The 121,896-nt window shown below is 38.0% G+C and overlaps 4 protein-coding genes across 7 annotated transcripts; all 4 read left to right on the top strand.

The window, feature by feature from the left end:
- The first annotated feature begins 573 nt into the window (after positions 1–573).
- Positions 574–32,967, top strand: kifap3b (kinesin-associated protein 3b). Of its 4 annotated transcripts, none has more exons than XM_034310920.2 (20): positions 574–717; positions 1,646–1,777; positions 3,926–4,077; positions 5,153–5,211; positions 5,303–5,444; positions 6,658–6,757; positions 7,638–7,762; positions 10,567–10,665; positions 10,749–10,927; positions 12,245–12,407; positions 15,850–15,950; positions 17,035–17,143; positions 17,970–18,082; positions 18,792–18,957; positions 19,091–19,216; positions 20,995–21,093; positions 21,723–21,808; positions 23,646–23,805; positions 24,232–24,298; positions 30,820–32,967. In XM_034310920.2, the coding sequence occupies exons 1-20, from the start codon at positions 686–688 to the stop codon at positions 30,884–30,886; spliced, it is 2,277 nt and encodes a 758-aa protein (XP_034166811.2). In that variant the 5' UTR covers positions 574–685; the 3' UTR covers positions 30,887–32,967. The 4 variants fall into 4 exon arrangements, with proteins under 4 accessions (XP_034166811.2, XP_034166810.2, XP_053095914.1 ...); XM_034310919.2 differs by having other exon boundaries at positions 5,150–5,211; XM_053239939.1 differs by lacking the exons at positions 23,646–23,805; positions 24,232–24,298; positions 30,820–32,967 and adding an exon at positions 23,138–23,351 and having other exon boundaries at positions 5,150–5,211.
- A 2,457-nt stretch (positions 32,968–35,424) lies between these two features.
- On the top strand, positions 35,425–36,484 carry lypc (ly6 domain containing, pigment cell; the record flags this gene model as incomplete). Its single annotated transcript, XM_034310561.2, has 2 exons — positions 35,425–35,593; positions 35,950–36,484. Coding segments are annotated over 2 exons (390 nt in total), but the record flags the coding sequence as incomplete, so codon positions are not given.
- A 1,485-nt stretch (positions 36,485–37,969) lies between these two features.
- msh5 (mutS homolog 5) lies at positions 37,970–59,966 on the top strand. The gene is made up of 25 exons (XM_026934940.3): positions 37,970–38,096; positions 38,789–38,907; positions 39,327–39,450; positions 42,556–42,636; positions 42,708–42,761; positions 43,929–44,050; positions 44,489–44,598; positions 45,813–45,848; positions 45,948–46,030; positions 47,352–47,397; positions 47,558–47,696; positions 49,278–49,340; positions 49,431–49,559; positions 49,665–49,737; positions 50,393–50,502; positions 50,599–50,679; positions 50,812–50,899; positions 52,583–52,769; positions 53,329–53,455; positions 55,822–55,971; positions 56,053–56,127; positions 56,213–56,359; positions 56,858–56,995; positions 57,214–57,287; positions 59,046–59,966. The coding sequence occupies exons 2-25, from the start codon at positions 38,812–38,814 to the stop codon at positions 59,155–59,157; spliced, it is 2,445 nt and encodes an 814-aa protein (XP_026790741.3). The 5' UTR covers positions 37,970–38,096; positions 38,789–38,811; the 3' UTR covers positions 59,158–59,966.
- A 1,087-nt stretch (positions 59,967–61,053) lies between these two features.
- On the top strand, positions 61,054–66,005 carry LOC113539179 (green-sensitive opsin-3). Its single transcript, XM_026934767.3, has 5 exons — positions 61,054–62,464; positions 62,557–62,725; positions 63,986–64,151; positions 64,370–64,609; positions 65,660–66,005. The coding sequence occupies exons 1-5, from the start codon at positions 62,095–62,097 to the stop codon at positions 65,771–65,773; spliced, it is 1,059 nt and encodes a 352-aa protein (XP_026790568.1). The 5' UTR covers positions 61,054–62,094; the 3' UTR covers positions 65,774–66,005.
- Positions 66,006–121,896: the final 55,891 nt, after the last annotated feature.

The following is a 121,896-nucleotide window of genomic DNA, read 5'->3' as shown; positions in this document are numbered from 1 at the left end:
CCATACAAATTATAACATGTTACGACAATGCATTAATATAAACATGATGAAACACTGAGAGTGCTTGTTTATTATTATTATTATCATTATTAATATTATTATTATTATTATTATTATTATTATTATTATTAAAGTTTAATATTGAAGTTAACCATGACAAACATGACATCAGGTACTTTTTAATGTAAATCTCAACATTGATTTTAAGTTTAAGTTGATTTAATACTGATTTAAAGTCATAACACATAATTCTATTTTTTTTTAAAAAAAGGATAACAGATAATATATAACACAGAATATCAAATTTACAACAAAAGGGGGAAAAAATAGCGATGACTGCAATAGTACCCCACACTGTTTATGCTAGTCGTTGAGTTTTCCTTCCCTCCAGCCCTACAGGTGGCGCTGTGACTCTCATCTCGCAGTGCAGCGCCGACTTTTACACCCGCAGAGAGAAACTCCGCCGGTTGAGGCCGGATCTCAAAACCAGTCTTTTCTCCCTAGATAGTGCACTTTACTGCGTATAAAACAGTGGCGCCGTGAACCCTACGGAGTGCACTAATACATACACTACTGATGTGTTTGGAACTCGGACCGGTGCATCAATAATCTGACATCGGCTACAGCTCAATCCTGTTACATGTTAACTAATATTATAAAAAACAGGTAATAAACAAGGAGTAAAATGCAGTCGGATGACGCGCAGTATCTCAAACGGTAATTTTATATTTTATTAATCTCAATAAAACAGAAATTGATGCAGAAAATAGCAGAGGAGAGCTGTTTAAATGCAGTTAGGGTGTGTTTCAGCTCCATCGCACCTATAAATACATTTACATCTTTATATATATATATATATATATATATATATATATATATATATATATATATATATACACACACACACACACACACACAGCTTTTATATCTACAGTATTCTGCTCACTTTCACCCTGTTATTTTATATATTGCTGTAATGTGAATTAAATTTATTATACAAATTATTATTTCTACACACACACACACACACACATATATATATATATAATTTGTATATTTTTTCATGTATTTTATTTTAAATGTAGTACTTTTAATGTATTTGTTTTTAACCCTTTCATGCATAAATTATTTCCAAGCATATCCTGATCTTTAGGTTTTTATTATTATTATAATATGTCATAAGAATTTTGTATTTTTTAAAATATCAAAAAAAGTATTTGGATTGTCTTTGTGCCAAAAAAAAAGATTGTAAAAAAAGGTTAAACTATTATGCTTGAAATATTAATAAAATATAATAATAATAATAATAATAATAAAAATAATAATTTGGGTTGTTGACCAAAATGTATCGTTCGCATGATGCAGCTGATTCTGCAGTAAATAAAAAAGAGAAAAGAAATTTTAAAAAAGAGATAAGACATTCATTTTCATTGGATTTTGAAACAAAATTCTTTTCTCAACTTAATTTGGGATTTTGTGTAGGAAGTTTGCAAAGATGCACCAGAGATATGCTGAAAAAGACAACTAGTCAAGAGAGCAATAAAAACAGCCTTATACTGACTATCAGTAAACGTGGACATTGTGCATGTAAGATATTAATTAATTAAGTTCTTATTGATTGATTGATTGATTTTTTTTTTTTTAGGAAAGTGAAGCCGGGGAATATCGATGTTCACCCCACAGAGAAGGCTCTGGTGGTGCACTACGAGGTGGAGGCCTGCGTCCTGGGAGAAAACGGAGACTCCGTACACGAGGAGCGTAAAGAGTGTCAGAAGATGTAGGTGTTTCAGTTTCACTTCTTCAGGCGTCTTCGGGTTAAACGTTAAACATCAGTAATACATCACACTGAACCTCGACTCATACGTTACTCAGTACAGGTTACGTATCATGATGTTGCGATTTTCTGACCAAGTGGCTGTTTGGATGCTCCACAACACTAAATGTAACTATAAATGGATAAAAAAAACATGATGAGTCAGTCTTTAATTATAAAAAAAAAAAAAAAAAGCAATGGCTGTCAAGTCGCTGTGGTGTAAGAGGAATTAAACACATCAGGACATGTTGTTATGGGAAAATAATCCACTTCAGGATGGTAACAGTGACTCGGCTTCATCACATCTTCCTGTCGTTGATTAGTTTCCCATAACAGCACACCACTGACCTGCAGAACTGCAAGAAGCCCAGCAGTAAAGGTGTTAAAGGTATTAAAGTCTGGAGAACCTGTGATTTTTTTTTAACCTGAAAACTTCAAAACTTGATTTTTTTTTATTCTATCTGAATTTGCTCCTCAGAATTTTATACTTTTTTAACCTGGATTTTTGGCAAAGATTTTTTTTACTGAAATTTATTTACTACCTTAATGTTTGTCCAAAAATTTTAGGCTTTCAGCTTTTTTTTTTAACCTGAATTTTTTTTTTAACCTGATTTTCTTAAATTTGGAATTTTGAACCCAGAATTTTATACTTTCTGTTTTTTATTTAACATGCATTTATTTACGACTTGAATTTTTTGACCCATCACTTTATCCTTTCTGTTAAAAAGTAAGACGTGTCAATCCATAATAAATAAATAAATAATTGTTATGGCTGTCAAATTGCTGTGGTATAAGAGGAATAAAACATTTCATGATGTGCTGTTATGGGAAAATAATCAACTTCAGGGTGGTAACAGTAACTCCGCTTCATCACACCATGCTGACGTTGATTAGTTTCCTATAATAGCACATCACACCGCAGAGTGTTTTCTTCTTTGCACAGTTTATCATTAAAGTTATCGTTAAGGTTCAGTGAAAAAACGTGATTCAGTTAGATGAAGACATGTTTGTTGTGTGACGTTTGCTTTCTCTTGGAAGCTCAGAGCCACCAGTTTAACACCATGTGTTAAAAACACGGACAGAAAAGACGACACAGAGAAAAAAAACAGCCGCAGCGCAAAATATTCGAGTCAAATCACCTTTCTTTCTCAGTGCATATTTAGAATTTTATGAACCTGTTCCTGCACAGGTGATGAGTTGAGACGATGCTGTTTACGCAACACTAAACTGATAGCTCTAATCTTAAGCCTTAGCTACATTAGCCTTCAGTCTCGGCAGAGCTGGGGTCCAGGAGACATTCATTTTTAACCTGAGATTTTTTACTACTTTAATTTTTGACCCTTGAATTCTTTGCTTTCTGAATTTTTAACTTGAATTTTTGGTGCTCATTTTTATTTACTTGAATTTTTTTTTTACTATCTGAATTTTTGTCTCCTAATTTTATTCTTTTATACTAATTTTTTAAAGCTATATTTGTAACTCTGAATTGTATGCTATTTTTTGCCACTTGAACTATTAAAATGGAATCTTAAGCTTTCTGATTTTTAAAAAATCACAATAATAATAATAATAATAGTAAAAAAATCTGAATTCTTTACTACTTGAGCCTGATTTTTCTGAATTTTGTGCAATTTTTTTGCCACTTGAACTTTTAACCTTGAATCTTTTACTATCTGAATTTTTAACCCAGAATTTTATACTTTCTGAATATTTTTAAACCAGATTTTTTTTTCTACGCAAATTTTTGAACCAGAATTTTAAGCTTTCTGAGATTTTAACTTGAATTTTATACAGAGATATAAGAAAATAAATTTTTTTACTACCTGGACTTTTCACCTTTTTATTTTTAAATTTCTGATTAAAAAAAAATCTTAAATCTTAGAATTTTTTAAGAAATGAATTTGTGACCCTAAAGATTATGAATTCTTAACCTGAATTATTTACTCTTTGAATTTTCAAGCTAAATGTTATGCGTCTTAATTTTTTTAATCTGATATTTTTCCTTTTTGAATTTGTAATCTAAGTTTTAAATCTGAGATTTAGATATATTACATTTGTATTCCCAAAATTTTGTACCTAAATGTTTCTTTGTGTTCTCTTGTGTGTTCTCAGCATACGACTGAAGAGTCTCAACGCCAGCACAGACGTCTCCTCTCTCGCCAGGAAGGTGGTGGACGAGTGCAAACTCATCCATCCATCCAAAGTGGCCGAGGTGGAACATCTGCTCTTCTACCTGCAGAACCGCAAGAAGCCCAGCAGTAAAGGTGTTCAGCGGAAATGCGAAGAACCCGCAACTCACAGCACACTGTAGTGTTTAATATTGTTCGCTTTTATCATCATTATCATCAAAGTCAGGTTTATCAGGCTGCGTGCTAGAGACACTTCACTTTGATAAATAAGGACGATTCCACGTACACGGTGTTTATTGTGTTTGAGCAGAACCCTGGTGTGTTCTCCGCCTCGGTGCGGTTCTTTAGTCAGGTGAGAACGTAGCGATCACACTCGGGGCTGAGCGAGTATCGAGCCGCTCCAAGTGAGAAAAAGCCTCGACTCTGAGTTGTGAATTGTACATGCCACGTGATTTAGTTGCAGCTTTTTCTTTTGCACACATGAGATGCTAAACTGAGCCGAGCTGAATTTTTTTTACTTTTTAAAATTTTCACCCAGAATTTTATTTAATGATTTATTGTCTTTTTTTTAAACCTGAATTTGGTACAATAATTTATATTAACCTGAATTTTTTTCTATCAGAAATTTTGACACAGAATTTCATACTTTCTTAACCTGAATTTTTGATGTTGACTTTTTTAAGCTGAAATATTTACGATGAATTTTTTTTTCAACTTTTTTTTTTTTTACTATTATTTTTAATCTAGAATTTCATGTGTATATTTCATTTTTGAACCTGTTTTTTTACTTTCTGAATTTTTTTTAACCTGAATTTTTTGACAGTGAATTTTTGACTCGGAATTTTTTACTTTCTTAATTTTCCACCCTGAATTTGTGACCCTGAATTTTACTGTTTTTTTACCATCTGAATATTTGTTCTTGAATTTGAATGAATTCAAGAAAAAAACATAATTGCTTTCTGTATCATTTTGTTTGGTCTGTGGCAATAATACTAATTAAACATGAGAAATGTGAGGGTTTAAAAAATACGTTACGTAATTGTTCCTGTGTTTATTTATTTTTTTAAATGTTTATTCATGAAGAGCTGAACCTATAGAGCAGTTAGAAATACATTCACAGGGGCATTTTGGTATCATTTTTTTGTAACGTTTCATTTTTCTTTTAAGGATTTTTGTTCATTTTTTTTGTTTCACTGTCTTTGGGAAGCAGAGAAAGAGGAGAAGAAGTTGGTGAAACCCCGAGAGCTCACGCCGTTTGAGGGGATGGAGGTACGGAATGGAAACACAGTCAGATATTTTCATTCAATTTTTTTCTCCTCCATTTTTTTTCCATAATCGTAATGATCATGTTGCGTTCCAGCTCGACGAGGAGGCCAACATCAATAAGATAGAGAATTACGTCGAGCTGCTATATGAGGGAATCCCGGAGAAGATCAGAGGCTCCACCCTCATCCTCCACCTCGCCCGAAATCCCGATAACCTGGAGGAGCTGCTGCAGAACGGTACCGCGCCCTGACTCCATGGGGTTCTGATTTATTTTAGTGTAAATGTTTAAAAATAAATCACATTAAATTGATAAAATACTCAAACCTCTGGAATTAACACCAGAGGCTTTTTTCCATTCTGCTCTCATTTCTTTAACCTAAATGTTATGCTTCATCATTTTTTAGCCTGAACTTTTTTACTACTTGAATTTTTTAATCTGAATTTTCCAACGTAGAATTTTAAACTTCAACATTATACTTCTTTCAACATGAATTTAAACTTCTGACTGAGATTTACCAAATACTTTCATTACTTGAATTTTGACCCTGAATTTTATGCTGAATTTTTTTTCAACCTGAAACTTTGTTGATCCAGAAGTTTATGATGCTTTTCACCTGAATTTTTTTATTACTTGAATTTTTTACACTGATATTTTAACTTGAATTTGGTTTCCCACCTTATGCTTTCTGATTTTTTTTACTATCTGAATTTTTGACCCTGAATTTTAATGCGTTCTGATTTTTTTAAAATAAATTGTTTACTACTTGAATTTTTTTTAATTTTCCTGACTGTATGAGGCTGAATTATATACTTCAGCCTTATACTTTTCTCAACCTGAATATCTTACCTATCTGAAGTGTTCACTTATTTTATGTTTTCTAATTTACTACCTAAATTTTATGCTTTCTGGTTGGTTTCTGATGCTATCTGAACTTCCCCTGAATGTTTTCTGAATTTTTAACCTCAATATTTGACCCTGATTTTGATGCTTTTTTACTTTAATTTTTTTTTACTACCTTAATTTTTTTTACCTTGAATTTTCTGAATTGTTACTACCTGAATATTTGACCCTTTAGTTTATGAGTTCTGATTTTTTTTTTAAACCTGAAAATTTAACCCAAAAGTTATGCATCTTCATTTCTTTTTTTTACTTTTAAATCTGAATTTTTTAATAATTAAATTTTTAAAATGTGACTTTTTAACTACCTATTTTTGTATTTAAATGTTATACTTTCTTTACCCTTCAAGCTTAATTTTTGTAATCTTCTTCAGACAGGTACATTCTGCTTATTCTGAATATTTAAATATTTCCATTTACTGTAGAAAAATGCAAAAAACGTAACAGTTACATCGCCGGTAAGATGCTGCAGTGTATTATTAATGTGTTTCTTTCTTTCCTGTATGTGTTATTTATCTGGTGTGTGTGTGTGTGTGTGTGTGTGTGTTTAGAAGTCGTGCTCGGTGCTCTAGCGAGAGTGTTAAGAGAGGATTGGAAGCAGAGCATGGAGTTGGCCACCACCATCATTTACATCTTCTTCTGTTTCTCCAGGTACCTGAGATTTATTTCATGTTTATGTGAACTGATTTAGATCTTCTACATGTTTACATTAGTGTCTGAAAATAGCAAAAAATGTGCTACCAAAAAAAAAAAAAAAAAAATTTAGGGAGCTAAAAATTTGGATAACTGCTGAAAATAGGGCAAGAGAATTTCAGACTAAAATGATTTTATACTACTCATTTTTTAGTATCTGAATTTTTTAACCTCACATTTCTACTATTTTTACTACTTTGTAACTACTTTGAATTTTCTAATACCATAATTTTTTTAACTTGATTCCCCCTGAGTTTTATATTTTCTGGTAATTTTTTAACAAAACCTTAATTCTGGTGACCCTATGTTTTATTGAAGTAAATTCTGTACACTTAAACACTTACATTTTTTACTCTAAATTTGTTTCTGTCTGATTTTTTAAAATTTTAATCTGAATCCTTCTGAATCCATCCTTTTTCCCTTGAAGTTTATGATTTCAGATTTTCTTTATCCTGCATATTTTACTATCTAACCTTTTATCTTAAATGTTATGCTTCCTTGTTTTTAACCTGAAATTATTTCTACTTGAATTTTTAAAATCTAAAATGTAACTTTGTAACTCTTTGTAACAGATTTTTGGCTAGCTGAGTTTTTATACAAAAAATGTACACACAAATGTTATACTTTCTGATTTTTTTAAACATAACCTAACTTTACCCTAAATTTCAAAGAGGTAAATTCTGTGTATTTAATAATGCATGAGATTTACAGTAAAAAAAATTCAATAACCTCAAATTACACACTTTACACATATAGATGGATAACCTTCTACAGATCTATCTATTTATTTTTTCAAGCTCAAATGACCTTTAACGGCTGTTTTGTGTTTCTCCTCCAGCTTCTCCCAGTTCCACGGTTTGATCACGCACTATAAGATCGGCGCTTTATGCATGACCATCGTCGAGCACGAGCTGAAGAGATACGACCTGTGGCAGGAGGAGCTGGAGAAGAAGAGCAAAGCCTATATCCTTACTGATGCGTCGAGTGAAGGGGGTGTGGCCTCCTACGCCTTAAAACTAACACATTTAAAAATTTCAGTTCAATTCAGCATCACACTTTATCGTATCATATCATATTGAAACAGCTCTAACCGATGTTGTGTTGAAATCTAAGTCGGCAAAGTCCAAAAGTTACATCAGTATTTATTTAGGAAAAGTTAGACACGTGTAATAGTTGATTTTCTAGCCTGAAAAATATCAGGAATAAAAATATGTGGACTGAAGACAGAGATAGCATTTTTTTTTTCTTTGTGATGTAACGTAAAAGCAAGAGATTATTTAAAAATTAACTGACTGAAAAGATGGCGAGCATTAAAATAAACCTAATAGGAGTCTAGTATATTGCTGAAATATTGCTCCATGAATAGTCCTAGTCATAAATTGAAATTTTTTTTTAACAATTATGTAATTTAACAAAATGGTTTCCACATTCCACTCATTATTCAAAAGTCAAAAGTCAAAGTCAGCTTTATTGTCAATTCTGCCACATGTTCAGCACATACAGAGAATTGAAATTATGTTACTCTCAGACCCTAGGTGCATACAGATAACACACACACAAAAAAAAGGATGTAAAAATACAAATGGAAATGCAAATGGATACATATAAATAGAGTATAAATGTAGATCTACAAGGCACAACAGATAGAGTGCAGACAGTGCAAATGTAAAGTGAGTAGTGCAAAGAGCTTATCAGACTGTTAAAGTGACAAAGTTAAAGTGACAAAGTAAACTGTCAGAAAAGGGTAATTTACAGTCCAATGCTGTATGAGGTAGAACATAGACTAATGCTGCACAGGTGACTGGTGCAGGTCCTGGGGAATGGGGGGGTGGGGGTGGGTTGGTGGTGTCAGAGGGTTGAGCTTCCTGACAGCCTGGTGGATGAAGCTGTCCTTCAGTCTACTGGTCCTGGCCTGAAGACTCCGCAGTCTTCTCCCTGATGGCAGCAGACTGAAGAAGCTGTGTGTCGGGTGGGTGGGATCACCCGCAATGCAAAGGGCTTTTCGGGTGAGACGGGTGCTGTAGATGTCTTGGAGGGAGGGGAGAGAGACACCAACAATCTTCTCAGCTGCTCTCACTATGCGTTGGAGGGTCTTTCAGCAGGATGCGTTGCAGGCGCCATACCACACAGTGATGCAGCTCGTCAGAATGCTCTCGATGGTGCCTCTGTAGAAGGTGCACATGATGGGGGCCGGGGCTCTGGCTCGCTTCAGTTTGCACAGGAAGTAGAGACGCTGCTGTGATTTCTTGACCAGTGATGCAGTGTTGTCAGTCCAGGAGAGGTTTTCTGTGACGTGCACACCCAGGAACTTAGTGCTGCTCACTCTTTCCACAGTCACACCATTGATAGTCAGAGGAGCATGCTGACTGTGCGCTCTCCTGAAGTCGACAACAATCTCCTTTGTCTTCTCCACATTCAGAGAGAGATTGTTGTCTTTACACCACCTGGCCAGGCGGCTCACCTCGCTCCTGTAGTCTGTCTCATCTTTGTTGCTAATGAGACCCACCACAGTCGTGTCGTCTTAATGAAGAGATTGGACTTAATGAAGAGATTGGACTTAATGAAGAGATTGGAGCTGTGTGATGGTGTGCAGTCATGGGTCAGCAGAGTGAAGAGAAGGGGGCTCAGCACACATCCTTGAGGGGCCCCTGTGTTCAATGTGATGGTGCTGGATGTGTTGCCGCCGACCCGTACTGCTTGAGGTCTCCCAGTCAGGAAGTCCAACAGCCAGTTGCACAGCGAGGTGTTGAGTCCCAGCTGGACCAATTTGTGAATGAGCTGTTGAGGGATGATAGTGTTGAATGCTGAACTGAAATCTATGAACAGCATTCTAATGTATGAGTCTTTTTTGTCCAGATGTGTGAGGGCTGAATGGAGAGCAGTGGCGATGGCGTCATCGGTTGAGCGGTTGGACCAATATGCAAACTGAAAGGGGTCAAGGGAGGGGGGGGGAAAGACTTGATGTGGTGCATGACTAGTCGTTCAAAGCACTTCATTAGGATAGGAGTAAGTGCAACCGAACGGTAGTCGTTGAAGCAGGACGGTGACGACTTCTTTGGGACTGGAATGATGGTGGTGGCTTTGAAGCATGTGGGAACAACAGCCTGACTAAGTGAGATGTTAAATATGTCTGTGAAGACATCAGTGAGTTCTACTGCACAGTCTCTCAGTACACGGAGGGGACAGTGTCATCACCTGATCGCCAGGAGGAGGTGGAGTCTTTTGTGCAGTGGTGCTGTTTTGTGCCTCAAAGTGAGCAAAGAAGGCGTTCAGCTCATTCAGCAGGGAGATGGTTCTGTCACAGGTCTGCGGCGGGGGCTTGTAGTGCGTAATGGTCTGTATCCCTCGCCACAGGCTTCGAGTGTCTCTGCTGTCGCTAAAACAATGAACTATCCTCCTGGAGTACTGTCTCTTAGCCTCTCTGATGCCTTATTCAGCAGCTTATTAAAATAGCACTTTATCCAGCACACTATACCATGCACTGACTGTGAATTATTCACACAAATTAATGAAGCCACCAGATACCAAATGGAAATCATGAAATCATAATATATACGTAGGATATAAACGATTTTATCACACTTTTAATTTGAGGTTTTGTGCTCTCCAATTAATAAAATAATGCCAATGATTTTGTTAGTTCGATGTGCTGTCCTGGAGATAAAATGTGCCCACAGTTTGAAGGATAAGCTGACCGATCACTCATCTGCTATGCTTACATCTCACTTGTTATTCATTTTATCTCTTTATCCTTGACATCCTTGAACGTGAAGAAGATGCTGATAACCAGAACCTGAAGAAAGAACATGAAAAGGCTTATAAAAAATACCAGAGTCTTCTGGTGAAGCAGGAGCAGCTGCTGAGAGGTAACGCTCAGCCGTTTCTCTTTTCTGTAGAATTACAGAGTGAAGTGATATGAAGTATTATAACCACCATCCTGTTGTTCCAGTGGCTCTGTATCTGCTCTTGAACCTGGCTGAGGACACACGCACAGAGCTGAAGATGAGGAACAAGAACATCGTGCAGCTGCTGGTTAAGACTCTGGATCGGGATAACGAGGAGCTCCTGGTGCTCGTCGTCTCCTTCCTCAAGAAGCTCAGCATCTTCCTGGAGAACAAGAACGACATGGTGAGCTGGGTTTGTTCTCAGAATGCAAGAGTTGGTGAACTCCCAGGGTTTCGTGGTGGGTTTGCAGGGGTTTCGTGAGACTCTGATGGAACTGTCAATGAGACATTAAATTACATTTTAACAGTATATATTTTTACAAGTTAAGAATGAAATTAATTAAAATCATTCATATTGTAGTATTTTATTATAACCTCATAAGTAAAAAGCGATAGAAGTTGATTGAATTGAGATAATAGTTCTTAGCATGTGAGAGTTAAACGTAATTGATGGTGTTATATATCTAATTCATTCTTCGTGGCTAAAAGCGTCTTCATCTTTAGAACGCCTTAAAATCACTTTAAAAGGACAGACAGACTGTCAGTAAAAGAAAATCACAAGCAACAAAATCTCCAAATATTCTGTATAAGTCCAGAGAGGAACATTTAATATTTGGATTTAGGTGCAGGAAGAGAGACAAGGTCAAACCCTTTCCCAAGTGTGTGAAGTGTTTGAAGCTTTCTAATTTCTGAAGCAAAACATAAAAACCTGGCCATAAAACCAAACAAGGTGAGGTTGCGTAGATTAAAAAAAGAAACAAAAGCTGTAATTGAGTAACACAAACTTTTTCAACAAGCAAAAGATTCACTTAATGTTAACCTGCTTAACATCTCCAGGGTACTAGAGGCAAATAGTTCAGGCTGAAGGGGTTCAGCTGACAAAAAGGGACCCCGTGTCCTAATATGCTGCAAAGCACTTTACATAATCACCATGATGGAATCGGAGCTTTTGATGTAGCATTAATCACCGATATTAAATTTTATCACTGCAGTTCTCTTATTGCTACTTAATTTCTTTTGTTCTTCTGCTTATTTCCAGAAAAAAATTAGAACTTGACTTCAAATTATTATCAAATTAGAGAACAAAACTATCATGTCTGCTTGTTAAGTCACAGCTCGGTTCATGATAGTGATATAAATATGGTTGAAGTACAGAAATTCACAGAACACAAAGAGTTATCCACTTACTGGATATTGCTATCTTTTCGGTTAAGACAACTGGCTAACAATACAAATTCTATAATGAGGACAAAATTCAGTAACTTTCCCATTAAATTAGAGAACAATTAAATGCCTCGCCTGTTCAAGAAAGCTCAGGAACATCTGATTATATTTATATTTTTATCTCCTGACTCAGTAATCATGTTTTTATTTATTACTGAATACAGTATGTACAGTCTCTACCAGTTTTCTCTGAGAGAAGGGATGAATATTTAGCAGCACTGCTTTACTCGTGAGTTTATTTCATAATTTGCAGTGTGGGTGATTCTCCTGTGCTCAGGCGGAGATGGACACCATCGAGAAGCTCGCCCGCTTGGTGCCCTGCGATCACGACGATCTGCTGAACGTCACACTGCGCCTCCTGCTCAACCTCTCCTTCGACACGGGACTACGAAACAAGATGGTGCAGGTCGGCCTCCTGCCCAAACTCACCGCCATGCTGAGTACGTGCTCGAGAGATAAGAGTTAAAGCTGATTTTTAGTTCTGCATTAAAACATTTAAAACACCAAACATTTGCGCTGCTCAGCTGACATATCCGTCCCCGTGTTTTGAATTATACATTTACATTCCAAACCGCTTCTCATAAATCAGAGACTGTGAAATGCAAATTACACGGATTACAACATTACTGGAAATTGTAGCTATAGAACCTGCAGGCTAAGAACAAATTCATAGTTGTCATGGTAATGCTTTTATATGTGTATATATATATATACACTCAACTGCATATATATATATATATATATATATATATATATATATATATATATATATATATACACACATATATATATATATATATATATATATATATATATATACATATATATATATATATATATATATATATATATATATATATATATATGTGTGTGTATATATATATATATATATATATATATATGCAGTTGAGGTCAAAAGTTTACATCCCCCTTTCAGAATCTGCAAAATGTTTATTATTTTACCAAAATAAGAGGGATCATACAAAATGCATGTTATTGTTTATTTAGTGCTGACCTGAATAAGATATTTCACTTAAAAGATGTTTACATATAGTCCACAAGAGAAAATAATAGTTGAATTTATAAAAATGACCCCGTTCAAAAGTTTACATCCCCTTGATTCTTAATACTGTGTTGTTACCTGAATGATCCACAGCTGTGTTTTTTTTGTTTACTGATAGTTGTTCAAGAGTCCCTTGTTTGTCCTGAACAGTTAAACTGCCTGCTGTTCTTCAGAAAAATCCTTCAGCTCCCACAAATTCTTTGGTTTTCCAGCATTTTTTGTGTATTTGAACCCTTTCCAACAATGACTGTATGATTTTGAGATCCATCTTTTCACACTGAGGACAACTGAGGGACTCATATGCAACTATTACAGAAGGTTCAAACACACACTGATGCTCCAGAAGGAAAAAACGTGCATTAAAAGTCAGGGGGTGAAAAGTTTTGAACAGAATGGAGATATCTAAATATCGTATTTTTTCATTTAGTACTGCCCTTCAGAGGCTACAGAAGATAGTTACATGTTTCCCAGAAGACTATCACATAAAAATAAGTTAAAAATAAAATAAGTTAAATTTACCCTGATCTTCAAATTCAAAATATATATATATATATATGTGTGTGTGTGTGTGAGAAAGTTTGGCTGAAATCCCACTCGTGTTGACCAACGACAGCTACGAGAATGTTTATTTAGCATGCACTTAGCCAGCAGGCTAGCTATGAGGGATGGTAGGAGGAGGTGTTTCTAATTTGCATATTCATGCATATTCATAGATCCTGGTCTTATTAATTAGAGATTTTCCATTAGTTTTTTTTTTAGTTCTTTTCTGGGCATGAAAACAACAAAAAAAATCAGTGCAAAGGTTGTTTGCAGTTCAGGGGTACTTTCACAAACTGATTATTGCTAAAGCCAAACAACATAAAAAATGGAACAATTGTTTTTTTCACTCCAGATTTAGCCAGATGAGTGCAGCCCTTTGTGAAAGTCTTACATAAGAACATTGCCATGGGAGTTTTTTCCCCTTGGCTTGCTCATTTATGGAATCTAAATTTGCTAGAATTAAATAAATGATATGATACAACAGGGTTCAACTGAACAAAAATTGTATAACTACATAAACAAAATAGACAAAAGCCAACCAGCTTCCCGTATCAGGCAATGAGACTGAAAATTCTACATCTGGATTTCTGTAAAGCTTCTTTGTAATGATGTCTGTTGGTAAAAGTACTTTACAAATAAAAAAGCCCTTGTTACTTGGGTTTACACGTTACTGGGTTTGCTTTGAGTGGCCACGTTTTAAACAAAGGTTTTTTAGTCCAATTATATAAAATCCAACTTCTAATTTTCTCCATGTGATTACTTGCCAAACATACAAGTTTTTTTATTGATTTTTTTAGCATTTGGTGAGTTTAAGAGGCTCCCCAGCAGACCTCGTAAACTAACAGCCTCCTCTCTATCGCTCTCTCTCTTTTTTCCTCTCTCTCTCTCTCTCCCTCTCTCTCTCTCTCTCTCTCTCTGTGAGAGGTGAGGCATTAATGTGGGTCAGAATGTCACAGGCCGCTAATGAGAAGCACATGTCCTCTGATTATTACTCACACTAAAATTCAAGCTCTTGTTTCCTCAATTTTAAAGAATGCATTCCACCTCTCACCTCTCTCTCTCTCTCTCTCTCTCTCTCTCTCTCTCTCTCTCTCTCTCCCCCCCCCTTTCTGTCTTTTTCTTCTCCTCTTGCCTTTCCTTCTCACACTTTAGGCCATTTTTTTTTCAGAGGTCTCCAGTGGTACCATCTGGTCCTAATGGCCGATGTGTTAATGTCTTAAGGGGTGGTGTGTGTGTGTGTGTGCGTGTGTGTGTGCGTGTGTGTGTGTGTGTGTGTGTGTGGGGCTCAGCTCAGCTAATCAAGGCTTATGTAACAGATCCGTGCGTGTGTTTCATGTCTCCAGGGTTCTGTCACACTCTGAAAAGAAGAATGTTATTAATGAGACTGTTTATTTGACTTGTTTTGTTATAAGTGTGCGTGTGTGTGCATGCGTGTGTGTGTGTGTTTTCTGACCGGGGGTTGGAATTACACCAGCCAGAGCAAAAATAATACTCGAATAACAAACTCCTCTAGCAGTGCTATATACTGAAGTGAAAGAAGTGTGACTTGTGTAACTGTCAGTCCCGGCGAAGGAGGCGTGGCCTCTGTACCTGTCAGTCCCAGTGAAGGAGGCGTGGCCTCTGTACCTGTCAGTCTTAGTGAAGGAGGCGTGGCCTCTGTACCTGTCAGTCCCAGTGAAGGAGGTGTTGCCTCTGTACCTGTCAGTCCCAGTGAAGGAGGTGTTGCCTCTGTACCTGTCAGTCCCAGTGAAGGAGGCATGGCCTTTACCTGTCAGTCCCAGTGAAGGAGGCGTGGCCTTTGTACCTGTCAGTCCCAGTAAAGGAGGCGTGGCCTCTGTACCTGTCAGTCTTAGTGAAGGAGGCGTGGCCTTTGTACCCTTCAGTCCCAGTGAAGGAGGTGTGACTTCTGCGTGTCAGTCCCAGTGAAGGAGGCATGGCCTCTGTGTGTGTCAGTCTTAGTGAAGGAGGTGTGGCCTCTGTACCTGTCAGTCTTAGTGAAGGAGGCGTGGCCTCTGTACCTGTCAGTCTTAGTGAAGGAGGCGTGGCCTTTGTACCCTTCAGTCCCAGTGAAGGAGGTGTGACCTCTGCGTGTCAGTCCCAGTGAAGGAGGCATGGCCTCTGTGTGTGTCAGTCTTGCATAGTTTATGAAGTCCTAAGGGACGCATGACTGATAATATCTGCACTGTGCCATATCAGAAGCCAATAACTGCGTAAAATCTTTTGCCTATAATATGCTATACAACTTAAATGAAGTTTTTTTTGTCCTTTTTGTGCTGCAGGCAGTGAGACTCATAAGCAGATAGTGATGTGTATCCTATACCACATCAGCATGGACGACCGCTCCAAATCCATGTTCGCCTACACTGACTGCATCCCTCAGGTGAGAGATGAAAAACACACAAACACCAAATTTCTTGAGGACTGGGACACGATTTTTCTTTCTGTGTTAAATCAAGAAAAAAAATTGTGAAATATTAATACATAATATTGATAAGATGGGCAAATTTTATTGTGCTTCCTGCTGTAACACTCTCTCATCCTATAGAGGGCATAGTGCGCATGTGACCACATATAGAGGGTCACTAATGAGAGCCAGGACTGCTGCTTCGCTAAAACGGCTTCTGCCTAAGTGTTGTCGTCTTTAAACCCTCTCGTCTTGTCTAATTGGGTGTAAATTCCTACCAGATGCTTGTAAAAGTAAAAGCATGGGGAAATTGTTCTGCCTAATCACTCAGCCTGCGGTGCGAAGTGACGTCACGACCTCTCTGAGACCTCCAGGGTGGTTAATAAAGCAGGATCGGCGTGACGGGGGGCATTCAGGGCCATTCAGGGCCAGGCAGAACGAAGAAATAAGGAGTTCTGCCCCAGTCTTTTGTGTGCTTTTTACTTTACTCCTATTAAAAATGTTTAAAACTGTTCTTGAAATGTAAGCCTTTATGTTCTCTCAATACTATAAGATTAACATGTGGATGTTCTTCTTCTCTTTGCTTAGCAAATTCAAAATAAGGTGACGCATACCAAATTGTACAATATTACTAATCGTAATGATTCCAAACATATTAATTCAGCTCTTTGACCACGTGATGATGATTACGCCTCTTTGTAATGGAAAGCACAGAATATACTGAGACTGAAAACTTGAAATAAAGGTGTCAGACGATGTGTGTGTGTGTGTGTGTGTGTGTGTGTGTGAGAGAGAGAGAGAGAGAGAGAGAGAGAGAGAGAGGAAATGCCTAGAGGGGTTTTAAATGATGAGGACGAGGGATGAAGGACGGGGGGACGTGGGTCTCTGCTCACTCAGGTGCCAGCGAGTCTGGACTGTGTGATTTAGAGCTGTGAGCAGTCATGTGATACACACGTGTGGGTACATGACGACCGATTATTTACAGCATTGCTGACCTTATAATACCTTCAGCTTCATTTTTTGTCTCTCTCTGTGTGTGTGTGTGTGTGTGTGTGTGTAGCTGATGAAGATGCTGTTTGAAAACAGAGAGGAGAGAATCGACTCGGAGCTCATCTCCTTCTGCATCAACCTGGCAGCTAACAAGAAAAACGCTCAGATCATCTGTGAAGGTACACACAGGCGTGTGAAATATATTACACCATAACTGTGTAATCCTGTAGTCCACAGGTTACAGCGGAGCTTCCATATTTGAAAAAAGGCTAAACTTTTCATTAAACACTGACTGACATGAAGCTATCGACCAACCAGGTTGCAAGCTGTGGGTCAAGCGAGAAAAACAAAAATGGAGGATAAAGTGGTAGTCAAAAAATGAGTCATTACTGAGTGAACATGAGGAGATTTATGACGAAACTGCTGTATTTTTCGGACATTCACCAGTACATGATGTGACAAAAAGGCCATGCCTCCTTCACTAAGATTAACAAACACAAAGGCCACACCTCCTTCACTAAGATTAACAAGCACACAGGCCACGCCTATTTTACTAAGATTAACAAGCACACAGGCCACACATCCTTCACTAAGATTAACAATCACACACATGTGATACCTCCTTTATTAAGATTAACAGACACACTGGCCATGTCGCCTTTTTAAAATTAACAAGCACACAGGCCACACCGCCTTCATTGAAAATAAAAGACACAGAGCACACCTCCTTCATTAAAATTAACAGACACACAGGCCACACCTCCTTTATTAAGATTGCCAGACACATAGGACACACCTCCTTTATTAAAATTAACAGACACACACACAGGCCACACCTCCTTTATTAAGCTTAACAGACACACACACAGGCCACTCCTCCTCGTCTTCCTCCCTCCCTTGTCAGACAGATTGACTTCAGCCAGGTGTTTGTATACAGAATAGGATTGTGGTTCGAAAATGTATTTATTGACATCACATGAAACTTATTTTTGAACATATTTTTAGGAAACAGTCTGAAGATGCTGATGAAGAGAGCGCTGAAGTTTAAAGACCCACTGCTTATGAAGATGATCAGGAACATCTCACAACATGATGGCCCGCTCAAACAGCTTTTCCTGGTGAGTCGTTTCTCGTTAAGTCCACTCGCTTGCTCCTGTAGTGTGCACTACTTAGCAAAACACACATCATGTGTTTATTTTATACATCCAATATCAGTATCTGTGATAGAAACGTTATTGCTAAAGATTATTCATTAGAAAACCTGAACTGGATACAGATTTCTTATTAAATGCTACAAAGAGGAATTTTCCATAATGCAGCGTTGTTTCACATTTTGTTAACATCTACGCTTTAAAGGAGGCGTGGCCTGTATGCCTTTTTGTTCCACTGAAGGGGTGTGGCCTCTGTACCTGTGATGTTCCATTAATGGAGGCGTTGCCTCTATACCTTTTTGTTTCATTGAAGGGGTGTGGCCTCTGTACCTGTGATGTTCCTTTAAAGGAGGTGTGGCTTCTATGCCTCTTTGTTCCATTGAAGGAGGTGTGGCACCTCTACCTGGCAGTCATAATAAAAAATATGCATGGCCTCAGTGCTTGTCACAATGAAAGAGGTGTGGCCTCTGTCCCTGTCAATCCCATTGAAGGAGGTGTGGCCTCTGTGCCTCTAAACTCAGCAGGAGGTGTGTCCTCTGCACTTGTCAGTTTTCTTGAAGTGGGCGTGGCTTCCCACTCAGGGTGAACCCTTTTTTTCTCCCATCGTTGAACGATCTTTTAAACAATATTTATAAAACAGAGTGGTTGTGAGTTTGCGTTCATCTCCTTGCTGCAGGATTACGTGGGTGATTTGGCGGCTCAGATCAGTCCTGAAGAAGACGAGGAGTTTGTGATCGAGTGTTTGGGCACGTTGGCGAACCTCACCATCCCTGACCTGGACTGGGAGCTGTTGCTCCGCGAATACAACCTCGTCCCCTACCTCAAAGAGCGCCTCAAACCTGGTAACCCTGAGCGCTTGTCCCTGTGTGTGTGTGCGTGTGTGTTAGCTCTTGTATGAGTGTTATGGGCATTTCTGGGCAGTCCATTGGTCCACCCAAGTCCCCAGGCCTGACCTTTGTCCTCTGTGTGTTTTAGGCTCAGCAGAGGACGACCTGATCCTGGAGGTGGTTATACTGATTGGCACTGTGTCCATGGACGACTCCTGTGCTGCCATGTTGGCCAAATCTGGCATCATTCCTGCTCTTATAGAGCTTCTTAATGGTAGGAAACACATCTGTCCAGCTTATATGTGTCAGGTTCCATCTTTTATTGTCTCATAGTATGCTTATTTACTGTAAACAAACACCACATTTGAGTAACTTAGGCTAGCGATAGGCACAGTTATACAGTTAAACTGAATTGCATCACTAAACTCTTTCCTTTAATTTCCTTTGTTAAAACTATATTTAATTAAAGGAAAAAATAAATAAAAGTCACTCACAATGTTTGAGTCTCATTAAAGAAGGCGTGGCTTCCCACTTCATAAAGCTAATCGTTTATTATTATTATATTGAGACAGCTCTTGTATTGTGCTGAATCAGTATTGTCATCTTTTATTCACAACCCTAATCGTGTATTATTGAGACAGATTTTAACATATTGTGTTGCACTGAATAAATATTGTAATGAATCATGTTAAATTGAATTAGTATTGTATCGAAACTTGTTGCAGTCCAACAGTATTGTAATGTATTGTAACAAATTATGCGAAAAATGCCATCATAGCAAGTGAAAATATCTTGAATATAGTCAAATTGTTCTAGCATTACTATAATAAGTTTACAGTAAACCAGATATAAGATTATTAAAGACATATATTCTGCTAATTTCAAGCTCAAAATAGTCTTGTTCTGTTGGCAGATAATTCTGCTAATTTTAAGCATTTATTTTTAGAAAGAAGCAAGATTATCTGCCAATAGAATAAGAAAATTTACAGCTTGAAATTAGTAAAAAGGTCTAGAAATAGGTTTAGTATTCTTATATTTTGTTTACTGTAATCTAATTATAAGAAATACTAGATATATTTGACTATAATCAAGATATTTCCACTTGCTAAGATGGATTTTTTGGAGTGCAGTCACTATTTTAAGGAATTGTGTTGTATTGAATCAGTATTACAACGAATCATTGGATTGAATCAGTTTTGTAAATCTTTCTGTAATGACTTAGCCGTCTAATGAGTCATATTACAGTGAATCAGCAATGTAACCAGTCAGATTTTATTGAATCATTATTGGATTGAAATATCTTGTATTAAATCAGTACTTTAGCAAATCATATTGAATCAACATTGTAATGAATCATGTTGGATTGAGTCAGCATTGTAATGAATCATGTTGGATTGAGTCAGCATTGTAAAGGATCGTGTTGGATTGAATCATGCATATGTAGGATTATAGCATATACATATCAGATGATTCAGACATTCAGAAGAGCTCGAATGTTCTGGGGGAAAAAAAGCATAAAATCACACTGTATCCAGCTGCTGCTCGCAATAACTGAGAACTGATTAAACCTGGCTTCCTCGTGATGCTTTATCAGTGGGAGGTCATGCTGAAATATGGCCATGTGTCTTAGTGTGGCGTTTAATGTCTCGAGGATTAGGCTGCTCAGGATCAAAATGAAAATGTGGTGCTTTTAATAATCAGAGGACGGAGAGGAAAGATCTGCACTGTTTCAGAGGAGACAGTGGTCTCGTCTCTAAATCAAGGCTTCTCACGAGAGCCCTACTGCACGAGGGCGTCTTTTTTCATAACGTCAGCTTACATGAACCCACATCTGTGTAACAGCGCAGCCGTGATTTCTCTCTGTATATGTGTGTGTACTGTGTGTGTGTGTGAGACGCTGGTGTTGGTAACAAGTGAGGGAAGCTCATAGCTAACTGCTGCATACTGACATCAAGCTATTTTTATAATGTTGAATGATAAGATACTGTGTTTATTATACATAATGTTCTTATTCACTATATATGTGTGTGTGTGTGTGTTTTCTCTTTACAGCCCAACAGGAAGATGACGAGTTTGTGTGTCAGATTGTCTATGTTTTCTATCAGATGGTTTTCCACCAGGCCACCAGAGATGTCATTATTAAAGACACCCGTATCCTTTTTTTTTTCTGAACCTTATACACACATATATGTACTATCTACATAAAAAATAACACCCAGTGATGCGTCCTGATGATATTAGAAAATCGGGTGATCGTTCATTTTCTCGTGTACTTGTGCGATATGGAGGTGCGATTTCAGCCACAAGCGGCATTTGAAGTGAGATTTTCTCAGCTGTATGAAAATTAAGTATGACAGAGTGAAGTGACAAATCCCAGGGATCATCTCGAATGAGTCTTCAGACCACAAAATGGCCACAATATTCCTGAGGATGGTATTCATTTTGTTTTTTTCTGAGACATTCAAATATTATTTCAATTGTATTCATGCTGAGTGATTTCCTGAGATGATCGCTTGTGTGATATTCACAACTATAAAGAAGATACATTTTTTATTTCTGATATATTGTCTGCTATATATTGGTATTCACATAAACGTTAGCCTTTGTCATTACCTCTTCTATATCCAGCGTCCATATTGGCCAGTTGCCTTACAACAATATTCACTAGTAGTAATTTAGTTCAGGATTGTGATTAACGTGTGCGTTTAGTGCAGATTTTAGATTAGATTTAAACCTCGCCTCTTTTTATCATGCTCTGGTTCCTGAACACGTCCTCGCAGAGGCTCCAGCGTACCTCATCGACCTCATGCACGACAAAAACGCAGAGATCAGGAAAGTGTGTGACAACACACTGGACATCATCGCAGTACGTACACGCCACATGCTGACACGTCACTACACGCCATCGCTCTGATCTCCATCCTGCAGACGAGTGTGTGTGTGTGTGTGTGTGTGTGTTTGTGTTTTTAATGCTCTAGGTATTAAACAATATTACAAAGTTCACAGGTAAACTATTTATTTATAAAAATTGAAATATTGACCCACAGAATCAAAAACAATTAGGACTTTTTTAAAAAAAAAAAAGAAGATGCCTTTTATTCAGCTGGAATTTGAAGCAAGTTTTCTGAGCCTTAAGAAACTTTCCAAAGAAAAGTGAAATGTAAAAAATACAAATTGGAAAAAGGAGAGTGTTTTTTTTTAATGAAGGATGATTTGCAGAAAAAGAAAAACAAACAAACAAACCCCAAAATGGTGTAGGTTTTTTTTTCTTTAAATTCAGCTTGATCTGAAAAAAAAAAAAAATTCTAAGTAAATAAAAAATAAATAAAAGGGAGGGTGTTTTTAAAATTACAATACAATTACAATAAAGTTATTTATGCATTTACAATAAATAAATTGTTAAACTTACATCAAGTAAGCAAATAAATAAATAAAGGTGCAGTAAATGATCAGGGTGAGCAGGGTGTGTTTGAGAGCCGCACTCGTTGAAGGAAGTGTTCTGTTGACGTTATTAAGTCACTCGTTAAGTTCCTCTGCCACATGAAAGGGATTGTGGGGGTCTGGTGTGTGTTCAGGGTGTGTGTCTCTGTGTGTGTGTGTGTGTGTGTGTGTGTGTGTGCAGAAACAGTTGCGCTGCATGTTGAATTAGATGATCAGTAAGATCAGGCATGAGATGTTCACTTTGTCAGGATACTCGCTATCCGTCTGTCTGTCTGTCCATCTATTCATTTATCTATCTGGCCTTTTATTAATCTGTCTGTCCATCTCTCCTTCTATTCACCCGTGTGTGTGTGTGTGTGTGTGTGTGTACAGGAGTATGATGAACAGTGGGGTTGTGTTTAATGTGTGTGTGTGTATAGGAGTATGATGAACAGTGGGGTTGTGTGTGTGTGTGTGTGTGTGTGTGTGTGTGTGTACAGGAGTATGATGAACAGTGGGGTTGTGTTTAATGTGTGTGTGTGTGTGTGTGTGTGTATAGGAGTATGATGAACAGTGGTGTGGTGTTTAATGTGTGTGTGTGTGTATAGGAGTATGATGAACAGTGGGGTTGTGTTTAATGTGTGTGTGTGTGTGTGTACAGGAGTATGATGAACAGTGGGGTTGTGTTTAATGTGTGTGTGTGTGTGTGTGTGTACAGGAGTATGATGAACAGTGGGGTTGTGTTTAATGTGTGTGTGTGTGTGTGTGTGTATAGGAGTATGATGAACAGTGGTGTTGTGTTTAATGTGTGTGTGTGTGTGTGTGTGTGTGTGTATAGGAGTATGATGAACAGTGGGGTTGTGTTTAATGTGTGTGTGTGTGTGTGTGTGTGTACAGGAGTATGATGAACAGTGGTGTGGTGTTTAATGTGTGTGTGTGTGTGTGTGTGTGTGTATAGGAGTATGATGAACAGTGGGGTTGTGTTTAATGTGTGTGTGTGTGTGTGTGTAGGAGTATGATGAACAGTGGGGTTGTGTTTAATGTGTGTGTGTGTGTGTGTGTACAGGAGTATGATGAACAGTGGGGTTGTGTTTAATGTGTGTGTGTGTGTGTGTGTGTGTGTGTGTGTGTGTGTACAGGAGTATGATGAACAGTGGGGTTGTGTTTAATGTGTGTGTGTGTGTGTGTGTGTGTGTGTGTGTATAGGAGTATGATGAACAGTGGTGTTGTGTTTAATGTGTGTGTGTGTGTGTGTGTGTGTGTGTGTGTGTGTGTGTGTATAGGAGTATGATGAACAGTGGTGTTGTAAGATCCAGTGTGAGAAGTTCCGCTGGTTTAACTCTCAGTGGTTGGAGATGGTGGAGAGCCGGGAGACGGAGACGGAGCCGTTCCTCTACGGAGACACAGAGACACTGGAACCACCGGACCTGTTCTACAGCACGGGTCAGAGCACACACACACACACACACACACACACACACACACACACACACACGTACGCCAAAACATTCGTTGAGCTTAAAGCACAAAATTCAAAACAACTTTATTATTGAACTTTATAATTTTCCCAGAATAATATGTTGAATAACATATTATTATCCAGATCCAGACTGAATAATCAATAATTAATAGTTGTGTGTGTTTTAGTATATTTTTTATTTTTACTAATATATTTGTACTCATGGAACACGTGTAGTGGTGTGTGTTGGTTAGATTGTGTGGTGTATGTGGTGTGTGTATTTTTGTGAAGATTCAGATTCAGAGAGGAAACGTCTCCGCTGGGTTTCTGTCCCTTATGTTTGTTTGTTCTCTGTGTGTGGTGTGTGTGTGTGTGTGTGTGTGTGTGTGTGTGTGTGTGTGTGGTCACAGATGGGATGCCTCCTGATGCAGGTCTGAGTCCGGACCCGTACGCTCAGTATGGAGACTTCGGCGCATGGTGAGTTAGACAGTTTTTTCATCATCCATCCAACTGACGTGCGATAGAGAAACAATAAGACGTCTCCAGGATCTCAACGTGACACACACGTAGCATTTATAATGTGATTTTGTCAGTTTTTATAAGAGAACAAGCTGTAAGTGTAACACTAGTTCAGTTTCGAGAGCGTCTAAAGTCCTTCATGCTCCTGTCACTTTCAGCTTTTCTGTTTGGTAGGAAAATAAACACGGTTAAAATCCCACCCGAGCTAAAAGCATCAGCCGCATTCCTCCTCACTCACACACATAAAATAACACGTCACCCCCTCCATCCACATCCATCTCTGTCTCCATCACTCCTCCTCAAACTTACACAGAGCCGAGCTGAGAAAACAAACCCACAGCTCTCGCTCTGATAACACACTCGCAGCTCTCGCTCTGATAACACACACTCGCAGCTCTCGCTCTGATAACACACTCGCAGCTCTCACTCTGATTAAACACACTCTCAGCTCTCGCTCTGATTAAACACACTCGCAGCTCTCGCTCTGATAACACACTCGCAGCTTTTGTTCTGATAACACACACTCTCAGCTCTCGCTCTGATAACACACTTGCAGCTCTCGCTCTGATAACACAGTCGCAGCTCTCACTCTGATTAAACACACTTGTAGCTTTTGCTCTGATAACACACACTCTCAGCTCTCGCTTTGATAACACACACTCGCAGCTCTCGCTCTGATAACACACACTCAGCTCTTGATCTGATTACACACACTCGCAGCTCTCTCTCTGATAACACACACTTGCAGCTCTCGCTCTGATAACACACACTCGCAGCTTTCGCTCTGATAACACACACTCGCAGCTTTCGCTCTGATAACACACACTCTCAGCTTTTGCTCTGATAACACACACTCGCAGTTCTCGCCCTGGTAACACACACTCGCAGCTCTCGCTCTGATAATACACACTCGCAGTTCTCGCTCTGATAACACACACTCGCAGTTTTCGCTCTGATAACACACTCGCAGCTCTCGCTCTGATAACACACTCGCAGCTCTCGCTCTGATAACACACACTCGCAGTTTTCGCTCTGATAACACACTCTCAGCTTTCGCTCTGATAACACACACTCGCAGCTCTCTCTCTGATAACACACACTCGCAGCTCTCGCTCTGATAACACACACTTGCAGTTTTCGCTCTGATAACACACACTCGCAGCTCTCGCTCTGATAACACACACTCGCAGCTCTCGCTCTAATTAAACACACTCGCAGCTCTCGCTCTGATAACACACACTCGCAGCTCTCACTCTGATAACACACACTCGCAGCTCTCGCTCTGATAACACACACTCATAGCTCTCACTCTGATAACACACACTCGCAGCTCTCGCTCTGATTAAACACATTCTCAGCTCTCGCTCTGATAACACACACTCTCAGCTCTCGCTCTGATAACACACACTCATAGCTCTCACTCTGATAACACACACTCGCAGTTTTCGCTCTGATAACACACTCTCAGCTCTCGCTCTGATAACACACTCGCAGCTCTCACTCTGATAACACACTCGCAGCTCTCGCTCTGATTAAACACATTCTCAGCTCTCGCTCTGATAACACACACTCTCAGCTCTCGCTCTGATAACACACACTCATAGCTCTCACTCTGATAACACACACTCGCAGTTTTCGCTCTGATAACACACTCTCAGCTCTCGCTCTGATAACACACACTCATAGCTCTCGCTCTGATAACACACACTCGACAGCTCTCTCTCTGATTAAACACATTCTCAGCTCTCGCTCTGATAACACACACTCTCAGCTCTCGCTCTGATAACACACACTCTCAGCTCTCGCTCTGATAACACACACTCATAGCTCTCACTCTGATAACACACACTCGCAGTTTTCGCTCTGATAACACACTCTCAGCTCTCGCTCTGATAACACACTCGCAGCTCTCGCTCTGATAACACACACTCGACAGCTCTCTCTCTGATAACACACACTTGCAGCTCTCGCTCTGATAACACACACTCGCAGCTCTCACTCTGAAAACACACACTCGCAGCTCTCGCTCTGATAACACACACTCGCAGCTTTCGCTCTGATAATACACACTCGCAGCTCTCACTCTGATAACACACACTCTCAGCTTTCGCTCTGATAACACACACTCTCAGCTTTCGCTCTGATAACACACACTCTCAGCTTTCGCTCTGATAACACACACTCTCAGCTTTCGCTCTGATAACACACACTCGCAGCTCTCGCACAGATAAAATGCACTCGCTCTGATAACACACACCTTGTAGAGGAGAATTCTGAGGATGTTTGTGGAAAAATAACACAAGCTCATCATAAAATAACACAAATTAGCAATTATTTTTAGCCACTTTTTCACATTGCACGAGTTGTTTGGAGTCGTAGATGGCGGCTTGATCAGGCTGCAAATGAATCGATCATTTAACTGAACAGATTCAAATGAATCAAGTCACTGAAAAGACTCCACAAGTTGCATTTATATTAGCTAATCCATTTTAACCACAGAACGACTTCTGACAAACACAAATCCACCACAAATGTTTTACTTTATTTGACATTTAATGTTAGTGTTAGAGAGCCACTTAGAGAGAGAGAGAGAGAGTGAGAGTGAGAGAGGGAGATATTGAGAGAGAGAGAGAGTGAGAGACAGGGAGAGACTTAGAGAGACACTGAGTCGTGTTTCCTGTGCAGCTTCACTCTTCAGAACAGTGAGAACAGAGCTGAGTTTAAAGTTTATTTATTTATTTTTTATAGGCTGCCACTCTGACTTCCTGTGACACACACATACACACACACACACTCTCTCTCTCTCTGTTTTTATCGGCCTGTTTTCTCACAGGCAGCCTGGTGATAGTCTGGATTTTAATTGGCTGGAAAAGTGCTGCGCACATAAGTGTGTGTGGAAATCTCAAAAATCACCCGAGCACGCAGAACACGGAGCCTTAATAAATAATTAGATCCTTAAAGAAATAACAAGTTTAATACATTTTGTGTATTTTTATCAAGTGTTTGTTGTTTCTCGGCAGAAATCTGCAGAACACGTGGCATTTCTGCAGCGCTACAGCTCTGTCGTTTGGCTCAGTTTAGCAGCTCACATCTCCAAAAAATGCTGCAACCCAAAACACACGGCACGTTCGATTCACTTCCTGCAGTGAGTCGATTCAGAGTCGAATCATTTTCTCGTTAGAGTTCGACTGGAAGCACATCGAGAGCACTGTACTCAGATGCTCGCAGACCCGTCATTTTGGGGTTTTTTGTGTACTTTTGATTGTCAGGATAAACACTTTATTTAGGAATTCAATCTTAAAAAAAATTCTAGCGAAATATTCTGAACCCTTACACTGCTCTTCACGTCATCATTGTTGAAAATCTGATGTATAGCAGTTACAGTAACGAGCGTAATATTTTTATATGGGTTTTTAATGGCTGTTGTATCGTGAATGCATCACACTGAATCATGTGCATCGTGTAATCTGACCACAGAGACTTTCCAAACTTTAACAGCGTGATGATTTCAAGCTGAAGTCGGGAAGTCGTAAACCCGTGTATTTGTACGACTCGTGTTTCATTTTCCCGAGCTACAAGTGCACACGTGTTTATAACCCTGGAACAGCGTTCATTCCAGACTGCCATTGTTTCCATGCTTCAGACTTCTTTAACCTTCGTAACACGTTCTTGTGTTTAACAATATTTCATCAGGTACTGAAAGGATGTTATGGTATACACTGTATACGGTGTGATTCTAAGAAGTTTATTTGATCTTAAGATTTTTTTGTTCTGTTTCTTTGAAAGTGTAAAATGTTACCGATTTGTTTTCTCCATTTCCATGTCAAATGATGTATTTCAGTACATTGCACTCATATATATATGGTACTGAAATACATCATTTGACATGGAAATGGAGAAAACATTGTGGTTTATTTTTACATGTAATACAGTTTGTTAGCAAACCTACATATCGTACATGGTAGAAATGCCAAGTATTGTGATGTATTTTTGTAATATCTCCCACTCCTCAATGACTAACAGTCCACCTGAAATCTGTTCCTGATCACTGAGGTTCTGAAAAGTATGAATCTCTCTTTCACAGAGAGAGAGAGAGGGAGAGAGAGAGAGAGAGTGCATGGGAGAGAGAGGAAATCCACCTCCTATGTGTGCACATGACCGTGTGTTCTTTCTCGTCCCAAATCACTTCCAGTAATCAGTTACAGAAACTCACCTTTGGTGAATTTGGGACGACCTTCAGTGAGTTTCTGTAACTGATTACTGGAAGTGATTTGGGACGAGAAAGAGCCCTTGGTCATGTGCACACGTATGAGCAAAGCAAACAGCTCATATTTTAAATCCAGAGTGTGTGTATAAGTGTGTAAATGTCCCTGAGCTTTACCACGTGCCAACAGCTCTGTGTGGATTCCGAGAGCAGGGGCATCGTCTAACCCCAGTACACATAAACAGCAAATATTTTCACTTAAAATACATATTGATTTAGTTTTTCTGAGCAACAAACAACCTGCTGATTAAATCCATGTTAGGCCTGGTTTATACATGACGCGTGACTTTGCGTGTGCGTGCAGAAGCAGCGGCAACACGAGCGGCATTGTTCACACGCTCGCCCGCATTCTTCGCGTACATCTGAGGGATTAAAAGCCCGCTTTCACTGGATGGCACGTCTGAGGCGAAACACCCCTGTCGGTTTTGGGCACGGTGACGTTAAACACACTGACGAGCTCTGTCTGTCTCTCTTTAAAACTTTCCACAGTCGTTGTGATTGTTGTCATGGGCTGCATCTCAGTTTGAAAAACATTCAAAAGTATTTACTAATTTAGAGAATCCAGGAGACTGGCACGCAAAATACAGCTTTCGGTAGGTTTGAAGGTGACATAAGCTGTTTTTTAAAAATTAAAAATAGGAAAAGTGGTGCTTAATTACAGTCTAGAATTATAGATGAGTAAATATGCAATTTGAGACACAATGTTAGTTTGTTTAGTCAGATGTCACATGTTGCTTTACTCCCCTGGCTATTTGCGTTGGTATTACAGCAGGTAGCGTTAATTTCTAAGGATATTCACAAAATTATTTAAAAACGTTGATGATAAAGTTGCTGTGTTCAACTTACCTCGGTATTAGAAAGTTAGAACTCGGAGTTACATCATTTTGACTGCCGTATGTTCGAGCTACAAAGTGGGAAAACACCATGGACGCCTCCATGTTTGTCTCTTGTTGATGTATACTGATGAGTGAGCTGTATAGTCAGTTTAATAAGTGAATGTCTTTATGCTGTAAAGCTAAAAAAAAAAAAAAGTGGTGCTGTGTTTACTTTGTATGATGCTGTGAGTGGCCATGTTGATTTGATGCCACTTGCTGAAGTTGGGGTTGAGGAGAGCATCCTCAAGTTCCTGAGTAGGAATTCCGAGTTGATGGAGTGTTTTCTTTGGTTTTTCCTACTCGAATGTTACAGTTACAGTCTTCAGCTGAATGCAGCAGCTGTCCAGAGTTTCCGAGTAGGAATTCCAGGTCAAGGTGGCATAATCTTTTAAGTTTTCTTTTCCTACGTGGAGGTCAGAAATTACGAGTTACGAGTCAGATTCAGTACACACAGTGCTGTAACCTGTCTCTGATAAATTCCAGACCTTTGGTAATTAGTACAGTACAATACTCTTGTGTCCATAAAATTAAATGAGCACCAGGTGTACTTTCAGTGCTATATGTTTTTTTGTCACTTGTGTACATGGCTTGTATCTCATTACTGATAATATGTTTATTGGAATTATTCCAGTTGTGTGATACAAATTACTGTAACGATTTACATCTAGGGGTCTAACATAGGAATCCTGGCTTCAAGAAAAACTCTTTACACATTGATCTATTTGACATTTACATTTACAAACCACTTTGGCTTAGGACAGTAAGGTATTTTTTTAAGGCAACACCCCTGTCTGAGAGTAGCTGTGACTTATCGCCTGAATTAGGAACCATAAAAAACACCCTCAGTGTTCCTCTATACAGAGAAGTAGTTCCGTTAAAGCTGTTAAAGTGATAATGTGACTACAGATGATGCACATGTCATGCAATTTCTCTGTTACATTAAAATGACTCCAGATGTACTCCAGAAATGCTGACCAGGCCGCTTGAGGTGAGCGTGTGATGATTTAGTGGTGTAGCTGACGTGATGTAAAACTGGTGGCTGTGAAAGTTTTGTGAGCGACACTTCAGGCACATGCTGCTCTTAGAGCTCTGACATTACATTATTTTTACATCAAGACTGAAAACCTTCTATCTCATAAGGACAGCATTGCACTTTTATTACAATGAATTTTTATCATTTTTAAAAAAATTATTATTATTAAATCTCTCTTTTTTTTTTTTAGCCTGTTCTGGCACACTGATAAAAATCCAGCTAATAGAAGTAAAAGGTCGCCATCTAGTGACTGTATGCATGTATGCCTCATCCCGCCTCTTACCTGTGGTAATCTCTCTCTCCACAGCAACGGCTCAAACGGCCGCCCTGCCACTGCGTACGGGTTTCGCCCAGACGAGCCGTTCTACCACTGAGTCTCCAGCTAGAGGAAAACAATCATCGCTCATACCCGCAGTCCATTTCCACACCACACTGAGTCCAGAATAAGACGCCCAGCTTATGAAAAAGCCCAGATTGCTCCGTTTTCAGAGATCTGGAGATAAACATAAAGCTCCTCTGAAAGGAGATTTAAAATATACACATTAAGAGGAGTCCAGATTAAAATAAACAGATTAAAAGGAGTTCAGAGTAAAACATCCAGATTAAGAGGAGTTCAGATTAAACCTTACAGAGAAGAGAAGTAAAAATTAGTCCCGATTAAGGTATTTAAAATATGAAAATCCAAATTAAAAAAAAAAACAAAAACTCCAATTTAGGATATACAGATTATGAAAAAACAAGATTAAGACCTTGAATATAAAACATCCAAATTATGAGATACCCAGAATAGGACGAGTCGAGATTATTCATCCATTTCCATTTTCCTCCTGCTTTTCCTGGTAAGTATCACAGTGAGCCTAGACTAAGATATCCATATTAAGAGAGGTCCAGATTTAGACATCCAGGATTATAATATCTACAGGGGTCCAGATGAAAATATTCAGATTAACAGGAGTCCAGATTATGATGGAGTGACTTCCAGGTCAAGAGAACTCCAAATTGGAAGTCCAGATAAAAAAGCTACCAAATTAAAAAGATCCAAATCAAGAGAAATATAAATGAATACATCCAGATTAGAATGAGGTCCAGATCAAAACAGCTGGGATTAAGAAAAAATTGGCTAAATAGATAAAAGTTCTCTTTATTTTCTAGAAGTTTCTTCCTCTGGAGCCGAGGTGTCGTTGAGCATCACTAATCTGTGATCACGCTACGATCGTACGTACAGGGTCGAGCGTTACACTGCCCTTTGAATTTTGCTCACGTTAACCTCGTTGATAATTTTTCAGTTTAATGTTAGATTATTTATATTATTTATATTTTTTGAAAGTCACTTTAAATGATTATTATATTAGTTTGAACTGACTGCACTTTAATTTTTATAACACTAACCCCACTTTAACGCTTTATTCAGTACATGAATATGCTAATATACACTTTTTTCGCCAGTATATTTAAGGAATCGCATTACGTCCATCTTGCCAAAATCCTTCCGACTAAAGATCAAACATATTAAACATTAATACTCTCAAAGCTACTAAAGAGTTAGTCATGAAATAAAACACACACACCCTGACTTTACCTATACACTCATCCTTGGGTGATCAGTGATGGCACAAAAATGTTTGCTACAAACTCGTTTTTAATTCCTTAAGGTAAAAGCTTTTACCTAACACTAGCTAGCTAGATAATTATCTTATCTAACGTAAATGTTACCTCACTGATGTTACATTGCTAGCCGTAAATTAGAAAAATAGAAAAACAACAATAAATTTTAATGCTAAACTTTACATGGAGTCAAAGAAATGAAACTCAAGGCTAGTGCTGATGCCATGTGATAGAGTTTGTCATTTGGATGATCAAATTCTCGGCAAAATCAGGATGTGATAAAATACTGAATTTGAAAAGTCTTAACCGTATATTCACTCTTACTCCAATATGTTTACTGTCCTGACGTTCATGTATGAGCAGATATTCCATTATTAGCCTGATGTATTAGCCTAGCATGTATAGAATGAGTATACTGAAGTTTGAACTTTCAGTATTTCAGATTTAGAGTGACTGATGACCTGAGCCATAGGAGTATACGATCTTTTTTGTAGCAGCAACGCAGACATTATGTTGACCTTCCACTCTTTGTACTGATAACTTCACAATATTTTTATGCAGTTTCTGTTGCATTCTGTTTGGAGAGTTATCGCTTTGAATGTAGCCTGCTTTCCCTATTTTTTTAGATAGCAAACTATACAAGTTTCCATTATATATACTTAAGATTACAGCCTTTATTTTAGTAAATTGCTTTAGTGTTTTTAATAGCCATTGCTTTCTGACAGCTTGACAAAACAACCTGGTCATAAAGATTATTAAAAACACATTACAGCTATAATGTAAAGAATAAAGTCTCCCTGCACTGCAAAAGGAAAATGTGAAACATAAAATAAACCGATGTTCAACTAAACTACATGCAGCTTTCAGATTTATTTCTTATATAACGTTAGTTTTCCTGGGATTTGAATCAGCAGTTTAACCCTTTCATGCACAGTATTTGCACTTAGGTACAGTCAATTTACAGCTGTTTTAAGGAAAATAAAATTTGCTGGAGACCATTACTGTAATAACACATAAATCGTTCTCCTGATTTCTGTTGCCATTCTCGATGCAGTGTGTCTCTGACATATCTTTACAAAATTTCTACACAACATCCAAAATTATTAATGAATAAATGAATTAATTAATGTTCCAGAAAATAAAGACTCCAATAAATCTTTTTAAACTAGATTTATTTTTTAATTTAAGAGAGATTTTTTTTTTTTTTTTTTACCCCCAACATCAATTGCATCATCCAGCAATCCTAAACTATGTAAATTTTGTACATGCCAACAATATTGCTATATTCTGTATTTAAAAAATTATATATTTTCTATCATTGTGGTCATCAACATTAAATATTTTAGACCTGATCATTAACATTATACAGTATAAAGTTTTGTCCCTTTTTTTTGTACTCAGTATTCCTACACATGGACAATCCAAAAATCTAAAGCCAAAAATTCAAGAGACATGCAATTTCAGGTCAGACCACTTAATCTGGAAAATCTGCATAGGTTTATAAGATTTATGTTTGAAAAGGTTAAAATTTACTTTACACAAAGTCCTTCTTATCTCAGATATAGACGATGAGCTGAGACAGGGTTGGTGTCTGACTGTGCTAGCTGGGTGATATGATGATATATTATCAATATTGTAATAAATTATGCCACAATACACATTTCTGGGATATATTTGTGAAACAAATGTAAGATTATTAAGCCTTTAAGACATTTCTACTCATTTCAAGCTTGATTGTTTTTATTCTATTGGCAAATAATGTTGCTTATTTTCAGAAAGAAACAATAGAATAAGACATTTGTATGCTTGAAATGAGTGAATATATCTAGAAATAGGCTAAAATGTATTATATTTGTTATATTATAATAATGAAAATAATCATAATGAGAAATATTACATATCTTTTCCTTTATTCATGATATATTCACTAAGATATCTTTCTGCAGTGTGTCTCTGTGACGCAGCAGTTTAATATTCAGATAAATTAATTATAAAGATTTTGGCCTAAATAATAAATGCAGTTTTAAATCTAGTATTTTGTGTGATTCTGACTAAATATTTAATTAAATGATCTGGTCTTAATTAGTTAGTCAAGGTTTATCTGGGAATCAGTGAGCTATTTGTTATAATGTACACATATGAGGCAAAGTTTAAAATTTTTTTTTCATTATTATTACATAGAATTTGTTTGTATTCTTTAAAACATCAACCAAGTGTCAAGCTTTTAGTGCATTTAACAGTTAATTCATGTAGAACCGGTGTCGCATGTTTAATCAAATGACTGTGTTCTTACTAAATATATATGAAAAACGGCAAGTGGAACAGGATTTGGGATTTGAGCTCCGGCTGCAGTGTGTGTATCTCATTAGCAAATCGTGTATAATGAAATCACACAGCCTGACCTCTCTCTCGCTCTGGTTTCCAAAAGTTCTGAGATAGATTGTCAGATATTTAACTTAAACTAAATCAAGCAAGTCTTTAGATAATGTGCATGTAGCTGTAATTTAAGATTATATCAAATTGAATGAACTAGTTTTGTGACTAGTCTTTCTTTTCTGCCTCGAGTGCTGCTGTAATATTTAGTTTCCTGTCCTGAGATCAGATTAAATGATTATACCCTGGGGTGCAGGACATTCTGAGTTTGGTAAGCCTGTAAGATGTTATGTACATAGGAGAAGTGTGTAAAATTTATAAGGTAGAGCCTGAGGTCCGGTTCCAAGGCTATAAAAAGTTTTCGAAAAAACTCCTGAGATCATCAGAAGCTGGATTTACACCTTTAGTGGAAATAATGTCTCTCCTCTTTGGTTCTCTTCTTTTATTCTGCTTCCTGCCGTCTGCGGGTGAGTAACAGAGAGGATGAAGGTTGGGAAAAAATTTACATTTTACAGATTTATAAGTTGTTAGACCTGGGTTTTAAACCAGCGGGGGTCCATGGTGCCATTGCAGTGTGTTCATTATACCATGATGGAAATGTCAATGGCACATTAAAATTAATTTAATAATAATAAACCATATTGTTTACCAGTTAGAATTGCAATGATTAAAAACACAAAAATACTAAGCATGTTAATATATTTTACTGTTAATATATTTTATATTAAACTGAAAAGTATCATGCTTTACTATTCCTTTTTAATATTACTTTAGATGTCTGTGCCAAACAATAACCACTTTATTGATCACTGCAAAGAGAATTAACACTATTAAGTGTATTTTAGTATTAATATCATAATTACTTCACTTCGGCATGTCTTGAATTTTTATTTTACTCAAATTAAGTCGTCGTGTGATTTTCTGGTCAGTGTAAATTTTTAGTTTTATTTTTTTGCTCATCTTACGTCCTGTTGCAGTGCCTCTGTTCTGTTACAAGTGTGTGTTTCCTGCTGTCACTCCTCTACCTGTGGACTGTATCCGCATCCCTACACTTTGTCCTCCAGGACAGGGCTGTCTCTCCAGCAAGGCCACTGCACAGAAAGGTAACGCCACACTACTGACTACTGCACTGATTTATTTTAACTGCTGATTTCTGCTAATTTCACTTTTAGTGTTTTTCCCATCACCTTCAAAATCTGAAGTGAGCGTTTAGGTGGGATTGTGTGTAGCTGCCCCTTAACAGGCAACGTGCACCACAGTACACACTGTATGTTCTCTTTGGACAGCTTTATGAAGTTATTTTCGTGTCATAAATGATCAAAGATACTTTATAGCATCACTGTGAATTTATTGTTTATAAAATTACTCTCAAATTACTTTTTGCAAGTGCAATTATTGTATTAAAAACCCAAATCCAGATATACATTTACATTTTACACTTTACATTTTTTCTCCACAGGGGATTTTCAGGTGGTCCTGCGTGAAAAGAGCTGTGCTCTCCCATCACTTTGTGGGATCACTGGAGAGAAGTTTGTGATGGGTTTAAACTTCACCTTCACCACCGAGTGCTGTGATTCAAACCTGTGTAACGGAGCTGCTGTCCTTCAGAGCGTCTTCTCTATCAGCACCCTGCTCTGTCTTCTTCTTCCATTTGTATTTTTCATCTGTGCGTTTCACTAAGCACATTAAGTAACAAATTTACTGTTTCTTTACTGAACACTTGAAATGCTGTTTGAAAATTTTGGTGGTTTTGCAAAAATAAACTCTTCCAACCTCTGAATTTTTCGCAGGCCTCAGGTCTATGATTATGAGTATCACTTACCTGATACTACCCTCTTGTGGTAAAATGCTGAAAACTTTAGGGAATCAAGCAATATTGGCTGTAGCAGCGATGCCATGTCCTTGGTTTTGAGCTACTTTTTTTTGCTTTATTTATTTATTTATTTATTTATTTTTAACTTTTTTGCTGTTCCGTAATTATGAGAATTTATACCACTGTTGAATTCTTTTTTTTTTTTTTTTTTTTGGTAAGGAGATGTTTATTTAATAGCAAAGTGATCTATATGAAGTCCATCCATAATTTTACGCAGTTCTATCCAACATCATTATATTCTGCCAAGTCTTTCATGCGGCCAGGTAATTCCAGCAGAGGGCATATCAGGGTGGTCCATGGTTTGTTGGTCAGTCCCGCATTCACAGCTGGTATCTCCAGTGACCTTACATCTTCCAGTATGTGATCTCAGGTGATTAAGACATCGCCACTCCTGATGGTAAGCTCTCGCTGACCTGTATCTCCATGGACACTTTTGGGGGGAGGCCTTGTATTCTCTCCTGCCACAGCATTATGCACAGCATGTTAGCCATGGTGGAATCTGCTGGCAGCACATGGTGGAGAAAAGGCCTTCCATGATATCAACCTTCGTTCTGTTGGTTAGTGGTTAAAGATGGGGTGTCTGTGATCGCTCACTTGGCAGACTCTCTCTCTTTTACTTATAACTGTTCTTCTCACATCCGGGGGAGCAATACCTGCCAGGACGTAGAGGTTGTCTGTATTTAAAGCTATTTAACATTTATGGAAGGAGTCTCCAGTGTCAGTGCTTTGTAACAGTCAGAAGTAAAGCTGTAACTAAGTTGCTGTGGTATAAGAGGAATAAAACACTTCAGGATGTGCTGTTATAGGAAAATAATCAACTTTGGGGTGTAACAGTAACTCCATCGTTGATTATTTTCCTGTAACAGCATGACCCTATTCTGCACATGATGTGAAATAACAGAACAAACATGATAAGAAATATAAGTAAATGGATGGATAGATGAGCATACAGATAAAAGATAATATCAATGACCAATGTAGACAGCAATTTGTAGACAAATGATAGATTTATATATTTTGCCTTTTTAGCATTTTTTTGGCTGACCTGAGCTCAGGTATAATTTTAGTTCAGCTAAGCGAAGGTGACGGTTAATAACGGCCGTTAGAATTTAAAACTAATGAGTCGATTCAACAAAAGTTTATTCGATTCATACCATTAAAACCAGAATAAGAGCCTTGTTGTAGAACAAATCTGGGTAATTATCATATAATTAAAATGATATGACAACAAGGGACACAGTTAATAACCATTTAAACATTTATTACATTTATTTACAACTAAAATTGCTATTTAGTTAGCCAGGTTTGGAAAGCTAACGCTAGCTAAATCACCTCAGCTCCTTTCAGCCTTAAGATTCTTTAGCATTGGCGACATTATTTAATTGTAAACCAGCTTTTTGTCGTATACTTTACATTTTACTATGTTTTCTAAAGTAAAGTACTCTCAGACTGCTGATGTTTGTGGTTTGGAGAGAGTATTTTTCAGAAAAAACTTGATCCGAATCAAGTTGTATGGATAGAACCGACTCTGAAGCTTTGGAGTCGACTCTAAAGAATGTTCGCTTTTAAAAAGCTTCGAATCGGGGAATCGACTCATTTTTGGAATCGACTCCTAGCCTTATGTAAAATGGTTGGATGTTGGTTAATTAAGATGCTTCGTATTAGCTAGAGATTGTTATCTATAATTAAAATAATTTAAACCAACTTTTTGTAATAATAAAAATTATTTAAGGGTAGGTATATCAATAGAAAACACTTTAGCTGCTGTTACAGTTATTTAGTTTTATCTTTGGTTAGCAAGCTAGGCTTAGCTTTATCACTTTAGCAGGTGCACAGACGATAGCTAGCAAACCTAGCTAACATTTGTAACTAACCTTAAGTTATCTATTTCAGGAAAACTCTATTTTTGAGCAATTTTTGATGCAGCTCACAGAAAATAAAAGATAATATTCAGAAAACAATTCAGCTGATACCTTTATGTGAGTGTATGTAGGACTGGGCGATATGATATGATATCGATATTGATATTGCGATATTTTATCACTGATACACTTTCAGGTATCAGAGCTTTTAACGCCTTGGAAAGTTACTAGTTAGATGTTAAAATCTCTTTTTGTAGCAATTGTTTCATTTTTCCTCCATTCCTGAGGAAATACATAAAGCTTTTTCAAAATATTTATTGAAAAAAATTGCTAAACTTAGTGTTTAAAAAAATAAATATCATCATGTTTATCGTGTATCGCAATAATGTTGTTCAGTATGTGATATTTTTGTGATAATTGTGATTTTTCACTCACTATTTATACGATAAATATGTAAATCTTTACAAATAATGTTGGATATGTAGCTAGGTAGTTAGTGTTAGCGAATATAACTTGAATTTCTCTGAAAAAAAGGGTTTTATTAATGAATTTTTTTCCTGGAGGACGCTAACCTTACAGTACCAGCATGGCTGAGGCGAGTAACGATACACGAGGAGGAGATTTTGCATCCCGGGCCGCCACTCTGGATGGAGATGAAAATGAAAATGAGGAAACCTCTGAGGTGAATTATTTCTATTTTGTATTACGTTCTAGTATGTAAGGAATAAAACACTTCAGGATTTGCGGTTGTAGGAAAATAATCAGCGACAGGGTGGTGTGATGAAGCAGAGTTACTCTTACCGCCCTGAAGTTGATTATTTTCCCGAAATATTTCATTCCTTTTAAACCACAGCAAATTACTGACAGTTTTTTTTTAAAATTGATTGAAGATTGATACACCTTTTTTTTTTTATCCATTTATAGTTACATTTATAGTTACATGAAACAAGACGTTCCTCAACTATCACTTGTGTTATAGCAGCTATAAACAGTCTTTCCCTCACCAACCTCACTTCTCTCTCTCTCTCTCTCTCTCTCTCTCTCTTTTTACCCTGTGTGTGTGTGTGTGTGTGTGTGTGTGTGTGTGTGTGTGATCTACAGGTGTTCCTCAGTGTACTTGTACATCATGGCCAGGTGGGGCTCAGCTTCTACGACAGTAAAGATTGCACCCTGCATGTCATGCCCGACACGGTGGATACCCAGGACCTCAGTCTGCTGGACAGAAGTAAATACATCACACCAGCGCTTTAAATAAAGATAAATACAGGGTTATATTTCTGTTCTATTTCTACTTTTTAAATAGTTTTTTTGTACACAGCTTTGTGATTTTATTTAACAGTATCAGTGTATATATATATATACACTCACGGTCCACTTTATTAGGAACACCTGTACAGCAGTCTGGGATCTGTATCTGCATGATTTTATACATTGTGCTGCTGCCACGAGATTGACAGATTAAATTACTGCACAAATATGCAGCTGTTCCTAATAAAATGGACGGTGAGTGTATCTCGGTGAGGATACCTGTCTGCCTTCTTTCCGCCTTGTTCTGACTTTTTCTTCCTTCCTTTTGTCTTTTTTCTTTCTCACTACTTTTCTTCTGACTTCTTTCTTTCTTTCTTTCTTTCTTTCTGACTTTTTCTGACTTTATTTCTCATTTTCTTTCCTTCTTTCTTTCTTTCTTTCTTTCTTTCTTTCTTTCTGACTTTTTCTGACTTTCTTTCTTTCTTTCTTTCTGACTTTATTTCTCCTTTTCTTTCTTTCTTTCTTTCTTTCTTTCTTTCTTTCTGACTTTATTTCTCCTTTTCTTTCTTACTTTCTTTCTTTCTTTCTATCTTTTTCTGACTATTTCTCCTTTTCTTTCTTTCTTTCTTTCTTTCTTTCTGACTTTTTCTGACTTTATTTCTCCTTTTCTTTTTCTTTCTTTCTTTCTTTCTTTCTTTCTGACTTTTTCTGACTTTATTTCTCTTTTCTTTCTTTCTTTCTTTCTTTCTTTCTTTCTTTCTTTCTGACTTTATTTCTCCTTTTCTTTCTTTCTTTCTGACTTTCTTTCTTTCTTTCTTTCTTTCTTTCTGACTTTATTTCTCCTTTTCTTTCTTTCTTTCTTTCTTTAAATTATTGTTATTACTATTATTGTTCTTGTTATATATGTTTATATTCTCTTACGTAAAGCGTTTTTCTGACTTTATTTCTCCTTTTCTTTCTTTCTTTCTTTCTTTCTTTCTTTCTGACTTTTTCTGACTTTATTTCTCCTTTTCTTTCCTTCTTTCTTTTTCTGACTATTTCTCCTTTTCTTTCTTTCTTTCTTTCTTTCTTTCTGACTTTTTCTGACTTTATTTCTCTTTTCTTTCTTTCTTTCTTTCTTTCTTTCTGACTTTTTCTGACTTTATTTCTCCTTTTCTTTTTCTTTCTTTCTTTCTTTCTTTCTTTCTGACTTTTTCTGACTTTATTTCTCTTTTCTTTCTTTCTTTCTTTCTTTCTTTCTTTCTGACTTTTTCTGACTTTATTTCTCCTTTTCTTTTTCTTTCTTTCTTTCTTTCTTTCTTTCTGACTTTTTCTGACTTTATTTCTCTTTTCTTTCTTTCTTTCTTTCTTTCTTTCTGACTTTTTCTGACTTTATTTCTCCTTTTCTTTCTTTCTTTCTTTCTTTCTTTCTGACTTTTTCTGACTTTATTTCTTTCTTTCTCCTTTTCTTTCTTTCTTTCTTTCTTTCTTTCTGACTTTTTCTGACTTTATTTCTCCTTTTCTTTTTCTTTCTTTCTTTCTTTCTTTCTTTCTTTCTGACTTTTTCTGACTTTATTTCTCTTTTCTTTCTTTCTTTCTTTCTTTCTTTCTGACTTTTTCTGACTTTATTTCTCCTTTTCTTTCTTTCTTTCTTTCTTTCTTTCTGACTTTTTCTGACTTTATTTCTTTCTTTCTCCTTTTCTTTCTTTCTTTCTTTCTTTCTGACTTTCTTTCTTTCTTTCTTTCTTTCTGACTTTATTTCTCCTTTTCTTTCTTTCTTTCTTTCTTTCTTTAAATTATTGTTATTACTATTATTGTTCTTGTTATATATGTTTATATTCTCTTACGTAAAGCGTTTTTCTGACTTTATTTCTCCTTTTCTTTCTTTCTTTCTTTCTTTATTTCTTTCTTTCTGACTTTATTTCTCCTTTTCTTTCTTACTTTCTTTCTTTCTTTCTTTCTTTCTTTCTGACTTTTTCTGACTTTTTCTCCTTTTCTTTCCTTCTTTCTTTCTTTCTTTCTGACTTTTTCTGACTTTTTCTCCTTTTCTTTCTTTCTTTCTTTCTTTCTTTTTCTGACTATTTCTCATTTTCTTTCTTTCTTTCTTTTTTCTTTCTTTCTTTCTTTCTTTCTTTCTTTCTTTCTGACTTTTTCTGACTTTATTTCTCTTTTCTTTCTTTCTTTCTTTCTTTCTGACTTTTTCTGACTTTATTTCTCTTTTCTTTCTTTCTTTCTTTTTTTCTTTCTTTCTTTCTTTCTTTCTGACTTTTTCTGACTTTATTTCTCCTTTTCTTTTTCTTTCTTTCTTTCTTTCTTTCTTTCTGACTTTTTCTGACTTTATTTCTCTTTCTTTTCTTTCTTTCTTTCTTTCTTTCTTTCTTTCTGACTTTTTCTGACTTTATTTCTCCTTTTCTTTTTCTTTCTTTCTTTCTTTCTTTCTTTCTTTCTTTCTTTCTTTCTTTCTTTCTGACTTTTTCTGACTTTTTCTCTTTTCTTTCTTTCTTTCTTTCTTTCTGACTTTTTCTGACTTTATTTCTCCTTTTCTTTCTTTCTTTCTTTCTGAATTTTTCTGACTTTATTTCTCCCTTTCTTTCTTTCTTTCTTTCTTTATTTCTTTCTGACTTTATTTCTCCTTTTCTTTCTTTCTTTTTTCTTTCTTTCTTTCTGACTTTCTTTCTTTCTTTCTTTCTGACTTTATTTCTCCTTTTCTTTCTTTCTTTCTTTCTTTCTTTCTTTCTTTAAATTATTGTTATTACTATTATTGTTCTTGTTATATATGTTTATATTCTCTTACGTAAAGCGCCTCGAGAGGCCTTTTTAAAGGCGCTCTATAAAATAAAGTTTATTATGATCATTATTCTTTCTTTCTTTCTTTCTTTCTTTCTTTCTTGCTTGATTGCTTGATTGCTTGTTTCTGACTTCCGTCCTTCCTTCTTTCTGACTTGCGTCTCCCAGCTCTGCTCCTGCACACCTCTAAAGCTCAGACCCAGTATACATTAAACACAGTGCATGTGCTGTACTTCATACCAAAACAGACTTAAATGGTCTGACGGCATTTATTTATTTCCGCTTGTGTGAATATCGCTTTACTTTTTAATTTTAGTCATCCAGGAGCTCAGCCCTCGTGTCCTCCTCACCAGCGCCAAGCAGGAGAGAAGTCTGGCCCGGTTTATCAGAGCACTCGGTGAGTTCTGTTCGGTGCTCAGGGAGGCTAAGATACAAAGATTTATTAATCTGCGTCTTTCTGTATTTTAGGATCAAATCCAGACTACAGCCCGGAAATTGTAGTGTATCCCAACGCTGATTTTGGTAAGGACAGGACTTTACAGGGTATTTTTCACCCCGTAAACTTTAAAGTGCTCCTCAAACATGAAATCATAAGCCATTATAAATAATGTTACATAAATACGCAAATTAAAAACACACCCACATCCTCCTTCACTTCATGTACAAAATACCTCTTTTGCACAGTTTCATTTACAGTATCTATGTAAAGTCTTTGTATAGTTTTTGTAAAGCGTGTATAGTCAGCTTAATTGTTTTTCTTAGACTTCTATGTTCAAATTTATGTTTAACTTGTATGTAGCACCGTGGTCCTGCGAGACACGACATTTCGTTCCACTATATGACAGTAAATGACAATAAAGCTCGACTTGACTTACAGCCCGAATAACCTTATCTCACTAATTCTTGCTAATCTGTCTAGCTGGGCTAACAAACCGCTAGTAAACCGGAAGTCTTGATTGACCTTGTCATATCCTTGAAGGGCAGAATATCCAAAAAAAAAAATAAATAAATAAATAAACGGCATGATTTTGTCCATCATTATTCTCGGCTAAATGATTCCCGATAATCTGCCAGTAATAATTTGTGTACAGGATGTGATCAGTTGGTTAGAGAGAATATATAGGTCTGTTTTCATCAACTGTCTGTATCGTATTTAACTGGTGTTAATGTTTCAGAAATCCTATTTATTAATGCCAAGTGTTTAAACACACACACACACACACACACACACACACACACAGACACTGGGTCTCATTTACAAAAGTTTCCGAAGGGCTGATTTTCTTCGTATCTGTTTGCGTATGTTAATCGCTTGTAACATGCAAAGCGCTTTCCCGAAAAAGCTCATAGTGACGTCCACAAAACTCTGGTGTAAGAGAAATTAAACACTTTGAGATGTGATTTTATTAACTGAAAAATAATCAACTTTGTTGTAGTAATAGTCACTCTGCTTCATCACACCACCCTGTTGTTGATTAGTTTCCTATAACAGCATGACACAGAGCGGTTTACACATTTTAATTCTTCTGAAAGTGGCTGAGGATGCATCGATATCATACTGATCAGGGTGAAATAACTTGCTCTAATTATGACCATTATAAATCTCATGAATGTTAATATGTAACGTTTTATTAACGTTCTTGCTATAGTTAGTTACAGGATGTAAATCTTGTGGAACATCATTCGCAGGACTGGAGGTCAGTAAACAGAGGCTGCTGTCGGCGCATCTCCCTTTTCTCCCTCCGTCCATCACGGAGAAAGACCGACTCCCGTATCTCTCCTCCTGCCTCCCGTTTGACTCGGTGTTAATGGTGAATCCCACCCTCGTGTCACTCAAGTCTAATTATGTGTTGAGTAATTAAGTGATTCGCTCAGTAGTGCATGATTAATGAGAGTAAATACGACCTTCCTCTTTTGTTTAAAATAAATAAATAAATACATTTTATAGCAATTCCCAAGCTCCTATATTTAAACATCATTAGAAGCAGAGAAATTAATTTAGGAGCACGATTAAACAGTTCATTAAACCGATTAGAGCTGAACTACTTCATCTAGGTTGTTTATTATAAATAAACCAGATATTGACTCAACTGCCACTTTATTAGGCACAACAGAACCGCCGCTGATTAAATGTTAGTTAAGTGGTGGTTAAGTGGTGGTTAGCTAAGTGGTTGCACTGATGTATTTTTACACATTTGCACGATCCATCCTTGTTTTCTACACTGAAAGCGTTGCTCTGTGTTTATTAGGTGAGGACTATAGGAGCGCTCCTGAAGTGTCTGGACAGGAGGAGAGTCGGTGTTGAACTGGAAGAGAGCAGCATGCCGGTTCCCATATTACAGTTCCTCACCTACTCACTGTATGACCTCGTAAACCTTTCATCTATATGGAATAGTTTTATTATTGTCATTAGCTCTGTATGATCAGTGATAAAAACTCTCGCATGCGGACAGCGATAACATGACCACAGGAGGAGCGAGTTTTTAGCGCGTTGTGTTTTCTGTGAACCCTGAATGTTTGCGTCACGTGATCACATGATCACGCTTCATTCACAGCATCTGTTTGTTGTTTCGTGATTCGGGAAGTGTTTAATATCTGGGGCAGGGGCACTGATACACGCGCTGCGAGACTGAATATGACGAGTGGCAGCGGTCAAACACGAGGCGACGTCTGCGTAGAAAATCCCAGACGTGGTGATCTAAAATACTCAGAGTTTGGTGACAGGCAGTAGATACTTCGGCCTGTATTTTTCTCAGAGGAGGACGGAGGAAAAACACCGACATGGCCGATCCGGACGCAAATAATTTCAGAGTAGCTTCTGTAAAATAAAAAATTAGCCCATGATCACATGTACGTTTAATCTGGTCTGAATAAGGCTGTTGTGTGTTTTCTAAATGTATTTACTAAGCTTTTGAAAACACACTGCCAGTCAGAAGTTTGTGGAGTTTGTTTTATGTTTTCGGAAAGGAATAAATCACTCCGTGTTGTGCTGTCATAGGAAAATAATCAACCACTGAGCAGCGTGATGAATCGGAGTTACAATTAGCACCCTGAATTTGATTATTTTCCAATACAGGCATGGCCCAAAGTGTTTTATTCCCCTTATACCCCATGGCAATCTATCAATGATTAATTTTTTTTGAATTTAATAAAGAATGATGTCATATTTTATCCATTTATAGTTACATTTAATGCTGTGGAACGTCAGTGAAATAAGTACACAACATTAAAACGCTCACCAGCCTCTCTTTTTTTTTTTCTCTCTCTCTTCTGATGTTAGTAAGACGGAGAAACTGTAAAGCGTAAACAACTCTGTCCTGAAGACGTTCCCCTGTTGGAGAACTTCACTTCTACATATTTAAATATAAAACATTGCTTATTTAGATTTTCAGACTCTAGAGGGTTTGAACCTCTTGAACCCATTTTCTGAAGTTAATGCAAGCCTGTGATGTGACAGTGTGTGTATGTAGAGAGAACTCAGTGGTGTTACTTTATTCAGTTTATTCAAAATGTTTGCATGAATGGTGTGGTCTTTGATTAATTATGTTTTTTTTAAAAAATATAATTTAACAGAGCTGATGTGGTGTATATGGATAAAGATGCGTACAGGTGAGCAGCATTAGATGTTACACAGTTACTGAATCTGTTTTTTTTTTTGTTTTGTTTACATGCTGTTTATTTACTTTCCTTGTCTTTATATTTCTTTAGCGTTCTCCAGATCTTCAAATATGAGCTGCACCCTTCGGTTTACAAGCTGCAGTCAGGACAGAAGGAGGGTCTGAGTCTTTACGGTAACACACACTTGTGTCGCGGAGTAATAAATAAAAATCGTAATTGTTGATTATTTTATTTTATTTTTTTATAACAGCACATTTCTTATTTAGCAGTCTGCTTCGCTTGAGCTCCTCTCAAGCAACGATGAAAACAGATGGGGTCCTGAAAGTTAGCTAAATAAAATAAACTTGAATTCGTTTTTTAATTACTTTTATATCATTCAGCCAAAAAAAAAAAAAAAACATGAAGGGAAAAAAAATACCGATGCCTTTTCTTCATCTGTTTTTTTTTTTACATATAGATATTATTAATACCGTAACCCTCAGTAGTCTTCAGGTATTTTTTTTTTTTGTGTGTTTTACCATAAATTTAATTTTGCAGTATTTATATATTATAACACCTTAAAATATGTTTTTTACTTCAAGTTTTTTTTTAAAGATATTTTATTGATGAATCCAAAACATACAAGAAAGGAAAAAAAAATCACAGTGTGACATATTTTTATTGAATAAATGAGAAAACGCCGTGAATGAACTATTTTTTTTTTTTTTTTTTGCTTTTTCTTTTTCAGTGAAGTTTTTTTCGACTTTAGAAATAAAAAGCAAGGAACTCTAGTGAATGATTTACAAATAAAACAAAGCAGACACAGGTGTTTTTTTTTTTTTTCCCCAGTCTGGTCAGTCCTTCAGTGTCTGTGTTATCGCATATCACCTGCAGAATATTATACACAAGCAAGCGTTATACGGCACATAGGCTCAGTTTCACGCTCAGCTGACGTGGGTGTGGTGTTTTATTGTCCAGCAGATGTCAGTATAGAGCTCGGGGTTGAATACATCAATGAACTGAATAATTCAGATGAGGCACTGTCTCAAACTCTTCATTCAGCCCGTCACTACTGAGTGAACGGTACTAAATCTGTTACGTCAAGATCAGGTGACTAATATTACTAAATCTGATTTTTCAAAGGAGTCTTCTGAGATTCGAGAGCTTTTTTTTTTCCCCTTGTTTTTATGTCAAAACATGTCAAAGATATGCACAGAAGCATCGTTACTTCCTAAAGCAACGTTATAAATAATTTTATATGACTTTTAAATATGGAATAGCTCCCGATTCTGCTTAGTATACAGACATAGATGTGATATGAAAGCTCAACATGCACTCCTTCCTGTGCTTGCTTTAGTTAGTTTCTACCCGAGCTATTCACCAGAATATGACGTGATTGATTTGGACGTGAGACGTATCTGATGATTCCGAAGGATTAATATATATTAATATTGAAATAAGATCATATTTTTGTACGTAAACAGTTGCGTGTGTATGTCTGCATGTACGCTGCAGGAATTCTGAATCGCTGCCGATGCAAATTTGGCTCCAGACTCCTACGGTAAGGTTTCTCATTTGCTTTTTCTCTCTCATTTTAATCTACAATTAGATAAATAATAAAGTGCCGTACAGAATTTTAGAGGACGGAGATTACGTTGTGAGAAGATTCAGCACGTCTGCTTTACACGCATCTGTAACTTTCCCTTCCCTCTAATTTCCAGACAGTGGTTTCACAGGCCCACCAGAGACCTGAGCGTGTTGAGGAGAAGACAGGAGGTGATTCGTTTCTTCACCTCTCCTCGCCACTCGGAGCTCATGAGCACACTGCAGAGCTTCCTGCGCAACATCAAGAACATTCCGGTACTTGCACAACAGTCACACTAACATGCAACGAGTCGTTTGTAGTTTGTCACGTTTTTCATTTTTTTGTGATGCCTTTTACATATAACATAACATCATAACATCCATTCAAAGCCAAAAACAAAACAACAGACATATAATCAATAATTTAAAGTGTCCAGTCAAAAAGGAGAGAGAAAGGGAGGGGAAAAAAGAAAAAAAAAACAAATCAAATCATTCCTTTATATAATCGAGTATGTTAAAGGAAAAACATTGCCAAGCATCAGTAGTACTAGGTTTGGCCTTATTAATTCGTGCTGTTGTACATTCACAAGTCACTATTTTCAGGAGGCTATTGATCCAATATGTTTTTCCACATAAACCAGTTCTGTATTATTGTCTTCTTCGCAGCCGTAAAACCAGCAAACAACATTCTGTTTTGTATTAAGCTCATACAGAGACCAGAATCATCATTAAAAAGACGTAAACTTGGGTGAGCAAAGTAATCAATTTGTAGTAAGGAGGATAAAACCAGGTTTATATGTGTTCGTAGCTTAATGACGATAGGACACTCCCAAAACCTATGAAGAAAAGTACTGCAGTATTATGATGCGGTATTACATATATGGAAGTTAAAATTTGGTTGTAGTTTCATTTTGAATCTTTCGTAAGGAGTTATGTATGCTCTATGAATGACTTTGAAGTGAATAAGACGATGAGCCAAGTTATTAGAAGTTAAGCTGAGGTTAGACCACACTTTCTCCCAGTCGACAGATAAATTAAGGTCAGACGTTTTTCATTTTTAATGTCTGTTGAGAAGCAGCAGTAGCCAAAATGTACATCCTGCAGCGCACTATACGATTAACACACACCAATTTTGTTGAAACTACCCGGTTTTGTGATAGATCTGTTGGCAGATTAGTAAAGCAAGTTAGGAAAGTAAACCGATGTTCTCTGGTACCTCGTTTCTGAGCTTTATTTTTCTTCGTAATGTCTCTGTAGACATTTACTGAGAGGTCGTGTATGACAGGATAACTAAAGGGGATTGTGCAATATAACGATATTATCTGATAATATGATATGATTATGCCTATTCTCCTATTTTCATTGAACCTGAAATAGTGTCTTTTTTTTTTTTTTGAAGGCTAATGGACGATTAAATAGTTTATCATGATATTTTAATATGGAAAATCACGATCAGGGAAAAATCAATATCACGCAAGCCTAGCAGGAACTAAAGTTGTGAGTGCGGAACTGAAGCAACGTCGCCACACACGCGCCGTAGGATTGGTCTGAGGATTCATTCGAGCCGGTCGCTTTACCGTTTCATCCCTAATTTGCATAAAATAAAAAATCTCATTTTAAGTGTTTGTTTTTTTTGCTCCCTCTGAAATCACGGCTCAGTGTTGCACAATTAAATGGACAATAAATGATCGTCTGTCGCTTTGTTGCTCGCTAATGTGGAAATAAGTTTAAACCACTCTTCATTGCAAAACCTCGAATAGACATTTTTCCCCCAAAACAGTTTTATCATAAAGCTTTGTTTTTTCTCCAGAAAATGTTGACACGTCACTTGTTATTTATTTTATTTTTTTTAAACAGGTTTTGCTACGCAAAATGTCTCTGTCTCATACCAAAGTGGCTGACTGGCAGAATCTCTACAAGGTCATTTACTCCTCACTGCTATGAGAATTACAGGCTGGTATTCACTTTAAATAAATGAATAAACCATTCTGTATATTTCTCACACCACAGACGGTGTATAGCGCAGTGGGGATCACAGACACTGTGCGCTCGCTCCCCCAGACCATCCAGCTCTTTCGGGAGATCAGTGAAGAATTCACAGACGATCTGCACTACATCGCTACGCTCATTAGCAGAGTGGTGAGACTCCAGTTCTCCAGTTCTGTGTCCACCTCGTGATTTTACACGTTGATTATGTCTGTCATTAAAATATCGGATGTTTATAACTGATTGTCTTTTTTTCAGGTGGATTTTGAAGGAAGTCTGGCTGAGAATCGCTTCACCATTAAGCCAAACGTCGACCCTGCCATCGACGAGAGTGCGTTATAATTCAGTTATGATACTCGAGTCAGCATGTAGGAAGAATTCATATGAAATCAAACTGGTGAAAATGTGGAAGAGTTTTTAATGAGTGACTCAATCTGGTGATGTCACATGACGCGCTACGCCGCCTTCTCCGGTCACTTTTTATTCCTCTCTTTCAACTTCTCATCAAAAAAAAAAAAAAAAGTTCATGGATTATGTGCTGAATTATGCTACCATGTGAAATATACACATTATTATTTATCTGCTTTTTTTATATATATACAAAACAGCTAAAAATAATAGGAATTTTTACAATTTTAACTTGCCACTGTTAAGGTCTTCCAGATGAGTAACATATTAAAAAAAAATGGAAGCTGACTCTCTAACAAATTGCTGTGCTTTACATTTGACCACAGAATGCTACTGTTCTTTTCTGGAGACTGAGTGAATTAAAAATCTTAAAGATCTTACAAGATGTGGTGTATATTAAAAGATATAATCTTAAATGATAGGGTGATCTTAAAAGATTATAAAGTGTTTCAAGGAAAGTTTTCACAATTCCTTTTTTGTTATATTTTGGAACTTATTGAGACCTCATCATCGTGCAAAAAAAATAAATAATAAATGAAACTATGAAGACTTCTATCGATTTTTATTCTTCTTTTCAGAGAAAAGAAGGATGATGGGCTTGTCAGATTTCCTGACAGACGTGGCGCGCGCCGAGCTGGAGAATCTGGACTCTCGTTTTTCTTCCTGCAGTGTCATCTACATCCCTCTGGTTTGGAATCTGATTTCATTTTCTTAGCTCGAACTGTTTTAGACATTTTTTATTACCTTTTATTGTTTGCTAAATGTTTGCTTTATCGTCATGCAGATCGGATTCCTCCTTTCAGTTCCCCGACTTCCTGGTATGGTGGAGAAGGAGAACTTTGAGATTGAAGGCCTTGATTTTATTGTGAGTGCTCAGAGAAAGTGAATGAAAGCGAAGAATAATTTAGTCTTTGTACTTTTGGTAACTCTCGTGGTCAGAGAGACTAAATTTAAGAGATGTTCCACTATTTTTTATTTTCTTTTGTGATTGGTTCAGTTTGTGTCAGAGGACCGGCTTCATTACCGCAGCGCCAGAACTAAAGAGCTGGACAACATGCTGGGAGACCTACACTGCGACATCAGAGGTGAGCTAAGACCTTTCAAAGGAAACTAAAATTGGCATCTCAGAGATTTTTTTTTGTCCCTTTCCATTAGTGTTATGAACCAGTAAGATAAGATAATTTACCTAGAGAAATAAAAGGAAATTTTGGAGATATTCTTGTTTAATTTAGTTCTTATGTCCATCCGGTTAAATGTTCTCTAGCACATATATGCCCCGCCCCTGGGGGCATTTATTGCTCTGTAGTAGCAGCTCATCAGCAGCCAACAAGGTTCTCCTGCACACTATTTGCTTTTCCAGCCATCGCTTGGTGGAGAATAAATGGTTTTGACTTTTCAGATGAATGTTTTACCAACTTGAGACTGGGGTGACTGTTAAATCTTCCTCAGCAGCTCGTAACTCGGCAATAATCTTTGATCCATCGGTCTCTTTTGAACTCCACGTTAGGGCGTGGACTAAAAGCTCTATTTTTCCATCTCAGAAACACTGCACGTCTTCACCCCATCTTTAACGAGACAGATGCAGAAGATCTGGTCCATTCCTTCATATCCTCCCGTCTCGACTATTGTAACGCTCTCTTTATTGGAGTTCCTGAAAAAAAACAGCATCCTGTACAATACGTTCAAAACTCTGCAGCTATGATTCTCTCTCATTCCAAAAATATCACGCCTTTTATCATTTACACTGGCTGCCTGTTTCACGGCACACGTCCTTCTACTAATCTGTAAAACCCTACATGGCTTAGCTTCGCCATATTGAGCTAAGCTTCTTCACCTGTACTCCTCTCACACTCTCAGGGCTGTTGGTACTGGACTCCTAGCCGTCCCAAAATTCAGACTCCTCAGTGTTGGGGGCAGATCTTCTAGCGCCATGGCCCCCAAACTCTGGAAACTTAAGTTAATCACTTTGACTTTGTTCTTCACTTTCCACTTTCAAGGCCTTTCTCTTTTCCCAACACTTTTAATCATCTTCTTCATTTTCTTATCGTCCTGGTTAAAGTGGGCAGGCATGGGTGAAGGTGGCGGTGAGAAATCCTCTGCAGCTGATAAACTCTTCATTGTTCTCCATATTTAGCTACGTTGCTAAACTATTCTCAAGTTTGTTTAGAGCCGTGTTTGTTTAGATGTAGCGTATCTCGAACCCTATTGGCTGTTGCGTAAATCAGCCAGGCATTTTCAACACACTGTCACTCTGACTTCCTGTTTCAAAAGAAAATACATCATATGGAATCAAGTCATGACTCTCAAGTGTTATGCTATATAGGTATAGATGATATTCAATTCAATTCAATTCAGTTTTATTTGTATAGCGCTTTTAACAATGAACATTGTCTCAAAGCAACTTTACAGAACATAAGAAACAAAAAACAGAAACAAAAACATGCAAACAGTCCTAGATGTTAGACAGAATTATCCCTAGTGAGCAAGCCTGAGGCGACTGAGGCGACTGTGGCAAGGAAAAACTCCCTTAGATGATATGAGGAAGAAACCTTGAGAGGAACCAGACTCCAAAGGGAACCCATCCTCATTTGGGTGACACTGGAGAGTGTGATATGAACAATGTCCTTTCTGTGTTTATTTATAGTCATGTAGGTTGTTGCCTTCCTCAAAGTCCACATATGATATATATACTTTTCTTAAACAGGATTGTCTACTTAAAAAAAATAGCATGAAAAATGAGTTCAGAGTTTTTTCATATCGTGTTTCAGACATGGAGACGGCGGTGATGACTCAGCTCCAGGCCACGGTCCTGCAGCGCAGCAGCTGCCTCTATAAAATTTTGGCGCTGTACGCCGAGCTGGACTGCCTCATGTCTCTGGCTCAGGCTTCTCAGGACTACGGCTACTGCCCACCTACATACACCGAGCGCTGCAGACTGAACCTGCAACACGCCCGGTACACTGCTCCACCTCAGAGCCGACATACGTGCAGTGTGGTGTTCCACAAGGGTCTGTTAAAGACCCTCTGTAGGTCTTCCTTTATGTTCAGTAAAGAAGATATTGTATTAATGATACAGAGTTATAGTTATTATTTTGTCCAGCACAGCTACACAGAATGTAAGACTGTGTAAAAGAGATACAAGCTTGAAACAATGAATAGAAACAACAAGGACCTCGATGCTGGTTTATCATCTTATTTGGCATTTGAAGCTTGGCAGCAACAAAAATCAACTAAACTGGTCTCACATGCTTACGTTTAAAAACTGTCTTTTTATAACAAAAATATTAAATAAAGAATTTAGTGCAAAATAGGTTCATGTATCTGATTAATCAGCCCTCCTTTATCTTATTATTCCACTTCATCTTATTTATCTAAAGGCTTTGTTTTTAAGGTGTCTTCTCCATTTTACACACAAACACCAATTATTCCTATGAAACATTTTTTTCGAATTATATAAGTCAGCTTTCTTTTGTTGTCCATAATTAAACTATGTCTGTCTCTCTTTCTGTCTCAGACATCCGCTGTTGGAGCTGTGTGCACCGGTTTTCGTATCAAATCCATGTGTTTGTTCTGACACTGAGGGAAAAGTGAAAGTTATAACAGGACCAAACTCTTCTGGAAAGAGCATTTACCTAAAACAGGCAAGTACAACAACATGCAACACCAACTGCCCGAAAGAGGCTCATGTTCAAGCTGCTAATGAACAAAAAAATCAAAAATCAAAAAGTTAAATGTCACTCATCAACTGTTTCTTTTCACTGATCTAAAAATGAGTGTGCAAATTTAGACAGGAAATTGGGAGAAATCAATGCTTACAATAATTTTAAATATAAAAGCAGACATAGAGGGAGGTGCCTTTTTCAGCTGGAATTGCTGGTGAGTATTTTATTTATACTGCATTTTATTTATACTATTATTTATACTACTATATTTTATTTATACTATACTATACTATACTATACTATACTATACTGTACACCAAGGGTTCTTATACATTTTACATCCAGGGACCCCTTCCATAACAGAGTTTCCAAGAATTTCCATGAATTGATTTAATTTTACTTATTTGAGCTATTAGAGCTTTTTATTTCTGTGATAACTATATATTAACCATAACATCATTAGTATCAGTAATGTGATCATAAAAATAAGCAGTAAGGTCAGGATAGATATACAGCACTGTGCAAAAGTCCTAGGCACCCTATTTTTTTAGTACAAACTTTGTTATAGATTTTTACTTTCTGACTTCTATGTTATTGATTCAGTACAAAAACATTTTAGATTCCCAAACATTAGTTTTCCAGCACAAAATGAAACGTTACAGAAAAATGTTTGTATGTCAGTAAAGAAAGCAGCAGATTCCATAAGAGACACTTTTCAGATAAAAACATAATGAAGGCTGCTGGGTTTCGCTGCAGAAATAAGAAGCGAGTCGACAGTCAAAGTCTCCAGAAGAACTGTGGCTGCTTCTGCAAGATGCTCAGTAACACTTCCAGCTCATTTCCTTATAAAACTGCACACACTGTACCTCAGACTACTATTTTTTATTTTTTTTTAAAGCAAAGGATCGTCACACCAAATATTGACTTTGTTTCATTTATTACGGTTTACTGCTCTTTATAGTATTTTTGTAAATGTAGAAACATTTAGTTTCATTATTTTTGAAGGCATCTTCGCTCTACAGCATTTCTTTGCATGAGCCTAAGACTTTTGCACACTACTGTACATCTCGGAGCTCACTTTGAGCACCACGATTATACAATTTATCACTTAATATCAGTGTATCGCTGTTTTTGCATCATTGTGACCCTTTTGTAGCTTTACACTTGTCTGTAAACACTGTAGACACTCATCACCTTAATCCACAATTGTTACCATCCCAACACCAACTTAACTGTCCATATTATCATTATATGCATGTAAGTCAATTTTATGTTTGTATCTAATATTGTAATGTTACTGTAAGGGAAGGTGTACACTGTACTGTGACAATAAAACTCAACAACTTGAAATTTAAAGGTAGAAATACAATGTCATCACAGTTTGCTTGCCGTTGAACTGGATGAAAGGGCGATATAATCAGATATCGGCGATGACCGACACATGGCTTAATGCAGATGTTTAACAGGAGATAATAATAAGAGATATAGAGATATTAGTGTTATAGAGATATTAATAATCACCACGCTGCATAAGGGGAAAGAACTAATAGAGATATTAGTGTTCTTGCATGGAAAAGCACCGTCTGGGGCACATTATGTGTTGATATTTAAAAAAAAAAAAAAAAAAAAAAAAAAGGCTCCAGATTAGCGGGATACACCGATTCAGGATTATGTATCATTTATAATTATTTGTAGATATCACCCAGCCTAACTTATTAATGAGCGAAGCATGAAACCTCAGCCTAAATAAATAAGTAAATAAAAAATCACAAACAAACAATACAATAATTTCTAGTTTCATTTTCATGTAATATTTTTTTTTTTTACTTGATGTGTGATGTGATGATAAACAACCCACTTTCTGCTCCTGTTATGAATAGGAGCGGGGCAATATAACCAAAACGTTATATCATGATTCTCAAAGACTTTTCAAAAATAACTTGTTGTTATTATTATTATTATTATTATTATTATTAATAATAATAAACATTTATTTTTATGTTTTACTCCCTGAAGGTAGACTTTTTGTAACATTTTGTACAGTTTTAAAGATTAAATACAAACTCAAAGTTTGATTAGAAAACAAGCATCAAATCAGCTGTTTCCAGTCAGTTTGTAATGATTTTTAAAAATATTACAATATACACAATAAGTGTTTTGTGACATAATTTACCATGATATCAATATTATATCATCGTACCACCCAGCTCTAGACCAGAATAAGCTCTGCCGCTGACAGTTATGTTAAAGATTACTGTGTGCCATCTCCTTAAAATGAAACTAAGCAGATAGTTGGCACCTCTAATACATGCTTGTTTTTCCTGAATAATATCCGGATGATGTAGGTGGGACTGATTGTGTTCATGGCTCTGATTGGCTCTGACGTACCTGCGAAAGAGGCAGAGATCGGCCTGATAGACGGCATCTTTACACGCATGCAGAGTCGTGAGTCTGTGTCTGTGGGCCTGAGCACCTTCATGATAGATTTAAACCAGGTACAACTCTTGAAACTTTTACAGGTAATTGATTGCTAATCGATTACTCTGTAATTAACCGATAATGGATTTCCCGTGTAGATGGCTCAGGCTTTGAACTACAGCACAGGGATGTCCCTCGTGCTGGTGGACGAGTTTGGGAAAGGAACCAATACTGTGAGTGTAGAACTCTAAGAAAAAAAAAAAAAAAAAAGCAGGGTGAAAATGGAGAAGAGTCATGCGTGTGTTTGTGTGTATACAGGTGGATGGACTGTCCCTCCTAGCTGCGTGTCTGAATCACTGGTTAAACAGAGCGCCGGCTCAATGTCCGCTCGTTTTTCTAGCTACAAACTTCCACAGCGTCCTGCAGCTGGACCTCCTGCCTCGCTCTCCACTGCTGTCCCTGCTGGTGTGTATCATGTTCTACATGTGCGACGTCTGATATATCCACCAGCGCTTGTTCTAATCGCTAATAAGTTGTGTAAGGAGTCTCCAGTGTCAGAGCTGGAGCTATAACTTTAAGTTTTACGACGTCTTCAAGACAGAAGGCTTTACACTTTTGCGGTTTCTTGGTAACATGACAAGCTGCGTTTTTTTTCTTCACAAGAGAAAACAATGAGAGGCTGGAGATTGAACGACTGTTTATAGCTGCTGTAACATAAGTGAGAACAGGAACTAGGCTGTGTCACGAACGTTTATTAAACATAACTATAAACTGGTCGAATAAAACTGTCGATGTTGGCAACAAAAACACCTCAGGATGTGCTGTTAGAGGAATATAATCAACTTCAGGATGGTGACAGTAACTCTGCTTCATCACATCACACTGTCACTGATTATATTCCTGTTACAGCACAACACTGAGTGTATTATTCCTTACGTATTGGTTGATTATTGATCCGGACAGACGTTAGAGACTGCTATAGACGGGGAAGAGTTGATCTTTCTCTACCAGCTGAAGGAAGGGATTTGTCAGTCCAGCTACGCCGCTAACATCGCCACGCTCGCTGGCCTTCCACCTGCCCTGGTTCAGAGAGGACTGGAGGTGTGTTTCCTCATCTTTCTGCACAGTACCAGTATTTCTTCCATGGTGATAATAAATGTATGTAGGACCACTCTGTCAATCACAGGTCACCATTTAAGGAGCAAATAGTATAGCTTGAGTTAGCTAACATGAGCTTATCATGAACATGCTGGTACCAACAGAAAACATATTAGTTTAACTGTAATATCATATCGTAATAAACATTATGCTCTGCGCAGGTATCAGATTTGTACAGAACAGGGAGGACCATCCAAAGGATTGACCAGCCCTCCAGTGAAGAACTGATTACCAGGTTAGATAGACTGAACTGCTCACTGGTCGGAAAGTCTTATCCTATTTGAGAGTGAAAGACCCTCGGAAAAAAAATGAAAAAACAATCAGATTAGATCCGTGTGTGTATGTGGATTCTGGACACGTAACTCTGTTTTACCTTTTTTTGTCAAACACTGTGGTGCTTGTTGATGTCAGAGGCTTTTGACAAGAACCTGAGAGGGCCATAGAGATACACAGTATGGCCAAAGGTTTGTGCAAACCTGACCATGTTGAACATCCCAGTCCAGATTTATTCTCACTTTGCTGTTATAATAAGCTCCACCCTTCTGGGAAGACTTTCCACTAGATGTTGGAGCGTGGCTGTGGGAATTTGTGTTCATTCAGCTACAAGAGCATTAGTGAGATCAGGCGCTGATGTTGGTGAGGAGGTCTGGGGTTCAGTCGGTGTTCCAGTTCATCCCAAAGGTGTTCAGTGGGGTTGAGGTCAGGGCTCTGTGCAGGACACTCGAGTTCTTCCACTCCAACCTTCACACACCATGTCTTCATGGAGCTCGCTTTGTGCACAGGGGCATTGTCATGCTGGAACTGGTTTGGGCCTCTTAGTTCCAGTGAAGGGAAACTGTAATTCTACAGCGTACAGAGACATTCTATACAATTGTGTGCTTAAAACTTTGTGATAACAGTTTGGGGAAGAACCACATATGGGTGTGATGGTCAGGTGTCTGCAAACTTTTGGCCAAAATATATTTTATTTTATTGCGTATACGTTCGTGACTGGACCCTGCCCATGTAAAACATAATCAGCCCTGAAATCTCCGTGTTGGTAGCTAGCTATCTAACTATATCCTTCCTATAAGAATCAACATGGATATGTGAGCAAAGATCTGTTGACTGCTTCAAATGGACATTAATGCCTCCTGGAAAAGAACCCTTACCCCTGCTACAATTACAGTATGGTTTAGGGCTGTGTTTGGACAGTGATTGCATTTCAGTGTTGCACGACTGCAACTGACTGATGAAAGCGAAATCAAAGTGAAATTACATTCGCTTCTGAAACAAAGTGCGGTTAATTCTTACAAAAATCGAATGCTGTTCTTCAGTATCACAAATGAAAATGATATTTTAGGATGCAATATTAGTGCGGACTTTTATTCCACCTGATTTTAGGAATGTTCCCCCCTTTTCCACCCTTGAGTCATGTCTTCATCTCTCTTTCTCTCTTTCTCTCTCTCATTTCTGAATGATGATTTTCAGAGGGAGTAGCACTGTGCGTAAACACACCGATATATCTTTTTTTTCCACCTTCTCCAACTCGGTGAGAGTGAATTTCCTTTCAACAAATCACATGAGAATTTGAGCTTTTCATACCTTAATTAGGACTTCAGTAAACTTGTGATGATTAGTGTAGCTAATTTAAACAGCTTAATGAGGGACATTTTAATAACTAGAGCACACAGACTTTTGAGTCTGTTAATGAAAATGTGTGCTTAGTGAGACTCTAACCCTGAGCTGCTGTGATGTTTAGGCTGAATGGTGTAACGGTGTAAAGTGGAAAACGCTAAAAAAAAATTACCATGCAAATCTGTTTTAGGTGCATTTTTACATATATATATTTTTTCCAGAAACTTAGGAGGATGCAAACTCAATCTGGCAGATTGTGTAGAGCCAAATATACTTGCTAGAGTTGTTGTTTTGTGTTTTCATGACTCTTTGTGTTATGTTCACTCAGCTGGATCATTTCGAGTGGTATAGCTTTAATTTTAGTCTTTGTGCTCAGATGTGAGAGCGTGGTGGAGAAGTTCCTCAGCCTCAATCTGGACGATCCTTCAACGGACCTGCAGAGGTTTTTGAAAGACGAGCTGCTTCCCACCGTTGGAGAGGTGCTGTGATGGACGTTCCTGAGTGAGTAACTTAATGACGCTTTTTAAGTACAAGCCGAGTGCCTGATTTGCTCACGTCAGTAACTTGGCACAGAAATTCCAAACCACTGAAGTGGCTGTCTGAATTAGTGTTTATGTAAAGATGTGTTTTAACTCTCTGCATTTGTATTGTCCTTTATGAGAGTTTATAAAGTTTAGATAGTGATAGAAATGAACGTTAGTGAGAGAATTTGTAGCAAAAGTATGTTGGTAGAAGGATTAGCATTTCAGTTTGAGATATATGTCATGGTGTCGTATATCTTATGTACATATTTATTTATTATCCCATCGTTGCTGTTATTAATGCCTTCTGTATTTTGTTTCTATCTTTCTATTTTAATCTAATTTTTATCCACTCCAGAAAGTGTTCTTGAGTAAATGGTACATGTTTAGTTTTCAAGGTTGAGAGAACGTTAAATATATTTCATGTAACTCTTATTGAAAAAATCTGCACTGATGAATCCCATCCCATCACCTCACTGTACACAATCCACCGCTTTATTTACAGTTTATTCATTTATTCAGCTTCTAAAGCTATTTGTTATTAGAAAAGCAACACATCTCACAATCTGCAGCTCAACTTACATGCATACGTGACACCCTTCCATGAGCTAGAGGTGAGTTGTGGAGCTTTCATGGAAGTCGCTCTATGACTACTGACAGAATTATCCATCCTAATCCAGGACATTAGGCTCGGAGACCTCCGCTAAATAGTCTCCATCTGGTTCAACTGTAACACAGCATTATTATGAGTAAAGCTTTATTACTTCCTTTTTAAATGTTTGGCCAAAGAGTGGTCTTTTTTTTCCCCTCTCTCTCTCTTCTCTTTCATTGCAGTTTGTCTTTTTATACTCTGGGTATAGACTTGTGTCCTGGAGAGTTTAAAACCACCCACACTGACAGTAGAACTATCCGTTCTAATCCGTTGTTTATATAAGTGATATTTAGTAAAAGTCAAAGTTCATGTGACTGTGCGCAGTTTAGTAATAAGTAACTAAAAGGGATTAATGCAAGGTTTTGTTGATTAACCCTTTAAATATTCAAATAGAGTGCATTCTCTGAACAACAAAGAGCTTCTTGAAAATATGAAAATCACCATGTAACGTGCCTATGTGTGTAAAACTATACCTTAAATTATCCTCCGTATCATATTTACACTATAATTGTGTGCTTTTGTATTTTTGGAACACACGTTAATAGGACGGTGTTAAAGCATATAAAATCTCTACAAACGTTCCTTCACCACACAACACCTCAGAGAGCAGGTTAATCTGTGGCTTTAAGGCTCTCTAACACCTGCTAATGGCTAAAGCTTAAAGCCTCACAAACTCTTTTGGACTGACGACACTTACTTCCTGTTTCAAGAACAGTTTAAATCTTCTTGACAGACAAGGTCGGGCGTTTAATCTCTCACCACGCTGGCTTAAACTCTAATTAGTGAACTGGAATGAACTGGGAGACAGCGGCAGAAGGAAAGGATGGAAGTATGTGTGTCTTCTATACAAAAAAGGAGTGCAGGCTAAAAGAAAAGAAGCTGTGATGATGTGAAGTGTGTAGTTATGAGTTTTATTCAGTTGCCACACACCTATAACAATTCACTAAAAGAAATATATGGCATTAAAGTGCATGCAATGTGACCCAAGCATCATGAGCTCAGTTTTTTGTTTTATTTGAATAGGCTTGGTTTTTTTTTTTATTCATCTCAGTTAATCTTTCAGAAGTATACATCACATATAATGCATTATTTTATTAATATCTTCTTTTAAATATTTATTACATGATGCAAAGAGACTTTTCATATCCCAAAAAATGCATTTTTATATTATTGTCATAACTCACATCATGCTCTGACTTTCACATAGTTTTTAAAAAAATATTTCACTCATCCATCTTCAGTAAGAGCTTTAATCCTGGTCAGGGTGGCAGCGGAACCAGAGCTTATCCCGGGAACGCTGGGCTTGAGACGGGAATACACCCTGAAAGAGACCAACATGTGAAACACCACACAGACAGTAATCCTAGCTCAGGATCGAACCGGCTATCCTGTAGTCGAGAAGCGGCAACACTACAAGCTGCGGCATTATGGAGTTAAAAATAAATAAATACAAATTTGCATGTACGACAAGAGCAAAAAAAAAAGGGGACGTTAGCAGCATAAAATGTAGACTGGACTGTAGACAATTATGTTTTAGTAAATAAGCTGTGTTTTAATATTGAGAGATTTAAAATGTCTGTTAAACTACTAATTAAAAAATTAAAAATACATTTATGCTTGGTGTAGGGAATGGATTTAAATTAAAAGTAAAATTTCTATCAAGATTTTGCAATGTCTTTTTACATTTTGTGGAAAATAAACCTGAAAATTGACAGTTGGAAGGAAAAATTGATTCATTATAATTTTCATTATCATTATGTTATTACTGGCATAAAGGACCTTTTATTATTATTTTTTTAAAAAATAAAAACATCCAGCCTGTAAATAACGGTAAAATAAACTTGGAGGCAGCAACAGCAAAACCACTGATAGTTACATGCATTACATTTGTTGGAGTAAAGATGGTTATGCACTGAGCTTTTTTGCTCCACGAAGTATTTACACTTTGTTTTTTTTAATGTACATTTATGAGGGCATTACAGGGTGTGGTGAAAATCCCTCATGTCACTGGTTAGAAGCTGAGTGTCACATTTGGCACCTTATAAAGAAGCTCCATCAGCTTAGCGCTCAATCTGCCACCTCTCAGCCTCCTTCCTGATCACATTTACCCACTTTTTCTGCTAATCTGCTCAAGTCTCCTTAATCAAGGTATAAATACTGCTGTTTGGGCAGCGCGGAGACGAAGTAAGGCAAATAGAAGCTGGAGAAAACAACGTTTTGTATCCTGTGCTGACACACTGACAGTTTTAGACATGTCAGGCCTGCACGGATTTGAGGGGGAAAACTACTACATCCCCATGCATAACCGCACAGGGCTGGTACGCGACCCGTTCTTGTACGAGCAGTACTATCTAGCAGAGCCGTGGCAGTTCAGGCTGCTGGCCGTCTACATGTTCTTTCTGATCACCTTCGGTTTCCCCATCAACGCTTTGACGTTGTTGGTCACAGCGCAGCACAAGAAGCTCCGCCAGCCGCTTAACTACATCCTGGTGAACCTGGCTTTAGCCGGGTTGATCATGGTCATCTTCGGGTTCACCATCACCATCAGCTCAGCGGTCAACGGCTACTTTTATTTCGGGCCGACTGCCTGCGCTGTCGAAGGTTTTATGGCAACTCTGGGAGGTGAGCGCTGATAATAAATCCATCTAGGACATTTACAACACAATTAAATCCTCGTCCCTGAAACATAACCGTAACTGGTTTATCTTCTCCAGGTGAGGTAGCGCTTTGGTCATTAGTTGTACTGGCTATTGAGAGATATATTGTGGTCTGTAAGCCAATGGGAAGCTTCAAGTTCTCATCTTCCCATGCGATTGGTGGAATCGGTTTCACTTGGTTCATGGCTCTGACATGTGCTGGTCCTCCTCTCGTCGGCTGGTCCAGGTAAGAATCACTGTCCTAACATCAACAAAATATAAAATGTGACTTTACTTTGTATCCTGTAAAACACGCCCCAGTGTGTTTTATTCCTCTTAGGACACTTCACTTTTTATCCATTTATAGTTACATTTAATGTTGAGGAGCATCCATGAAACAAGTTAGTTTCTGTTCACACTTACGTTATAGCAGCTATAAACAGTCATTCCCTCAGCAGCCTCTCATTTCAAGCTCTTGAAGTTAAAAAGACAAAAAACACAGCTTGTCATGTTACTGAGAAACCACAAAGTGTTCCCTCTGTCCTGAAGATGTCCTTACTCCTGAATTCTGATTGGTCAGTGTTTTTAGAAAATGTTGAATGAAGTCATGTTTGAAGTAAGGAATAAATAAAACACTTGGTGGTGTTTTATTCCTCGTGTACTACAGCAGTTTGCCAATGATTAAAATTTTTAATTTATTTTTGATTTAGTTCCTGTTCACACTTATAGCAGCTTCAAACACTCATTACCTCACCAGTCTCACTTTTTCTCCCTTTTGAAGTTAAAAAGACAAAAAACACAGCTTGTCATGATACTGAGAAACCGCAAAGTGTAAACTCCTCTGTCGTGAAGATGTCGAAAAAGTTACAGCTTTACCGCCACTGACACTGGAGACTCCTTCCTTAAGCGATAAAGAAACTCGTTGCAGAAAATGTCACCATGTCAATGATTACTCACCTTTTCCCCCTCATCACATGACATTATTTCCATCATTCAGTGTATGATGAGATAGATCAGCTACCACCCAGAGAGGACGAAGGTTAAAACATGCTGCTTCTGAGACACGTGAAGCCAGCCAAACACTTTTTTTTTTTTTTTTAAAACCACGTCACAGGGCAGCATAACACACTCAGAGGAAGTGCCTGCCCTCTTCCACATACGTGATCTCACAGACGCCCATGAGTGGAGAGTGTTGCTGTGACTGAGCTGTTACTATATAAATGATTAGATATTAGAACAAGTGCATTAATACAAGGATTTTCAGCTGCTGTTCTAGATACTTAATCATCACTTTTTGACCAATCAGAATCCAGAATTCAACAGCACTGTCAGATAATGTGGTATAAATGAGATGATGATGTCGTCGTTGTGTAAACAAGTTGAAACAATATTAAAAAAAACAAACAATGCCCATGTTGAGCTATTCCTGATTGTCCTTATGTAGAATGTTACACAGTATCATCACGACGATATTTAAATACACGATTCTGTTTCGTTCAATAATCAGGTACATTCCCGAAGGCCTGCAGTGTTCGTGTGGACCAGACTACTACACACTGAACCCCAAATACAACAACGAGTCCTACGTTATCTACATGTTCGTCGTTCACTTCATTCTCCCTGTCTTTGTCATCTTCTTTACCTACGGGCGGCTCGTGTGCACCGTCAAAGCGGTAAGAGGCCCGATTTTAAGAGATGCTACAGAGATAAAAAAGGCTGAATAGCATTTGTGCACTTAATTGTTAAAATGCACAACTTTCAGACACAAAATGAACACATCTTTGACCCACCGATAATATAGTATATGCCTATAATAATAATAATAATAACAGTAATAATAATGAACTGTGATTATGTCGTGATTGATATTCTTCTCATTCTTCCTGTCCAGGCTGCAGCCGCCCAGCAGGAGTCGGCCTCCACTCAGAAGGCTGAGAAGGAAGTGACGCGTATGGTCATTCTGATGGTGGTGGGCTTCCTAGTGGCGTGGGTTCCTTACGCCAGCGTCGCCGCCTGGATCTTCTTCAACAAAGGAGCTGCCTTCAGTGCACAGTTCATGGCCATTCCTGCCTTCTTCTCCAAGAGTTCGTCTCTCTTCAACCCCATCATCTACGTGCTACTCAACAAACAGGTTCATATTATAGCACAGGAATAATAATAATAATTAAAATAATAAAAATATTACATGTTGCATTAAGGGTCGCATAAAATTAAGTCCACATTGAGCAACAGTTGTGATGAACATTTACCACAATTTAGTAAATTATAAACATGTAAGAGCTTACTTTCATTTAGCTAATTTATGTGCGCTTAATTAAAAATGTTCAATTTTAGAGTATTAGGTAACGTGTACATAAATTCCAGGTAATTACTTTGTTAACATTACTTATGTAAAGAATAAAACATCTGGGGGTTTGCTGTTAGAGGAAAATAATCAGTGACAGGGTGGTGTGATGCAGCCCGATGTCAAATGGAGTTGCTGTTGGAGTGTCTGTCTGTCTGTCTTCCTTTTTTTCTTTCTCTGTCTGTCTATCGCTATACACTCACTGTCCACTTTAATAGGAACACCTGTACACCTGCTCATTTATGTAGTTATCCAGTCAGTCCATCATGTGGCAGCAGCACAATGCATAAGATCATGCAGGTACAGGTCAAGAGCTTCAGTTAATCTTCACATCAAACATCAGAATGAGACAGAAGTGTGAAATCTGGGACTTCAGTTAATGTTGGAAATCCCAGGAGATCAGCAGTTTCTAAAATACTCAAACCCGCCCATCTGGTACCAGCAACCATGCCACAGTTAACGTCACAGAGATCACACTTCTTCCTCATCCTGATGTTTGATGTGAACCTTGATGTTAACTGAAGCTCTTGACCTTTATCTGCATGATTTTATGCATTGTGCTACTGCCACGTGATTGGCTGATTAGATAACTGCATGGATGAACAGGTGTACAGGTGTTCCTATTAAAGTGGAAGGTGAATGAATATCTGTTTACTTTCTCTCTCTCTCTCTCTCTGTCTGTTTTGTGTTATAATAATGCTTTAAAGGGTTAAAGTCCCAGCTTTACAGGAAGTACAGTGAGACTAGTAAGAATTGTATGTAGTAGTGTGAACGAGTCCCGGGCGTGGGAACTGTAGCTGATTCTCACCGCTGACTGTTTCTCATTTTTCATCGTAGTTCCGTAACTGCATGCTAACAACCCTGTTCTGTGGCAAGAACCCACTGGGAGATGAAGAGACCTCGTCAACATCCACCAGCAAGACAGAGGTGTCCAGTGTGTCCCCGGCGTAGACGCTCCTCTCGTCTTGGACGCGAGCTCGGTCCTCTCGAACCCTCACTTGTGTTTGGCAAGGTAATCGCAGTCACTGCGAGTACATCACGGCTTACTGAAAAACGTACTCCTCATGATGTTTCCTCAGCTGTTTGGTGACATTTTTGCTGTTCAGGTCTTTGTCTTTATTTCCTGTATATATTTTTATATCTACAAGGCATAAAAAAGACAAAAAACGATGGTGTGAATGTAATAAATACTGCATTTTGAAAAATTACAGAATGCTGCCCTGTTCATCATTTCATATCTTCTTCACGTTTCTGAGCAAAAACTCTTGAGCAAAGTAAAAGTTTTATAATTGCTGCGGTTTCAGAATACAGAAAACCTGAATTTAATAAACATTACCTATGACACAACGAGGCTCTATTCGCTTGACAGCAAGGGATTCATATTTTAAAGGGTAATTGAGTTACATACTCTTTTTTTTTTTTCATCTTATTTTCAATGGCTTTTTTTTTTTTTTTTTTTTTTTTACATTACAGCTCATTGAGCTTGACATATGACGTTTCATCAATAGGACAACTAGGAGTGCGATTGTTCCTCTCTTTTGTGATGGACGGGTGAATTATTTGTTCAATGTCATGAGAAGAAAAGCCAAACAGACGCAGTTCTGCAACTCTGCAACTCAACCATGTCCCGCTTTACGAAAATAGATTTAGACACTTTGGCTTTTTGGTCATTTGTGTGGGATTTTATTTATCGTATAAAGTCCCTGATGTCATCTGATACTCATTACTTATATGAGATTCAAGAATTCGAGAACTCTTAAAAGTTGCATTAAAATGTATAGATTCTTTGAAACTGAAAAAAATGAAAAAGCTTGACTAGGTCTGAAACAGGAATGCTTTAAACAGTCGACTTTGTCATCACATTTGTGGCTAAGAAGGTTTTCAACGTTTGCCATGTGAAGGATCCGAGCCGGTTTAATCATGGCCTCCTGAAAATGTTTACGATCTTGTAAGCTTGTTATCATAAATGAGATAAGCTCTTGATGGGTAAGAGAGATTACGACTAAGAGGCTGAAGTGAGGATTTAAGTAGGAGTTAATAATGAAGCGGGGTTACTTCTACCACCCTGAAGCTGGTTATTTTCCCGTCTTTCTTTCTTTCTTTTTCTTTCTTTCTTTCTTTCTTTCTTTCTTTCTTTCGTTTTCTGTCTGTCTGCATGTCTTTATTTCTTTCTTTGTGTCTCTCTCATCCTTTCTGTCTCTCCTTGTCTATAGTTTTTGCCACTTTTTTTTGTTTCTGTGTTTATATTTCTCGTTTTTCATTTATTTTTGTCTTTTTCTTTGCCTTTTACTTGATTTCTTTTTCTGTCTTTTATTTCTTTCTGATAAGTCTTCTAAAGTCTTATTTAACACTTCAACTCTGAAAGAAAGAAAGACAGAAAAAAATCCGACTAATGGTGGCGATAAATTTGTAGCACATTTGCGGCGTGTCTGTTTTCCACAGCTCCGCTCCGGAAACATCTCTGTTTTCACACCTTACGCTAATAACACGAGCGTAAAAGGGCATTTTTCTGATGTTATTATTTTCTACCTTCCACACCTATGATTTTGTGACTCTATAACTAAACACTGCTTCAGTTAAGACTTCCAGTTAAGGTATAAAGGAAGTTGAGTGCAAAACTTTGCGCACAAGAACATTAAGGATGCTTTGACATTAGATTAGACTGGATGAGATTAAAATTTGGTTGTAAATCACCCTCCTAGAAATAGAAAACAAACTGAGGTCTTAAGTGGAGTCACTTTACACCTTCCTTCCATAGGAATCAGGAAGTAGTGGTGCATACTAATGGCTTGTGGCAGCTTAGATACTGACAGCAGCAATCGCACTCGGGTCCGAGAGTGTCTGAGCGAGGTGATCTGGATCCACTTCCAGTCGAACATTGTAGCTATAATCTTATAGCTATATGCTACATTATAGCAGCTATAAACAGTTGTTCCATCAGCAGAAAAAAAAAAAATGCAGTTTGTCATGTTACCAAGAAACCACAAAGAAGCGCAAGTTCCTCTGTCCTGAAGATGTCAGAAAAATTCATACAGCTTTACTTCTGACTCCTTCCATAAATGTTAAATAAACATCTCCTTACAGAAAACCTCACCATATAAACAGTTTTTAATCTGTGTGTTATTAGTGGAGCTTCCTCTGTGAATGAGCTGTTACTATAGAAACGCTAACGTATTAGAAAGAGCGTATTAATATAACCACGCTCGGGTCCGAGATCATCTGAGCGAGGTGATCTGGGTCCGCTTCCAATCGAACTCTTATGCGAAAGTGAATCGACTCTGAATCGAATCACTGCAGGAAGTGAATCAAACGTGATTACGAAAACTAAACGCTGGACATGTGACATTTTTAAAATATTTATATAATTATCTAATTAATTGTTTAGCACTGGCTCTATGTTCTCCGTGCTCGAGTGATTCTTGTGATTTCTACATGCACTTAAAGTAAACGTTTGTTGAAGTTTTTTCGCCAGTATATTTCTGACCAATGAATGAAAGAGTTTTACGGGGACATTTCACTCTCCTCAGCCAACATTTTTTTAAAAACTTTTTTGTTCAATTATGTGCAGATCGACTAACAGTTGTGAAAAGGTGCCTTAAAGACATTTAGTGTCTTTACAGGTGTTTCTTTATGATCACAAGTAACAAAAAAGGTTTGCGTCTCCTCTTGTGAATGTGATTGAAATATTTTTAATAACTTGTATGTCCACTGTGCAACCTTGTCCACATCCTCCAAACAGTTTTTAGATCCTTTGAGCTGTAATATTTTCCCCTGAATAGCAGCTCATCTTTGCACAAATTCTTCCTGATGTTTTCCTTCTAAAGTCTGAAGACTGAGAGGAACTTTTTAAACTGTTTTATCTGCAGATTTTGTTTTAACATCTCAAGAAAATTTCCAAATTAAAGATATATTTTCCCTTCCTCCTCCCATTCAGAAATCTTTTGGGGATATAAACTTTTGCCCTCAGGTCTGTGTACACATGCCTGGACAGAACACACCACAAGAGGGAGTCATGAAGCCATGTCGTGGTGAGCTGAGTGCAGTGCAGTGTCTTACTGTGTCCCTTTATTTAACAGCAGTCTATATAGTGAAGCGTGAACGAGTGAGAAACGGAGTGATTTCAGACACAGAGAGCTGGTTGGATGCAACCCCCCCCCCCCAAAAAATATAATACTCATACGCCTGGTAGTACATGTAGCATACAACATGTTAAATGTTTTTCTAAATTTGTAAATATCTTGTGCAAAGTAACTGTACTGTTGTGCTCGCCGTTTCTGTTTTCATCTACAGATGCTGGAATCACAAGTCAGCAAGGTAACCCTGAGTTTGTGTGTCGTTTTAGACCAGCTTTCTGTTTCTTATCAATGACTGACATTTTCTAATTCTAACTCTAACTCACTGGTGTAGTGCATTAATTGGAGTCTTTAAGATCATCATATTTCTCTGTTTTATTCCTAAAAATAATTAAAATATATCTCTAATAATATCTTTATCACACTGAGTGTACATAGCAGAGCAAAAAGACGGAGGAGGTTTTATTATTACTGGGGTGCTGTTCATAATCTACAGCATTCTGCTAAACCCATGGAATTAAATTGAGCTTAATTGCACTTTTATTAAAAATTCTCATTAAATTGGATATTTAATAGACTAATATAAAAACATACCATGGTATAAAAATAGAATATTTTGCATATTCTATTTTTATACCATGGTATGTTTTTATATTAGTCTATTAAATATCCAATTTAATTATGATCACATGTTATAGAAATCATTCCTCTTCATGAAAGCAAATGAACACCACATTATTTTTAGTTTTTAATAACATGAATGAGCCCGAGAGTTCGCGTGAATGTTTTTGTGGCCAGATTAAAAATTCCTGCCTGATTTACGAAATATTCCTGAATTTCTTTATACTAATGTTTGTATGTTGATCACCCATTCAGCTGTTAATTACCAAGCACTTTCACGGCACATTTACATTTAGCCACGCCCACAACTCCATAAAAGGCACACAGAGAGCTTTTTTGACAAATATCAAAGTGTCGACTAAACTTAAATCTTCCACTAATGCAGCTCAGCTACTGCAGCGCATCAGCTACCATAGACACACACTAACGCTTCATACTTGTCCAGGGTGCCATTACTTTTATTCTAATTGTCTTTGTTTTACAATCTCTTTCTTTCTAGTCATTAATATGGAGACAGTGAGTTTCACAAAACGTTCATTAAATTGGTATGCAATTGAAATAAGTGATTTAAACTTAAGTAAATCATCGACCATCGACAAGTATACAATTTGAAGCAATCGAGGTTCACATTAGTGAGTCTCTATATACTTAATTTATACAAACTCAGGAGCGAAATGTAGTACACGAACATTTTTTTCCCCCCAAAATAACAGGATTTACACATTTATCACATTTCTTTTGTCAATGCTCATGTGAACGATTTACGACCCATTTTGTTCGTATCCAATGTGATACATCAGGACTAGCATTGGGGAACTTTACGTATGATATTACTCCTGAACGAGTGTAGCATTGGTATTATTAGATTAGCGTGCATTTCATTGTAAGAGTCATATGTTGAAAATTTCTTGCATTTATCATACTTTTTGTAAGAGCTTGTATTAGCGTGTGTAACTGCTCAGAGAATATAAACTAAAACACAGTCGCTGTCCTGGATGGACTTTAATAAATAAATGATATCATGAGCTATCAACTGGCCTCACATTCCCAAATTAAACCAGGAAATCATTTCCGTGTTCAGATTTAGAGGCTAATCTTCATTCTTTGGCTTCACAAAACGTTAGATATGAACGTTTTTCCCAACTAACTGCATTTTCTTCGATACCATATTTCTCGTGTAAACACTACTGCCTATGATTTATGAATAAATCGTTATCCAGTTTGATAAACGATGCGCATTATTGGTGAAATTTATGTACGATATTGTTCCAGTAAAAATTTCCGTGTTCATATTTGGAGTCTGATTTTTGTTCTGTAGCTTCACCGTGTTGTTTTTCAGTAGTGAACAGAGGAGCGAGCTACAGGAAGGGGGTGGAGAGGATGTATTTCAGGCGGGTGTGGTTAATAGGAAGTAGCTGGTGTGTTTGGGAAGACGCTCCACCGTGGCCTTTAGGCCTCATGTTTATTCATGCTGGCTTCTCCTGGGGTCCGCGGGGACGGGCGCTATACACCATAATGAAAACGGCCTACAGGAGCGCACGCCATCATCCACCCTGACTTTAATTACATTTGGCTTCTGCTAATATATTCTCTCCAAACATTATCTTCTGACTTGTTTATTTATGCCTTTCATAATTTATTTAACTGTAAACAGTGAATATATTAAATGAATGATAATGACACTGTGCAATAATCTTCACTCAAAATATGACTGAAAACTATGGAAAATAATTTCAACACAAATAAACGCTGAAACATTCAATCATTTCCCGCAGACAGATACGGTTATATCAGATTTCTGTTCCATTTGTCTGGAATAAACCAGTCTTCTATAATAAGGCCAGATAATACAATTCATGCTGCAGATGAGGTTTGTTTAAGCTGTGTGTGTGTGTGTGTGTGTGTGTGTGTGTGTGGTGAAGGGGGTTGAGTCTTTCTTCCTGCCAAATCTGGTGTGTCTGGCATGATCTCAGCACCATTCCAGCTCCGGACGACGGCAGGACAGCTGTTCACTGGGAGGGGAAAAAAAACACACAGACACACCACAGTCTTTCTTTTGTCTGAGGAATAGTGGAATAAATGTGGAAAATAAATATCTTACTACGATCAATTTGCAAAATATGTATGACAATATTCAATATTTTGGTTTGCTAACGAAGAACCAAAGCAGCAATAACAAATATCTTTAGCTACAATAAAATCTGTTAAAATCTACCATTAATTTCTATTGATTTTACAGCACTTACTGTATAGGTATCATTTATTTCCTTGACTTTCACAACAGTTTAATATTTTTAAATATTTGTACTTTCAGAGCATCAAGCAATGAATAAAACACTCCAATAATAGCAAAAGTGTTCTATTCCTCTTACACCACAGCAGTTTGCCAAGGATTGCCATTTATTAACTAAAGAACAACATATACTTTTTATCCGTTTATAGTTACATTTAATGTAACAAGTTAGTTCCTGTTTTCACTTACGCTATAGCAGCTTTAAACAGTCTTCCCTCACCAACTTCTCTTTTTCTCTGTTATAAAGTTAATAAGACTTAATAATCTTAATAATCAAATAAAGCACTGATAGTAGAAGCTCCTTCCAAAAAGTTTTTTTTTTAACCTAATTTAACTTCCACAAAAAAAATTTTACAAGGTAAAAGAGACACAGAAATGAAAGAATTGGTAGATTTTAACACCCAATATTAACATCCACATTAAAACTGAAAAATTTTGTAAAATTAATTTTATAGGACTTTACAGGACAGTGGGACACTTATACTCAAAGTAGTTTACTTAAAGTAGTTTATATACTTTTTCTACATAAAATATAAATATAATTTTCTTTAGTTTTACAGCAGTATTTTTTAATTGTACATTCAGCGCATCAACATGTTTTAATGCTGTAAAATTACAGTAAAAGCACATTAAGTGTTTTACAGTCTAGTTTTGTGCATTTTACAGTATAGTACACAGTCAGTCTAATACACGTAGTTAAAGATAGTTGAAAACAACAAAAAAAAAAACCCAAAAGTTTAACGACCATTGTATAGAGAAATGTCTTTATTCCCTGCTTAGTTAAAAAATAGATGTTTTGCGGTTTAGTCCATGGCACTATGACAAGTGAAGCACCAATTTGAAACAAAACACAATTTTGAATGTGATGTATAGTTATGAAATAATTGTTAGTGTTTAAGAATTAAAATGTTAACTGTTTCTGTAGCTAAACCTTTACAGATTTTACTTCCAGTGTAGGCTGATATCAGTTTTCCTGAAGGGCATATGTAGTCTTATGGACATTCAGCTCTTCAGTGAGATTAGAGGCAGTGGTATTTTCCTTCATATGTCTACTTAGAGGAATTAGAACTGAGAACAACATGAGGTTTGTATTTTTTCACTTCAGAAATGTCAGTGTAAACACCAGCTACTAAAACTGCGGCGGTTTTCTTGTTAATAGCTTTAGTCAGAGCTGTTTTCAACTCCGCTCCTGTGTTTGTCTAATAGAGTCCACAGGCTGACTAATTTCTGGAAACAACTCACACAAACAGAATCAATTTTCAATTTACTTTTCCAGGCATGCTCAAATGCTGGCAGCCATCACACTGGGCATGTTTGCTGAGACCATTTTAAATTTATCTGCAGCATTGCTGCATCTCTTCCTGAGGTTCCAAGCCAGCTCGCGTGGAAAAATTATGACCTTCGCCTATTTACATCCTTCACTGACAATTACTGAAAAACTCTGAGTCTTTATTGCTGTTTGCCGGAGAGACCCGTGTTCATCCATATCCATTATTGCAGCTAGAGCAGCGACGATGCCCACTGACTAATGACGCAACCATCTGGAGCTGGACTGAAACGCATGCAGAGCTGGCTTTAGTACTGACATACAACTGGCATACGTATAACGTGGGAGTGACCAAACGTTTACATTTTTGACAGTTAAGTTTCCAACAAAACTGCTGGTTAGTTGGGTTCGTCATGGAAACATAACCAAAATAAAGCATGCACATTGACCTGAAACACACACTCCAGCCACTTTAATCCTTATTCCACTTTTATTCCATTTCCTATTCATTTTTTATGACATTTCACGCCTCACATGGCGCTGTACTATTTTCTCACATTCTTATCTGGCCGATCCTTTTAATGATGGTGAGGTTAATCCACTGGAGGCCACAGTGAGCTTTTCTGCCTTACTGAAAGGTCACTGGACTCCAGAGTTATTGAAAACGGTTCAAAGCTAAGAAATGCCAAACCTTTCCCTTGTCCATTCAGCTGCTCAGAGTGTGTTCATGAATGAACTTTACACCACAGAGCTGTCGAATTCGCAAAACCGGCTAAAAGATGTCGAGTAATAATAATTAAAAGAAATATATTTTTTAATTACAGTACTCATTTTAATAACTTATTGTTTCTATAATAACAGCTCGTTCACAGGACACAAACAGATTAAATAAATAAAAAAAACAGATTTGTTGATATGGTGAAGTTTTCTGTAAAGATAAATTTATCATTTTTGGAAGGAGTCTCCAGTGTCAGAGGTAGAGCTGCAACTTTAATTTTTCCGACATCTTCAGAACAGAAAACGGATATTTGCACTTTGCGATTTCTCGGTAACACGACAAGCTGCGTTTTTTTCCCTCTTATTGACTTTGAGAGAGAAAAATTGAAGCTGGTGAGGGAACGATGGTTTGTAGCTGCTATAACGTAACTGAGAACAGGAACTAACTTGTTTCATGGATATTCCACAACTATAATGGGTAAAAAGTATGCAGTGACATTATTAATACAAAATACTAAACTGAAATCATTAGCAGTTAGCTGTGGTAGAAGAGGAATAAAACACTTGAGGATGTGCTGTTACAGGAAGTAATCAACTTTGGGGTGATAACATTTACTCCACCTTATATACAGCATCAGAAATAACTTTTAAGGTGACACTGACAAGGTATTTGGCTAGACAGATTAACAGAAAACATACGTATATGCAGTATACACAGCGTATTAGATAAGCAGAACATCCAGACAAACACGATACAAATACTGCTGTCAGTGTCTTGATTATTTGCAGTGTTGTTTTACCAGTGCTTCTGCTAATACACAATTCATCACGTGTCCTGATACAAGTCCCTGAGGAACGCCACCGTGTGTAGAAAAACAATCTCGCTTTCTTCCGCTCTCAACAGTGAGGATTAATCCTGCTCTAATTTCCTCGATTTAATATCCAGGCATCTAGTGAGTAAGTGAAACAGTAGGAAATTGTATCTTGTTTGCATGCTGTACTCAGCTGCGTGCTCTTTCTCTTCATAGCGCAATCAACATGACTTAATTTGTATGAAAATCACAGAGGGGTAAATGCTGGTTATCTGCAGGTATCTTAACCTGAAATGTTATGCTTTTTAAAAGACTTTTTAATGCTACTTTAAATATAAATTACTTGCACATAAAGACAATTCTTTATTACAGCATGAAAAAACATGGCCTCTAGTTAGCTTCACTGTTATTATTGATGGTTTTGTATCTTTTGTATCTGGTTTTGTAGCAGGAATCACAATTTAACTGAAATTTAATAGGTTTAGAAAAAAGTTGATGTTTTTCCAGTCTTCATCTGCCCAGTTTTGGGTGATCCTGTGCTCACTGTAGCCTCAGATTTCTGTTCTTGGCTGACAGGAGTGGAACCTGATGTAGTCTTCTGCTTTTGTATCTCATCAGCCTCAAGGTTCGACATGTTCCGAGATGCTTTTCTTCTCACCACGGTTGTAAAGAGTGATTATTTGAGTTACTGTCGCTCGCACCGGCCTGGAACATCATCAACAGAACTGCCGCTCACTGGATGACTTTTTGTTTATCCCTTCATTCTGTGTAAATCCCTGGAGATCAGCAGTTTCTGAAATACACAGACTGACACCAACAACCAGACCACGGTCAAAGTCACTGAGATGGCTGTGAAAAAATAACTTACCAAAGCAGCTTTTGATTTTGATCTTAAACATACAGGGACGCGATACAGTTTTCATTTAAAACATTAAGATTAATTGTGTTCAATTGTATTTAAACTTTTTGGCACTCCAACTATGAATATTTAGTAAAACCTCGCTTTGGAGAGAATAACAGCACTAAGATTCCTTGTGTAATGTCTAAAAATATTGAAGATACTTGGAGAGGATCTGAGCGTATTCACACCCATTCATCCATTTGTCAATTCTGAATCAGAGCAAATTAGATTCTTTTGCTTTGGTTTCACACTGCATATAATTAAACAAACAAAAAAATCATTGGTTGAGGAGTGTGTAGGGCTGAAACCGGCCTCATAAAAGTCTTTCATTCGTTGGTTAAAAATACAGCAATGAAAAAAAGGTGAACAAAGTTCATGTTGAAAATCACCTGAGCTCTGAGAACATGGAGCACATGACATTTCTGCAGTTCTACAGCTCTGTCCTTTGGCTCAGTTTGTGCCTTGTGACTCAGGAGATCATCAGTTTCTGAAATACACCTTCTGATGTTTGATGTGAATATTAACTAAAACTCTTGACCTGTATCTGCATGGTTAATGCACTGTGCCATTGCCAAATGATCGGCTGATTGGATAATTGCACTGCATTGATTTGGTTTTATGATTTAGAGTTAGATTTTTAGATAACTCAAGATAACCATGATGATCAGCCCCTCTGCGGAGCGACACATTTCTAATCCCGTTTCCCATCTGACACGTCCTGATGGAGTGTAAGCAACGGCCGCTGACCTGACAGCATATTAACTAGAGCCACATCGACTGCACCACCTGTGTCCATTACCAAAGGTCAGCATTACTACAGACAGACCACCTGTCAATCACTCACTTTCATTTTACAGAAACACACCATCTGTTAAATGTATGTGAATTTTATAGTCTACTCCAGAATTATTGGCACTCTCTATTAAAAATGAGCAAAAATGAATAACACATGCCGTATGTTACATGTAGAGCTTAAACATGGGGATGCAGTTTAGTTCTTATTTCAATTAATATTTTTAAACCAATTTCTGGCATGACATTCAACTACTAACTGATTTTTGAAAGACAGTCAAAGCATATTTATTTCCAACTTGTGTGGGTCAACAACTAATCTATTTTGTGTTGAAGTGGTTCGATTTTTTTTTCCGCATGGTGATGGATGACACAGATTACCTCATAGTTATTCAACAGCACTGATATTAAGGAAATGGAATTAATGGAGGGAGTTTTATTTCAGGAAAAGGTCGACTAACGTACATAATTTTTCAAATCATTGTGTGTAATTTAGATTTTCTTCATATTTAAAGGGTAGTTGACTGTATTTGAGTCACTGGTGAGGGAGAAGCTGAGTAAGATTTGCTTTTGGTTTGGATAAGCTCAAGAAAGCTTGCTTGATATTTGAAAGATTAGAAACTAGCATAAGATCACACACTTCAATTTAATTAAGCAAAAAAAAAAAACCACAAATAAGTTTTGAGTTTTGAATGTGTATTTCGGTGACCTTGAGTGGTAAATTATGACTCAGGAAAAAGCTTGGTGCCTTCAAGAAGCCGATATGTGCATTAACTGGTATATCTTCAGGCTTTTATTCAGGTCAGTCCTGAAGACGTGCTTGGATAACAATCATTTGGTGTAGAATACGGGTACAATGTTGTTAAAATGCTAATAAAGATCTTTGATATTTGACAAACCATTAATAAAGCTGAACGGTGACCTTTTTAAATTCAACTCACCCTGTCTGTGGCGAAGCGGATCAATGGAGCATAAAAGCAGTGAGAGGGATGTAGATATTTAAACAGCAATATGGGCTGTCATGAAATTGTTATTAGGAAAGCAGTAGAGGAAAAAAAAGTAAAAAAAATACCCTCACAGTTCAGGAGCTCGACTCGCACATCGTGCTGTGGCTGGAATTTTATGTTTGCACAATAGATTTGTATTCTCGTCTAGCAGCCGCAGAGTGCACTGGAGTGAAAGCAGGATGGATTAGACTCGTTACGCCCTGCTGTTCTGAAACAATGCAGTATGATAGAGAGCTGAATATTCATGTGATATATTAATGCTATTTGAATGGATAAATAGTCATAATAAGATAATGATGTGCATTAATATGCTACAAAATATTTCCTCTCCTGTCAAAATGTAGCTTGTGAGGAATCATGGAAGAGTTTACTTGCGAGTAAAGAAAAGTCATATAAATCAGTCTGGTCTGCTGGGTCTGGGGACCTCCAGGGGTATGTGATTATTATTTTTGTAATCAGTGTTATTATTTTTATTATTTAGATCTTAAACATGTATTTATTCACCTATTTGACTGTCTTTCTAATTGAATGGGTTTAATCTAAACCTTAATAAATCAAAAAAGAAGTCAGCCTAGAAATGATTTATCTTACTTTTAAAGTACCAGGATATTTAAACCTATAACTTGGTTGCCTCTACCAGGAGATTAAGACTTTGCTGCAGAATAGATAGTTGTTTAAGCAAGGTATTAAGTCTCATATTTCTCATATCAACTTTATGGAAGTGAAGAAAAAATAAATGACAAAAGCAGTGTGTGATTTTGATCTTAAACATACAGGGATGCTATATACTTTTCAGTTAAAACATTATGATTAGTCCTGTACACTTTTGCAAAACAATGGCTTTAAATTTCTTGGCCACTTCAACTATTAATATTTAGTAAAACCTCTCATTGGAGAGAATAACAGCATAAGCTTGATTGTGTAATGGCTAAAAATATTGAAGACACTTGCAGAGGATCTAAGCATTTTGACACATATTAGTCCATTTGTCAAGAATCAGAGCAAATTTGATACTTTCGCTTTGGTTTCACATAATTAAACAAACCAAAAATCATTGGTTGTGAGGAGCGTGTAGGGCTGAAAACGTCCTCATTAAACATTCATTCACTGATTAAAAATACAGCAGTGAAAAATGGTGAACAAATCTTTACCAGGTTCATGTTGAAATCACAAAAATCACCTGAGCACTGACAACATGGGGCACATGACACTTCTGCAGTCTTACAGCTCTGTCCTTTGGCTCAATTTGTGCTTCGTGATTCAGTTTAGCAATTCACATCTACAAAAACACATGGCATGTTTGATTCACTTCCTGCACTTGAGTTGAATCACCTTCTCACTGCAAACAAACCATGCTAGAGTTTACTTGGAAGAGGACCAAGACCACCTCACTTAGATGCTCTCAAATCCGAGTGTGATTGTTGTTCTCACTTGCTTAAAGAAGCACACAGAGGGACAGAACACACTTAGGGTTCTGTTCAAACCAACCAAGTTTTGGGTTTAAATACCAAATAGCAAGGGTTTAAATACCCTTAGGTTAAAGAACACTGATTTTGTTCTTGCGACTATTTCTGCATTTATTACTTTGCCAAAAGATCCAAGTCTTGCCCTCTTGGCACAGGCAACCAAATCTTGGACTTAAAAATCCTGGTGCTTGTCAGAATTCATGATGCCATCAGTCTTCAAGAGCCACCAAACACTCCCAATGCATCAATGATACACCACCATGTATGTAGCCCCTTATTCTTGCCAAAGATGCTCATAGTGTACTTGGATAAAAAGATGGAGAACAGATTTTTATATTTATTGAAGACAACAGTCGGGTTTCTGAAGATGGAGAACTTTGGTTCCAGTGGTGTCAAATTGTCATTGGTATTAATTTTGCACGTATAGCTTATTTTTGAGAGAAAACACTATTAATGAAAAGATGATAATGAGGAACTGTGGGTAGTTTGTGCAGTTGTTGGAGAGGACATTTTGAATCTTGTGAAATGTTATACACTCATTTTGACATGAAGGATGCCCGTAATTCTGAAGTTGTCTGTAGATGTCATGACCATTTAATGACTGGTTTAGGAAATTATTAGAGAATGCTGTCTGTTTCACCATGATTTTCATGCTAATTCGGATCAAAGCAAGTAAAAGCATGCTGCAGTTTTACTGACCTTAAAATAACTCAACCTCTGAAAGACAAAGCAATAATACATCAGTCATAAAAGAAAAAAAAAAACTCCTTGCCTTGATCATTAGCTCCACATCAGAGTGATGATTAAGAAAATAGTTTCCGATTTAGACCAAATGAAAAGACAATTAGCCTCTATAAAGTGGGCTGTCCTCCCAATTAAGGATATATGATTATGTGAAAATCAAGTGACCTTAGTAGAACTTTATGAAGCGCTGAAAAGTAGAGGTACCTTTTAACAAGGTTAATTTGGCTCCACTAAAACTGTAAAGGACCATTAAGTTTGAGCAAGAGACCATCACCATCAGTATTAAATCAATGAGAGCCATTAAAACGCAAAAAGCCAATCCTCCCGAACTCATCTTCAGACCAATTTTTCCAAACACAAAAAGTAATCTGGCAAAACAGAAATAGTGCTGCTGCCACGCATCCCTGACTCTCATGTACCTTTCCCAATTAACTTTAATGGTCAATATTATCTTTTTATACCCCCCAACACCCTCCATCCGTCTATCCAGTGCATGCTTTTGTCCCTTCTTTCACCTCCTCATTCTTTCCCCTTAATGTCATCTGTATAAACGGATTGCTCAGCCAGCCTCCTCCAGCGTGAGGCTTGTAATTGGTTTACTTTAGGAATGGAAAGGGATAATCCCTCTGTTTGATTAATGCCTCTCTAATCAATTGTCGTCTCGCCCTCGTGCCTTTTTTTCACGTTCTTGGAAAGGAAACAGTTGGCTTCTTCCGCTGGTCACACTCATGAGAGGGTCTGCGTCACCGAGGATGATGGATCAAGCACGGTGCGTCAGCACCTACTGAGACTTTCAGCGCACTTTCATTTGTTTCATTAGTTCCATTGTTTCAAAAATAAATCTTTATATGGCAAACAAAATTACAGCATTTTCCATTCTGTTGAAATTTAGACCATTCTGCATGATTCATTGTACACAAAGGTGGAAAGTACTTAAATAACCTACTTGTATTTTGATACGCTTAGGACTCTTTCACACCTATTATTGAATTAGAGGAAAAATGTAAACATTTCCAAGGGAAAACATACCACAGTTCCATTCAAACACACTAAACATTGCAAAAACGGATTCTTTGAATAGTTTATAGTTCTTGATTTCTCCGTAAATTAAAATTTTCCCTGATTTTATCCCTATTTTTGGCCAATTCCTACCCTCCAGCCAGCTCTCTGACAGCTACCAACCAGGGACGGCAAAGGCTAACACGCACTTCCTCTGAATGCATGTACCATCATTACGCAGCATAACACACTTGGAAGAAAGCACTGTCCACCCACTTCTGCATGCATGGGCTTTCAAACAGATTGACAGGGGAGCGAGAGCGTGCCTCTCCCACCCTGAGAGCATGGCTCTCTTGGACTCCTGGCCATGAATGGCTGTGACATCATTGAGATTTGAACTTACAATCTCCAGATGATAGGGTAAACACGTTTCTGTTGTGCCAATAGGGAATTCCACTCAAATGTTCTTTTGACAAGGTACTTTCACTGTCGCATACCTTTTCTGTGCTTCTTTCACCCTAGCTGTAAGACATCAGTGATTTACTTGAGCACTTGAATAACCACTGGTTCATTTTGGTCAACTTGTACTTGCTCAGCAGTACTCTGATTTATTTGAACAGAGCTGGCAAAAGTATTTTCTGAGTAGAAACCTTAAATTAGTATTGGTAGAGACAGAGATAGTGGGGGGAATACTCTGAGAACTTGGGCTGGAGTTCTGTTTCAGCTTCTGCTTTGCTCAAGACAGCCAGTTTCCCCACTGAAGAGTCTTGGGTTGGACACTGGGAGGTGGTGGGTGAGTAAACTCCAGCACACAGGTTGAAATGGAGAGAGAGAAATGAATAGTTTGTTAAATTGAAGGGAAATGGTGCTTCAGACTTGGTCTTTCTCCTAAACTTTAGTTATTTCATATCTCCACGTTGTGTATGAACACATCTCCTGCAGCTCAGATCAGTGCAATAGTGCAGTAAAGGAGAAGGTTTGGAGTGTCAGTATTATACACTGAGTGTATAAGGGACTGTCAGAACTGATCTACTGCTTTAATGTTCTAGTCTGTTGTGGGAATATAACATATAACTGAGGAAAGTGACTGGAGAATGTCTGATGACATACACAAGTGAAAAAACCATCACCGTTGTTCTTTGTTTCTGCTTTTATAGTGGTCGGTTTAAAACCTGACACTAAATCAGATGACACTCTCTGCATACAATCCTCTGTGCTCCGTGCTACCGCTAAGAAAACCCCATAAAATTACTTCAAGGCCTGTGGGGAAATGTATGAATTGTTCTCTTGTGTAAGGAAACACTACTGCATATACAAAACATGTACATTAAATATATATACACTCAAAGGCCACTGTAACATGAACAGCAGTTGAAGATTGGAAAAAGACTGTGTGATTTTTCGAGTCTTCATCTGGCTAGTTTGGGTGATTCTGTGCTCACTGTAGCCTCAAATTCCTGTTCTTGACTGACAAGAGTGGAATCCGATAAAGTCTTCTGCTGGTGTAGTCTATCTGACTCAAGGTTCGATGTGTTGCGCTTTCTGAGATGCCTTTATCCTCACCATTGATGTAAAGAGTGGTTATTTGAGTTACTGTTGCCTTCCTGTAACCCCAGCCAGTTTGGCCATTCTTCTCTGGTCCCATTCAACAAGGCGTTTCCGTCCACAGAACAGCCACTGACTGGATTTTTTTTTTTTAAATCCCATCGTTATTTGTAAACTCTAGAGACTGTTGTGTAAGAAAATCCCAGGAGATCAGCAATTTCTGAAATACTCTGAAATACTCAAACCAGACCATCTGACACTAACAACCATGCCGTGGTTAAAGTTTGCAGAGATCACACTTTTCCCCAACTCTGATGTCTGATGAGAACATTAAATGAAGCTCTTTTCACAGGTCAGTGCATTCTCAATAATCTATGCACAGTATTGTCTTTACTCTTCAGTAAAACTTTTTAATACTAACTCGACATTTTTAGATGTATCCATATAAAAGGCATAAAACGTAATGTAATCTTTCCATTGAAGCAAGCACAAACAAATTCGCCACTAAGCATCACATAAAGACCACAATAATTGTTCCACTGTTTTTCAATTCCACTGCTTCAGTTTCCCAATAACACCCAGATTTCTGTTCTATCACCAGAGTGGATTACTGAAGCCTTTGAGGAAAGAATGGTGGAGAAAACAAGCTCTTTATTTTCCTGTTAACGGCCCCAGACTCATCACTGCATGAGATGTGGGCTGACCTTGTGTCTGGGCTTGAGCAGGAGATGGGCTTTAGGCTGTGCGGAATCAAAGCTGGGGAGGAGATGCTGGGATTAAACTGGAAGTCTTCAAAGTCTCACGCTCGCTTCAATTCAGTCAGTCTCTCAAGACTCTTTATTCCTATTCTCCTTCTGTTCTGTTCAGCAGTTGACATGAGCAAAGAGTTGGGTCACTTGATTAAATCTCACAGATGTGTGCTAGACGATTGAGGAAGAAGTAGAGGAACATGGAAACGGAGGCTAAATCTCTTAATGTCCTGTTCTGATTGGCTAATCTGAGACCCAGAGGGCTATTAATGAAGGTTCACTTTTATATGTTTACAAAGTATTTGACTGTAGAGTATAAAGTTGAACTCTCTTCTGAGCTGTAAATGTTTCATTCACCAGAATTTAGTATTTCAGAGGCTATACATTATTGATCTGTAGATGTTATTATATCAATGGCTGTAATTTCAAAGTGCATCCAATATCTGTATTCAGAAATATCGGAGATGAAAATCTCTGTATAAACTGTTGAATTATATAAGATGGAGAAGAGGAACTTGGCGAAGTAAATATGTAGTTAAAATGTTTGACAGGCAATTAATTTTAATTATATAGCATTTCACTAAAGCTTGGTGGCTTAAAAGTTACAATAAACTTGGAGCCTGGGTTAAAGACTACACTAAAAAAAACTAAAAACAAAGCGAACATGCCGTGCCATTTTTTAAATAATACAGTACAAAAAAAAACCCCAAAAAAAACAATACTTTGAGTGTATAGAAACTGTCGTTGCCTTTGACCAAAATTTAAGGTTACGCACACAGAAAACTCCATCATCCATCACTATGAGGAACACCAAATAGCTTTTAACACATAACAGCAACAGAGATTACATTTTAAGAGTTGATTCTTGAAGCCCTTCCTAATAGAAACCCACATAAATTGTGTGTTTTGACCAGATGAGAGCAGAATCAAACCATAAACACCCTCACACCACCAGCCCCGCTTAACAGATTGGTGTTTGTCTCTGTAGCACAGTAAACAGTAAATGACTTTGCTCTTTACACACTGCGTGATAAAAGACAACAGTGGAGGGCAGTGGAGTGGACCGGGCGGTATTATGCAATCAATATCCCTACTCATTCGGAACTAAAAGGACTGGCAGGCTGCTGACTGAAGTACTGTTTACACGTTTTCCTCCTTCCACAAAATCTGTCCACAGAGAGGGAAGTGAGGACAGAGCAAATAAAAGGGCCAATCACTAAAGCTTGGTGGCACAAACTAATCTTGCGGATTCTGGCTTGATTGAGGAGGCTGGAAAATGCAACCAGGTCTATGACCCATGTCACTACCTAGCGAGGTCATGGCAAAGTCACTTATGGCTCTAAATCCAAACTGTCCTGTGTGAACAACAGACAGACCACTTCAAGTACGATGTGTACCAACAGACTAGTGCATGGCTCGAAGCAATACTTGCCATTGCCTCTGACTCTAGGATAATTTGCTAAAGTTTTATGGTCGTTCATTTTAGTTAAATGAGATGTTGTATTACTTATGCCTTGTATCATAGTCTGGTGGATCTCTGTGACAGAACAAGCCAAGGTCAGAGGTGATAACACTCCCTGGCTCAACCTGCCATAGGCCTCCTTCCCTTTCATCTTCTTCTCCCTTGTGTCTCCTTTTCTCTCTACATAATCAAGGCCTTTCCAGTGTTTGAAGTAGTGTAGACTTTCTGAAGTTACACTGCATGTTGGTGAAAAATCTGATCTGAAGACATTCCAAGTGTGCAAATAAACATCTTGAATCTGAAGAACAGTCCTTTCTCCTGAGACATCTTTGCTGAATTTCTAACAACTTGGTGTCGTGACCTGGATGGCACACTAACACCTCTCTGGTGAGTTATGTCATTAATTATAAACCAAGAAAACCAAGAAATGTTGGATGGGTTCCTTTCCATGTAAGTTAGGGGAGACAGAGTCAGTATACTCTCTAATCTAAAATCTGATGAATTTAGGGAAACCTCCTAACTATAAACCAGCATGTTAGTTAAGAGAAGAAACAAGGTCTGTCACTGTACTGAGTTAGAATTTAAAGATGTTATAGCTGATGTTGTGAAAAAGCATGTTCATGAGGAAAAGAGAATTCAGTGTTTTTCCCTCTGGAGTTTCCCATAGACAGAGCATGAACTAATGAGTAGCAAACATTATAACACTATCATTTGCATTTATATTACTTTAATTAAATACATTTTCCCAAACGCAATCTCAAGAATTAATGCACAAATGGAATTAAGTTCTTATACCAGAGCAAAGCTGTGGAGCTGCGTGCAGTCAGAGTCACTTCACGTTTTATGCGTATCGACATGAAGAGGTCCAGGAGGACATGGTTTACCGTGGCAGATTAGATAAGCAAAGACAAAATAACGCTGGAAACAAAACATTTCATCATCTGTTCAAATCCTCATTGGTGATATTGATGCTCAGTTCTGTGTGTAAGCTACTGCACTACAAAACACTTATGGGAATTACAACTGCAACCTGATCTTAGAAGAACTTTCAGGCCTGAGGCAGTGTGTATATATAGAATCTTGCTAACTCTTCAGTATGTGAGATTTATTAAGATAGCGCTTCTTTCTGTAAAAAAAAAAAAAAAAAAAAGTATTACTATTGTGATACTGAGATTTTCTACGTGGATAAAAGAAGTTCAATCCTCTATTCCTCCTGAGAAAATATGGTTTAATCTGAAAGAAAAACCCAATCCGTTTGAAAAATACTTTGTGTTTCTTAGATAAAGAAAAAACAGTGAGCCATTTTATATTCTGTGTAATGCAACCACTTCAGGTTAGATTTATTTTGTGCTTTATTTACCTGTTTGAAAAAACCTACATTCTTTGTTACGGTGTTACTGATGTCATTACACAGTATATGCGTTGCTTGGTGGAGTGGTTGGGTTGATCGAGGTTCTACTACTAGGCTTTACTTCCTTATAAACATATTCATAAAAAAAAACACTTCAGTATGATGAGTCACATGTAGAGGTCCTTTCAGAGGTAGCACAAAATATTGATATCAAATGAATGAACGTTGCAGTGGGTGTGGAAATGTTTACCAATGACAACATAGACCAAACTATTTTAGAAAGTATGTTGGAAATTAGAAAAAAAAAATGCTAATGCTACACAAGTGATATATGTATTTAGGCCCTAAAATATGCCTGAGCCTGGGATAATTTTACCTGCTTTCCCCTCCTCTGTAATGTTGGGGCAGGTTGAATTTAACCTTCATATTTTTTCAGACGATTGAGTTGTATGAATAGATTGTTATTGTTCTTTCGGCTGCTCCCATTAAGGGTCGCCACAGCGGATTATTGGTCTGCATATTTGATTTGGCACAGGATTTATTTATTTATTTATTTAACACGCCGGGTGCCCTTCCCGACACAACCGTCCCCAATTTTATCTGGGCTTGGGACTGGCACTGGGGGTGCACTGTCTGGGGTTGGTTCCCTGGCCAAGAATTAAACCCGGGCCGCAGTGGTGAGAGCGCCGAGGCCTAACCACTAATCCTCCAGGGACCCAGTTGTATGAACGGATTGATTAGGATTAATGTGTATCGAATTCCAACATGCTAGGTTTATACCATTCCTAGAACATTGGGAGCCTTGCAAAAACACAAATTCTATGTTGAAAATGAGGACACAGAAATCCAAAATGAATCACCATGTTTTCCAAAGCAAACACATGTTGAGTTTTTGGAAAACCAGGCTAACTCAACCATTTCTGTTGTAATTAATGTCGTTTGATTATCATCACCAAGTCTAAAGGCTGAGCCCCACTGCTGTGCTCCGGTGTAGTGGAGGGGAACATCAGCACTTTTCTCTTTAATTACATTTGCCTCAACCACAATGAAGGAGCTTTCTTTACCAAGAACTGTAGCATATATATATATATATATATATATATATATATATATATATATATATATATATATATATACACACACACACACATATAGTCACAGTAAGACTTCTCAGGACGGATTCAAAGTAGAATTATTAGGTTGTAATTAATACCTAAATGTACTATATACTATCCACAAGCCTTGTGGATTCAGCCTTGATTTTGGCATCAGTCATAGGTCATGGGTTTATATGACTTATGGAGAACTGTGCTATTAATCAAGCATTTCTGTTACAGCTTATACTGTACTAGTAATCACAGCTTAGGCTTTACAATGCAAATGTTCAAATATTTAAACTGTTGGTTAAGGTTAGAAATGGTGGAAGAAGCTCCTGAGGTAAACTGTACTTCCATGCTCTCATTAAAATGATGGTGTCAGTACATTTACGTAGCTAAGCATTTTTTTTTTTTTTTGTATTTTATATTTATTTGAATATTTAATTGTCCAGAACTTAACACTCAAATGGTCAATTTTGTAAAAATAAAATGGATGTTTACAGTTATACAGGTATTTCATACTTAATTGGAATTTTATTGGTTAAAAATAAACAAGTGTAAAATATATATGCTATATAGATCCACAGTGGTTGCTGAAGATGAAGGAATCAAAGAGCTTTTTCTGGCTAATATTAGCATTATTAAATAGCAATTGTTACTAATTTTTAAAGCTCTTTTTACACATTTTTGTGGGAATCCTAAACAACAGGTTTGTTGAATTTCAGACAAATAAGGTAGCAAGAAAATCCTTCCACTCAAAATAATTTAAAAATTGCCATTCAATTAAAATTGACATTATTTTTAAACTAGTAAGGTTTTGATTTCACTTGTTCATACCACAACATTTGTTGGTCAGAAGTTGTGCATTAGTTTAATTTTTACTCTAGTATAGTTGCGTTTAAGCTGTAACTTAATGATAGATTTATATTAATGTGCTTGTTCTAATATGTTCTTTTTTCTGTAGTAACAGCTCATTCACAGGGACATATATGGTGGGCTCTCCATATAATCTAAGTGTAATAATAAAGTTTGAAGTCTTTTTTTTTTGAGATATTAATGTAACATTTATGGAAGGAGTCTCCATTGTCAGCGCTTTGTAAGAGTTAATGTTTTTACTAGCACAGGAAAGTCTTTATGCTTTCCTGTTTCTCTATAACATTACAAGCTACTCTTTTTTGTCTGAGTAACTTCAAGAGAGAGAAAAATGAGAGGCTGGTGAGGGAATGTATAGCTGCTATAACGTAAGTGAGAACAGGAGCTAACTCGTAGTGTGAACATATAAAACTTAACCACTTTGGGGTGGTGAGATATCACCACATTGGCGTGGATTATTTTTGCATAACAGTATGGCCTGAAGTGTGTTATTCTTTATTTCTTTTCATGTGACCAGTCAAACAGGCTAAAAACTATAAATATGTCATTAACAAATATAATAACACTGGGTCATTATGCTTCATGGAGCCCACCTTGATAACCATGGCATTATATTAAATTAGTAAAATGCTAGATATCTGCCTCTTGACCCCATTTTCAGCATTAGTTATGAATGTTACTGTATGAATGTTTTATGTTGTATGTTAATGAATTACACACACAGGCATCAATGCGCTTCTCAGCAGCTCTTCTCACACTGTAAAACCTTTGAGAATGAAAAATGTTAGATTTATACTCCACAGATTTTCTGCCTCATGTATTATGGTCTTTTGCAGTGTATCAGAGTCTCTTAGGTGTTTTATGGAAAAAAATAAAAAAGGCTTCTGTGGGCCATTTATTATAAAATGTATTTGGTGTCAGATGACTGGATATTTTTCTCTGCCCTTTAAGAAAATGACCTTTAAGATGTAGACAGGTATTCTGGGTTCTTGCACTGCATTTTATGAAAATTGGTGGGCTATTACTCTGTGACAGGAAACTTCTCGATATCTGATCAACCTGTGCGAGACAGTGTTGCTTTGATGATATGGCTGTCAGTGTATCAGTGTGTTAGCCTAGCCATTTTCAAACCTCTCCTCGGGACACATTGGTATTCATAATTACCAGCCATGCTTGGTTCTGCCACTGGCTTCTGACGTAAATTCCAAAGAGCTGGTGCAGGAATAAACAGATACAGTCAGGTCCATAAGTATTTGGACACTGACACAATTTTTGTAATTTGCCTCTGTACACCACCACAATGGATTTGAAATGAAGCAATCAAGATGTGATTGAAGTGTAGACTTTCAGCTTTAATTCAAGGAGTTTAACAAAAAATATTGCATTAACCATTTAGGAATTACAGCCATTTGTTTACAGAGTCCCTCCATTTCCACAGGCTCAGAAGAACGAAAGAATTTTTCTTTTTTTTCCCTTCAGTTAAGCAATAATTATTTCTGCAACATGCCTAACTGCACATACACAAGCACATTAATGGTTTAACACCTTAAGACATTAAACTATTGGCCTCCGGTGTCCTCATTCCTGTCCCAACCAGGACACTGGAGGCAGGCTTGTAACAGCTCAAAAGGGGCTTTATTTTTTAGTCATTTACTTTTGTTTCTGCTTTTTTATTTCACACACACACACACGTGGCTCTGTCCTGGTTGGCTCTTTCTCTCAAGATGCTCGTCTCTCCCTTTTTTATCCTCGCCACAGCTCACTGCAACACAGAACCCTCATTAGTACAATTCCTCTCAGGTGTGCAACCTGTTCCATTCACCTTCTCTGGCTCTGCCCTCCATTCACAAACCTCTGCTTCCACATACCCCCACCACCCGGCTCAGGAGGCAGTTGCCCGTCCTGCTGCCAACCCCCGCCGAGACAGGCCATCCGCGCCCACGGGCTGTGGACCACCTCGAACTTAAATGGATGAAATGCCAGATACGGAAGTACGGTATTAGGGCTTCCACTTGGTTAATGGGCTGGTGACGTCCGAATAATTAGGCACAAACCTCCGATAATAGCCAGCCAGCCCCAGAAACTGTCTCACCTCATTTTTAGTCTTGGGTGTCGGGTGTGCCGCAATCACTCTCAATTTGGCGATGCACCTGCCCCTGACCCAAGTGGAAGCCCAAATACCGTACTTCCACCCATCCAGTCCCACACTTCTTTGGGTTCACCATGAGTCCTGCCCATCTCAGCGATCTCAGAACAGCCCTCAGGTGCTGCGTGTGCCTCAGGTGCGGCATAAGCAGTGTGTGGATGGAAGATTCTGTCCATGAGTCACTGGAACATCGCAGGGGCCCTGAATAAGCCAAAAGGAAGGGTCACGAATTGGTGTAACCCAAATGAAGTGGAACAGGCTGTTTTTTCATGAGATATTGCAGTCAAGGGGATCTGCCAAGATCCCTTTGTCAAATCCAGTGTTGAGGTATTGGGTATGCATTGAATTTAGACACCGTGTTGACTTTTCTAAAGTCCACACAAAACCTGACCAACCCATCCATTTTGGGAACCAAAACTACCTGGCTGGACCAGTGACTATGGGACTCCTCAATTACTCCCATATCGAGCATGGCCTTGAGCTCATCCCAAACCACCTGTTTTTATGCTCAGGTAGAAGATAGGAGCAGCTGCATACCACCACCCCTGGGGGTGTCTCTGTGTGGTGCTCTGTGATATTAGTGTGAAAGGGTACAGGCGAGAACACTTCCTAAGTGCCTCGCCATCGGATTATGTTGAGCCATCTGGAATAACCTTTCTCGATGGCTCTTTGGAACCAGCAATTGGGTCGTTTCCTCCTGCGTTTGAGTGCCCTGCGTCACTTGATATAACCTATGCATAATAATTGAGAAATAGGGGTGAGAGAGTGCAACATTAGGCTATATTGTCTGACCATCAATTACTTTCACTTGGTCGAAGGCGTGCCTAAGGGTGTCATCACACGACTGCTCAAAGGGGAAATCCTCGCCAAGAGGGGAGGAGCGGACTGCTGCACTTTTCACTGTTGCAGGATCCATCCACAAGCACTTCTCTTGATAACACTTGAAACCCTGGCCAATTTGTCCCCAGGATTAGTGGATTGGTGAGGCAAGGACTAACCGCCGCCGTCACTCTATATTTTTGCCCGCAAAAAGGAATGATGACAGGCACCAGTGGATATTTCTGAACATGTACCCCCCGGATAGTCACCGGTATGTGGTACGTCCCAGCTTGATTGGGGGCAGGCTGTGGCATTTCGGGGATCTGGACCAACGTTCCTGGGTTCCCCGCAACGCCAGCAGATCGGCCCAGGCTTTACTCCCACCCCTGTTGCTCTGGAGTCACCAACCTGAGAGGGATCGGGGAATGGGTTTCGGGGGAATTGACCCCCGTTTCCTTGGTGTAGGGATGGGGAAAGTGCGGGTGCGAGGAGGAGGTGGGGCAGTACAAAAGCGAGAGAAAAGGAGAAGGGAGGGGCTCGTCTGCCCACGGATATGCCGCCAAGTGGTCCTCAGCTAGCGGGATCACCTCATTCAGAGATGCCAGTCGGTGGCACTAGACCCATTCTGCCGCCCCCCCTCGTAGACGGACGACGAACTGCTCCAGCTCCATCATGTCGACGACTCTTTCGGCGCCGCACTCCTCTGCCAGCAGCTATCTTTGAGCAGAGTCTTGGAGCTGCTTGGCAAATGCAAATGGGCAGCTGCTCTCTCTCTAGCTCTGACAATGCTGTTTGGAGGTTCAGCTGACCCATTGCAATATCGCCCGCTGCAGGTCCTTATACTCCAGCAAGTTCGCCACGAGGTGGGCCGTGAGCTGGGCTTCCCCAGAGAGGAGCGGCAGCACATGGACTGTCCACTGTCTTGGGGCAGTCGTGGCCTAATGGATAGAGAGTCGGACTTGCAACCCGAAGGTGAACCTGAAGGTCATGGGTCCGAGTCTCAGGTCTGGCAGGGATTGTAGGTGGGGGGAGTGAATGACCAAAGCTCTCTTCCACCCTCAATACCATGACTGAGGTGAGACCCTTGAGCAAGGCACCGAACCCCCAACTGCTCCCCGGGCACCACTGCTTCGGGTGTGTGTTCACTACTGTGTGTGTGTGTGCGCACTTGGGTGGGTTAAATGCAGAGCACAAATTCTGAGTATGGGTCACCATACTTGGCCACAAGTCACTTCACTTCACTTCAATTCACTGGGCCACACAGCTCAATGCAACACAGAACCTTCGTTAGTACAATTCTTCTCAAGTGTGCAACCCTTACCACTCACCTTATCCGGCTCCACCCTCCATTCACAAACCAGCACTTGACCGCGCCTCCGCTTCCACATATGCATTTTTTCACATCATATTATTTTCATTAATAATGTGAATTATTTAGTAAATACAGTGAAACTAATAAATCTGTGTAGTTACAAAAGTGAGTAAAACGTGATGTTCTTTGAAGATCTAAAACACAATGTATCGATTCCGAGGAAAAAAAATTAAATAAATAACCAAAAGTAATACAACACCAGCTCAATTCATTCATTCAACTTCCAAACTTTCCAAAAGAAGATGTAGTAGTGCTGACAAGCTGCTGAGCACCAAAAGCAAAGGGCATGAACATTAAAAATCTGCCATAAAGTGCTATGAGTTCTCACTCTGACCTGGGCATCAAGTCGTCCACAGCCACAGGCACTGAGTCTTTCACGGTCTCTGTGTGATGGAGCACAAAACAGACCACAAGTTGCTCTTGTAAAGGAACTCCAAAGTCCCATTCTGTCTTTCCTCATCTAAAAAACTCAAAACTGATCTAAGAGGACCTCTTCTACTATTCTATGCTTTGTGAATAAAAAACTTCTTGATCTGCAGTTCTTTGCTAGATATGAAGCATTAGCTTTTGAAGCTTTTCAAAGATGACATTTCTTTACAGAGGCATTCTTTATAAAGGAGAAGAAAGCAAGAAGAGACAGGAGCAGTGGAGCGAAAAAACACCCGCTGGTGACTAGCCCTAACAAGTGTGTTGTGAACAAGTGCTTAGGGAATCACAAATAAGCATGTGACCATATCTGTTTATGAACTGTAAATGAAATTCTAATGTATTTCTATAATATACACATAAGCCTTTCTATGGTAAAATAGTAATTATTTTACTTTTAATTATGATGTTTTGAAAAGCCGGAAAATTATTTCTCAACACATGATTACTGACAGCTCCTTCAACCAAATCTTTTGTTGTACCAACATGATCTGCATGGAAGAGTCATCAGAAAAAAACCTTTAAAAGATTAACCTTAATTAAAAAATGTTCAACCCAAAACCAATGTGCACAAAAGCCCGGCAACTCAAGCTTTTTTTTTTTTTTTAAAGATCTAAATTTTTATCTTCTGATAGACGTGAACAATTCATAGTTTAGAATTAGAAAATCCTATGCCAATTCTATAATGTTGTGCCATATAGTTTGGACCTTCAAAAGTTTTAATCAATATTTGGTGTAGAACTAATGCTTATATTCGTATGCACGGATGTACTGTAATGTTATAGGGGCCTATTTGTTAATAACAGTCACTTGACCAGTTTTTAATTATTCAACTTCTAATTAATCAAGACTTGAGCAACTGAAGATGAGAATGAGACATATGTGATTAGAGATGCAATAAAACTTCCTTTTAAGTGGAAAATGCAGTCGTGTATGCTATGTTTGAAACCTTTTTTTACACACCTAGTGATAGAAATCAATTCAATTTTATTTGTATAGCACTTTTAACAGTGGACATTGTCACAAAGCAGCTTTACAGAAATTAATGGATTCAAAAAATATATTGTAAATATGTGAGTTTAACCCTAATGAGCAAGCAAGAGGCGACGGTGGCAAGGAGAAACTCCCCGAGACAATATGAGGAAGAAACCTTGAGAGGAACCAGACTCAAAAGGGAACCCATCCTCATCTGGGTGCAACGGGTAGTGCGATTATAAATAAATCCCTTCTATTATTGTGTACTATATGGACAAATAGTGCAAATGTGCAACCAATAAATTCATCACAGCTTTTGCAAGAAGTACGGTCGGTTAAAATCTATCCACTGTCCACTGATGAAATCCTGAGTACGAAGCTGCTTGTGGCAACTGCAGCCCCAAAGCCACCACAGCAATCACAGAACTGTGAGGAGACTTTATAGAGACAATCTGTCTGCTGCCACAATTCAACAAACTGCACTTCTTTTAAATCTGATATGTTTTGTTTATGTTTCGCAATTGCCACTACTGTATTTATAGCCATCCTGTAAGTTTTGTGTAATCTTACGCTATCCTCCTGTTGGTGGTTTTGCAACGAGTGTTGTAGCAGCGCTCACACTCTGAGATTTTAATAAAAAATTTCTAACACTGCCAGAACTTTGTTGTCGGCTGTCTAAGGTCGCAGTGGTACTAAGTCAGCCGCCAGCAAGCTTATGCTTTCTAAGATCAACGATCTCAACTTATGAGCAAAGATTTTCCTTTATGATGAAAAACGGGCAAAATCGGGCTGACAATCGTACAGTGTAAACCTGGCTTTATTCCTCTTATACCACAGCAATTTAACAGTGATTACATTTTTTATTTATTAAAGAACATGTTGTACTTTTATCTGTTTATAGTTATCACATGTACTATTGTAGAACATTCAAAAAGTTAGCTCATGTTATCGCTTAGCAGCTATAAACAGTCATTCCGTCACCAGCCTCTCTTTTTTTTTCTCATGAAGTTAATAAGACAAAAACATAGCTTGTCACGTTACCAAGAAGCCAAGTGTAAACTCCTCTGTCCTGAGGATGTCGGAAAAGTTACAGCTTTACCTCTGACTGTTACAATATGCCGACACTGGAGACTCCTTCCATAAATGTTAAATAAACATCTTCTTAAAGAAAACTTCACCATTTCACAATTATACATGTTTTTCAATCAGATTTTGTGGAGCGTCCATCGTACAAGTCCCTGTGAATGAGCTGCTACTATACGATACAAAGCGATAACGTGTTAGAACAAGTGCGTTAATATATGCAAATCTGCACTTCGGTCAGTGCTGCCGTTTATAGGAAATTAATTAACACCTTCTGACCAATCAGAATTAAGAATTGAACAGCCCTGTCGTATAACACCACCAGCAGTGATATGGTACTCGGATCCTTTCCTAAGGATGACTGACACATTCATCTCATTGATTAGTGAGATGAAGATATAGTCATACATAACAATCACAACAGTGTATCTGTAAAATATCACAGTATACATAGGTGGAGGTTATAATAAAGTGAGAATAAAGCCTCTGATGGGAGTGTGTGTACGATCTGAACAAGAGAATGCACATGTGGAGGTGTGTTTAATACCAAGACCCCCATGAGTACTGCTGAGAAAGAGAGCACAGGAGTGAATCGGGCTCAGCCGATTTTATTGATGCTGTTGCCACGGCAACTGGGGTCGAAGGGCTTAGTCTCACTTTTCGCCCTTCCCTCACTCAGACATGTGCAAACACACACATACAACACATATACACACATACAGATATAAATACAGATATTTTTTGTGCACATTCATGCATTTTCCAGGTAGAAACCTAAAACCTTGTATGATTTCTAAAAATATACAATTAAAAAATGCACTGTCACCACACACAATGAAATGCAAATCCTATATTTATTACCAATTTTATTTTTTGTTTGTCTTGGGACTGTCGAATGTTCCAGGGCATGAAAAAATGCAATCCCCATTACATTCTCTGATTGGAGCCATCTGTTGAGACATGAGTCATTTTTCATGCTGGACCTGAACCTCACCAGAGTACTCGTGGGTTTCTGGTTGTGTCCTGCAGCTTTACTCAGATTCTCTCTTATGATCACCAAGCTTTACAGTAATACTGGCCAAAATCTAGAGACAGAGACTTTCTGTCAGGTGAGACTGAGCTCAGAATAAAGAAAAAAAAGAGTTTTGCTAGCCATTGCTTTTCTTATAATCTATTTATGAGGTTCACTATGGCTCTGACATAATAACAGCCCAAATAATGAGCACCTACTTGCTGCTACTACTACTACTACAACTAATAATAATAATAATAATAATAATAATGATAATAATTTGTGTGTACAATTAGTGACCATGTTGCTGATGAATTTATGAAGTGAAGGAAATAACATTTAGTTTTTTTTGCCTTTACATATCAGAGAAAGATCAAATCTGCAACTTGTGACACTTATGTGTGATTTTGCTAAGATATGATGCATTTAAAAATAATATGAATGCAAAATAAAAGAGAATAGGAAATAAAGTGTAAAGCAAATGTTTTCACATGCTCTTTATATGCTGTCGGCATCATGGGTGTGAACATGCAACGAATATCTAATATGAAACCTCTTTCATTTCAGTGTTACAGGTAATAATTTCAAGAAACATTCATAAAATTATGTTGTTATTTTGCCTTCAATTTGCAGAAAGAGTTTTATGCAAATTTAATACCTGTCTCGTTTGTATTAAACACACAATTCTTTGTTCCAGAAGTGACTTTCAGGCCGAGCTAAATCACACTGCAGATAAAAATTAACCTGATTTTAATCTGTATTTTGTACTATTAGGTGGGAACGCCCCAAATTACATATTCATTAAGGCAAACATGCAAAACAGGTGTGTTCTGCTCATGTCTGGAGACACAATTCTCCACAATCCTCTGCCTTTTGCTGAACATATAAGATATATACATATGGTCTATTTCTCCTCTAAATGTAGCAGAAATGACCTATTGATGAGTGCTCTTGTCAGTACAGGCTCAATCCTCATTTCCCCTGGGTGGACCCCAGGATTATTCTGTATGAGCTCTGTATCAAGTCTGGTTAACAAGCAATACAGACAGTTTTATCTGGAGGACTTTATTGTCCACAAAACCAACCATTATTTAAACATTCGAATACACTGATGAGCTAAAACATTATGATTACCCTCCTAATGTACCGCTGGTCCTCTGTGTGCCACCAAAACAGCTCCAACCCACTGAGGCATGAACTCTACAAGACCTCTGAAATTGCCCTGTGGTTTCTGGCACCAAGACGTTAGCAGCAGATTCTTTAAGTCCTGTAATTTGCGAGGTGGAGCCTCTGCGGATCAGACTTGTTTTTCCAGCACATCCCACAGATGCTTGATTGCTCTTCGATTGCCATTCCTGAACAATGTGTGCAGTGTGGCAGGTCGCGTTATCCTGCTGAAAGAAATGGTATTCATTAGTGAATATCATTGCCATGAAGGAGTGTACCTGGTCTGCTGCGGTGTTTATGTAGGTGTCACGTGTCAAACTGACGTCCAGTTGAAGGCCAAGACCCAGGGTTTCCCTGCAGAACATTGCCCAGAGAATCACACTGCCTCTGCAGGCTTGCCTTCTTCCTACAGTGCATCTTGGTGCCATGTCTTCCTCAGGTAAATGCCGCACATGTACCCGACCATCCAAGTGACATAAAGTAAAACGACTAATATGACCAGGTGAACATCTTCCATTGCTCCAAGGTCCAGTTCTGATGCCTGTGTGCACGTTATAGGTGCTTTTGATCGTGGACAGGGGTCAGCGTGGGGACTCTGACTGGTCTGCAGCTCCATACTCAGCAGGATTTGATGCACTGTGTTTTGTGACACATTCCCCCTGTAACCATCATTAAAATTTTCTGTGGCTTGTGCCATAGTAGCCGTTCTGTTGGTTCAGACCAGACGGATAGCTTTCATTGCTCTCGCCCGTCGAGATGGCAATGGCACCCAACACCCTGTCACCAGTTTGTGGTTTGTTGATCCTCTGTCAGTAAATACTCACCACTGCTGACCGGGAGCAGCCCTCCAGCCTTAATGTTTCAGAGATGCTCCGACCCGGTCGTCTGGGCCTTGTCAAAGTCGCTCAGGTCTTTACACCTGCTCATTTCCCCTGGATCCAACACATCGACTACAAGAACTGACTGTTCGCTTACTGTCTAATTCATCCCAGACCTTGACATGCGCCGTTGTTATGAGATAATCAACATTATTCACTTAATCTTTGAGAGGTCATAAGTGTATTTTTGGCTCATTAATGTATTTTATCATCAAAATTTTCATCGTAAATTTCTTTAAAAAATATTGATTTTAGACCATGATTGGGCAACGTAGCCAGAGAGATCAAATGAATAAACTCATAAATTAAAAGTCTTGAGATATTTTCAGGCTAAATAAACTAAGAAATACTTTTTTCTTTTTTTTCTGCCTCTTTAGAAGCTAGTGTGATAAATCTCTTTGTGGGAGAACACGGTTTGCAGTCTTGTAGAATAATCTATATTCCTACATTTATTACATATTGATAAAAACTAACTAAAAGAGGTATTTATTTGTTTGCTTTTAAGATTTACTGCATAACGCTCATATATAATCATTAGGGAATAGAACATAATAGAAATTAATTGGTTTAGAGAAAAACTGACATCAGAGCATTCACAGTGTTGAATTTCAATATCGACCCTACAGCATTATTGTGATATTTAATATTTTTGCTGATGCAAATCGTAAAGCGTCTGTAAAGCATCTTTGACATGGTAATTCCTGCTAACCCATCTCCGAACAGCACTAATGAAGCTGTCAGTCAGTGTTTTCCAGCCGGACTGAGACGGGGGGAGTGTATTCAGAAATGTGTTCTGTGTGACCCATGAGTGCATGGGTGTGTTGGAGTCGTACTCTGAGCCAGCGTCTGTCCGGCTGAACTAAATTGAATCCTATTTGAATGCAGCCACTGGGGAGCAGAAGGCATCCGTCGCTCAGGTGGTCTATGAATGTCATTTGTTTGCTGGGAGAGACGAGAGAGGAAAAGAGAGAGAGGAAGCGCAGACAGAAAAACTGCCGTCTCTCCAGCTGACACTGACCTACTAATTGGTGAAACAGAGCTCAAGCATGCATCTCGTTGTGGTTTTATTTAGAAGGATGGATTTGTCAAATCTGGACTGGCTCTCATTTCATGAGAGAAAGAGAGAGAATGAGATGAATGGCGATGTGAGAATTGAAAAAGAAATAGGAATGTTTGGGAGAGGTCAGACCCCATATCTCGACTCGCTGCCGTATGATTCACAGAGACGTGTGTGACCTCTCACATCCACTGGGGTGCAGACCAACAGCGAGGTGAAATGAGAAACAGAATGAGACTCACACTGTGTTTGAATCTGTCTGTGTGTATGTGTGTGGCAGGATTGTTAAAACAGGTACGTCTGTGTGTGTGTGTGTGTGTGTGTGTGTGTGTGTGTGTTTAGCTGTGCTATGACTTCAAGTCAACATCATAGATACGTGTGTATATCAGGAGTTGATATCTACACATTAACAGAGAAGATGCTTATGACTGAGAAGAACTCAGTGATGTCAAAAGCTTATTTATCTGTCAAACAATCAGGCTGTTGAGAAAATGAGTCCTGCTTTTGAGCAAATAAAGAAGATAGATATGTGTGTGTGTGTGTGTGTGTGTGTGTGTGTGCGTGTGTGTAGAAATCATTGCCAATATTCCATTGTTGCAATGTGTCTAAAAATAACAGCATGTGTATGTTTGGTATGTTCATCGGTATGTGATGTGATCTACCAGGTGAATACAGAGAAGACAAACAACCTCCTCTTCACCAGAGTTTTATCTGCATTACTGAGAATAAAAAAGCCAATCTAAAGAGCAAGCTCAGCTAAATGAATCTACCTAAAGTTGGCTGGCATGGTGATGCAGTGGGTAGCATTGCTGCCTCACAGCTCCAGTATTACCTGTTTAAGGGTTAAAAAGCCAATATTGATGCACTTTAACATACCCTACATAGGCAGTATTGTGCACACACACATCGACACACACTGACTGTGCTTGAGCTCAGGAGAACAGCTCGCCTCAGCAGTTTCTATTCTTCTGTTCACCTGAGCTGGATAATCTTCAGAGCACTGATTTGTGTCCTCATTCCTGTGTTTCCTGGACGCTATGTGGACGCTATATGGTAGATCAGTTCTAGTGCATCTAGTGCTCTTCTCTCTGTAGTTCATTGCTGACATTTTTAAAGCATCATCCAGATCCGCTTTAAGGTCTTGTAAACTTATACAGCAGTATCAGCTCCAGAAATATGACCCAGCACAGTGTTGTGTACAGCTTACTGCATATCCTGGATGTAAACCCAAGAGACTGGCCAATTATATCCAGATATCCAGGGCTTGGAATGAAATTTTGTAGCTCACCAGGTACTATGGCTTATTATACGAATTGACTAGAAAGTCAGCATCTTTAGTAACTGTGTACATTGTTGCATTTATAAAATACCAATGAATCAATTAATTTACTCTTTATGTATACAGCTACTCTGAGTATGGCTATAGAACTTGAGTCTGGTCTCAAGACCTGTTCTTTATTGACTTGGCAAGTGCACTTGGACTTGTCTCGTCTTAGGCATTAATCACGACTGAGAGTTTGTAAGAATAATATCTGTGATGTCTTTTCTTTTTGCTTGCGCAATGTTTTTCTTCTAGAAAACAGCCTAATCATTGCCACAATGCAGGAATGAAGGTGAGTGGTGAGTTAAGGCTTGGTCTGAAATAATATTTCATGGATTGTGGTCTTGGCCTTGACTTGGTCTCGCTTTCTTTTGGAATTGATCTTGGCTTCGACCCTAAAGACCCAGTCATGACTCAGTCTCAGCTAGTCCTGGTGTTGGACTTTTCTTGGACTTCTCAGTGGTGGTCTTCACTACAGCCCTAAATCTGTAAGATGTCCTTACAACAACCTGTGAGCATCCTCAAAAGTTATGTGGACACTTTGGTGGGTTCCAGTAAAAGTCCAAAACAGTCCAAGACCGTCTTCCTGCTATTATAGAAATGTATAAAATACAAAAAACTGATTTAGCAGTAACTATGTTTTGTAGTTTCTGTTTGTGTAATTATATCCTCATTTCACATTACATATTGGACCTGCATGTAACATACTGAACATTAACAAACTGTTATTCTAACATTTTCCACATAACATATTCTAGCAGTCCAGAGTTATCTGGACAACGTGATAGCTGTGTCAAGGCCTGCATGCTGAAAACGACCTGTTGTGTTGTCATTTTCAACCATGATTGACTCTGAAATGAATATTGAATACTGAGCTGGCCCTTAGTGCACTGATACCCAGCATCAGCGCTCTGTAACAGTCAGAGGTAAAGATGTAAGATTAGGTTTTTCCGCATCTTCAGAACAGAGAATTTAAACATTAAATGTAACTATAAATTGACAAAATTTGTTCCTTAATCATTGACAAATTGCTGTGGTCTAAGAGGAATAAAACCCTGCAGGATGTGCTGTTACAGGAAAATAATCAGCTTATGGCTGGTAGCAGTAACTCCAGTTCATCACAGCGCTCTGTCATTGATTATTTTCCTATAACAGCACAACACGGAGTGTTTTATTTTTGTTATTGCTTACTTAATGATTGACTCCAAATCCCTGACTTTTTTTTTCTAGAATCATCCTATATTCTCCATTAGAAATCTAGATTATTGATGCAACTTCATTTATTCCATAGACTAAATGTATAATATTAATTAAAAATCATCCACTGGCCCTTTGAAGTGACAAAAATGCCCCCTTTTCTATAGAAATATTGGTCCTGTGGATTGTTTGGTGTACAAATGGCATTATCTAGAAAGACAACAGTGTCGTTGTAATATTTCATCGGCCTATTTCAGATTTTTTTCCTCATCTCATATGAATGAATCCCTTGGAGCAGATCTAAAGCGTGCTCTAGCATGCTAAACCTCGCTAATCAAACAAGCCCCACATCACCTGCCCCGTCCCTGTTGCTTGTCACGTTAATGAATCCGAAGTGCTTTTGGGACACGGATTTAACATTTCATTACTTAACAAGAAGTGAAAATGAAATGAAAAATATCGCCCGTCGCCTTTAGCGTATTTTGAGAGAGCAGCCGAGTGTTTAAGGCAATTTGAAAAGGAGGTGAGGAAGAGTGTGAGCAGTGCAACGCTTTGCTGCACAGTAATTAAGAGCTGACTGACTGCTGACTTGCTGAGTTTGTGATAAGCGCTTTGTGGAGCAGAGAAGCTGCTATTAGCTCTGTTTACTGCTGCAAAAAAGCGGGTGGATGTAAATACAGACGTGTCTATCGCGTCCTGCGCTTCCTTGACTGAGTGTACGCTGTGTGATATTAGCTTGATTTACAAACTCCCAAATGGTCCGAGCAGAATAGTTGGAAAATGCAAGTGAGGTGAAGTCGCTGCTCACAGTGTGTAGAGATGTGTAAGGAATAACACACTCTCTGTTGTGCTGTTAAAGGAATATAATCAACACCAGGGTGGTGTGATGGAATGGACTGATTATATTTCCTATAACAGTATGTCCCGAAGTGTTACATTACTCTTAAACCACGGCAATTTGTTTAATTAAAAAACAACACGTCTTACTCTTTATCCGTTTATGGTTACATTCATGTTGTGGAACGTCCGCAAAAAAAGTTAGTTCCTGTTCTCACTTACGTTATAGCAGCTATAACTGATAAATCATCAATTTAAACAAAAAGAAAAAAAAACACAGCTTGTCATGCTACCGAGAAACTGCAAAGTGTAAACTCTAAAAAGTTACAGCTTTACCTCTGACTGTTGCAAAGCGCTGACACTGGAGGCTCCTTCCATACATGTTAAATAAACACATTTTGTTCTTACAGAAAACTTCACTATATCAATTAGTACTTATAGTTTTTACGCTTTTCAACCCTGTGAATGAGCTGTTACTATAGAAACGATAACGTATTAACCCGAGCACTTTAATATAAACCTGTGACTTGCAGCTGCACTACTGTGACTTGCTGCTGTTATAGAAAATTAATCAACACTTTCTGACCAATCAGAATCCAGAATTCAGCGCTGCTGTGGTGTAATCTGTGTTTGACCCAGAGGTGGCCGTTTATGTGAGTGAGTTGTATGCACATAAACACAAACTCACAAATCACACAGACAGGGAGACAGACAGACAGGACTTTTAGCCTGATGCCAATTTGCCTCTTAGACTCAGGAGATTTATTGGGTCCAACTTGAGAGGCAGCGAATGAAAAGAGGAGGAACAGCAGGAGTCTGGATCAATTCGCAGATTAGAGTGAGCCGTGAATATAGCTGTGCTAAAGAGAAAGAACTCCTTAAATTACCTCCTTTCTGTTCAGGGTAATTACTGCGCTTGTACTGTATTCCTCATTCTCCTCCTCCTTCTCACACTCTTCAGCTTGAATTGCTCGAATTACAAATTGTCTTTTAAAGATCTTTTCCCCAGGAATCTTTTTTTTTTTTTTTTAATAAAATGTATGATTTTTGAGGGAACTTTTCCCAAATTGACACCTGTCAGTTCCCGCCCATCAAACAACAGCTACCAATCACGGAGGGTGAAGGCTAACACCTGCTTCCTCTAAGGCACATGAAGACACTTAAAAACGTTTCAAACTGCCGCTTATGCTGCGTTACAAGGAAGCGCTATCCGCCCTCTTCTGCATACACGTGCTCACAGATGCTCATGTTTGGCTAGTGTGATTGACAGGGGAGAGAGAGTATGCCCCTCCCACCCAGAGCACACAGCCATTTTGGCCATGGATGACTGTGGCATTGACGGGATTTGAACTCGCAATGTCCTGACAACAGGATGAGAGATTTTCACTCAGATTTTCACCCAAAATGTATAATTTTAAACTTAAAACATTGAACATTTGAAATTTTCCCATTAAAAAACATTCATAAATTTGAATTCCAATTTCTACTCATGAAGTCACAACAACCGACCAATCAGCAGCTTTATTTTAAACACCAACACAGTGCAGATGCACACTGCTAATCTCTCTTCTTCATTACTTTCTACAATCTTTCTTTGGTCCTTTGCTCTTTTTTTCTTCCATACAATTCTCTTTGACAATTCTTCCAATTTTCTTTTTCTCATATTCTCATCACTTTTCTTTTTGCTGTCTTCATTTCTCTTTCCTTCCTCCTTCTTATCTGATTTCTCTTCTCCCAGTCTTTCTTTCTATTTATTTTTATTTGATCTCGCTTTCCTTATTTTTCAGCTCCTTGCAAGAACTGCAGTTTAATATAAGTTTACTATCTTCAATATTTGGTTCTTGTGCTGAGCCTGATCGTGATCTCGGCTTCTTTTCTTCACTTGCGTCAGCTTTGATACGATGCATCGCAAATTCACCAGATCTGATACGTTTCCACATTTTCTATGCAACACACTAAATTCACTGTGTATCCTGCAGGACGGAGTGTGAATTAGCTTCCACTCTACTTCACACTTAAAAGAACCTCATTCTGTCTGTAGAGGAACCTTCAAAGCATCCGAGTTGTTCTTTGAACACTTTCAGTCGTGCAAGGACTTTCTCTTCCCTTCTATAGACTAAAGGAAGACAATAGAAAGGATGTATTTGTTTATGCAACTATGTTCCATGTGCATATTTATAAGCAATTTTTTGATATTTTGAAGTATCCATCAATTCCGAGAGTTTTTTCTTTTTTATTCATACCACAGTCACTGGTGAAAAAAGTAGAGATTAAAGAAGACGAGGATGTTCTTCATTACCATATAAATAACCACGAAGGAATAAGTGAATGTATGATCAATATACTGTGTGATTGAGAGACAGAGGTGGAATTAGACATGATTTTGATCTTCTTTATTGTTTTCCGGAGGGTGAAGTAAGAATTAAGCAGGGTTACTGACCCTGCGGTGCTTAAATAAAACCCCAGGTTCCCAACTGTGAGTCTTTGTGTGACCTCAGAACAGTTATCTCGGGATGATATTCAGGTGCAGAGGCTCAGAACACGGTTTCCAGTCGTATTGATCTGGCTCGTGAACCGTTTTATTGGCGCACATATTCAATCACAGTGAAAGGCCGTTTTAGCGGGGTGATTGGAGAACCTCTCCAGCGTGCAGTACAAGGCTGTGGAGCGTGTTTACAGGCCCGGTTCTTCAGCATTGACCCATAATCCTTTATCCTGACAGCACATTTTGTTGCAACCTTTTTGTAATATTTCTTCAGTTTATAATTTTGGCTAGCAGGCCTCAGCAGTACAGTGTGCACTTTTATGCTACGTTATTATAATTACATTCTTAGGGGAAAAAAATTCTTAGGTTCTATTCAACATCTAAAAAGCACTCTTCATTTTGTTCCTTGGAGGAAATCCATATCTATGCAGGAACATACAAATGGATGGTTTTCCTTCCCTAAAAACGTTCCAAGTAGAACCCTTTAGAAAGCTAGAACTGTCAACCATCCAAAACCAGCCAAAATACTGTTGGCAAATCCTTTGGTACGCTCTTAGTAAAAAAGCTTCCATGTAGCACATTTAAGGGTTTCTTGGTATGTCTGTTAATGAAACATATGAATAAATGGTTTTCCCTTCTGAAAAAAGTTCCAAGTAGAACCACATCTGAAAGCTTGGACTATTAACCATCTAAAGAACCCTTGAGGAGCCTTTTTTCTCTAAAGGTGTCTGCTTTCAATCAGAAAAATACCCCTGATGTATTGTCCTCTTATAGACCAGGGGTGTTCAGCTTAAATTCTGCCCGGGCCACATCAGCATTTTCGTGAACATTTGAAGAGCCATAAACTAAGGCCCTTTTCTTTTTTTTTTTAAACATATATCTCGTTTATTGATTAATGCCAATAACCAGGTCTGAAAGTAGAGCAGGACATTTCTAAGAAAAAGACAAGTTGTCATTTTGACTTAAAGTCTAATGATTTCAAGATTCAGGAAGTTTATTGTCATATGCACAATGTTCCTTGTAGAATAAGATTCTTAGTTTGCATGCTGTTCATAGGTGCTGCAATAAAAAAATAGAAAAAATAAAATAATAATAATACATATAGCTGCGACCAGCAATTAACAGGGTTCAAGCACTTTAGGAACTTTAGGTATGTGTAAAAAGATGTTAGCAAGGGTGTAAGCACTAACATGGGAGATGAAACAAGACCATTTTCAGCAATTACACAGAAGTTATACACAAAAATAGCGATTTTTCATATCTTGTGACCAGTAGGTGGCACTGCTCATGTACCCTCAGGTCATGGTTTTTATAAGACACACCAAGTTTGGCGTCAATGCGCCAAAAGTGTCTCAGAGATATAACCTCAAAACCTTTGGTCTTTGGTCAAAAACCTTTAAAGAACTTTTGACCTTCATTGTCTGAAGATGGTCTGAGCAAAATTTGGTGAAGTTCTGACAAATAGTCTAGGAGAAATTCGCAAAAGTGGGTTTTTCAAAAAAATTCAAAATGGCGGAAAAATTTTGTGAGGGAAATTGGATATACGTTTTGTTTGTCTTGAGCCAAGGATTCCAATGATATAGACTTTGAGTCTGTGACAAATGGTTCAAAAGTTACTGCCATTTTTGTAATTTTTTTGTTTTGATTACTGTAGTGCCACCATGTGACTGATGGTGAGAGTTTGCGCCGTTGCAGACCGATGGAGTACTACCATCCCTCAAAGTTTCAAGTCTCTAGACCTTATGGTTTGGTCTGCGTGATCAGTTTTAGGGCAGAATAATAATAATAATAATAATAATAATAATAATCCCTAAAACAAAAAATAGGCTTTCAGCGCTTCACACCTGAACCCCTAATAACAGAGAAAATTTAAAACAATGTATAAAAGTATAAAGGTACAAAGAATATAAAGAGTTTATCTTTTCGACTTAATACAAATGATGTCCTTATTTTGACTTTATTCTTATTCTTATTCTTATTCTGTATACTTTTTAGTACTTTTTTAGTAAGTAAAAAAGTGGAAAGTGGAAATGCTTTAGTGGAATTCAGTTAACACATGAAGGTCTAATGATTAATCATTTACCTTTGATAATTTGTTAATACATCTTGAAATTGAAATAGCGACATTGCAACTCTTTTCTTGATTTCAGGACTTCCATACTCATATAACTATAAAAACTTTATATATTTATATATATATATTTTATAGTTATATAAGTATAGCCATGAAAAAACAGTAAGGACTGTTCTCGGATTTTGAAGCACACTATAATTGCTGTCTCTGAGGAGTGGGTTTATCAGCATGTTTGCAAACCTTTTCCTGGATGTTGGTGGGAAAACAATGGCAAGCAGCTCAATTTACGCATAATTTAGCTTTTATTGTACGTTATTTAATACATCACCACTTCCAAATTAGCAGGCGCTGCTCTCATACATCACATTAATTAATCCAGCTTTTTCAGCATATCTGTAAAGCATCAGTATTCCCAGAGCACTCTGCTTCTCGTAAGCACCATCACGTTTGTGTGTGTGTGTGTGTGTGAGCAGCCATTGCGGCTGTGCATGAAAATTCATGCGCGCTGTATCATTGTCTGGTTTATATGTGTACCCATGAGCTCGGGGATTTTTGGCTGCACAGATAGAATTCGTCATTGTTTACATTTATAAATCCATGAATAATATTTTCTGGGGAAGTGTGTGTCCTTGTGTGTGGATGTTTTATTACACACTCCTACCCTGTTGGTCACCTTGTAGGTGTATAGGTAGAGAAGTTCTTTGTCCTAGCACAGTGCATGCTAAATGTCTTCTAGCCCTCATCAGGGTCGGTTTCTCTGTTTTTCAATTCAATTCAATTCAGATTTATTTGTATAGCGCTTTTAACAATGGACATTGTCACAAAGCAGCTTTACAGAAATAAATACGTTCAAATTAAATCAAAATAAACTGTAAATATATGAATTTATCCCTAATGAGTGAGCCAGAGGCGACGGTGGAAAGGAAAAACTCCCTGAGACGATATGAGGAAGAAACCTTGAGGCGAACCAGACTCACAAGGGAACCCATCCTCATCTGGGTGTTTTTCCAGCCTTGGCTGGAGATTCGTATGATTTTTTAACCTTGTTATGACTGTACAGGAGACACCTTTTCAACTTTTACAGGAAATGCAGTGATTTATGGTTACTTTCACTTCACGTCAACTGTATACCAATCTATCTTTGACCTGCGAATTCATGAACCTCCGTTGTGAGTCAGTAGAAAACAAATGAGAGGGTATTTTGCATTTCTCTGTCGATAAACTGAATAATTAAACACAGAGTAAAACGTGCTGTGCCTCACTAGTTAATTTTTTCTTTCATGACATATTGTATAGGGTCTACTTAACAATTTTATTTTTTAAATTTATTGAGCTATTTGGCTTTCTTGTTGAGGTATGCATACATATTATATACTGATATACTTTATTATTATAGTCATTTTATAATTGTAGCTACAGAACTTCAGCAGTGCTGCCACACCTGATACACTCATACCGTGCATAGGTATATTAACATTATTTGACACATGCTCATATCCATAGCAACTTACATGGTGATCTGTGGTCTCCATCGAAAAACTGTTCTCATTGTAGTACAAATAGACCAAAGTATAACAATACCATTAAGCTAAACTCTTCTTTTATACTTGGCATTTTTTCTTAACTACCAATGCAGAGAATCTGGGAAGGGGCACCCGAAGGTAGCCAGAATTTGGTTGCTTTTAAAAAGAGTTACTCAGAAAATATTAAGCATGCAGATATCATTCTGAGAAATATAGCGCCGTCCCAATAAGATTTAAGTGACCTTTTTATAAAGCGTTTGGTTCTTCCTTTGCGTCAAGTCAAATATACAGTATAGATCATTCTCAAAAAGTGGTGGGGACAAAATTTGGTATTTAACAAAGTGGTGCCACTTGGACACTCAGCAGTTATTGTACTTCCTGCAGTATGGATTCTTATGGCTTATAGTACCATAAGCTAAAGAGCCTCCTACCGAGGGCAGTAGACTTTCATCCTCCCTCTGGTCCACTAAAACAATATGGAAGTACATAAAGGAGAGAGATGACCTCTCGTAACATGGGGTGATGATGAAGTGGCCGGAACAGCAGTGGAGCAGAGAAAAGCTTCAGGAGGGCCACTGATGCGTTTTTCTCTCTCTCTCAGCTGAAACTGATTGTAATCCGTGTTCATCACCGGTGAGACAGATAAAGAGCGAGCTGATCGATACCCATTTCTTATCCTCCACCTTGATCTATGCTTTCTCAAAGGGCAAGAAGTCTCATTCCACTCCCATCTGTTTACTGCTAACAAACTACCTGTTCACAGATTGACCCGTTTACTGCCCCCTCCGTAACACTGGTCTAAAATATTAAAGAGTGAGAGCATTTACGCACAATTCATCATGGTGTATTAAAGAGCATTGTTAAAGAAATACTCTATTCTGATGTTAAGTAATGGTACTACTTTTGAAAAGTGGTTAGTTTTGTCTTAGACACTTAGCTGCAAATGGAATTGCATGTTGGGGTCGGATGATACCATAAAAAAATTTTCCCATGAAAATCAGCATTTTTAGCTGTTTTGTGGCCCTTGTGAAGATTGATGGCAGCATGTATTTCCCTAAGTACCAGGATATTTCAGTCCAAAAGCTGTTACCTCTGTCAGAAGGTTACGACCTGGCTGTTAATGAATGTCACAAATTTGGATCATGTCGCTGTTCCACAGTTCCGTTTCGCAGCTTTGGCTTGGGGTCATGTGTTTTGTTTTGGGTTCTCTGTGTTTACTATGCCTTTCTTTCTGTTTGAGTCTGTTCATATCTTTGGTCTGTTCACCTGTTCTGTGCTAATTCTTGATTAGTTTGCCTTTTTATATCCACTGTATGTGCAATTAGTTATTTTAAATCTAAGCCTTGTTTCTCTATATTCTTCTATGTTTCTCTATGTTTTTAAAGTATTGATTTTGACCCTAGTTCCCGATCCTCGATTCTGTATTGCCCTGTATTAACCCTGCTTGTGTTTTGACCCTCTTGGATTTGCCCCAGTAATGCATATACTGAGCTTACCCACTTGTGTCCAACCTCTCAGCACACATTATAATGAATCATTCAACAAGATAATGAACCCAAATCAAACAGTATATTCACATTAACATGGGAATGATTGCAGGAACAAAATCAGTGTTTTGTAATGTTTTGTGAGTTTTGAATTGAAGACGACGTCCACAAACCTGAGACGATAAAGAAATGTTCTGCTTGGTCCACACTCCTCTCTAACCTTGTTAGATGTTACAGGGAGGACTCCAGGCTCCAGTGGAAGTCTCAAATATTAATAATTTTGAGGCCAGTATATTTTAAGGGATGTCAGTATTCCTGGAGATATCTGTTATGTTTGTCAGGATTTCTGCACTGGTTGAGTGAATATGAGAATGGGTACATCTTAGTTCCACAAGGTATACAAGACTACACGTCAAGGCCGAGTCAAGATAGAGTCCAAATTGAAGCAAGAGCAAGACAAGGTCAATACCTTCAAATCCTTAAAGGATTTGAGTCCTTTTTGAGGCCAAGCCCTTACTTCACCTAGTTGGCTTCATTTGTGCATTCTGCCAATGATTAGGCTGCTTTCTAGAAGCTGGAATGACTTCTTGTGAAACTTTGTGTATTCAAAAAGAGAAGAGAACACGGACGTTATCATTACAAACTCCTGCAGCCCCTCTAACCTCCTTGAGGGTATGACCTCAGTGACAAGTCTTGCCACCCTGAATTGCATCTTTTTTATTTTATTTATTTTGTAAAAAATTTAGTGAAATGCTTTAGGAACTGTATGGTCTGTCGGTTGACCTGAGCATGGACATGATGTTCAGAGTAGAAGCAGTGAAGGGAGATGGATTGCATGATGAATAATGGATGGGAAGGTGAGGAAGATTTGTACCCTGACTTTGCCAGAACTTAGAGGTATACTGTGCTAGTTTCTATGCTTAGTGGTGTGTTCTTTCACAGAGAAGTCCATGACTGCAAAGCTGAAAGAACAAAAAGTCACAAATGTCCTTTATGTGTCGTCCGTGGTGTAGATAATAGAGCAAATGCTCTTTGAGAAATCCCCCTGGACAAAAAGGATGATGTGCAGAGTTTAATGTGCTAATCATTAATACTTCATAATCATTAATAAGTATTGAAGCAAAACCTAGTGCAGACTTGTTATTTAAAAAAGTCCTGCACAATTTGCACCTTGACATGAACATGATATGATGTTTTAATGCTGTCTTTGCATAAATGTGAGGGTGATAAATATTTGAACTTTGTGTAATGTTTAAAATATTGGAAATTAATTCAGATTTGCCTGCACAGCCCAGAACTGTCTTTGGCAGAGAGTGGAATTTGTCACCACTCTGTAAAAGCCTCGCTACTGCCTGCTGTTGTGGTTAGACTTCCAGTTGGAAAAAGAAGAAAAAAAACTTTTATGAAATAACTGAATGCAAGCGATCTGAGTGATCACCCAAGGCAAATGAGCTGAGAGAGGAAACTGCCATTCTGTCACAAATAAGGATTCCAGAAACAAGCACAAGTTACAAGTTAGACCAAAAATGATCATTTTGTAACTGCTTGTTAATAGTCCTACAAGTAAGGAATAATTTTTGAGGTAAGTAGTTACAGGTACAGATACCAAATCAAGGTCATGAAATTGTAATGTGTGCGTAAGATGTAGGCTATTTTATCACACTTCTAATTCTCTATAAATAATGCCAATGTTTTTATTAATTTTCTGTGCTGTCCTGTAAAGAAAAACATGCCTACAGTTTGAATGATAAGCTGACCGAGCACTCATCTGCTACTCATACAGATCAAATTAAGTGTTGTTCATAATTTTATCCATAAAACATTTTATCCTAGAGCTCAAATCATTATCTCAGGTTTTGTGTGGTGCAATATGTTGTAGAAAGATATTCATCTGACATCTTGTCATGATGTAACAAATATTGATCTACAATCACTTTACACCATACAAGTTATGACACGCCTTAGGTGTCTGTGGTGCAACTGAAACGCTACTCATTATTCCTTTTAAACTAACTCCTCACAATTTGGTTTATGATTGACTTTACACCTGGAGTTATGATCAAACCTGGGTTCAGCTGGCTGCTGGTTTTCTTCATCATACTCTGGGCAGGAAATGACATCAAACAGGTGCTCAGTATTCTGGACGGGTGATGCAAGATGAATATGAATATAACACAGGACACTGTTTCCTCTATGTTAGAGACAACAAGCTGGTTGTAAATTTTTGTTCTCATTGTGTGTGTTCAAATCACAGACCTCTCAATCTTTGTGTATTCTACATAGCATCTCTGCATTTTAAGATTAGAGTATGCTAGTATGAGTGCTCTAGTATGTGTGTGTAATATGAGTTATACGCACAAATATGCAGAAAGAGTAGTCTTATTTTTTAACACAAATGATGATGGCAGATGAATCTGTAATGATTGACAGATGTGCAGGTGCATCTCCTTCTCATATTAGTAAGGTTTTGGTTGGTGCATTTATCTTCTTAATGCTTGTTTATTTCCTTTATTTGTATAGGTAAATCAGCATCTCTTTGTACAGTTAGTCTGGGTGTTTGTAATTTTGGCCTCGGTCGGCCTGACGCAATTTAGTAGTAGCTCTGTACATTGATACATCCATCCGTCCGCTCATTTTCCGTATCGCTTATCCGACACAGGGTTGCGGGGGAGCCTGGAGCCTATCCCAGGGAACTCGGGGCACAAGGCGGTGGACATATCTGAGAAATACTTTCCAGCATCCTTTATTCTTCCACTTTTTCCCATCACACCTTTTCTGTTATTATAAAATGCGCTGACGCAGCTACTTCACTTTCTGTCAGATTAAATGGAGAATGTTTGAGTTCATTAATGTGAAATAATATAAGCGTATGTTCGACTTAGCTAACATGTATATGGTTGATATAGTTAGATAGTTATTAGGGATGCCACTTAAAGCCTTTGGCCAGAAAGTGTAAAAAATGGCACTTTCAGTTTATGGCTGAAAAAGAAAAAAGGTGAATATTTAGCTTAAAAAAAGATTAGGCTAATTATTGATAATAACTATTAAAAGATAAAAGCTATTTGTTTCCTGTGTCAGTCAGCGCAAGCACATCCAAGCAGTCTGAGCATCAGATAAACAGTGAAAATGTCAGCCATATGGAAACATTTCATACGAGCAGGAAAGTATTCAGTATATTTAAATATCAGATCAAAATAACTACCGAATTAAACACGTGACAAATGCTATTCACTCTGTTGATCAGTTGTAACTTTGACTAAATGTCACTCCACAACAAAACTTGACCTCCTAAAAATGAAAGGGCCTGTCTCATTAAATGTTTAAAATGTGCCTGAAGAACTTCAAAAAAAGTTGCTTCTTTCAAGCCCAACAGTACGATGGTGAACTCCTGCACTCCTGTGCTTCATTAGAATATATTTACTTCCTGTGCTTTTCTTTTTCTGTCTGAGTAATTAAAGAGCTGACAGTGACCTTACAACCCTTCCCCCTCAGCACAGCCCTGTAAGTGTGGTGTGTTTAGTATGCGCAGCCCGCAACTCTCTTTAACCATCGGCTGGGATGCAGAGGGAACTGAGTGTGACCTTCACAGTGAAGCCAGTGGATTACTGCTGAATAAATGAGCGTGTTGACTCATCTGTGCCAGAGTTCGCTCTTGTAGACTAACTTCGAATTGCTATCACTGTATTCAACAAAGGTGCAATTTGTAAAAATGTTTGCACACTGATCAAATGTGTGTGAATTTATTAAAATGGGGTCTTCTGTAAAATTACATGACAAAGGCCACTTGATCTGTGCAATCTTAAAAAAGGGTTTCTTTGAATAATTAAGGCTTCTAGCTTCATACAGTGGAACACATTTTCTGATAGGAAAAGCTTCTGTTTATTGGGTTCTACATGGAACCTTTACGTGTTTTCCCTACATAAAGTAGTGAGTACTTTAGTGTAATAAATGGAGCTGCAGTCGTGCTGTATTGAAAGGGGTCAGATTTTTTTTGTTAAGGTCTGCCTCTGCCAGGAGGTTAACCATAAACCATACTCACTGTCCATGCACTGTTGGGCTAATGGGTTTCCCAAGGCTTGTCTTCAAGGGATGGTAAGGGTTCTAGCTGCTCTTTCTCAAAGTGAAACCCTAGCATTCTAAATATAATCCTTCTAGAAGAATGCCTAAGACTGTTAGTTGGAACCATTTCACACTTGGGCTGAATACTTGAATCTGCACCAAGGACTGATTCTGGGCTCGTTTGGGGGCGGGGCTTGTAATTGCATGTTTGCTTTCACATAGTATTGTGGCTCGCTTGTGTTGTTCCATACTTGATGTTTGTTCACACTGATCTGCAAAATGGTAGGGACTATGCTCATCTGTTTGCTGTTTTTTGTGTTTTATTAGCACCACTCACGTGGTGATGAACACTGCTTTTTGGACGCATGGCATGTCATCATGCAGAAATACCTGCAAACTATGCCCCATTCTTGTATTAAGATTTTTAGCCATGGATGTTGGCTACATTGAGACATTAATTTTTTTTAAATGATGCTCTGATTGCAAATAACCGCACCACAAAGATGCGCTGAAGTTGAGATCTCTTCCGTTGACCCTAACAACTCTTTCCCTGCCATCACTAAAATTAAAGCAAACCAATCATGTTACTCGGCATGCACCACTGAGAGCGGAGAGCTTCCCCAACTGATGCGGACCGCACCATGGTTTGGTGGAAGTGAGCCCCAGACCACCATCTTGAAGAAGACCAATTATCGGTACTCTGGACCTTGTGTCCAAAAAAAAAAAAAACAAGTTTGAAAGTGTACTGTTGTATTAAAAGGGATGTGTAGGGGTTCTAGTCACTGTTAGACAGTTAACATAGACAAAATCTGTGTTCTAAGTCCTAGGCTAAATCCTAGATTTTGACTACTATGGGAACAAATAAACAAGTTAGGGAAGGGTAGGTTCAAGGGTAAGAGTTGTACCCTCTTAAAAGGGTTCTACTTGCAACTATTTCTATAAGAAACACCATTTGTTATTGGGTTCTACATCGAAAGTTTATGTGCAAATTCAGTCTTTTTGTTAAGGTCTTTCCCAAAACAATGGTCACTGTCCATACACTTTTAGAAAAAGGCTTCTCCAGGTTTTTTTTTTGGATCCAGGTTCCTCAAGTGGTTCTGTTTTAGACCCTCTCTGTAAGGGAACCTCTCTAAAATCTTAACACGGATTAAATTCTAATATAATCAGAATCAGAATTGAGCCTTCATTATATAACAGTGCCCCCCCAAACACACACACACACACCCAAACGCAGGGGACAGAGAAAGGACAAACTCAACGAATTAACGTTGTCCAGGAGAACACTCTTAATAGAACCGAGGGCTTCTTCGAAATTACAAATTGCCCAGGCCTGTCAACAATGCACCTGCTTGCACCGAGACGTTAATTTGTTTTGACATGCTTTATAATTTAATTCCACTGTGGAATTAACTTCCTATCCGAAAAGCTATTAGCTGGGGAAATGTCGGCCGGACTCCGGCAAGCTCGCTCCTGGGTGTGCGGCTTTTCTCTCAGCATGTCTGAATGAGCTTCACTGTGCTTTTTGAGGACTCAGACGCAGGGCCGGTCTTTGAAAATCCCCACACGGCCTTTGAGGAATGGACTGGAATTGTCTCTCCACTGATGTAGTGCAATTTCTTTTCACCTGTGTGGTGATGCTGAGAATCATACGCTTTGTCCTGTGGAGTGTTTGATGAGACTCTAGCGTGTAGCCCATTATGCAGGATTGATGGCTTTGGTCAACTAATTGTCTAATCTATTATAGGCATACTCCAAGATTTATATTTAACACTCCCCTGAACTCAAAAACGTGATGTTTATATAATGAACTCCACTTGGTTATTGATTTTATAGATTGCTGGTGTCAAATTTGTATAAAATAATTTTATTTTAGTGGGGTTAGTGTTTGTAACTTTTCCTCTGGCTTTATTTACATAAAATATAAATATATGAATAAAAGTGCATTTATTTGTTACAAATTTAATAAATTTTCCCTGGGAAATTTACTAAAAAAAAAACAACAACAAAAACACTAAAAGTTCTTCAAAGTGGTGCTAAAAGTTCCTAGCTAAGATTTTCTTCACACTTTCAGTAAAGAATTGGGCTGCATTCTTACGCTAAGAGCGAGGACAGGGTCCATCCTGTTGTTTGAAGATGGACTGATGATATTGTAGTGGTTTCTGTGATAAAGTCATAAATGAAATAACAAGTCATGTTTCCTTATCAGAATCTAAAAAAATAGGAATGAAAATAAATCCATTACAGATTTTATACATTAAAACAAAATCCATATTTAGCTTATTGTCAGCCTGCATGTAAATTAATAAGAGGATAGTATTTAATTCAGATTTAGATCGGTATGAATTGAATCAACCTTCTTAAGTAGCAGACAGAACTGTAGAGGAAGCATGGCTTTATGAGTTGATGTTTGTTGCTTGGTCTTGAGAGGTCTAATGATGTTTATCATCACTCAGCGAGGACTGAGACATTCTCAGTTCATCTGCATTGCAGGTTTTTTTTTTTTTTTAGTAATGTTTGTTTCTTTCTGTGGAGAGTAGTTGAACTCTAGTGAACTCTAGGTGAGGTAAGGGATCTCTCACCATAATTCCAAAGTTATTGAAGATCAGGACAATATCTTTTTAAAGTTGTTAAATATTTGGAACTAAAATTTCGACGTTTGGACTGTGTCAGTACTACCCTCAGGTCTATATGGTGATAATTTAGGTCACAGTACGCTGTTCTGAAATAGCGCAGGCATTGTCAATAAACAATTACACGCAATAATTGCTAGCATGAGAACGGATGTTAATTTTTTTACCATTTTTAAATGGTAAATGTCAAACATTTGTACCGAGTATTTAATTAATATTTTCCCTTTTTTGATGTTAAGTATTTTTTGGAAAAAAAAAAAAATTCGTTTTAAATGCTGACTGTTTTGAAGGCATTTGGCTAGTAAACCTAAATATTTTGATACATATTGCGTATCGTAGAGATGTCGTAAAGTACTGTGGTATATTTTTGTCATATCGCCCAGCTCTGTGTTCAAGTTGTCACAGGTTTAAAAGCTACTTCTAGCATTGACAGGTTGTGTAAACAGTTTGGACACTTAAAACTAGAACTAGGTTACCTGTTTTGAAAACTAATTTCATACTTAGGAGGTGCTTTAACATTAAGATGGATGGATGGATGGATGGATGGATGGGAATGTGGCCACAGGTATTGGAATGGGTGTAGAGAATAAACTTGAATTATGACTTTCAATTGCGAGTTTTCAGAAAGGAATTAATTTATTCAAAACATTCATTCTTAGAGAAGAGCAGTTGGTTGATTTATCATTTGATGGTGGACTAAAACTGCTGGATCTCCTCATCTAACATTCCCTATGCCAGAGGTTCTCAAACTATTTCCTGTATATTACCTGTAAAATACATGCTCCCTCAGCACAGATCTATTTTAAGAACATAACATTATATAAATGTGTACAGTAATATTTTGCCTATTTATTGGAGCCAAAAAGCTTTTTTTTATTCCTGAACTTTATACCAAAAGAACACTAGGTCTATATATTATTTATTGTTTTTGGGTTATCTAGGTTTGGATTAAATGCTTTCCATTTAAATGTCCAGTCAAACAAGTTAATATCTAAAATAAAAGCAATAAATATATATAATAATTTCTCACACCCCACAGGGTCCCTGGCCCCCACTTTGAGAATGCTGGTTTCATCTTCGGATAAGATACTAATTGAATTTTGAATATATCAAGCCAAGATATTCTGTGTATTAAACATCAGTGCATTGTGCTCCCTGGCTAAGAAACTACAGATGTTTACAGATTTAATTTACAGTGTAAAACAGTAAGAATGCAAAAAACATGTGATTCTTTTCTCAAGGCATTGTGAAAGCCCAGACGGAGGAGGTCTTACATACTGATAAAAATCTTCTCAGCTACACCCATCTGGTCTACATTCTCTTGTTGCCTGGAGTCATTAGCAAGCTGAAGAGATTGTAGAAAATGTTAAACATTCTTCTTTCCATTCTGAGCTTTTTGGTTTGACTGCTCTGTTGGTTTTATTAAAACCAGAAATCCTGCACCGTCTGTCCGTTTCCCGACACAGACTCAGGGAGATGGCATCGAAGTGGATTATTTTCCTATAACAGCATGTCCAAGAGTGTTTTATTCCTCACGATTGTCAATTGTATCTGTTTATAGTTACATTTAATATTGTGGAACGTCCGTGAAACAAGTAAGTTCCTGTTCTGACTTATGTTATAGCAGCTATAAACAGTCAGTCCCTCACCAGCCTCTCTTTTTTTTCTCTGTCTCTCTTCTGAAAAATGCAGCTTATCATAATGCAGAGAAAAAGAGTAAACTCCTAAAGATGTTATAAAACTCAAAATTACAGCCTTACCTCCAGATCTGACACTGGAGACTCCTTCTATAAATGTTAAATAAATGTCTCCTTACAGAAAACTTCACCATATCAATAATGAAACACATTTTTATGTGTTTATGTGGAGTACAATCTGCTGTACAAGTCGCTGTGAACGAGCTGTTACTATAGAAACAATAACGTATTAGAACGAGCGCATTAATATCCAATGCACATAAAGTTAATGTTGCATCTCAGTGCTACTCTGGGAACTTAACTGGTTTGTGTGTTTGCTATGTTTCTTGTCAAATCTGATGGTTCTTGATCTGAGGAGCATGCTGACATAGGGACTCAGCAAGGCATCTGCAGTGAGAAGTTAGCCATCTCACATTCTCCCACTACCCAGCTGTCAAATCAGCACAGCATATCCACTATCTCCAGCTTCTCACTTCAGCATTGTAGATTCCCTCATGATATTCTTTTGGATAAGAACCGACGGCTTAAGTGGCTTTTCTCAGCTGAGTCTTCTGCAGCCCATCGCCTTACGATAAACAGTTGGAAGATGGCGTCTCTTCCTGTAACTGCAAATGTGCCTTCTCACACCTTCTCACATCACATCCAGAGAATTTCAATAAGCTCAAGCCTCTGGCCTTGGTGGAGAGAGCAGCGAGTGCATGTTGAAGGGCAGGGAACATGCTGAACTTGTCAAAGTGCAATCACAGCTCTAACTCGCACACACTACTCCAGGGTCATTTCACTCCAAACCCAGAATGAACTCCTTCTCGTTTCTTTCTGTTTCGTTTTTATACACCATTTACATTGTTTTTATACAACATACACGTTTTTATATATGTAAGAAAAGGTACAAACACTAACCCTGCCCCTAACTCTAATCTTAAAGCTACATGCTCAAAGATGGTGCTGAGTAGATGCCAGATTCACTCACCTTTTATTCTTCATGTCTCTGTGTAAACTGTGATGTGACAATAAATATAAATCCAAACCTAATTTTTATATGAATTGAGTTGTGCAGATTGTTCTCTCAGCCTCAGACTCTCCACACTTCCTGTCGTAGTGTTTCCAAACTGAGATAATGAACAATGGCAGCAGAACAATGGCTCGCAATTACTGCAGCGTTCCTCAATGCACAAGTCATTCATGCGAACATCCGTACTGCAGTTCACCAGGGTGAGATGCACAATTTAAGAGGGAGCTCGTACGTCTGTAGCCGGCAATGCAAAGAATCTTGACTACCTGAAAACCACTGGCCATAACCGCCTAACCACAAAACCACAACTACACTGTTCACTGTCAGCTGCAACTCCTCCTCATAAGAGAACTAACTATACAATATACGCTACAAATACTATAAAGTGACGATTTTCATTGCATCCTGCACATACCCTGATTGGTTAGATTATTTGGCTAGTTGACTGCTGTTGTGCAACACCAGGTGATCTACTTAAATGAGCTAGGTAGCTAGCGATGTGTGTAAACTGTAGCTAGCTACAGCTAATTACTGCTTATCTTAATCTGGAATATACCCTTAATGGACTGTTCAGTCTATTAAAGTATTATCAGAGTACATTTCAGTACCTAAACAATGTTTGATCCTGCTACCTGAGCACAACTATTCACTATCTCGATATGATGACACATTGCTTGCGATATAAATTTACAGGTTGGACGTTTTATAGCAGTTAGCATTTATCCTTATGTGTTTCCCAGCGGACTACAGGGAGAGGTGTGTGGTTGGTTGTTTTGTTGGACAAAACATGGTTAAAGGTCTGGCTTGTGAGAATATACAAATTGTAACATATTTGCCAGAGTGATAAGACACACTATCAGGACAGGAGGTATATGAATTAACAGCTGGGCAGTGTGTATCGCTCAACATGGTGGCTGTTCTACAGGAAGCTGTACTTCTCTCCATGCAAGAAGCAGCAGCCAGACGTGATCGCTCTTAACTTGTAAATGGAGAGTTATGAAGGAAATAAATGAGCCTTTTGGGTCATTGTGGATTCGTGCTTGTGTACACAGAGCATGTTTCACATAAGCCCTTTATTCTGTAGCATGTAATCCATTTAAATGCAGCATATTGGATTATAATTTAGAAATACCACAGCACTGTTGAATTATTGAGTCTGATTGGTCAGAAGGTGTTGATACATTTTTCCATAGCAGCAGCTCTGCAAATCAGAGGTTTATCATTTTCAGCTAAATACAGAGTTTAGTAATAGGCTGTGTAGTTAGTAATAATAAATAGAATTGCTGGTCACTACAGAGACGTCTCTTTATATTCTAGTTAGTAAGAGCCCTTGGGGAAATTGAAAATAATTGGTGTCTCCAGTTCCCTCTGGACATGACCCCACTCATACACTGGCCAGTTCTGTTAAAGTGTAAAGTGTAGAAGGCTAGAATACAAAGCAGATAATGGCCAAAGACAGACGCTGCAATCCATTGTACTCAGACATCCCCGACCTCTGACACGGAAAAGTGAAATAGAGCGGTCATTTGACCCGAAATTCCACATAGGGAACACGGGCAATATCTGCTAGCCCAAGTTCTCAGACATAATCACACCTGACATCACAAAAGTATGGCGGTGCCTTTTCTAAGGTAAAGAGATTTCCCGTTATTTTCTACTTGATAAAACTTGATTTTACTTGATATGTGGCTTTTGTTTTGTGAAATGGTGGTTTAACAGCTTGGTAAGTTTAGATATCGATTTTTAATCGATTCGTAATGTGTAAATAATGTCATTTGGATTTCAGCTTATGCATTATTTCCAATGGTGGGGCTGGTGGTTATTAAAAATAGGGAAAGCACAACTTTCTATTATGGAATATATATATTCCAGGGTGTCGCAAAAGTCTCAGTACATAGGGGAAATTAACACTTTTAAGCCAAAATGTCTTCCAAAATTTTTATACTTCTTACATATATATATATATATATATATATATATATATATATATATATATATATATATATACATACATACTTGGGTGGTCATGGGCACCCAAGGCTCACTGATGCGCATGCGGAGCGAAGGCTAGCCCGTCCAGTCCGATCTCACAGAAGAGCTACTGTAGCACAAATTGCTGAAAAAGCTAATGCTGGCTCTGATAGAAAGGTGTCAGGATACACAGTGCATGGCAGCTTGCTAGCCGCAGACTGGTCAGAGAGCCCATGCTGACCTCTGACCACCGCTGAAGGCACCTACATTGGGCACGTGAGCATCAGAACTGGACCATGGAGCAATGGAAGAAGGTGGCCTGGTCTAATGAATCACGTTTTCTTTTACATCCTGTGGACGGCCAGGTGCGTGTGTGTTGAGATGGCACCAGGATGCACTATGGGAAAAAGGTAAGCTGGCGGAGGCAGTGTGATGCTCTGGGCAACGTTCTGCTGGGAAACTTTGGGTCCTGGCATCCATGTGGATGTTACTTTGACACGTACCACCTACCTAAACCAAGTACACCCCTTCATGGCACCGGTATTCCCTGATAGCAGTGGCCTCTTTCAGCAAGATAATGCTCCCTGCCACTCTGCAAAAATTGTTCAGGAATGGTTTGAGGAACACGACAAAGAGTTCAAGGTGTTGACTTGGCCTCCAAATTCCCCAGATCTCAATCTGATCAAGCATCAGTGGGATGTGCTGGACAAAAAAGTCCAATCCATGGAGGCCCCACCTCACAACTTATAGTTCTTAAAGGATCTGCTGGTAAAGTCTTGGTGCCAGACACCACAGCACAGCTTCAGAGGTCTTGTGGAGAGCTGTTCTGGTGGCACAAGGGGGACCTACACAATATTAGGCAGGTTCTTTTAATGTTATGGCTGATATATATATATATATGAGTACAAGTACAAGTATTCAGTTTCCGTAATGGTCAAGTCAAGTATAAATACACCAAAATAATACTTAAGTATAGTAACAGCAATAATAGTAACAATACAGCTACTGACCTATTGTCCAACCCTGAAGACCACATTCATAAACTTGTGCTCCACTTGTGTCTCCATGGTGGACGCC

The sequence above is a fragment of the Pangasianodon hypophthalmus genome, chromosome 14 (assembly GCF_027358585.1).
Source record: "Pangasianodon hypophthalmus isolate fPanHyp1 chromosome 14, fPanHyp1.pri, whole genome shotgun sequence".
Lineage (NCBI taxonomy): Eukaryota > Metazoa > Chordata > Actinopteri > Siluriformes > Pangasiidae > Pangasianodon > Pangasianodon hypophthalmus.
This window is presented reverse-complemented; position numbering and strand designations above follow the sequence as displayed.

Excerpts from the sequence above, each read along its gene's own strand:
- LOC113539179 (XM_026934767.3), top strand. The coding sequence starts at position 62,095 with ATGTCAGGCCTGCACGGATTTGAGGGGGAAAACTACTACATCCCCATG. Across the intron at positions 62,465-62,556 it reads TTTTATGGCAACTCTGGGAG|GTGAGGTAGCGCTTTGGTCA; the intron begins GTGAGCGCTGAT and ends TATCTTCTCCAG. Across the intron at positions 62,726-63,985 it reads CCTCTCGTCGGCTGGTCCAG|GTACATTCCCGAAGGCCTGC; the intron begins GTAAGAATCACT and ends TTCAATAATCAG.
- msh5 (XM_026934940.3), top strand. The coding sequence starts at position 38,812 with ATGGCTGAGGCGAGTAACGATACACGAGGAGGAGATTTTGCATCCCGG. Across the intron at positions 49,341-49,430 it reads ACTGGCAGAATCTCTACAAG|ACGGTGTATAGCGCAGTGGG; the intron begins GTCATTTACTCC and ends CTCACACCACAG. Across the intron at positions 50,503-50,598 it reads GTGTCATCTACATCCCTCTG|ATCGGATTCCTCCTTTCAGT; the intron begins GTTTGGAATCTG and ends ATCGTCATGCAG.
- kifap3b (XM_034310919.2), top strand. The coding sequence starts at position 686 with ATGCAGTCGGATGACGCGCAGTATCTCAAACG. Across the intron at positions 17,144-17,969 it reads CGCTCAGATCATCTGTGAAG|GAAACAGTCTGAAGATGCTG; the intron begins GTACACACAGGC and ends ACATATTTTTAG. Across the intron at positions 21,809-23,645 it reads ACACACTGGACATCATCGCA|GAGTATGATGAACAGTGGTG; the intron begins GTACGTACACGC and ends GTGTGTGTATAG.